Raw genomic sequence first — 109,069 nt, forward strand, 5'->3', positions numbered from 1 at the left:
CGTCGACCTTCTGATCGGCAAGCCCTAGGCTCAGTGGTTTAACCACAGCGCCACCTGTGAATAGAAATTTCTATTTAAATTACTTTAAATAGAAAAATAAAATATAGCGACAAGCAACAGTGTGAACACTAGCTCTGTAAGGCTGTGTCTGTAGAGCGAGAGAGATGAGGCTCTTTGTAGTGTGCCAGAGTATAAACATATGTTCTCCCGTGAGGGAAGTGAGGATAATATCAGCATAGGAGCAAGCATATTTCATCTGGATGAGCATGACCCCCAACTGTATGAGCTGAAATTGAAGCAGCATTAATGGTGAATCTGAGTGTCACTGCAAAGGCATATACTATAGCGAGGTCAAAGAGTGGCAAGAGTGGCAAATAGGTAAGCAGATGTAAGGAAAAAAGGTGGCTCAACAAGTGCAATGTGAATTTGAAGCTGTGTAGAAGTGAACTTCACAGTAAGAGTTCCATGAACCTAAACGAGTGTTTCGGAGTATGAGCACCAGTATTTCATGAGGCTAGGAGGACGAGCATTTGAGAGGTGAAAAGTGATTTAACAGAGGCATTGGTTCCCATGGCCAGCCCACCCATTAGGCCAGGTGAGCTGACCACCTCAGGCGGCAGGATCCATGGGGCAGCAGACCTAGCTTCCAAGGAGTCCATCGCCTGCAGCCGCAGTGACAGGCATGCTGCCTCTACAGCAGCTCCTTGATGAATAGGAGGCACTGCTGATCTCCTCCCACCCCTAGGGAGGAAATAATGAGGGTTTCCCTCTGGGGTCTCCTGAGCTCTGCACCCACCCACTCAACTGTCAGGTAAGGCTGATTCGACACCCCCTGCCTGTTTCCGCTGTGGTTCTTCACTCCTGCCTTGTTATCAGTGTAGATCTGCATTCCCTCCCTTTGTTTCCGACTTAGGTCTTCACTCACCCCTTTCTCCCTGTCAGGTTGGGGGCACCATTTTGTTATTTGGCCTCAGGTGCCAAAATGCCTTGGGCAGGCCCTGTTGGTTGGTTCCGATTCTATACACATTTTGTGTTAACACACGCATGATGGTCCAGTGAGCTCTGAAAATCCCCACCTCAGCAAAACCTATTTACCAGAGGAGAAAGTGGTGCGGGTATAAAAAAAGCAAAGTCAAAAGCAGTCTGGTGGGTGCAGTGTCCAGTTTTGGACTTTTTAAAAAACCTAAAGTCCAAGTCTGACCCTACCTTACAGGATTGCTTTGGGAATAAAAAGGTGAGGCTACATAGACCACCCCAAGCTCTGGAGAAGGCGACGGCAGAATGAAAACGTAATACTGTACATAAGCTGCCTTCAACTGGGGAGTGTGTGCTGGCGAGGAGTTATGGTCCCCCTCCCTCCAAGTGAAATGGGTGGGCGCGAACTAGGCACTGCATAAAAATATGGAAGAAGTGCTGAGGAGAAAGCATTTCGAGAGAAGGAGGGCTAAGTGAGAACTATGAGCTGAGGAGAAACCACCCCCAAGTGCTGGGCCTTAGGTTTCGATCACGCCTGGCTGCCTTTGCCTGCCTAACTGAGCGCGAACTACGCTGACAGCAACCAAAGAACGGCGAGCGAGGCTCGAGCTAGAAGATAAACCGTTGGGCGCTTTAAAAAAAAACACCTCCGAGGGTGGCGCGTTAAAGCCCCGCCCCTTTTCCGGCACGAGGCACAGCCGATTGCATCACAGACCGGCGGGCGCGCGGGCAGGGTAAGACAGACACGCGCGAAATCTCCCTCCGCCCCTCTCATCACATTGTACAGGAAGTACTGCTGGAGCCACTTCCGGGGCGGCTGGAGTGACGGGACAACGTCCCGTCCTCTGAGTCCTCGGTCTTGAGAGGGTTTCTTTCTGGTTCCTCGGTTTCAAAAGCCGCCGAGATCCGTTTCTTTATTTTTTAAAAAAATAAAAAGGCCCGAGAAGGCGGCAAATGGGCTTCCTGAAAGGCGCCGTTGTTTTGGGTTCGCGCTGGGCCTTCCCGAGGGCGCCCGTCGTTCCTGGACGGAGCTGGGAGACGAGCAGCACGTGGCTGGGATGAGTAGGTGAGTGGGGGCCCCGAGGCGGGCCTGTGCTGAGGGAGAGGGTGGGAGAGATGGCGGCGGGGGGGGGTAGGTCGTCTGTATCTGTGTGTCGGTCTCTGTTGGGGGTGGGGTGGGATTTGATAGTTCCCCTTTATGCCCCGGTGCGAGTGGTTGGCGGTGAGGGTTAAGCAGCGGGGGAGGACGAGGAGGAAGAAGAAAGAAGAAGGAGTCGACCTGGAAGAGGAGCAGGAGCCCACCTGGATCAGGCGAAGGGCTCATCGAGTCCAGGATCCAGCTTGTAGCAGCGGCCGCCCTGATGTCTCCTTAAAAAACCGCAGGCAAGGTGGGAAGGTGACGGACTGATTCTTGGATCCAGAATTGGCCTTCACAGTCACTTACGGACCCATTGTTAAAATCGTGTTTATGGAAGACAATCTTACTCGGCCACGAGTGATCGCGGAAGAAGAAGAGGAGTACTCCAGGTATACTGCGCCTGAACATGGAGGTTTGATCGAGCCCTTATGAATCAGGAACCCTTGTTGGGCATGCCCAGTACGAATTTATCAGAGCAATTAAAAAAGAACAACACTTGATTTTTTTTTAAAAAAAGTAAATTTACTGTAGATAGGTGATGACTTTAAAAGGAAATTAAACTGATTTACCAACGGTGTAAACATGATCCCAGGAATATACATATACATATATATATATATATATATAGTGAATGTATGTTAAGTAGTGATAATATTTGGCTAGAGTTTTATTTACTTGTTGATACGTGGGATGTGTGTTGCAACATTCAAGATTATTCTAGTATTTATATCATTGTGGTATTGATGTCGTTGAACAATTCTTGTATATTCTGTATAATTTGCTTTTAAAAATGTAAGGGGCATTTTGCCTTCCCTCCCCATGCCTTTTCCATCCATTGAAGTGTATTGCTTTAAACTGTATGTCATCACAATATGAAATAAAAGAAAAACCATGTCGTCACAGCATAAATTTTGTTCTCCCCCCCCCATACGACAAATTTATTGAAAAGTAAAACAGGATTAATCAGAACCTGTAAATAAAACCTGGTAGTCAACCCTTCAAACGGTGGAATTAATTAATTAAGCCATTAATTTGCCGAGGTTGAATATTTCTCATTTCCAGCCTTTCCATGAAGGAGCAGCATCCTTGACAGGGCCCAAGCCTTAACACAAAATGGGAAGGTGCTGTGCAGATATTGTTCACCAAAGCATCAAGTTCTTCTCTATCCCTGTGTGTAGGAGTGCAGAATTCAAAGCTTGCAGCCCAAGTCCAGATTGCCAGCTTCACTGGTGATATAACCCATAAGAGTGAGGAACAAGGTCTGCTCTTCGTCCTATGCCTGCTTAAGGTGTGTTGCAGCTAGAAGAAGCTTGATCTGTGGTGATCACAGAGGTAGTGCAGCCAGCTGCAGCTGCTTCATACTGAGCCCCAAACAACATGGAAACCTGTGATTGGGAACTCTGCTTGGAGCTTGTCAACCTGTTTAAACCTCTTTGGTAAGGCAAATTGTGCAGCGAAAGATGGAAACCCCTTTGGTAAAAAGATGGGTGGGAAGGAATGTGTCTTGAAAAGTGAGGATTGGTGAAGAAGTTTATGCCTGGAGTAGTGAGGCAAGGGGTCACGACTAAACAACAAGAAGTGAGGCAAGGATGGTGGTACAGTAGGCACTGTTGTGTACCCTAAAAACTAGATAATCACTCAGGCTTCCTTTATATGTATAGTGACATATGGTGGGGGTAGGGAATGGGCTGTTAGATTTCTTTTGGTAGCTGGTAAAAATGGGGTTTTGGTTGGGTGGTGCGTTTTTTAGTGCTATCAAATACAAGTCTTTCATTTTTACAGTACTGACACATAATTTCTTAGGCAAGCAGTGTGCCTACGCATGTATGCTGGGAAATGCAACCTCCCCTCCCCCCCCAATGTTCTTTGAATCCATGGTTTGAGAACTGTTAATCTGCCTCTGGAATGAAGGTGTTCATGTACAGCTGGATAAGTAGTTTTGTGTGGTGTACCTTTTCATCTTCCTAGCCTCTCTGTATTCCAACGATGTATTAAGTGCATTCTCCAGATCTTTTAACAGTTAAGGCAGTAAGTAATCTATCTAATGTGATGCTAAGGATGCATTCTTCCTTAAAAAACATAAGCAGGTTATTAGATCAGATCTAGATCCATGTAGTCCAACATCCCTTGCAAAAATCCCAGCAAACTGCAGGCTATAGGTTATCAAAAACTGACCTGATAGATATCAGTTCTCACACCTCCTCTAGATACTGAGAAATGAGGCACTGTGTGTAAGAGAGAGGAAGAGGAAGGAGGAAATATTAAGGTATGTGTTAACTAGAATGGGAGGGAGAAAAGCAGATAGATCTGGCTGGGTGCATGCTTCTGTAATTTTTAAGTAGCGTATGGTTTAGGAGAGGCTTTATAGTTGAGATCAGTATTTGCGTGGCCTCCAAATAGTCAATGAGCTTTAAGTTATGATACAGTTGAGACATTTGGAGGTCAGGACTAGAGAAGCATGCTTTTGCTGGGATCTGAGCCAGTATGGGAAGGCGGGGGATGGCGTGGGTCAGTCAAAGCCACTGCATAATTGTTCCTTGACCCTTGACTATAGAGTAAATGTTTAATATGCTTGGTAGCACAACTTCATCTTTTATCGTGTAGAAATATGAACTTGTTTTTATTGCTGTTACTAAAGATTGCAGAAGTGTCTAGAAGCCTTTGGAAGCTGTGAGGGAAAAGTTATTTATTTATAGGTGGGACAAGCTGGGGTACAATGTCTAGAAAGCCTGCACGAGTTGCAAAATCGAATTGCTTTTTCAGATCTCTATAGTTAGTGAATTTGTGCTTTTAAAAACCTCTAAGCTTATCATCTAGTCCTGATTATTGCTCTTTTGGAGCATGATCTTCTGGCAGGACAAATGATTTTGCTGACATAACAAATAAGAATCTGAATATAATTTGGGGCTCAAATATGAGATAGAGAGAGAAGGTTTATTTTAAATATACCAGCACCTTTCCAACTTCCTCAGTTTGAACAACCAGTGGAAACAAGTTTGGCGATTTAAACACCAGATCTAGGATGTATGTTAAACCAATTTTTGACTTGGAGATTATCTACAAAATGTTATTAAAGATTCCCCCAGAAAAGCCAGGGAATTGTAGCATTTTCAGGATGCTGAGAATTGTATGCTAGAGATCTCTAGCACACCTTGCACAACTACTACCCAGTGATGATTTCTGGCTGAGCTGAGGTATTTCGCTTCTTAGGGAACGTTTTTTCAGCCCAAGCACCACATTCCTTTCTGGGCAGCCTTTGCAGGGTCTGTATTCTAGTGCAGTGTTTCTCAAATTTGTTCCCCCAGCTGTTGTTGGACTACAACTCCCATCATCCCTAGTTAGCAGGACCAGTGGTCAGGGGTGATGCATGCTGTAGTCCAACAATAACTGAGGACACAAGTCTGAGAAACACTGTCCTAGCGGTAGGTGGAGCCAGAGGCAAAAGTGGCCAGAATAATGAATCTCAACCTACTAAACTACCTTGATATGGCAGGTTAGTTTCTCTACCCATGCTTATACCCCTTTCTCTCCTCTACCCAGACAATCAAAAAGCATTGTCAGAGGTCACAGACACATTCCAGCCCAGCAAACACTCAAGGAAGGAACAGCCTTGAGAGGGGGTGTGGCTGGGGAGAGTTTGAGGGTCAGGTAGGAGCCTGGACCAGTGTTAGAAACTGGCATAGGAAAACTAGGAGCCATGTGGCTCCTGGGACTTGGGTTGTGGACACCAAACATGTTTAGGTGCCATTCTGTTTTGCTGCCACGCTGGTGCCCCCCTCCCTGACTATCTAAGTTGTGTGGCAGCGAAAATTTTTTTAAAAAAATTGCTGGCAAATCAGGTGTTCTGCAGGGTAGCGCACGTCTTTTGTTGCTGCAGTACTCAGCAGACCATTTGACTGCAGCCAGGCAGGTGGAGATGCTAGGTGCCAAAGGTGGTGCCCGGACATCTCCAGTCGCAAAAGACCTGTTGCCAGCCGCAAAGTGCAACTGGCTCCTGGCTCATTTCGGAAGTGTGTTGCATGTGTTTTTAGTTGGTTTTCAAGAAAAAAATGGATGATCATGTGTTAGGATTTTTTAAAAATATAGCCTATCCCATCTCCGAGTTGATTGATTGCAGTTATAGCCTACCTTTTCCTCCAAGGAGTATATGGTTCTCTTCCTCCTTGTTTTGTTTCACAACTCTGGGAGGTAAGTTAAGCTGAGAGACTGTGACTGCCCCCATGTCACCCTGTGAGCTTCATGGCCAAGCAGGGATTTTGTTGTGAATCTCATGTGAGATACCCGCACAGTGGAAGTTGCTCCCAGTACCAGTCACCACACAGAAGTAGACAAAGGTTCAGATGGTTTACTGTTGCAGAAGATAAGGCTCAGTAAAACAGTTATGCACATAGACATGCACAGTTTGTAGGTTTTGATACAAATAACATACAGATCCATGCAAGTACAAAGTATCTCTGTTGCTCTAAGTAAGTCCAGCAATTCAGGACGTAATACTGGACAACTGACTGGCTAACAGACACCACTGAGCTGATATGCATTAATCACAGATATTGTTGGGGTACTGGGCCATTACCATAGCAACTGGCTTGACCTTGCACCTGCGATTAGCTCGTCCTGGATAGCTCAGTTGGTTAGAGCATGGTGCTGATAATTAATGCCAAGGTTGAAGATTAGATCCCCATATGGGACTGCTGCCTATTCCTGCATTGCATAGGGTTGGACTAGATGATCCGCTGAGTCCCTTCCAACTCTGCACGTCTATGATTATGTGATCCATGGGGTGATTTATGCTCCTGACGTATAGTAACCTCTTCTTATATCCACTACTCCAGCAGAACCATGGTCTCCCAGTACTAGTCCAACCCTCTAACCACCACACCACACTGGCTGTACAGTTAGAGATGGGGATTAGGTGATTTGGTGATAACAAAGGAGTCTGTGTTGTACCACTTCTGCAGGAGGAGAAATTACTTGACTGTCTGTTCCTCCATATGGAATTATCTTCATGTAGGAACAACTGGATATCAAGGAGGCTAGGACCTTTGTTTATGCAGAGAGAGAGGCACTCGGTTATTTCCACACCTGCACCCTGAAGTTGTGCAGCCCAGAGTATGATGCTGTTCTTTAAAATTGCAAGATGCCCAGCTCCATTTTGCCCACCAACTTACACAAATCCTATGCTGTACTAGCTCCCCACAAAGTGTTCAGTATTTGTGCAAATTCCTTTTGCTTCTGTGGGCATTTGTGATGCATACTGGCATCCCTGGACTGGGTGTGGCCTACATCCCCCCCCTCCCTGCCCAGTTTATCCTGCCAGGGCAGAATGTGCTTTTGAAGCTTCTTTCAGTTAATTCTGGGCTGCTGTGCTTGCATGCAAAATGCCTTGAGCCTGTGTTAAAGCATGGTAAGGTAAGAAATGGAGGGTTTTCTTCATGTACATCCCAGCTCAATAAAGAGCTTAAGGGATTTCTTTTCACTTAATTATTGGGGGCTGGCGTCACACAGAGGGTTGAGCTGGAGCAGCTTTGCCACTTGGCTGCTCACCTAGGCAAGTAGCAGTTGCACCTGGGTAATCCTTCGAATTGTACCCACCTTCATCCTCGGCAGTGCTGACAGACAGCATTAAATTGCAACGTACATGGGGTTAATCGGCTTTGTGATTGAAGGTCTTTGTTTTCTGGACTCTCTGAGATAAGAACACAGAGAGGAACTCTTGTGGCTGCCCTGCTGTTTGCCCTAGGAGAGAGAAGAAACAGTGACAGTGCTGTCTGTTCTACTTCCTCATACCATGTTTGTGTGCATGTGTAGAGGAAGGATCCCCTGCTAAAGTAGTGGGCTAGAGACGGAAGATTGGAGGCATGCAGAATGATTCCATCAGCTTCCAATAGCACAGAGATGTTGTTGGTGAGCTTCAGATTGTGAGAGGGACAGTAGGCAATAGGGCATGATGATCACAAAATAACTTGCGTACTTTTTGCCCTGTCCAATTTGCTGAGTCATTTTGAAGATAACCTGAGATAAGAATTCTAATGCACGTTCCCCCTATGTACAAGTGCAATTGAAGTGATGCTGTTTCAAAGTCTGTTTCATTAGAAACGAATAGAAGACTGAGGCCTAAATGCAATTTTGTAACTGGGTTTGAGGATCTCCTTTTCCACAACCATACACTATTCCCTGCACTGTGTTGACCTGCTTATTGGCTTGTAGAGGTTTTAACAACCATATGGATGGGTATGGGCCGTGCCTGTGCCATAGCGTCAGCATTTTTAAAATTTACATTAAAAAACAATAGAAAAACAAATATATTATTCCCATTGTTACTTGATGGGCAACTCTGCTTCTGTAACCCAGTTGCTCTATCCAGAATCAAAACTCTCAGTTTTGTAAATACCAGTAATTGAATACCGTACTATGTTTCCCCCTGAAGCCTGCGCACTGAAGGGTTATGGTGGTGTTAAGAGTTTTATCCCACCCCTTTTGCAAGTAGCTCGGAGGCTCTTGCTTATCACTGCCAGCTAGCATCATCCCGCCCCCTTCTGAAAAGCTGATTGTATAAGCAGCATGTGTAGTTGAGAAGCCTCACCCTTTTCTGTTGCTGTGCAGATAATAGCTGTCAACTAGGACTGGATGTGAAAGCTCATGTTGGGTGGGGTTTCTCGCAGGTCTGGACAGCAATCAAGGAGATTGGGCACAAAGAATGTGCCAGTATATTAGAGCCCAGTTGTCACCCATGCATAATATAGGCAGTTGCCTGTGGCATCTGAAAACTTGAAGCCAATTTCATGTTTGTAACTATACCCATTACCCCATGCAACTCAAGGGCTGAATAATCCTATGTAAGATTGTGCCATAAGCCTTCATAAAAATAAGGACCGCAGACAGAACAATGGGCACTAATTCACTGTACTGCTGTAGTTGAGCACTTCAACTTGTAAGCTCCCTGTAAATATAACAGCTGTAATTTTTTGTGATTATGCCCTTTGTGGTTGCAAATTCAGATTCCTTTTGAATCAGATACTCTTTTGAAAGTAGGATGCTTAAACATTTTTCAGGCTAGAAGAAACAGCTTATTGAGCTGCCTTTCCATTAACATGTTCTTGGAGGGGGGTTGCATTTCCCCCCTGTAAATCGTTCTGATGTCTTGCTTAGTGAAGCACTGTAGTAATTTTGCAAAGGGAAAAGGCTTGAGCACCATTATCTATATTCTAAGAGGCTTTCCTGGACTTCCATAAAAATAATGATGATGATTATGATGATAATACACATACATAGGTGCTGTTTGAGTCAAGAGAGGAAGATGCTTGTTTAGTTTATAAATGCAGTAGTTTATTGCTGATTTTAATTTTTTGAATGTTTTAAATAGTTGTAACAGTTTTTGCTGATAATTTAACTGGGTTTTGTTTTTGTTTTTTGATAAACTGCTTTGAGGTTTTAACAATAAAGTGGGGTATATATTTTATTAGATAAATACTGTACTTTTCCGTGTATAAGACGCCCCCTATTTGGGGGACTCAAATTTAAGAAAATGGGGGGAGATAGCATAGAGTCGTTGAGCTTTTGGGGGGGTTACGCACAGTTGTTGAGCATTTTGGGGGGTGGGATTGCTGTAAATCGCTCACCCACACGCGTCCAAAACCCCGCCTCTCATCTGTCCCCTCGCTGGCAGAAGATGGCAATCGCCCGTCCAATTGCCGCAGCGTCAGCAAATCAACACCAGCCATTGACGCAGCAACCAATAACACGATCAATAGTTGCTGACAACCGCGGCAGCAACCAATCAAATGTCCACCCTATGCACTATCCATGTATAAGATCACCCCTACTTTTTAGCATAATTTTTAAAGAAAAAAATCTAGTCTTATGCACGGAAGAGTACAGTAGATAGAGATTAAAACGGCTACCTTAGAAAGCATTGCTCCTGCAATCATGTTGCAGCTGACTTATGACAGGCCCTATCGTTGCTTTACAGGTGAGCAGCACAATGACTGAAAATTCATCTGGGAATATGCAGGGGGGCATTACCCCCATGCAGCAAATGCTGGCATCTGGAACTGGGGCTCTCTTCACCTCTCTTTTTGGTAGGTACCCTGCATTTATTCTGCATAGAATCATAGAGTTGGAAGAGACCACAAGGGCCATCCAGTCCAAGCCCCTTCCAAGCAGGAAACTCCATCAAAGCATTCCTGACAGATGGCTGTCAAGCCTTCGCTTAAAGACCTCCAAAGAAGGAGACTCCACCACACTCCTTGGCAGCAAGTTCCACTGTCGAACAGCTCTTACTGCAGTTTTTCCTGAGCCAGTTCGAGTGACATGGATGCATACCAAAAATGAGCAGTGACTAGAAGGCGCGGTTTGCACTTCTGTATGCGGGTTCAACTAGCCTGGCTTATTTTCCTTCGTGTGTATGCCTCATGTTTTGCTGCCCCATCGCTGCTGGCCACCTTGTCTATGCTCCGGCATTGTGAAAATGTGGATGTGCATTGAAAAATGAGGAAGTGGGCCTGTGGAGAAGTAGTTACATAACTGGTTCGTCGCTTGTGCAAACTGGGCCTGTTTACTGTCAACCAACACCATAGCTGTGTGGCTAGGGTGGTATAAAGCAGGATTTTGCCATTAATTGTTTGATTGGGATGCACCAAGGGGAGCACTGCTTCTCTTGTGTCCAGTCATAAGATCTTAGATTGAAAAATTTGGGCCCTGTTCACATGTGATGTTCATCATTCAAGTACTGCACCATTTAGGGTTGCCAGACTCAATAGAGGACAGCACTTCTGTGCCTTTAATTACCCTGCTCTCTTTTGAGTCTGGAAACCTTAAAGAGAAACCAGCAGACCCTTTGTTTAATTTCCAAGCAAAGGGTCTGCTGGTTTTTCTTTTAAGGTTTCCAGACTCAAAAGAGAGCAGGGCAATTAAAGGCACAGAAGTCCTGTCCTCTATTGAGTCTGGCAACCCTAGCACCATTAGGTAGTGACTGTTATGTGTGAAGAGGCCACCAAACGTGGCAAGTAGTTTCATTTTGCCTCTGCCACAATACTTCCCATTAGAGGCAATGCACATGTTCATTAGCAAGTCAGATTGTGTGCCTGTGAACCAGTCCTTATTCCAGCTTTTCTCAAACTTCTGGTAGTTGAAACACACTTTCTTTTGAATAAAAAGTGAAGGCACACATCACTCTTGCATCCAAAAATCTTCACCTGGAGGTGGAGGAATCTCCTCTCAGGGAGGAAAATATTTCCAGCGCTGCTGCTGCACCTATATCTCATTTGCCAGGCTCCAGGGCGGTTCCCTTGAGAGTGTGTTCCTTAGAAGTTCAAGCAGTACATTGCCATTCCTTCCTTCCAGTAAACATAATCCAAGAGTACAGCAACATACCAGTTCACCAGGTTCACCCAAGTGCATTGCCACATCTTCTAAACTTACTTGGCAGGAATAGGGGTAGCATAGTGTTTTATATCTTTCTTTCCCCTTCCCTCACTCACAAGAGTAGATGCACCCATTCATAAGGTGAGTGGGGAGCAAAAGGAAGGAAATTTTAACCTCACGTGTTATATTCAGAAAGCATCCTTAGTGATCTTCCCAGTGGCTACTCTGCACCTATCCAAACCTGCTTCTCTCTGATCCTCTAGCTCTGGGACACTGGGCATATGTCTGTTCTGTTCTATATAATGTATAATGTATTATTATTATTATTATTATTATTATTATTATTATTATTATTATATTTATTATTATAAAAAATACCCCATCCATCTGACTGGGTTTCCCCAGCCACTCTTAATAATAATAATAATAATAATAATAATAATAATAATAATAATAATTTATTTGTATCCTGCCCTCCCCGGCCCAAGACTGGGCTCAGGGAAGCTAACATCAGATATATAACATTGGTATAAAATCAAACAATAATTAAATTACCTCTTAAAAACAAGTCAGGATCAAATCTAAAAACATTCTGAAAACATCAAGCATTGAAAAAACTCTTGATATAAACAGTCGTGTGTTGTGCTTTCAGTCACACCCTTGGATGTGGTGAAGATCAGATTGCAGGCTCAGAGGACACCTTTCTCTAAAGGTAAGCAATTCTTCCTTTTTGGACTGGAAGCCATTGGGGAAGGAACCTTCCATCTCTTGGATGCTGTTGGCCTTGGACAGTTGCGTTAAGTTTCGAAACTGCTTTAAGATACATAAAAGCTCTGTGGACTTGGAGCCTACCTAAAAGTACAGGAAAAGCCCTTGGTGCAGAGCTTTCTGGAACTGTACTTCAGAACGCAACCGGAGAGTGGGGGCTTCCGTGTTCAAATGCTGTCCCAGAAGAATCCCTTGCACACAAAGAGCCTTTTCCCCGCTGAGCTGGTTTTCCAGAGTGAGGAAGTTTTTGACTGGGGGAAACATTCAGACCTGCAACTTTCCCCACTTATGTTCTAAAGTGGTACTGGGCCTCGAGGACTGTACTGTTTCCCCCGTATGATGAAAATTCACCCTTAAAGGAAGTGCACTGCTAGGGCTTAATTGTGAGTGGCTCTGGACTGGACTGTAGCTTGCTTTGTAGTGTGTCGTGCTGAGTGGTTTGATAACCACGGCCCCTTGAGTCATTTTGCTTAGCCCATAACTGGCATATGCCCGTATGTTAGTGGGACTTGACAAAATTGTTTAACCCTCCCAATGAACATTAAGCCATCCATCTCTTTCCATCCTCGATGTCTTACCTTGGAGCAGTGCCCCATAGCTGTTGGAAGCCCTTCTCTGGTTACCAGAAAACCTGTGGCTTTCTAGATATTCTTGGACTCTGATTCTCATCAGCCTCTGCCATCATCGCCAACAATCAAGGATGATGGGAGTTGTAGTCCAACAACATCTGAAAGGCCACAGAGTTTCCCAGAGTTGCCCCAAGCCATTTGGGTCTAGAAAATTGTGGGTTTAAAAAAAATAGTCAGGGGCATGGGGGAAATCACAATCTGTATTGCATCTTTCTGCAGCCAGAGTCCCCAGACAGCTACTTCTTAGCCGCTGCCTCAACTAAGGGTCCTCATGTCCCTTCAGCTGTTCTTCCTCCCTCACCTCTCTCTAAGTATTTCCATGTTATGTCTTTTTCAGTGTTTTCAGTACAGTCTATGCCCTGGAGCATTCAGGAGCCCAAATGTGAGTATATCAGATGCTTTCCCATATAAGCTGCCATTCTCTTTGGATGCAGCTCTGACCCCTTTACTATTTCCATGAGCATCTGGTTGGCTACTGTGAGAGCCATGTGGGACTAGATGGGTCATTGGCCTGATCTAGCAGCGCACCTCTTTGCATACTGTTCATGCTCCCAAAGGAGAGTACTGGGAGCTTGTTCTTCCTTCCCCTGCTTTCCAGCTCTCTGGGGAGAATGATCCTATCCCTCCTTCACCAAAGGCGCTGGTGTTCATCTGTCTTCATTGTATTCCTGGCACAGAGCATTCAAAAGAACGTGTGAGGGCTCAAATTGTGCGGGGATGCCCATGTCGGCTTCTCAAATATCTCCATGCTCGCCTCACCTACCCCTTCCTCTCTTGATGCGTTAATGTCCGCAGATCTCCTCTGCCAAGAAAAGTAAAATTAGTTGTGGTAGCCCTTCATAACATGCCATCACTGTCTTGGTTGAAACCAGGACATCAGAATAATAAGGTATCCCCGATGTCCCAGAGACGGGGTGCAGGGAGAATGACTTGAGGTGCTCACCAATTTTATTTCCCTGTCTTGTTATGTTCTACCAAGTAAGTTACTTCATCTTCCCCATGTTTCACCGAATTGTCCATCCTTGTTCAGAGGCATTGGATGGGGTGAGCATGGCCTAATTCGTCCCTTTTGGTGCTGCTGATCTAAATATTTCTGCCTTGGGCCTGCTTCATAGCATCATTGTGTGTGATATTTGTATGAATACCTCATCGTAGACACTGGTGCAAGTCTGCAGCTTCTTGGAGTCCAAAGCAACGTTGTGACTTTTGTGAGCTTGGCACATATAGTGTGCATTGTGGCCCTTCAGACTGCAGGGGGAAGACCTGCATATTTGAACGTTCCCTCACAGATAGAAAGTCAGCACATCAGGGGTAAGGGTTTTACCCTAACCACCTCCCTAAAGTACCAGCTTTCAAGCTTAGCCAGTCATTAAATGTTGACATGCTCCTTTTACTGCCAGTGGTCCACCATTGCTTGGGTTTGGGGCTGCTGCAGCCAGAGATGCCCTCTCTGACTCATAAAATGATACCATCTCATTATATCAAAGAACAGCATTCTCCTGTTTAGTACCTCTTCCATGTGGAAAGGCTGCAGCTTCCCCTCTCCTGTGATCTCTCTCCGGAGTTGAGATGCATGTAATTGGGCCCTTGTGTGTTCTGCACATTATTCCCCTCTGCCCAGCTGCGAATTCTCTCATCAGAAATAATAATAGTGTCTTCAGATATGTTTTAATTTTACGTAAGTCATTCTGCTTCCACAAAATCTTCAGTTTTGAACCTCTTTTCTTCTGCTTTTTTTGTTGTTGCTTACAAAGGTTGTGAAACGTCCTTTCCATTTTTCTCTGCAGCCATGCAAGCTAGAATGCCTGTTTATTTTTAGCAAAAACGAGCATCACTGCATGCTGAATTGAACATTGGGTAGCACAGAATATATCTGGCACTGCATGTTGTGTTGGTGGGCAGAAAGCTGTTCCCACCTTCTATTTTTAACTATTGCGAGCATTTTGTCTCCTCTGTGTGCATCTCCTTTTCCTTCCCATGTCCCATAACTTTTGTGTCTCTTTGCTTTAATCCCTTTAATTTATGTCTGGTTGAAGGGAGTAGCTGTGTGTTTGGGGCTGGTGGCACTGATGTTGCCTTCTGGGGAGCAGGTGATGGCTTCATGGGTATACAACCCCAATGTAGTATGTCCAGAATATTTCAGATTTGTGAGGACACATTTCTGTCTATGTGAAAACAGCCTGTTTTATTTTCTTCTGCAATCTGCTCTTGGGTCTATTGCATCTGCTATGACTTAAGTCTGAAAACATCTAACTTCTCAATGCCTTGAGATGGACAATAGATGTTTAATACAATACCCAATTAACTTGCACATTCATTACTACAGGGATTCCATGATTATTGATACAAATACCTTTTTTAAAAACCCACTGACCTGTCCTACATGACCAAAACCTGAGAATGGAACCAAAAAACTCCCTCTTATAATTAGATCTTGGGACAAACAAGGTCTAGCTGTCCTTTATCACGTCCTGCTAGATTGTCACACTAGGGAAACGTCTGAGAGATGGATAACTTTTGTTTTGGTACAGAAATTCCCAAAGCTGGGAGGAGTTTTCAGCAGGATCCAAGAATGAGGGAAACTGTTCTTTACTAATATTTATTATTTTATATTCCACTGTTCTGAATGCAAATCCATCCAGAAATCTAAACTGCATTTAAAAATGAAACTGTTTGCTATTTATATAGCCACCCCGTGTGACAGTTCATAAAGCAAAAACAACATTGCAAATACAGTATGAAACACGAATAAGTGTAACTATTTTTTAAAATTATTTTTTTTAAAAAAAGCATTACTGCTGCAGGATTTAGCATGAGCCTGAGATTGACAGGGACGTGTGTTCAGGAGCAGGTGACAAATTGGAAATAATGGAGCAGTCAGGAACACCTGATTTCTGGTGATACAACAGCCCCCGCCCTCCTCTGAGCGCTGTTCCTTCTTGTCTCCGCAGGGAAATGCTTCCTTTACTGCAATGGCCTCATGGACCACCTATATGTGTGTCAGAATGGAAACAGCTGCACGGCCTGGTATAAGACGCCTACTCGCTTCACGGGCACTTTGGTAAGGTTCTGTGTGATGAAGGGCTGGACCATCTCCCAGCTGGAAGGCCATACAGTTTGAGTTGGCTATATAACCTAGGTGGAGGGTGAGTGGCTGAAAATGTGGGAAAAACATAGATTAGGTTGCTATCCCCCACCACTGTTACATATATATAAAAGGCCTCTAAATAAATTGCTTTAGGGACTCATAAGGGTATGGCTGGGGTTGACCTGAGGCGTGACTGTCTACACCAGGCATCCCCAAACTGCAGCCCTCCAGATGTTTTGGACTACAATTCCCATGATCCCTGACCACCTGATCATGGGAGTTGTAGGCCAAAACATCAGGAGGGCTGCAGTTTGGGGATGCCTGGTCTACACCCTCCTAAGGTGATGTGAAATAGGGGACTGGAGGGGAGTAAGTGTGCTGCTCCCTCCCATCAGCCAGGATAGCTCAGTTAGTTAGAGCATGGTGCTGATAACACCAAGGTTGCAGGTTCGATCCCCATATGGGACAGCCACATATTCCTGCATTGCAGGGGGGTCAGACAAGATGGTCCACAGGGCCCCTTCCAACTGTGATTCTGTGATCTGTAGCCAAGGTTTGTTCTTTGTTCTGGGATAAAACCAAATCCCGTGCAGGTGCCCATGCGACCCTGTGGGAGATGAGGAAAGAGAAGCTTCTTTTATGCAGGGCAGTTTGGAGCAATCAAGAGGTGGGTTGAGAAAAGGGTTAAGCACCCCTTTCTGCTGCCCACTCACCCGCCCCGGCAGCTGCTTCCCTGCCAAAGCTGGGGGTTTTTCCAAGCCAACCAGGCCTCTTGGGAGCTCATTACAGGGGTTTTTGTATGACTTCTCGTTCAGCAGTGTGGCTCAGCTTCAGGGTTTTATTCCGACCAACTGCTCTCTCCTTCACTGTCCACCCTTGCCTCTTGTTTCTTCCAGGATGCTTTTGTGAAGATAATACGTTATGAGGGCATCCGATCCTTATGGAGCGGCCTTCCACCCACCCTGTGAGTGTGGACATAAGTTGCATGCAATTAAATTTACATCCCAAGGTGCACAATCTTGTGGGGGGAGGGGTAACACAGTTACTTTCATTTTAAACAGCGGGCGAGGGACCTTTTCGGCATGGAAGGCCAGATCTTCATCTGCTCCCACCCCCATAGGCTGACTGTGACAGCTGGGTGGGACGACCTACCTGTGACTCATGTGGTGTCATTATGATGTCAGATGATTAACACGTGGGTTGTCCCGCCCCACATGCCCAAGTCCCTTGTGCAGCGCTTCCCAAGTGCCCACAGTCAGCTGTCTGATGAGTGCTTGGGAACAGCAGCACAAGGGGTCTTGCTGGTGCCAAGCATAGGGCTGGCGAAGCTGTTTTTGCAGGGGTTGGCTGCACATTCAAGTTCCTCACAGAGATCTCAGATGCACAGCCGATCCAGCCTTCTCCCTACCTGCCACACACTTTGTATTACATATTATATCAGGTGGGGAGCGGGTGTGAATGGTTTTGGGAAAACTGCCTCCCAGGCCAAAATTGGCCCACACCCTGGCAGTTTACCAGCCCTTCCTTTAGAAGCACTATTAACATTTTATCATCTTTATTGCAATGTATGATTCCCATCAGTTTGCTGTCCTAGCAGATCCTGTACATCCCCAAAAACATTGAATTAGGGAATAGCTTCAAGAAGGAAGCCTGGTGGTCACACTCCGTTGTCTGGTCTGCTAGTGTGTCTCTGCACACGTGTGCTTGAACATTCAGCACAGGCATGTACTCCCAAGAAAGCCATCTTTGGGTGATTACATAATTTAGAAGCAACAAGCACAGTTTTACAGCATATAAAGCAACCCAGTGAAAGCTGTGGAAGCTTCCTGCCAAGGTAAAGAAGGGTGAAGGGAGATCTCCAGTCTCTTGTTTCTTTGTTGCTTTCTCTCAGCACTGCTCACTGAATTGTCTTATCTGCATGATCAGAATTTTTGATGGGCTTAAGGGCAACGTCAAATTTGCAGCGCATTGGCATTGGAAATACAGTTGTGCCTCAACTTACGAATTTAGTCCGTTCCGAAGGCACCTTCGTAGGTCGAAAAATTCGTAAGTCGAAAAGCACCATTGGAAACGCGATTTCCCATAGGAATGCATTGGAAACGGAAAAATTCGTAAATCGAAGCAACCCCATCTAAAAATTTGTAAGTCAAAAAAACCCTATCTAAAACCGCCGCGGTTTCGGTTCGGATGTCGAGAAATTTGTAAGCGTGCGGCCATTTGCCCCACTGGTACCACTGTAGTTGAGTTCTGCACGGGAATGCACACTCTATGGGACCATGGCCCTCAATACCCGCAACTTTTTAACAGGGTGATGGCTGTCCCTGCCACTGTGATCTACTTCACTAGCTACGATCAACTACGCGATTTATTGCGTGCCAAGTTGGACAGCCAAGCACGGTACATCCCACTAGTGGCTGGAGCTGTTGCTAGATGTGAGTATCACTTCTCCTGTGTTGGTATACATGCAGGAGCAGCCTGCCTTTCTGCTTTTAATGACTGTATTTTTCTGTGTATAAGATGCCCCCATGTATAAGACGACCCCTATTTTTTGAGCCCAAAATGAAGAAATAAATAATTGCAACATTCCGTGTACAAGACGACCCCCAATTTTAAACTTAAAAAATTTGGGGGGGGGAATACAGTCTTATACACGGAAAAATACAGTAAATGCACAAACTGTATTGTAAACCACTAGCTTTTCAGAATACAGGTGTCTTCCCTCCCCGTATTGCCTAACAGCAGATGGCGTGCGGTAGTGCAGTGGCGCCGTCTTCTCCTCCCAGCCTCCAGACATGCCCAGAGCTTCAGTTCTAATTGTGGATATATTTTGATACATTATTTTCGGTCTGGATTGGAGAGAGAGGGTGTTTAAATGGTGTTTAGAGAGTGCTCCCCACTTACACAATTTTCACTTATGTGTGTGGGGGCCCAGAGCATAAGGGGTGGGGGACACCTGTACTCATTATTTCCCTAGTGTCTGTAGATGCCAATCTCCATTTTTGAAAGACGTTTAGAAAAGGGGCTTCCTGGAGAACAGGATGTTTGGAAGCATTTTAGAGGTTTGAATTACATGTGCCATATAAATGCTCGAGACAGGAAGCAGACATGGTGATTTCCATATGTTTTGGACTACTTCTCCCATCATTCCTGACCATTGGCCAATCTGGTTGAGGCTGTTGGGAATTGTAGTCCAATAAGATCTGGAGTGCACCACATTGGCTGTCCCAAAATATATAAAGATTCTAGCTGCTGTGCATCTAAAGTACACAGGTCTAGAAGGGTGGACATATGTCTTGTTTTGAGTCAAGAGAGGAACCACTGGATGGATGGAAATATATCAGGAGGGAAACCATTACTCTTAGCTTGTATGAAAGAGATTTTGCTGAATGAGCTACAGAAGTAGGAGCAAGGGAGGGAGGGAGATGGAGAGAGAGAGACAGACAGTTCCTGCAGGGTACTGGGAGAGGGGAACCGAAGTGCAGGTGGGCACCGTCCTTCCACCACCACCCCTTCTCAAAAAATAGACCACGATGAGATATGGCAATATGACGGCAGGTTACAGGTGTGGATGTGTAGGATGTAAAACAAGGATAGATGCCACAATTATGCCTTCCTTAGAAACCTCCTATAGCCATTCATTGCCTTTTCTGTTCACCACCAGCACCACAAATGAACAATTATTGAGGGCAGATCTCCGCCAACTCTTCTTTCTCCCCACCCACCTCGGAAATCTATTTTTGACAGCCAGAATTGCAGACTCTTTGTTCAGATATAAGCTAGCTTTTGGATCCTAGATCTGAATAACTAGGAACAGGGTTGAAAAATCAGATTCCTACCCTACTCATTGCTACCTTGTCAGATCTTGATGACCAGGGGGAAGCTGGAATGCTGAGCTAGATGGCATTTCAGTGAAACCTGCTACTTCACTTCCCACATTTTCCGACGCCCCGGCACCTAAAGGCTTCCTCCGTTTACATGCCAATGGCATTGTAATCGATGACTGCCAGTCAGCTCTTCTGCATGCCCGTGTCTTCCATTTGGTCTTTGCAGTGGAGGAGCTGGGAACTGCCTTGATTAAACTGGGGCTTGATTTCATGTGCCGCTCTGATCTCTCTTCCCTAGTGGGTGCTGTGACAGTGATCAGCCCCTTGGAACTCATCCGAACAAAGATGCAATCCCGACAGCTGAGCTACCGGGAGCTGCGTGTCTGCATCCAGTCTGCTGTGGCCCAGGACGGATGGTTCTCTCTCTGGAGGGGCTGGGGGCCCACAGTTCTGCGGGACGTTCCCTTCTCAGGTATGGAAGCGACACAGGGAAGGGAGCAGAGAGCAGTAACGAGAGGGTTTGGAAGACGTTGCCTCCGGACATCTGGGAGGAGTTAGGCGTGTTCTGTTTTCTGAGCAAAGGTTATGCAAGGCGGCTGCTTTCAAGATACCAAAAAAAATATGAGACTCTTCTCACCCCTCAGAAAGGTTCATCTTCAGCTTTCTGTTGAGTACAATGTCTTAAGGACAGCAGTGCATCGTTACTTTATATTACCCGTGAAAGTTGCAGAATCTCCACCAATGTGTTTTTTTAAAAAACGGGATTGGACAAACACCTGTCCATTGCCCAGGATATCCTGCTATTGCAGAGGGTGGAGAAATACGGTCCATTCCCACTTGGAGATAGATACACTAGGTAGTATGTGGGTCTCTTTTGCCTTCACCAATAGCGTGTGGCTTGGCATGTCTTGAGTGAATCCAGAACCCTGGTAAGAGTTTTAACACCTCTGCTTTGTGGAACTGCCCTGCCATTATGAAGGTTGGCATATGAATTCCTCTGAACAAATAAATATTACCGTTAGATCTGGGCAAAGGGTCACACACAGGGATTCTGGACAGAGAGGGGGAGAGCTGCAGCTCTGGCAAGCAAGCACACCTTCCCCCCACTACCAAAAAGGAAGCACATTCAGCTTTCTGTGGCCGGCAGTTCCCCTCCTTTGACGATCTGTCTCTTCCTCTTTTCCCCCCACAGCACTGTACTGGTATAACTATGAGCTGGTGAAGGACTGGTTGTGCACCCGATTCTGTCTTACCGAGGCCACCTTCAGGGTCAGCTTTGCAGCTGGTGCCATTTCTGGCACGGTGAGTGCCAGCGCTTGACAGTTCTTTCCAGTGGCCTTGAGAGGTTGCCTAACCAGAGAGAGATGCGCGGCATTGCGGCCTGCTGAGCAATCTTCTCTTTAACTGTGACTCTGGGAGCCTCTTAACCAGTCCGCTTTCTGCAGCCAGGAAGGCTGTAAAGATAGTGCCTTCTTTCTTTATTTCTTCCGTGTTGGTCAGCAGAAATGAATGTTAGCATGCTGCTTATTGTTAAGCATCGGCCTTCTTAGCTCAGTGATGGGAGCGAATGTTGTATTTGCAGCATTTGTAAAATATAGCTAATGTGACATATTTTAATGATGCACCTCAGGAGTAGGGAACATTCCTCATTCTGGTCATGAATAATGTTCTGAAGGCTGCATTCCAGTGGTGGGTGGAGCCAGGAGGAAAACTGGGTGGAGCCATGGGTGCGAACTTGCTGGTTAGCTCTGTTGGTTGGAGCATGGTGCAGATAACACTAAGGTCACAGGTTTGATCCCCATATGCGTACATATTCCTGCATTGCAGAGGGGGTTGGACTAGATGATCCATGGGGTCCCTTCCAACTCTACAATTCTGTTCTTGATGCACACATAGGGCCTTTACCATTATCGCAAACCACTTTTCCTTCTCCGTGTGCCTTCTGAACAGTAGATTCTTCATCAATGAAGGAGGGTACCTAAAATGGCTTTTATCTTCTCCCATTCACTACAAGGGGGTTGTGGATTTATGCAGATTTAGAAAACTTTGCCCCCTTTGGGTGTTGGAGGCACTGCCAATTCCATTCCTACCTGCTCAAAGACACGGGATGCTTTTCTTCAGAGCTCCTCCCTGTTTCAGTGTAACAGACTGAGAGCCAGCGTGGTGTAGTGGTTAGGAGCGGTAGACTCATAATCTGGTGAACCGTGTTTGCTTCCCCACTCCTCCACATGCAGCTGCTGGGTGACCTTGGGCTAGTCACACTTCTCTGAAGTCTCTCAGCCTCACTCACCTCACAGAGTGTTTGTTGTGGGAGAGGAAGGGAAAGGAGATTGTTAGCCGCTTTGAGACTCCTCAGGGTAGTGATAAAGCGGGATATCAAATCCAAACTCTTCTTCTCTTCCCCTCTATTTCCCACATCTTTTCTTCGCAAACATTTAGGCAACTAGAGTGGTAAAGGAGGCCCTACCTTCCCCACCCCAGTAGACAAAAGAGAGCACTTTGCCTCCGGCCAAGGGAAGAATCTTGCTAGTAGTGATAGCTAATAGATGGTCCTTCCTGTTCCCCAGGTGGCTGCTATCCTGACGCTGCCCTTTGACGTGGTGAAGACCCAGCGACAAATTCAGCTGGGAGACATGGAGACACTCCAAGGTGAGGTGCAGAAAGCTACCTGGGGCTGCTATCATTAACCCTGGCTAACTTTTTTGTTATGGCTGCTGCAAGTTGAAAAGAGAAGCAAGGAATAAAAGTGTGAACTACATAATGTCATATACTTTCTCTCCCTGCTCAGTTGCTACACCCAGATCCTCCTCCACCTGGCTGCTTATGCAGAAGATTCGAGCAGAATCTGGCACCCGAGGACTCTTTGCAGGTGACTTACATTGCCGTTTACTGCTTGCCATTCTCTGTGCTGTGCGACAGCATCTCTATAGAATAGTATTATTATTGTTGTTGTTGTTGTTGTTGTTGTTGTTATTACTACTACTACTACTACTCGCCCTTTACCAGCAGGTCCCAATAATAAGTAGAGGATGAGATTTGTAGGTATAAGACTATGGTTGAAATCTCTCAACTAAAAACCCCCTAGAAAGTTGGGCGTTCTGTTCCATCTCAGCCTCATTTCCCTGTAGCTCCACTGCACTTTAAAAGATTCCCCCTACTTTGAACACACAGCGATGTGTTGTGTGTGAGTCGCATGTGTGCCAAATTCAGGAGCTGGCCAAGCACTTGCACACTCTTTCCTGGCCTTATTAGAGCAGGCAGCAAACTCTGCACCATGGAGATGGGATGAATTATTGAACATAGGCAGTCCTTCTCCAGTTCCTTCTTCCCAGCCTGTCTGACAGGTTTGTTTCTTCTTCTCTCCTTCCCCCTGCCAAAATTGCCCACAGGTTTCCTGCCTCGGGTGATCAAGGTGGCCCCCGCCTGCGCCATCATGATCAGCACATACGAATTTGGCAAGGCCTTCTTCCAGAAAATGAACCAGGAGCGGCAGCTTAACAACGTATGAAGGCCATGGAAAGATCCTCCATTTTTCAGACGGACCAAAGCCACATTGGTGGCAGGGAAAAAGGACATATTTCAGAAGAGTGAAAGAGGAAAAACAAAGTTTGTGAACTCGTGGTCTGAGTAAGGTGGATCCAGTCGTGGTCACTGTCAGTTAAGGGTTGAGAAGACCATACCTAGGAAATATTTTGTTCTCTTTTCTTGTAGGACGTGTCTCCTGTCAGACAAATCCCAGGTGCCTTCCAGCTCGCTTCTACCCTCCTCCTTTCCCCTTTTGCTGGGGAGCAGTTCCGTAATTTGAATCTCTTAGCTGCTGCACTCCTTGCCCCCGCCTCCCTACCCTAGAGCCATTGTTACATTTTGCTGTTGGGGTGCTGTAATGTTTGGACATTTTTACGCCTTTCATCTGAAGAGCAGAACGTTCTCGTTAGCCTTGCCCAGAATCGAGAGAATCTCTAGCTACAACTGGCTGCCTGTAAGGTCCCAAACAGAACGTGACTTTATGTACTTTTCACCAGAAAGGGATGAAAGGAAAAAGAGGAAGAAGCAGGCTAGCCATGGCATTCCAAAAGATTTTTTTTTAAAAAAAAATGTTTTTTGCTGCATGCAATCTCTCTCTGTGTGTGGCCCTCCAAAAGGCTTCAAGCTGCTGTAGACGGAAACAGACAGGCAACTCCATCGCTGCCTTAATCCTTAAGTGTCTATCGGCCTGCATGCTTTCTGCTCCGCCACACAATCCTTTCTGTGCATGACAGATATGCTGGCTCACGCTGCAGCCAAACACTGGACATTGGGGGGCCCAGAACACAAAACACTGGCTTGGACACTCAGGATTCTCCCACCTCTTCCCTCGACATTTCTATGGGCAGCAAGATAATGAGTAGCACGGGCACAAAGGAATTAAACGCAGTGTTCTCCCCTTGCAGTCTTCCATAGCATCTGCTCTGCTAAAGGAGGGGCTGAAATCTCAGCCAGGCCAAAAGTTTGTTTTGATGCCAGAGACTTGTGTCACCCTTTAGCAGCTGCTAGGCTTTCCCCTTTCTATGCTGTTAACTTATGTGCCTGTTGCTTACATTCTTGTGGAAAGGTTCAGGAGGCTTTTTTTCTTAAATAAAGTCACATTTTAAACAAAGAAACAAAAAATTATAGCAGATGGCACCAGGAGAGGATTGCTTGTTCATCCATGTTTTGTGTATTAGGAATTTCTGGTCTAGCTCTTCTCTTGTCATCTTTGGGAACAGGAGTGGGGAACTTTTTGGCCCAGTCAGCTAGATCTTTATTTGTCCCAACCCCTCCCTGTCAATTTCAGATTATTGACAGGTATGTTGTCCTGCCCACCTATCGGAAGGCTTTGCATAGGGAAGCAGTGTGCAGATCTCTGTGAAAACACTGTGCTCAACCCTTCTGAAGCACTGAGAAAAGGGGCTGGCCAAGCTGCTTTCTCTAGGGATTGGCTGAGCCCTTGGGTTCCCCATGCAGAGCTCAGTTGCACAGCCTATTTGTCAGACCAGCTGATGGATGGCAACGTCAACCTTACTTTGCAGGGATTGGTTGTCCCCCATGGGGTACTATATGCACCATTCTTACTTGAAGATTTTCTTCCCTTCCCAGGAATCTTCTCATATGCTATGTTCTAAGATGCTTATATTATATAATAGGAGTTGGAAAAAATCTTTTGCCTCCTGTGCAAGGCATTGGTTTGTCCCTGTCTCCTCACCTTCATTCTGCAAGGCTTCTTCACTGGATTCCTCCATGAACCTAAATCCTCCCTCCTTTTGACCAGGTGACTAGGTCTTTCTAAAAGCAGAAACAAGCCACTTGTTAATCAGCCAAGATACGTGATACAAAGAGTAACCCACAGGCGTTTTTGAATCCTCTGTCACAACTGGCTGTAATTGTTCAGTACATAGAAACAAGAACTTCCTAACTACAGTGGTACCTTGTTTTGAGTCCGGGATCCATCCTGGAGCCCTGGGCGCTCAGCGAAAGGGACGCTCGACAAAGCGCCGCTCTGTGCATGCGTGCAGAGCGGTTTGCGCTTCTGCGCATGCGCGAGTGGCAAACCCGGAAGTAACTTGTTCAGGTACTTCCAGGTTTGCCGCGGACGTTCGCTGAAATGGATTCTCGACGACGGGGTGGATGTTTGCGGAGGTATTACTGTACTTTTTGCTGTTAAAGTGTTGGGGATTTTTTCTGAATTTCCTGAACCGTTGGAATGTTTAAAAAAACAAACTGCCTTTGCACCATTCCAGCAGGTCAGTTTTCCCACATGTTGCCAGATTCCAGCTTCCATCAGCCCCCTTAGCCTAATAGTCATTGATGAAGGGGGTGGTAGTTGGCAACATCTGGGGAGCTAAGGTTGCAAGTGATCGAACCACTGTAAGAAAGGGATGCTGGGAAGAGAACAAGCAGCATCACCAGGGTGTGAGCAGGAATCTCCAGCTCCTAACCATTGCCCATGCATCATCTGGAGGGCCACAGGTTACCCACCCCTGTTGTAAAAGGTGGTTGAGGAATGGGAGATGTGAATGGAGATGTGAAAGCGGTTGCATTTGAGATTAGTGTGATGGTTAGAGAAGGAGGTACTCTAAATACCTCTAACTTCTTGTGGTTCTTTTAATATATTTCACATTCCTAGGTGCCACAATCAAGATTTTGGGTAAGCTAAAATGAGGGATGGGATCCAGAGCTCCATTAGGTGCACCTTATGACTTATTCATCGGCATAATGAGTGTCTCCTCACTCCCAAGCGGCAGAGCACCATCCAGCCCATGCCATATTAAAAGCAGGCTCAGACATTTTTCTTCAGCACCTGTTGTAGTTTGCTACAGGCCTGCTGTATTAGATGCACAAAAATGGTTGGTTGGTTCTTCAGATCCTGACTTTGAATTTAGCACTGTCGTTGCATGGGCTCAGGCTGCAACCCAGCGCGCCCACAGGAACAAACCTTAATTGAATTTGGTGCGGCTTATTTCTCATTTCAGTATGCTTCCAGTTGCACACACGCATTGTAACTCAGAAAGTCCCCAATTTAAATCTCATCTTAACTGTTATTCAGTGGCCCAAGACAAGCCATTGTTCTCTAATCCCATCTGCAATGCAGAGATAATACTGCCTTACTTTACCTTATAGTATAGTGCCATTGTAGGAATAAGGGAATAATATAGGTGAAGAGCTTTACAGCTGAACCGTACGGCATGAATGTAAAAATTAATTTCCCCAAGCCACTTTTTTTAAAAAAAGACCTAAGGATGTTTGCAGAAGAAAGATGTGCATCGGAAAAGAGACTTCAACAGACTTTGTCCCACTTTACTGCCAGCTCCTTAAATCTGTTTTAATTCTTGCCCATTAATTCTACAGCTTCCCCAGCTGCTGGTCTATAACAGTTTTTCAGCCGTGGTGAGTGAAGTCATCACATACCGGAGCATTCCTAAGTCTGCTTTGTCAAAACTCTGGTAGGGGAAGAGGCCAATTGTGCCTTGAGTACCACACATCAAATACCCGATGTGTAAACCGGCCCTTTTCCGCCTTCCAAGACTGTCCCTGAAGTAAAAAAAGAAAACATCCACTGGGATAGCAACATGCAGGAAAAACAGAGGAAGTAGATTCCGCAGCAGTCTGGTAGGGTTGAAGACGGAAGAGGCTTCCTGAATCGCAAAAGAAACCCAGAAATCTGGAGGCAACTTGAAATCCACTACCACCCATTGCAGGAAGGTAGCATGTTTGTTGCTGCAATTGCATGCTGAGTCACAGGGAAGATGGGAAACTCAACATCCGCCTGCCCGACAGCTTACTTCTCACACACACTTCCACAGAGCCTCCTGTTGTCGAACAGGGAGGAAACAGACAGGGTCCTCAACAACATCACCTCGACGCTGTGCACGTTTTCACTACCGAGAATGCGCCATGGATTTCAACCTGTGTAGCTGTCTTCTGTCTCTCCCCCCCGTTCAGCAGCAATAATTTAGAGGACTTTTAAGCGTTCTCCCCCGGAGACAGCTACCTTCTAGCAATCTCAATCATATATATAATATATATATTACACATAATATACACAGCATCATTTTACAAAAGTGCCTTGGGCAGGCAATCCTTCCTGCTTCCAACAAGTGTGCAGCCTTTTCTTCCCCATTTTAAATCCTGGGCAGGGAAAAGATTTAAGGGGGAAAGTCTTTGCGTTTAAAGAAGTGTCCCGTTGAGGACGTGGGCTCATTACCCTACTGTAACATCAGGCTCAATAGCCAAGTCAAAGGGACTCGATTCTCGTTCCCCGCCACAGGCATTTCTTGTGGTTTGTAGGGATAGCCGTCTTGATGTCTCAGCTGGGGCTGTGGGCAGGGCTGGGTTCAATGCTGTCGCTCACCAGGCACTCGTTGGATTTTAGGCTGGCTAAGGACTTGGAACTAGGCAGGGAGGCCAAAGAGCCACAGAGGCCCAGCATTGATGGAGTCGGGTCCTTTCCTGCAGAGAAAAGGAAGGAGACAAGGCTTCAGCAGGATCTTAAATGATCATGGATATTTTTTTAAGGCAATGGAACTGGGGTGGGGCTTAATCTGAAAAATGAAGACCACCCTAAATCAAATTTAAAAATGGCTGCCACTGTCCGTACCTGCTTCAATTTTTCTCTCTTGGGAAAATTTGTGGGGTTTTTTTTTAATTGATACTTATTCAGTGATATACAGAAATATATACCCATTTATATTTTTATAATATATTTAGATAAACAGCTACTTAAAGATAGCAAATTCAGAAGGAAGAAAATACAAGAAAAGGAAAAAATTAAAGAGGGAGAAAGCAAGAGGAAAGTAAAAGGGGGGGGACTAAAGAAAGATAAAAGGACTTTCTGCTCTCTGCAGCTGCATATGACACTTAATTCTTTAAGATCCAACCATTCTATCTTCCATAAACCAGTATTCTGTCAATCTTCAAATCCAGATATTACAAGCTCAATTTCTCTTTCATGCAAAAAGTCCATAAGAAATTTCCGATCCCTTAACAAATGTTACTAATGATTTTTCTCTAATTAAACATGTTAGCTTAGCCGTCTCAGCAAAGCCCAATAACGTTATCAGCCATTCTTCTGTAGTGTCTTTAAGAAAGACAATTTCAACCCCAATCTTCTGCATGGTGGGAGAGGGGCTTCACACAAACCCCTCGGAACGCTGGAAGAACATGCAAAGGGATCCCAGGGGCTAGCCCTATGCATTGTTAGGTTTCCCTGACATCTATGCCTTCAGCAGACATAGTTCTACACCTATGCAGATAGAGATTAATGCATGGAGGAACCCATGGGGGTGGGACCCCTTCCAGCATCTTGCTTAAAACATGAATATTAGGGTGGATGGTGGCAGCACCCATAATGCGCTGCACAAATTGTTTCTGCTGCTAGAAGTTCAGCTCTTAAATGGCAATTCAACAGCTGATGGTTTCCAATCTTTGGGTAGGGGAGATGTGCAACTTGAGAAATAGGAGGTACACATCATTATCTTCCCACCCAAAATAATTTAGCGTGTGTTTGTAAGAATTAAGAACTACATGTCCCAAAAGAAGCTGGTGTAGCACAGTGGTGAGGATCGCCCATGATGTTCACTGGGTCATCTTGGACCAGGCACTATTGCAACCTCACATAGTTCTTGCAGAGGAAGGCAACTGTGTACATTGACTTCCTCTCCTTGGAGGGTAGATGGTTCTGCCCTGGGAGATAGGAAACAGCAGCACAAAGAGAGTGCCTCCGAGCCTGCGCAAACAAGCCCCTTCCCTCGCCAGAACCCACATGATGAATTTGGAAGGAAAAGAACCAGTAGAGAAGCATCCAGGCAAGCTTAAGCCCTGGCACTCGTTTCCAGACCAAGCAGTGATTTTTCTCAAACCTCTTACCCAGTGGCCCCCAAGGTTCTCCTTCAAGCTTCCCTTCGCCCATCCTTTGGGAATCCGAGCTCAGGCTGATCTCTGCTGACAGCTGGTCTGTGCTCATGAAACTGTGCCTGATGGGAAGAGAGAACGAGAAAGCAGGGTGGGGTCACCTACATCAAGAGACCTAAGAACTTCCAGCCCCTTTTCACCTCCAGATCTTTTCCTACACACGCTCTTACCTTCTGTACATTTTGGCTTCGGAGCGACTTTCGTTGCCATTCAGAGTCCCCAAAGAGGGCCACTGGTTCACCAAGGGCGCTGCCATTTCCTTGGACAGTTGAGTGAACTGGCTGTTATCCGATGGGATCAGGCCCGTCCTGGGGGCAGAGCGGGAGGAGGGAAGTCTGGTCAAGGAGGAGGGAATGCAACCTGTCAGCTCAAAGCAAAAGAACTAGGGTGCATTACTGTGTGTTGTCCTCCCTCTTAATTCAGTGCAGGCCAAGGGCAGACTTGTTTTCTGCTATAATTCCCTTGGTCTGCTGGTGTATATTAAATGTACAAAGCAATTAGGTATACCTGGGGTTCCTTAACGGCTAAGACTTCGCTGTGTTATGCAATCCTGAGTAGACAAAGCAATTAGGTATACCTAGGGTTCCTTAACGGCTAAGACTTCGCTGTGTTATGCAATCCTGAGTAGACAAAGCAATTAGGTATACCTAGGGTTCCTTAACGGCTAAGACTTTGCTGCGTTATGCAATCCTGAGTAGGCGGTTGCAAGCATAAAGAAGTGTCTTGCGGGATCAGATCTGGTCCACTAATTTTTGTAAGAAGCCCAGCACCAGAAACAAGGCAGGTGTCTATGGGTGAGGGAAATGCATGTGGTGCTGTGAGTTAAACCACAGAGCCTAGAGCTTGCCAATCAGAAGGTCGGCGGTTCGAATCCCTGTGACGGGGTGAGCTCCCGTTGCTCGGTCCCAGCTCCTGCCAACCTAGCAGTTCGAAAGCACGTCAAAGTGCAAGTAGATAAATAGGTACCGCTACAGCGGGAAGGTAAACGGTGTTTCTGTGTGCTGCTCTGGTTTGCCAGAAGCGGCTTAGTCATGCTGGCCACATGACCTGGAAGCTGTACGTCGGCTCCCTCGGCCAATAATGCGAGATGAGCACCGCAACCCCAGAGTCGGACACGACTGGACCTAATGGTCAGGGGTCCCTTTACCTTTTCTATGGGTGGGACCACTGTCTGCCTCCCCCTGTAGTAAAACGTCCTAGCTCATAATCTTCAGTGAAAATGAAATCCCAGTTCTGATTTCTTGATGTGAATCTAGTCATTTCAGATGTTCTTTAATTCTATCCACAAAGGGGAGATAGGGACACCTGTACAGCTCTCATCCCACATTGAAAGGGAAGACCTAAAAGGGTATTGTAAGCAAGTTTTGCTGAATGTACTTACTGACATCCTCCTTCAGAGCCTTCTGCTCAGCTGAGGGGGGGGGGGGTGCAGTAAATGTCCACATGTAAAAGTTCAAGAATCACTGAAGAGGGCTAATGTGTCTTTAGATAGCATTATTGTTCAGGATTAGGATCTTTAGCATCACATAATATTTTCAGTTACTCAGTTAAGGACTTAAGAAGTAAAGAAGTCTGGCCACTGTTTTCTGCAAGAGAAATATTTCCCCTTCTAAAATGTTCCCCCACCCCACCCTGCCATTTTTGAAATTGAACTGGAAAATGAAATTGAAACCTCTGATCTCAAAGGGACAAAATGTTTTCCCATCATATTGATTTATTTCCAGTAAGGGGAAAGGGGAAATCTGTGTCCTCTACCCCAACCCAACTCCAGCTCAACATTTCAGGAGCCGACATTCCAAATTATGCAAGATTCTGAAGATTAATTCCAGATCCAGTTGCAAAATAGATGCTCTGAACTCAAAGAAGTTCGAACAGCGGGGGTCAGAGAAGATTGATTCTACAAACCTTTTAGGACATTTGCTAAAAAGTAATGTGAGAAATCATGATTTCTTATTTGTTGTTTGGAATCCTTTTAAAATGACGGACATCCACTGACCCAAGAGGCTTTCCAACAGGCCTCCCCCCAACATGGGGCAAAATGGTAGGTTCAATGGGCACAAGCCACCCATCTATGGTGGGAAATTGAAGGGGAGGAGAAGAAGAGTGGGGCAGGAAGCTGCAGAAATGCATTCCCTTTCAGTGGGGGCTTGGCTGGGGGCACTGGAACAGCACACCCACACGCCCAGTATGGGGGCAGGACAGTGCAAAAGTTGGATCTACTTACAGCTGTTCCTGCAGCTCCAAGATGACCCCCTCCAGCTCCCGTTTCTCTAGCTGATTCTGCACCTTCACCTCCTCCAGCCTCAATTGCAGGCGTTTGTTCTCTGCCTCTAGGTCCTTCAGCTGTGACTCTCTCAGCCGAACCAGCTCCTCCAGATAGCCCTTAGACACAAAATGTGTGGAGCAGAAGATAAGTGGATTACTTACAAAAGAGAAAGGTTAACCTGGTGAAGCAAACTGCCCTGTAAAAGTTCACCGTATAAGCAAGAACAAAGGTGTGGTTATGTACTAGACCAGGGCTTCCCAAACTTGGGTCTCCAGCTGTTTTTGGACTACAACTCCCATCATCCCTAGCTAGCAGGACCAGCGGTCAGGTATGATGGGAATTGTAGTCCAAAAACAGCTGGAGACCCAAGTTGGGTTCCATCTAACTAGTACTGCTAGATGGAGATCACCTGATCACAGTTATTCATGATCGGATATCATGTTTAGATTAATGGGAAATTAATAGCCCATTCTTCCGACCAAAAGTTCCCAGAATGGGTTACAACAAATTGAATCAACAGTAAAAGCAGCATAAAGCCCCATCACCCTCAGCCTCAACTTTCAAGTATCTAGGATGACAGAAATTGTTGTGCAACAATATCTGAATGCCACAGGTTCCCTACCCCTGGGTTAAGAGCATCAAACTAGAAGTGGGAAGACCCGGGTTCGAATTTGTGCCAATGAGCCATCCCTGACCCCCCCACCCCAATGCAAATACTATATGCAGAGGAAGGATTTGCCTCAGGACCACTGGATGGGATGAAATTATTTGATTTCCTTTCCACATCTGCTCTATTCCCGCTCATTTTCATCCCCCTGAGCTGATACAATTTGCAATTGCAAAATCTGCCAGCAAAGATGCCTTTAATGCCATTGCGGTTTGGTCCTCCGAATCCTGTGCAGCACTTGAGGTCCAAGTACCTTTTGTGCGTAGACAATGCGGAACTTCTGCTCCATCTTCCGCCATTTGTTGTACCAGCTGTCTTCGGCCGTCACTAGCGGTAAGTAGGGGTGGTCAGGGGAGCTGTCTTCACTTGTACTGCTCTCCAAGCTGCGCCTGTCCTCCTCGTCACTTAGGTAGTCATAGCTGCTTACAAAGATTAAGATGCCGGTTGCATTGAAAGGAACTGAAGTAGGAAGCATATTTGCTTGTTTAATGGTCAGACAGAGCTGTTCTATTTGAATGGTTTGGGGAATCCCCCCCCCAAAAAAAACCTGTCATATATGATGCCAGGTGTGGAGTAGGTGGCCAAAGCAGGGTTGCAAGCCAAACAGGGAGGCCTGGCAGCCCGAATTGGGGCTGCAGGCTGGAGGTAAAAGACACCTTTCCAGACTGCCCAGGGGTGGCCCAAAACATTTTGCTGCCTGAGGTAAAGGATATGACAGCCCCTCCCTTTCCTATCCCATTCCCTGTACGAAAGCTGACAAGACTGGAAGCAGAATGTTACTTTAACGCTAGCAATGGGTTAGTGTCCTTTACCACACCAAGCTGGCTTAGGGGTACAGGGCAGGTTGTGGGACAAACACAGCTCTGTCTACTCCCTGCTCCTCAGCATCTGCTGCCTGAGGTGGTTGCGACACACTCTGCCTAATGTTAGGGCTAGTCCTGCAGCCATAGGTAAAGGTAAAGGGACCCCTGACCATTAGGTCCAGTCGTGACCGACTCTGGGGTTGCGCGCTCATCTTGCATTATTGGCCGAGGGAGCCGGCGTATAGCTTCCAGGTCATGTGGCCAGCATGACAAAGCCGCTTCTGGCAAACCAGAGCAGCACATGGAAACGCCGTTTACCTTCCCGCTGTAGCGGTTCCTATTTATCTACTTGCATTTTGACATGCTTTCGAACTGCTAGGTTGGCAGGAGCTGGGACCGAGCAACGGGAGCTCACCCAGTCACAGGGATTCGAACCGCCAACCTTCTGATCAGCAAGCCCTAGGCTCAGTGGTTTAACCACAGCGCCACCTGGGTCCCTGCAGCCATAGCAGCTTGAAATAGTAAACTCTTAAAGTAGGACAGAGTGGGTTGTATCACTCTACAGGTAGGCCATACCATTTTTGGATGCTCCTCCACATTAAAAACAAACCAAAAACGTCATTCGGTGGGGGGGGGGAGGTTGGACTAGCACAATTCCCTCTCTTATTCTGCTAGTTTTCTTTTTTTTCTTCTTTCAAATATATTTATTATTTTTCATAACAAACAAAGACACAAAAGCAGACAAAAGACAAAAAAGACAAAATACAAAAAACTAAAAAAAAGTCAAAAATTCCAAAACTTCAACTTATATCTGTTCTAATATTGGTGATTTCCTCATGTCCCTTCCCACTGCATTATATTGTATATCCTCTTTAGTAATTTCTAAATCTTATTCTTATACCTTATTTACCATATAACTATTCTTTTTCTAATCTTATCTTATATCATAACACAAAATCTCACACTTATTGCTTATTTGTAACTACACCTCAATATCAATATTTATCTAAACATTTTTTTATTTCTACAACCTCCTTGTACCTCCTAAACTTCCTTATTCTGCTAGTTTTCTATTTGTGAAGAGGTTTTGTTTTGTTTTATGTTGGGGAAACATTCAAAAGCGCCGTTGCCCAACCTGCAGTCCAAAGTGGTTGAATTAGTTCTGCCACCTTCGAATTCTACCACAACATTCTCACTACACTATCCTATAACGTGTAAACTCAGGATCATTCTGAATCACCCTCACTTTTGACACATGAGATGTCTGTTTTTACCGCCCACCTTATTTTTCTGTTTGTAAGATGCTTTAAACATATTAGTGGCATTGCATTTTATTGGCAACAAGCTGAAAACTACGCAAATGCTGAATCCTTTGTTCAGAACAACATGTTCAAGGCACCCTCTAATGTCATCTTTCTTGGCCTGGGCCCTGAACTTCACACTCAAAGGCTGTCTACAGAAGCAGTAGTCCTTACCTCTGGGTAAACTTCAGGTATGGAGTGTAGTCAATAACCACAGGCGTCTTGCCATCCATGATTTCCCCTTTCAAGCAGAAACTGCAAAACGTGATCACAACAGGAAGGAATGCAAAGGAAAGCAAGTTATCAAAAGCTATCTCAACACACCTGTCTTTTGGAACACTCAGATGGCTTAGGATCGAATAACAATTTTCATACCATGTACAAACAACTAAGTGGCACCTTATAAAAAAACAACCTTGCAGCACCTTAAAGACGAAAAATGCTGCATTTCTTTCATGACTACATAAATCTTCATGAGAAGGCTGTGGCTCAAGATGGTCACATAACTTTAAGCTACTCTTTAAGGCCTTTTTCCACTCTTTTTTTTACTAAACAACAGCAACCTTTGAACACACTGAGACTTCAAAAGCATTGTGCTCCCAAGGGGATGCAACCTCATCCCAAATGAAGACTGTGGAAAGCTTATAAACATAGTTATTAGCCCAATCTAGGTCTGACGTCTGAGCTGTCAATTGAAATTGACATGACAGGAAGCAGGAACGTGGGAAGTAAGACTCAGAAATTTATGAGCAGGCGGTCAGAAGGCAGCAAGCTTTCTTTCCAATTCAGATGAATGAGGAATACTTTTGTGGATGACTTGAAAGAAGCCTTGTCCCTGATTAATCAAACTCTAGAACAGGCATCCCCAAACTTCGGCCCTCCAGATGTTTTGGACTACAATTCCCATCTTCCCCGACCACTGGTCCGGATAGCTAGGGATCATGGGAGTTGTAGGCCAAAACACCTGGAGGGCCGCAGTTTGGGGATGCCTGCTCTAGAATATATTCATGCCCAAATGCAAGAGGTTGCCAAAACAGCCAATAAGCATGGACGTGGAGGAAATTGGAAATGGAAGAAAAGGAAAATTTGGGGCACTGGGCTAATATTTGGTGCAAGGGATTCCCAAATTGGTGGAAGATCCAGCAACCTTTATATTACAGTGGTTCAAAGATCTCTGGACAGATTAGGAGCTTTCCTCAGGTGACTTTTTTGGGATGTAAAGCAGGAGCAGTCAAGCCACAACAGTTCCTAGAGTGACCACATGGAGGGACACCTAACCAGGTCAGCAGCAAACTTCCTGCCACTGATCTGGGATGCGCTTCCTCTACATGTAATTGAGATAGGCGTTACCTGGCCAGGTAAAGTCACCGGCCAGCGGTCATTTCACTTTCTTTCGATTTGGATTCCAAGCAAGCAACATCTAAGGAAGAGAGCCAAGGGAACAATGAATCTGCTTTCCCCTATGGAGCAGATTCAGCATGTAAATACTTTTATCTAAGCTAGTCTGCCCCTTGAGTTGTGCTGTATCTCAGGAAGTCTGTAAGTAAACTATTTTCATACTTTTAATGAGCACTGTGTCATGTATTTTCTTTTAAGAGGAATAAAGGGGGGAAATACCAGGAAACATATATATTATTATTCTATAGGCTTCAGCAAGCCTGAGCAACCGTTTTTGCTGTGCATAAAAGGGGAATGAAAACTCTGCTAATTTCTGAGCTCGTTAACACAAGCTGGGATAGGATATATTAAACAATATCTCCTCATCCACATTCCTGAACATTCCCACAACTTTAACACATCTACAGAACCGCCAAACTGGCAGGAATCCCAGAGACCTCATAGTGAGAGATGCTATTACTGTTGTATAAAAGAAAAAGTGCACCTAGTTTTGCACAACCTGTGTATGATCAAGTATCAAGGCATGCCAGTTTGGTGTAAACCAGGGGGGATAGCACAGCAAGGAGGCTGAGTAACAAGATTGTTCAACATAGTATGACTTCTACCAGTGTTGGATAATTAATAATAATAATAATAGTTTATTTGTACCCTGCCCATCTGGCTGAGTTTCCCCAGCCACTCTGGGCAGCTCCCAATCGAGTAATAAATTAAAATGCTGTTTCTAAAAGTTGAGAGATTGGATATGGCAACCAATAGAGCAAGAACTGCTGCTCTTTTGAAAGCTTACAAACCGGATGTCGAATTTCTGCAGGAAACACGTCAGAGAAAGCAGAACACAGAAATATTATAAAGCAGACGCTGCTGGGCAAATACTGTAATCCAATGCCTACATTTCTTCTAAAACTAGAAGAGTGGCAATAATATTAGCTAAGAGTCACCGGCTGGTAGAGACTGATATATGCAGTGATCTGAGAGGCTGTTATGTGTCTGTTAAAGAGGCACTGGAGGGCAAAGCAGATTTATGATGCAATCGCTTTTCCAGCTGGGCTTGGGCGAACGATTCATGAATGTAACTTAGCACACTTAATAAAAGACAACAGCAAAAGTGAGAGCAAATGTTTTGGGCTCAGTTCTTTGGTTTTTGTTTAATCTAAGCAGAGGTGCGAGGCGGGAGTGCCCTCTATCTTGTTTGTTTCATTTTTGTAGTAGAAACCGTGGCCAAAGTCATATGAAGTAATCTTAAGACAGAGGGCTTTATAGAGGGCAAGAAGAATAGATATGTTATTAACATGTTCACGGATGGTGTTTTACTGATGCTTAACAACCCAAAGGAAGCCTTTCCTGAAATTCAGGGAATGTAATTTGTCTTCATGGAGGCAGCTGGCTTGGAAGTAGACTACTGTACTCCGAGTCCTCGGTACCAAGTGAGGAGACCCCTCTAGAGGAACAGTTACTGCTGCAGGTGCAATTTGGATTGCGATTGCAACCTCGTAGCATCAAACATTTGGGAATAACAATCCCAAAAGGTTTACATCGGCTGAAGAAGCAGAATGTTGAGATGCTACTCGAGGACTGTAGTAAAGACATGGATCGATGGCAAAAACTTAATTTCGCTCAGCTAGGCAGGAAAGCCACAATTATTATGACTCTCCTCCCTAAGGCTTATTTTCCTCTTTCAAGCACTTCCAATTTGCCTAGAAAAAGGAATGATTGGGAAATGGCAAACATACATTTATTAACACTGGTAAGCGATCTAGACTTACTTATTCCAGATCTTGAGAAGATAAAGTGTCGGGAGTACTGAGCCTTCACCTTTATTATGAAACCTGACAAATCAGGCAGTTAATACCTCAAATAAAAGTTGACCCTGAACTGGATTGGGTCTCAATAGAGCTTGGGCATAATTATAAAGATTATTGAGCCCTACAGTTCAGAAGATTGCTTCTGAACATGTACAGAGTACCAATTCTCCTTCCACAAGAGACAAAGCCCCAGCTGGGGTGGGGTAACACAAGAAACCGTGGGAACTAAGTGCCAGAAACATAACACAAGTTAAGTCAGCATTCCTTAGTGCATATGGTGTCCCGTCCCCCCAATAGACATAACAATGTAAGAAATGCCTCTTAAAGCAATAGCATTTAGGACAAATGAATACCTGAAGTCTATGGCACTGAGCCCTATCAGCATCCCTGTGAGAACAGTTGATTCCTCTCTCAGCATGATTGCCCCGTCATCATAAAATCTCCTGTAGGGAGGGGGAGAGAGACAGTCTTTTCATTAAACTGGGGGGTGTGGAGGTGTAGGGGAAGAGAGTGGAGCTGTTTTCTCTTCAGCTATGTGACTTCCTCAATTCTGCTACCGCAAGCACTTTTCACAAAAACGTGGGATTATCCGTTGCTAAACTCTTGGGAATAGGACCATAGTGGGCACCATCAACTCTGTGTACACTCTCTGTGAGGAAATGGGTGAATTCCCCAATACAGATCATTTGTTTAATTCATAGCATTTATATACTGCTCAATTGAAAAAAGGAAAAAAAGAAAACACACTAAAGCGGTTTACAGAAAAGAGGCCAGAATCTATCATTGAGATCTTGTTGTATGAATTAAATGAATGAGCCCTGCATCTCTCTCTTCTTTATTAGAAAATAATAATAATAATAATAATAATAATAATAATAATAATTTATTTATATCCCACCCATTTGGCTGGGTTTCCCTAGCCACTCTGGGTGGCTTCCGACAAAATATTAAAATACAATAGTCTATTAAACATTTAAAGCTTCCCTAAACAAAAGAAAAGGGACTATCAATACATGTGTGTGTTTGGGGGGGTCGGGGAAGGGTGTATAGATACAGATTACATTATAATCGCCTCTTCCAGGAGGCTGAGTATATTGGACTTTGTTTTAAGGTCTTGAAAGTGCAATTTTAGTGCTTCAAAAATCTACAAAGCAGAGTTGGCAGAGTGGGAAAGGAAAAGAATGTGAGCAGGTGAGAAGGAATGCCTTATACCCCAAAAGTGCTTTGATACAAGTCCCAGAGATGCCCACCTGGTGGTTCTGGTGTCCCGCAGGGCTGTGGTGATGTACTCGGACATGCGCTTCTCCATCAGTGCCACTCGGATCCATGCCCGGCCCTAAAACAGGAAGTTTGTTAAAATAGGAGGGAACTGCATCTGATTTGCATGGCTGTTTCTAATACATTAGGTTGTATTCAGCTAAGTTCTACTCAGATCCATCAAAATAAATGAACCTGAATTAGTCATGTCCATTAACTTTGCCCAAGAGGTAGTATTGAATGCCACACATTGTGACCAACTCAAGTAAACTTAACAAAAATGACCTGAATTGGGCCTATAGTTGGTTCAACATGGATCCGCATGGACAGCTTTGGGGGGAAATCTTAGAAAGTCAGGTTACCGTTAACCAACTTCAAACAATGCTGCTTCATAATAGATGGGTTGTGAGGAGTCTTTGTGTGCTTCCATTCCTGGTTTGGCGAGTGCTGGATCCTTGAGTTAATCACAATCCATATCTATATAGCCTAATAATATACTGTCATTTATTCATTTTTACAAAAAAACAAACACTATGCTTTGAGGAGTTTCTCCCTAAAACAGTTTCGATCCAAATTGGGGAGGGAAAAAACACACCATCTAGCTGCATTTTAATGTGTGAACACAGCCTTTGTCTCTTACTCAGACAGTTCCCTCTAAAACTGCCACCCTAAGCTTCCTTGCATGGGAGTCAGTCCTACTGAAATCAATGGGGCTCACTTCTAGGTAAACATGGACTGAACGGACAGGATTAGACTGCGTTCCAAAATGTTCCGCTTTGACTTTCCATCCTTATCACCATAGTGGTCAAGGATGCCTTGGTTCAGACCAAAAGTCGTTAAGCATGAGAACACACACCATCCGATACTAACACCCATCATAATCAAATATTTCATTGCCAGCCTTAATGGTTGCTCTTTCATATTCTCTAGGTCAGTAAATCATAAACTGCGTGCTATATGTGCAATAAATAAAATAATTAAAGGCTGCTGTGGGCAGCAAGTACCCACCCACAGTCAAGGCTTGTGCATCATTGCATCACTTGCATTATTTATCGACTGCTCTGGCCTTGTTTCCTTCCAATCAGCCTTGACAACACTCAGATTGCTCTGCTAACTCTAGATCACTGCAAAGGGATAATAATTCAATCACACCCATCGTAGAGACTCCCGAATTGTCCACTCTCAGAGGAGGCTGCCCATTAGGCATCTCTGGTTGAGTCACTGCTCTGCGTGAGTCTCTTTCCAGTCATATCAAGATCAGTTATTCCTACAAATGATAGTTAGTTGAGTCCCACTCTGGTTTGGCAATTCTTGCCTCGTTGCTTGTAAGAAAAGTGTGCCACCAATCTTAATTGAGAAAAGAAATATGCTTCAGCTGTTAGAAGTTTGTGATCTACTGTTCTACACATTCTTCATGAAATAGATGAATTAAATTTGATAGGGTTGAGCTCTGTATATATGCAGGCAACATTGTTCTAATAAATTCTGAGCCAGATAAGTCACTACTGGATGTGATAAAAAAACGAATTATTTTTAAGGTAGCAGATTACAAGATTAATGTTAATAAAACAAAATTGTTATCCTTTCTTTTCTCCTGAAGTAAGCTGCTTAATATCAAATCTCAAACTAATCTGGTATTCATGAAAAACAACAGCAGCTTAATATGAGGGAATTGTATTTACTAAGCATAGAATTCGGGTCTCACAAATCACTTAGCCCACTCTGCTAATGTAGTAGATCCTAATAAATTTACTTTCGAGAAGCTGGGGGCATGGGCGTACCCAGCACGGGGCACGGGGGCAGCTGCCCCCCGAAGCTAAAAAGGGAGAGCACAGCACAACAGGCAGGGACGCTGCCAACTGTGCTCCGCCTCAGCCTGCTCGGCTGAAGCGAAACGGCAGCAGCGGCAGCAAAGCTGCCTCCGTCGAGGGAAACCTGGACCTGGGCTAACTTCAGCCCACACTCCTTCAAGCACAGCGAGCACAGCACAGAAAGTGCTGCCCCACAATGCTCCGCGGTATGCAAATGAGGTGCCATGGAGCATTGTGGGGCAGCACTTTCTGTGCTGTGCTTGCTGTGACTTGAAGGAGTGTGGACTAAAGTTAGCCCGGGTCCAGTTTTCCCTCGACGGAGGCAGCTTCACTGCTGCTGCCTCGTTTTAGTCACCGCTGCCGGTAAAGGAGCGGGCGAGGCAGAAGCGCAAGCGTGGGTGGCTCCGTCTGCCCGGCCCCCTCCCCTCTGGGGGGCGTGGATGTTGACCACGCCTCCTGGGGGGGATCCCGGCCATGTCATTGCCAGCCAATCGGGTGGCTGGGGGTGGGGGGCGTGGCTGGTGTGCCCCCCCTAATTTTGATCCTGGGTACGCCCATGGCTGGGGGGGAAAACTGCTTAGGGGAAATTGGTAAAATTGCTTTAATGGTGTGGTGTGGATGTGACACAATGATAAAAAGAAATATACGTTGACAGTTTACAAAATATTAATGATTCAAAACAGAATATGAAGAAATGACAGCTTCTAATTATCACATGTATATCTGTGTTGAATCAAAGGTCCTGGAAGCTCTTTCTATCAAGGAAGTTGCAGAGTAAAGTCTGAAGAATATGAAGCATTTTGAAGAGTTTTGGATCTTCGAAAGGGAATGATGTAACTGGTTGTAAACTGCTGTTGTAAACCAAATAACTATCAATTTATACACCTGTGTAAACTGATTAAGTACGCTTCCAAGCACATTTCAAGGTGTTGGTGCTGACCTTTAAAGCCCTAAATGGCCTCAGCCCAGTATACCTGAAGGAGCATCTCCACCCCCATCATTCAGCCCAGATACTGAGGTCCAGCTTCGAGGGCCTTCTGGCAGTTCCCTCACTGCGAGATGTGAGGTTACAAGGAACCGGGCAGAGGGCCTTTTCTGTGGTGGCATCTGCCCTGTGGAATGCCCTCCCTGTGGAACACCCTCCCATCAGATGTCAAGGAAATAAACAACTATCAGACTTTTAGAAGACATCTGAAGGCAGCCCTGTTTAGGGAACTTTTTAATGCCTGATGTTTTATTGTGCGTTTAATTCTGTTGGGAGCCACCCAGAGTGGCTGGGGGAAATTATTATTATTATTATTATTATTATTATTATTATTATTATTATTATTATTATCCTGGACAAAGCTATTTTCCCTTCCTTTTTATTGGTGTATCTCTGTCCTAAGTTAGTCATCCTAGAAATGTGAAATGGAAATAAGTTGCTAATGTGGGGTTTGTTTGTTTGTTTGTTTGTTTGTTTGGTGTGTGTGTTTGTAGGAGCATGGCAATAACCATTTTGGAAAAGGGATTCCCTTTCTGCATTATTTCAGTGGTTCCCCGTGAGCATTCAGCAGCACAGCGGCAAGGGAAGGGTGAGCAACAGGGCTTGCCTCAGTCAATGAGGGCTTCTGACCTTGGCTCTAGAGGTGCTGATGTTCTCCATGTTCTCAATGCTACTGACACAGTTATTCGGGACTTTGCTACAGGCCAGGCGGATGTAATCCCAGAAGCCACGTTGCCCATCGGAGCTGAACCAGCTGACAGGACCTGAGGAGGAGGCAAGGAAGACAGGATGTAAACAGTAGAACTACTGCCTATCTATCACCCACCTGCTCTGGATACACCTGATAGCACTAGCCAAACAACCAAAAAATTATAATTCAAGGGCATAAAAGCCTTGCTCAATCTTCTTTCTCAAGCCCTTCTTTTGCATCAGCTCAGGGATAAGGAATATCTGGGCATTCAGATGTTGCTGGACTACAATTCCCATCATCCCCTATGCTGGGTGGGGCAGACAGGATCTGGAGTCCACCACCATCTGGAGGAGCACAGGTCTTCCACCCCTTCTCTGAATGATAGACCTAGAGGCAAGTGTGCTTGGTGAGGCTCTGCCACACACTTCGGAACTCCAGACTGCTAACTATTGCAGTATCAGATGTCTGCCTAGGAGAATGGTTCTGGTAAACACAGTGGTTAAGAACACAAGCTATGAACTGGGAGGAAGAAACCTAACTAAACTTTCAGCTTAGCCATTGAAGTCACTGCTTGGCCTTTGACAAGCCACTATCTCTGGGTCTCAGGCTCAGGCCTTCAGTCTGGAACAGGGGGATAATAATACAGGCACACGTCACAGGGTTGCAGTAAGAACTGCCAAAGCTAGACCAGAAGCAAGTGCACTTGGTCAGCCAGCCAGCGTTTGGAGAAAGCACTAGGATTAATTAAAGGGATTTCCCCGCACTTATCGCACGACAGCCAGGAAATGCACTTATCTGGGCCAAACTAGATGAAATGCTGCTCATGCAGTTGACAATCCCATGAATGGCTCCCAAAAAGTGAATTGGGGGTGGGGATCCTGATCAGGTCCCCTGCACCATATTTTGCACCGGGGAAGGAGGTCCAGTTGGAGTGAATGGGAGCTGCCTACCCTCCCCGAGGCAAACAATAGGCATAGATTGTCCAGATCAGGGCTGCAGTGGAGGGCAGGGAATGGGTGAAAGTCTCCCAGCCTTCATACCAGGGTCCCCATCAGGATTGGCCCACTGCATCTGCAGTGTACTTTGTGAATGCCATTTATGCAATTTGCTGAATGTGTGCATGGTATCGCTTCCAGCTTAGCCCTCAGTCAAACCTGCAATGCTGTCGTCTCCCTGCACTGCAACACACGATGCAATATTTGTTCAACCCCCATATACATTGCATAGCAGGTGTGGGGGGGAGGGACCTCTGCCCTCCAGAAGCTGCTGAACTACAACTCCCATCAGACCCAGCAAACATGGCCAATGGCTGGGGATGATGGGAGCTGGAGTTCAGCAACAACTCTTGGCAGGCCAAAGGTCCCCCACACCTGCTGTGTAGCAATAGTGCTGAAAATGAGGACAATAAAACTAAGAACAGGAGAGAGAGAGAGAGAGAGAGAGAGAGAGAGAGAGAGAGAGAGAGAGAGAGAGAGCACCCATCAATGCAAACCCTACCATGATCCCCCTTGAAGCGATGGCTGAGGATGTGTTCTAGAATAGCAGCGAAGTTCACAAACTCCTCTGATGAGTCATCAATGGGTTCTATGGTATATTTCTCCAGCAATGTTTTCACGGAGAATCTACAGTGGGAGGCCAAGAAAGCAAAACAAAACACCATTACCAGGTTTGAGTATGAAGTGTATGGGGAGAAAGAGGAACCCAGCTTTTAAGAAGGGCTTTTCCCCTCCCTAGCTTATTCTTGACCGGTCCCTGACAAATGGTCTTCTCTTCCATCCTCATCCCCAGAATAGAAAAAGCCTTTGATAGATTTCATTCAAACCAGAAATTACTATCAGAATGCTGGGTCTCGGCTCTGGAAAATGTGAAGTGGCTTCCAGACATAAGCAGAATGCCTTCATTTCCTTATTGGACACACACGGGCTGCCCCTCCCAAACATCTGGGATCGGAGCCAGCTTTCTCTGATCACAAGGTATGGCTTTCAGGAAAGTCAAAGCCTCAGCTCTCTTTTGTTTCTCTCTCTTCAGTTCACCACTGGTGATACGGTATCAGTGGCAATATAGTCTCTTCTCTATTTGCACAGCACCAAGTCCATGGTTCTTAAACTCTCTCCCTTCAGGGAGCCCTTTACATATCGCCTGGCCTGCTAAAGGATCTCAGAGCATCGGCCACAGAATCCTTGCTGCCACAGAGGAAAGTGGGACATGTTGGCTTACATTCATTGATTGTAGCCCTGATATGAACATCCCGAGTCATAGGATGGCTAGATTGGCCTCTACTAGAGCCAGGGCCTTTTCAGTACTGGCCCCAACCTGGTGGAACGCTCTTTCCCAGGAGACCAGGGCCCTGCGGGATTTGTCATCTTTCCGCAGGGCCTGCAAGACAGAGCTGTTCCGCCTGGCCTTTGGGTTAGACTCAGCCTGACCCCTGTGTTTTCCTCCCTCATGGCTTGGATTTATGGACTACTTGAAATGAGGCTGCACTTTAAATTTTAATACTGTATTTTAATCTGTATTTTAATTAATTGTTTTTATGTTTTATTGTAATTCTGTTGGTGTCAGCCGCCCTGAGCCCGGTTTTTGACTGGGGAGGGCGGGGTATAAATAAAATTTATTATTATTATTATTATTATTATTATTATTATTATTATTATTATATCAGCACAAGGGTTTCTCTTTGGACAGCAGAATGTTCTTCCCCTCTCCTCCTTCATTAAACAGTCCTGTTTTGCTTTGAATCCAGCAACATTGAATGAGATCTTCTTATCCACGACCTAATGGTGGCTGCATATGCCTACTAGGTCTACCTAGGGTGGTTGTGTGTCCTACCTTACAAGAGAACAGTCCTCTGTTTTGAAGATCCTTTTATGTAAAGGACTGCTCAGCCTAAGTCAAGTTTAGAGGAGGAGGAGGAGGAGGAGGAGGAGGAGGAGGAGGAGGAGGAGGAGGAGGAGGCAGAGCGAGGGCTTTGAAGCTGCCTATCAACAAAGAGCCCACCTAGACAGCAGACTTATCAGGAACATACTGGTAGATCACCTGGACAGTCTTCCCCACCATTGTGAGAGGCATGGCATTTCAATTTAAAGTGCAGGAATGATTTATAAATTTGCACATATACATATAAATTAGCCTATGCAAATATTATGCAAATTAGCACCCTCTCCCATCCTCTGCTGCTTCTTTACCCCCTGCTCCCCCACAGGCACACTGGCTGCAAAGAATAGAGGTGATTTTGGAAAACAATGAATCCAAAGCCCTGTGCAACTCTCTTGTTTTCCTTCCTGCTCTATCTCTTTCTAACTCAGTGCTGATTCCCCCCCCCCTTTGCAGGCAGGTTAGCATGGATCGTACTCTTGACGCCCACAATGCCAGCTGTCCCAGGGGCTGCTTGAAGCTAAGGTTTGTCAGCAAAAGGCAAATGGATGGAAGGAGAAAGGGATTTAGATGCAGGCGCTGATATCCAAGCTCTGAGATGGATCCTATGCTGTTTGAGGCTTGTCAGTTAAAACCTCAATGATGCAGATGCCACAATGCTGACTTGTTGTGTGCTCTTGATCACAGGCCAATAGGACTATGGGGTGAATCAGCACAAGGCTCAGAGAGCTGGATAGCAAGCGGCAGACTTTGGGGTCTCAAATTTCAGCGGCACCCTTTGTGACACCAAAGTTTGGCGCCTCCTGCCTCTTGCCTTCCATTCTACCGGTTGCACTCCCTTCAGTGTATTTTTACCCCTACCATCTACTATCCAGGGTTCCCAGATTCTTTTTCATGCAAGATTTGTGGCAGTATGCACAGTGAAAAGCATACCCTCCAACATTTCTCTAATGAAAATAGGGATGTCCTATTCAACAACACAATTTTCTTAGTTATACCCTGCCCATCTTCCCCAGCCACCTCAAGTGGTTTCCAACTTATATAATAACATAATAGAGCATTAAACATTTTTTTTTAAAAAAAAACCTTCCCTATACAGGGCTGCCTTCAGATGTCTTCTAAAGGTTGTACAGTTACTTATCTCCTTGGCTCAGGGGTCGCACAACTCCATACCTTCCAACATTTCTCTGCTGAAAATCCAGCAACAGTTAGTCATTCTTACTGAAAACAATGGCATGTGACTTAGGCCCCATCCGCAGTATTATACCACTTTAAACAGTCAAGGCTTCCCCCAAGGAATCCTGGGAACTGTAGTTTGTTAAGGGTGCTGAGACTTGTTAGGAGAACCTTTTCCCCTCGCAGAGCTACAATACTCAGCGTGGCCCAACAGGCAATTCCTCTTCCCTGGGAACTTGGGGAACTTAGCCTTTGGGAACCTGGGGAACTGTGAGGGGGAAAGGGTCTCCTAACAACTCTCAGCGCCTTTAACAGGCCACAGTTTCCATGATTCTTTGGGGGGTGAAGACATGCTTAAAGTGGTTGGATACTGCTTTGAGGATATAGTGCAGACAGGAACTAAGGATATAGTGCAGACAGGAACTAACTAAAAAATAACTTTTGTTGTATTGTGCCCAGAGACTACATTTCTGGCAGTTGCTGGTGATGAATCCATCCTGTAAACAAGTCCCTTTAAAACAATTTGTTGTGATTTTTTTCAGGGAAAAGGAAAACCAGAAGCTGGTCCACTAGAAGATGGGAGGAAATATTGATGGAGAAACCTAAATAAATTCAAGGTTCTACATGTGCCTTTCCTCTGAAGTGCACTTTTGACCCTGGTTTTCCTGCACAGCATTCTTAAAATGGAATATAGGTCTCTCACACACACACAAAAATCCAAAAACAAACAGTTAATGGTGTAATCCTGTGCACACATACCTGGGAGTAAGCTCCACCAAACACATGGGATCTACTTCAAGGAAACATGCATAGGATTGCACTGTAGATGTCATTTTCACTGGAAGATAGGAAGCTCCCTTATGACAAATCAGATAACTGGTTCATCTGACTCAGTACTGTCAGCACTGACTGACAGCTGACCTTCAGGGTTTCAGGTGGGCCTTCATCCCACCGCTATCTGGAGATGCTGGGGATTGAGTTTAGGGATCTTCTGCATGCAGGCTTGATGCTCTGCCACTGAGCTCTAGCTCTTCCTGTTTACTTCTGTTGTACTGTTTAATACCCACCTATGCTGGCAAAGCTTGCACCACACAGGAAAATGTGGACTCACAAATGCTGTTGGGAACATGGCAAAGGCATGTAAAAAACTGGACCCACCATCAAACAAATATGTAAAAAATGTTTATTATATCTATTTAAATATCTTGATCTCCTTTTTCTTTCCAATTTGTAATGTTTTGGAATAATAGTACTGTAATTAAAAATGGAGAGTTTTTGAATATTCTTCATCAAAATCATCTCCTCTATGTTCTTTCTCTGCTTCATTCTTTAGGCACTTTATAAATTAACCATACAAGCCATGGCTAATGTAAATAAATAAATAAAAACTTCCTTTTGCTTGCTTTGTGTGCCAAGTTCAGCCGAAGCCTATACAATTACTTGCATTTTGAGAAAGTGTGTGAATATTTTTTCTTTCATGATATTGTAAGTACTGTATTAAGCATCCATGGTTCTATTCTCTCTCTCTCTCTCTCTCTCTCTCTCTCTCTCTCTCTCTCTCTCTCTCTCTCTCTCTCTCTCTCTGCAACCCCGAAACTATGTACTCCCAGTTGTGTAAAGAAGATGAGCCACCTTCTTCCTTGATCAATTCAGCTTCCCTTTCCCATACCTTTTCCAATTCTGCTGTATGTTTCTTCTGGTAAGGCCAATTAGACTAGGGGACCAATTAAAATTTCCAACTTCTCCTTGAAAAGATGTTGGGCAAGGCAGAGAGGCAGAACTTCCTTTGTTGAGGAATACAAATAGCACAGCAACCCATTGTTCCCGGCCCTCTTGTTGGATATACGATACATGATGCCAGTGCCAGTAAACCAAATTCTGACCAATTTTCAAGCGGTGACACTCCACATTTTCCCTTACTTCTCTGCCAAACAGCTCTCCCCGAGTTCATGGTGAGGCCCAAGTTATGTATTCCAGCCTGCTACAATAGGCCTATTAAATCTTCCCCTTCCTTTTCTTTCCCCCCACATTGTTTTAAAAAAAATTCTTGGCAAACCTAGATTGACAAAAAGCCTGCCTTTCCACCTAAAATGGGGACCCCTTCTCCTAGCTTCATCAGTGCTCGTCTGAGTTTGAGACACAGGGTGGGAAGCTGGCAGTCCTGGTACAACAACAGGCTGATGTCTCTGCACCAACCTGGTGCTCACCAGATGTTTTAGACCACAGCTCCCGATCAACTCCCGGCCAGCACAGCTGTAGTACAAAAACCACCTGGAAGGCACCAGGCTGGCGGAAGCTTTCCTGCACCTGGCTCAATGCCTTTTGTTGGGAAAAGGCCCGTTGCTAAGGCAGCCACCTCCTGTATTCCACCCTCCCCCCCTTTCTGCTGCTCATAAGATGCTCCACAGTGACATCACTTCCCACTTCTCATATCTCCCCAACCAGGGTGCCTGCATTCATCTTTGCACACCACAGAGCTCTTTCTTTTCCTTGAGGAAGAGAGGAAGTTAAGTAGGAAGAGGGCCCTGCCCCAACGCCTTCTCTGCCCTACTTCTTTTCTCTTTGTGGCATTCCTATCACCCTCACCTCCCCTCACCCTGAAGGACAACAACAACATGCAGAGGGGCTGCAGGCAGCAACCTCTCACTCTTTTCCCTCCTGCCTCCCAGAATTTTCCATCTTCATTTGGTCATCTGAGCAGCACTTCCAAGCACCAGCCAGCGAGTTGCCTACTGGGTGTAGGTCCCATAGAGATATATAGCTAGCAACTGAGGAGGATTCTTCCCCTAGTGTGGAAGAACCTCCTACATGGCCAGATTCCCCCACCATCCCCATAAAGGACACATTTCTGAAAACCAGGCCTACCCTACCAAACTGAACAAACACCCCAACGTTTGCTCCTCATCTTTCCTTGTTGACAAATTGATTCTGGAAACACAACAGACCCTCTTGCGCCGATTCCTCCATTGCCTTTGGCCTATGTGCCCGTCCATTTCTTACTATTGGCTTCCCTCGTTCCACTCATTTCTCACCCACCCTTGAATTCCACAACCCCTGGTTTATTTCCCTTCCTTGCATTATTTTTCCCCTTTAATTTTTTTTTATAAAAAAAATAAGCTCCCCACACCTTCCCCAAGGATATTGCTGTCCTCTGTTGTCACACTGCCTGCCTGAAGCTGTACTGATCATCTCGAGCACCATTTCCAGACGGGCTAACAATTCTCTTAGACATAATATGCCAATAATATGAGGTTTCGTTTCTGTTGTTGTTGGGAAGCCATCCACCTTCACGGAACACTTCCACCTCATCCCCTCGCCTAGCCTCCTTGCCACCCTCTCCATCTTAGGGGACGCAGGATGGTCTTTTCCACCTCCACCCTCGCCCGCCTCCCCTGGCAACCCAAGGCGCTCCTTACCTGCAGACGGTGATCAGGTTTTTCCTCTCCACGGCGATGTTTCTGGAAGAGGCTTTCTTCGAAGACAGCCCTAGCGCCATGGTCGACTGGAGGCAGTTCGGTTCCATCCAGGGGAGAGACGCTCTGGGTCCTCCGGGTGGCGCCCCCTCCTCTTCCTCCTCCTCCCCCTCCTCCCCACCCCCTCCCCTCCCCCTGCCTCTCCTCCCTGCCCTCCCCCAGAAGACGAGGCGTTGGGTCAGCCTTCTCCAGGATCGGATAGCACGGAAGTATCGCCCGCCTCTCTCTCGTCCTAAAATTAGCTCCAGCCCCCTGCTTGGAGGGCGAGAGCGAACAGCGAAAGATGGGAGGATGGCCGGGAGGAGCTCTCCTTGGTCCTGATGGAAAACAGGCGCCTCCTCCTCCCGATAGGAAGCCAGCCCCTCTCGCCAATGACGTGATGGGCGGATGAGAGGGAGAGGGTAGCAGCCGGCAAGGGAAGGGAAGGGAAGAAGGGAAAGGAGGAAGACAGCATCGGAGGAGAGGAGGACCTCATGCCGCCTGGAACAGGGAGAGGAAAGTCTGCCTTCGAGGCATCCCACTCTCTCCCCTGCTCACTGTTTCCAGCACGGTGCTTTATGCAGACACAGCTCATCCATTCCCTACAACAGCCCTGTGAGGTTGCCTTTTAAAAAAAGAGGAAAATGGCCCTGTCAGAACGGAACACAAAGACCCTGATCCCCACCCCACGGTGTCTTGATGCCTGAGGCAAATGTGTGTGTACACACACACATTCACGCACATATAGAATCATAGACTTGGAAGAGTCATGAGGGTCATCTAGTCCAACCCCCTGCAATGCAGTAATCTTCTTGCCCAACGTGGTCACAAGCCTGAGATTAAGAATCTCGTGCTCTGCCAACTGAGCTATCTATCCACATAGATATACGCTTTCCTCACCGTGATTAACATAAGGGCATGCACCTTACAACCTGTCAGAAAGCTGTCCCGTAAAAGTCCAACTGGAAATGGGAAAGGTACAAGAAAATGGTGTTTATTATTAGTTCAAAATGAGTAACTTTCCAGGAGTTACATCTGCCTGTCTCCCATTCTGCTGTTTTTACTGGCACCCAAGCCCGCTGTCTGAGGTAGCCACTTTGCCTCAACTCAGTGCCTCTGACTAAAGTGAAAAATGGCCTCTTGCCCAGGGGCTATTAATGAAATGGAGGAGGGGCATGGATTTTGTTTATTTAATACATTTATAGCCAAGGAGCTGAAAGCAGCATACTTGGCTCTCACCTGCCCGTTTTATCTTCACAACAACTCTGTGAGGTAGATTACTAGGCAGAGAGATCATGACTGGCCCAAGACTACCCTGGTTGTGTAGGAATTTAAATCCTGGCCTCCTAGGTTGTATTCTGACACTCTTAACCATTTCGCCACAATAGCTCTCTGGGTTGCTTGCTTTTGCCAGATTCATATTAGTTTAAATTGTCTAGACCAGGGGTTCCCAACAAAATTTTCTCGAGGACCCCTCATCGAGCCGCTATTGTGACAAGGACCCCCATTAATTCCTAATCCTAAAATTAAAAAGTGAGAGCCAAATTAAGAGTCTTTTTATATTTTATATTTATACGTTTTTTACAGTTACAACAGAGTACTTCATCAGTATACAGTTAGTTTTAATTTTCAGTTCTTAATGAGATGAACCACTTTTTAACCAACGATCCATTTTTAACTACGCGAACTGTAGCTTCCGCGAAAAACAACGCTTTGTTTACAAACACTACTGTTTTGCAAAGAGGCAGCACGCGCCAGGGAGGAGGGAGGGGAATGGAGAAGACAGGGTACCTGCGCAGTAGCGCACAAATGAAGCCGACGCGCGCAAAGCATCTTGGGGAGGTGAGCGTTAGTAGAATGTGCACGCTGCCTCTTTGCAAAACAGTAGTGTTTGTAAAGCGCCACCTAACGGCATACAGCAGAACTACTGCCTCTATCTAATTCTAGTTTTGCGCTAGACTCTGCTCATGCAGGAAGCGGCCAAAACAAAAAATCTGTTATCATACGAAATATATTTAATATATTTTTTATTCTAATAGCATCTTGCGGACCCCTCTGGCATAGCTCGCGGACCCCTGGGGGTCCCTGGACCACCTGTTGGGAACCACTGGTCTAGACAATGACATCCGATAAATAGCAGTCCTATCAGGTTACAGATTCAATAGTCTTTAGCACCTTCTCAGACACTTTTTGTTTGTTTGTTTGTTTTGCAGAGAGATGCTGGTGCTCTCTCTCTCTCTCTCTCTCTCTCGCTCGCTCTCGCTCTCTCTCTCTCTCTCTCTCAACACACACAACATGTGCTCGTGCACATGCAAGCTGACTGGTGAAGAGGATCTCTGAACACAAGCAGAGTGCTTCCTGTGGCTGAGTCACCAATGGCAGATCATTAAAATGGGCTCTTGCAGAACAGCACGCTCAGAGGAAATAAACAGCGTGTATCCATTTCAAGTCACGGTTACATTTATAAAGAAAGCTTTGTGTTCTGTTTTGCTTTGTTAATCTACTGCCTTTATAGTTAAACCAACAGGAGAAGGAAAGAGCTTGTTTTTCTCCTTCCACCGGGAACTGTTGTCAAGCACACACACAAAATCCCTTTAAAATTGGGTGGGGTTTTCTTTTGGGAATTTCCCCCCTTTACCTTTATTGTCTGACTGCTATGTTTGTGGTCAGCAAAATACCCCCCCCCCCAGGTCTGTTCATCTGACCCTGAGGGTTTTTGTTTGACCTTGCTTATTTATTTATTTCCTTGGTAATTGTAAGCTGAGCTATGGGAGCTTGTATACAGTATCTTGTTCACTCCTGCTCTCTGCTGGTGGACTTCAGTATAATCTGAATTACTTCCAAGGAAGTGGGTGGGGGGGGGGAGCTGTCTCTCCAGAAGGAAGATTCTGCCTCCGAATGGAAAAAAGGATGAATTCTTCTGCTTCCTCCCAATTGCATAGGCACAGCCACTAGGACTGCCAGTTGAGCAGGGGGCAAATGGAAGGGAAACGACCTGCTTTGTTGCTTGGTCAACAGCTGGAGCTTTTCATGGCATGAAGATGATAAATTTTACTGTCTGCGCATCGAGCTGCTGTTAAAGGCACAGGCACCAGAGAAGGCTCAAAAGTTGTGAACCCACACATGGCAGCATGCAGAGTTTAGAGTGAGGAAGGGCTCACTGGAGCTTTGCCCCAGAACCTGGCTTTCCTTATGTAGCAACGTAGGAAGCTGCCTTATACAATTGGTCAGTATGGTTTACACCAGGCATCCCCAAACTGCGGCCCTCCAGATGTTTTGGCCTACAACTCCCATGATCCCTAGCTAAGAGGACCAGTGGTCAGGGATGATGGGAATTGTAGTCCAAAACATCTGGAGGGCCGAAGTTTGGGGATGCCTGGTTTACACACTGACTGTACCAAATGGTGTGTCATTGCTCCATCAGTTTTGTCTGCAGTAGCTCTCCAGGGAATCAGGCGGGTCTTTCATCACAACCCTACCCGGATCATGCCAGGGATTGAACTTGGTTCCTTCTGCATGCAACCCATGTGTCCTGTCGTCGAGCTATATAGCCCTTCTTCTCTTATTGCAACCTGGAACATGCCATAATAGAAATGCCTGGATGTTATTTCTCTGCAGCCACTGAGCAATGGCCATAACTGACCAACACTCAAGGAAACAGAGAGTCGGATCAGTTTCCCCTTCAAGCTGAGCTCCAGCGCTGCCTCTTCTGAGTGCTAAACGAGCCCTGGCATCATAGCACAGCATGAGCTAATGGTGCCTCATCATTTCCACATAGTTTTTTGGACTGAAAAGAAGCAGGGAGGTGCCCGGCTCCCGCTGGCCTGTCTGGAAGATAAAACAGCCCCTGGAAGAGGGTATTCCTCAGAGATAGGCCTAATCATAAAGCACCTAGTTGCAGGGGGAGGAGACGGGCACCGCCCAAGCCCATCCATTTCCATGCTCACGCAAGGCTTGGCGCGTCTCCGTGTCGCTTCTTTTCAAATATGTTGCTTCTTTTCAAATACCCCAGGAGAAATCTAGTTGGCTGCATTTGCTCTCTGCATCGTTCAAAACCGTCCAATGACAAGAGCCTCTTCTTTACTTTCTCAAAGGAAAAAAAAAGGACCTGGAAAGTGCATTTCAGTTGACTAGAAGGACGCTGGTGTCCCTCCCTCCTTAAAAAAGCAAAACAAACCCCTGCCTGATTAGTTCTAGCCCGTGTGGCATTCACATTGACCACCCCTGCCACTTCTGCAGCCTCCTTGCCCACCCATCAACCCTTGATCAAGCCTTGCCAGATCACAGAAGTGCAGTAAAAAGTTTTAGTAGGTGATGTCACTGCCACTGTCATTAGTGGTGCCTTTTATATTATTATTATGGTGGATGGATTATTATAAAGTTGTTTTTATATAGCATTTTGTAATGCTGTGGTTCTTTTATAATTAAGAGTAGTCTAAAAGTTTCAGCAAAAAGAAAGAATGAATGAATGCACATCATAACATACAGAACACCATTATTAAGATTCTAGGGGCTTTAGACCTAGGAGCACTATGCCTGACACCTTCCTCATTCCCCAAAGAGCTGGTGTGCTGCAATGGTTAACAGTATTGACAAGGGTTCAAATCTCCACTCTTTCGGCCAGCTGCTGTGTCTCAATCTAACCTCCCCTACAGGGTTGTTGCGAGGAGAAAACGAGGAGGGAAGAACCCTGCAAAATGCCTTCAGCACCTTGGAGGAGAAATTTGGTATATATATGTAGTCAATAAAATAAATAAGTATAATAATAATAATATTTTATTTATACCCTGCCCTCCCCAGTGAGAGCCGGGCTCAGGGCAGCTGACATCAACAAGATCACAACAAAACGTAAAAGAAAGAAAAAACAATCAACTAAAATGCGGATTAAAATACAATGCAGATTTTTCTTTTTTTAAATTTTTTTTTAATACAGCCTCATTTTAACATGGCCCAAATCAAAACCATAAGGGAGGAAAAACGTAGTGGTCAGACTGAGTCCAGCCCAAAGGCCAGGCGGAACAGCTCCAGGCCCTGCGGAAAGATGTCAAATCCTGCAGGGCCCTGGTCTCCTGTGAGAGAGCGTTCCACCAAGTCGGGGCCAATACTGAAAAGGCCCTGGCCCTAGTTGAGGCCAATCTAGCCACCTTATGGCTCAGGATCTCCAAAATATTGCTATTTGTGGACCTTAAGGTCCTCCGCGGGGCATACCAGGAGAGGCGGTCCCATAGGTACGAGGGTCCCAAGCCGCAGAGGGCTTTAAAGGTCAAAACCAGCACCTTAAATCTGATCCTGTACTCCACCGGCACACAGCCTTTCCTGTCCGTAAGCTTTATGTATAATTTAACCCCTGTCATATCCCCCCCTTATTTTTTTCCCCAACTGTGCATCATTTCTTCAGGTCCCTGATTTTCACGCCACAGCCAGTTTTGTCCTGTGGTTTTTTTTTAGCAACTTTGACTAATCTACCTACTCCTTTTTTCTCCCTCCTTCCTATCATACAGACCTCATCGCCTTGAGCATTGTGTCTTCAGAGTCCTCAGTCCTATTCACTCCTCATGCTTCACTTCCCTGCCTGCTCTGCTCTTGACCTCAAGCCTCATCCCACCTTTTCTTCCTCTATTCTCTTTTGGTACACGATTACGTCACTTCCCTACCTCCCAATCCTCATTCAACCTCTGTATGAAGTTGTAGTTCCTGCCACATCGACCACTTTCTATGCCATCCTTCACTCAAGGATCACAGGGCTGTTTACAATATAAAACCACAAATACATAACATAGTAACAACAAACAAAAATACCTCAACACATGGTTTAAGAGGCCGTAGGTAGTTTAATTAGCCAAAGGCTAATTGCATAACCAGTATTAGAATTCAACTAAAGTTCACTTTGGTTTCTATTTGAGTGAGCTTTCCTCTCTCATTATCGCCACCAAATATGTTTGCCAACTGACCAGTACAAAGGCTCGGTCTCTTCTCAGTGCTGGATTACCCAACAGGCGGACTAAGCTTGTGCTTATGGCACCAGCAAAGCAGGGGCACACAAACACAAAAAAATTGTTTGGGAAAGATTTAGTGCTCAATCAGAGCAAATGGCAATGGATGAGCTCTTCAATTAGCCAGTCACTGTAAGGATTATTTTGTACTGGTTTCAATTGTGTTTTATTGTTGTAGCTACCCTGATATTTTATGATACAGTGGAGCTCTGGCTAGTGGTTGAGATGCCCTTGCTGGTGCTTGGCTCCAATTAAACAATGACTAAGCCACCACTATAGGGACCCAGGTGGCGTTGTGGGTTAAACCACTGAGCCTAGGGCTTGCTGATCAGAAGGTCAGCGGTTCGAATCCCTGTGACGGGGTGAGCTCCCGTTGCTCGGTCCCAGCTCCTGCCAACCTAGCAGTTCGAAAGCACGTCAAAGTGCAAGTAGATAAATAGGAACCGCTACAGTGGGAAGGTAAACGGCGTTTCCATGTGCTGCTCTGGTTTGCCAGAAGCGGCTTTGTCATGCTGGCCACATGACCTGGAAGCTATACGCAGGCTCCCTCGGCCAATAATGCGAGATGAGCGCGCAACCCCAGAGTCGGTCATGACTGGACCTAATGGTCAGGGGTCCCTTTACCTTTACCTTTAAGCCACCAGGAAGAATGCATATCACTGTGCTGTTTGTATTAGAAGTTGATGCACTCATTTATCCAGGGAGATTCAGTGGGTATAATAGTCATTTGATTAGTGTTTCCTAAAACTGTATGATGCATTTGAGTCTTAAATAGATAGATGGTTGGTAGACAGACAGACAGACAGACAGACACTACCCTTCATCCTAGTTAGAAATGAAAGGTGGCACAGAGCAAATAGTGTCAGCATGAAACTCAAGTAGTTGATATGTGGAGCATGCATGTGCTCATTCATTCCATTTTGCAAGGGATCAGAAGTTTTGTTCACTTGAGATAAGAACATGCCCTTTCACTGGGCCTCCTCTCAGACTTCAGCTCCACTTAGATTAGCAAAATATCCCTGATGGCCATTTTTGCATCCCCAGCTCACAAATGCCTTCTATCTCCTCACACCTAAAGTACAGCTTGGCAATATTAAGTGATCAGGTGGCATTAAACCAGGAGCGGTAACTCCATGGCAGAGAGTGTGCTTTGAATTTAGCTGGAGCTCAGTAACAGAGCAAATGTTTTGCATGCAAAAATAAATAAATCCCAGGTTCAATCCATGGTATCTCCAGTTAGGATCTGCACGATATCCTACAGAACCACTAGCAGTGGCTCCTCTTGGACAAATGGCCTCACCTAGTATAAAGCAGCATACTAAGAGCCTAATTTCACCCACTGGCCTCTCAAGTTAGGCAGTGCCAGAGAGCAAGGATTGTCAAATAGACCTCCTGCTTTCAGGCAGTGTTTATTGTATGTCATTTCTCATCCGCATACAAAGAATATTGATCAAATTTGACAGAGGCAAACTAAATGGATGTTGTATTTTATTTGGTCATTAAGGGTGCTCAAGACGTCTCCTAGTTCGGAAACATGTCTGAAGAATTATGGTATATTCTATTTCGACAAAAATCCAAGAGTGGTCTGATTACTTACACTGAATTATTCCTCAGTAATTGTGGCAATGGATTGATGCAGTGACGTCAATAGTAGAAAACAGTACTATACAGCATTAGCACACAGAAGAAAGAAAGAAAGAAAGGTCTCTGCTTCAAAGAGCTTACAATTCACAATTTGACAGCATAAAACATACAAAGGGGGCGGGGGGGGGGAGAGAGAGAGACAGGAGAAGGGACAAATCTGAGTGCAGTTTAGGGTTTTCCATCAAAAAGCATAGGGTTGTCCGTCAAAAAAAGGTGGGAGTTCCTGCACCTCTTTTTCTAGGGAAAAAAGCACTGCCTCCAAGTGAAGATCAATAAAGGCCAAATAACCTGTGATATGGCAAATCAATGAATAGGATCTCCTGGAATGTGTGTGTGTGTTTAAAAAAAAATACAGTACAGTAGTTGCAGCCCTGCCTCCATTTGATAGTGGCTTCAGCACCGAGGAAGAGACAGGGCAGGACCAAGATGTTATGTTGCCTCCAACAAAGAACAAAATGGCACCTCCTTCCTCCCCACCACACACAATTCCACACAGAGAAACCAAGTGTTTTGGCAGCTGAATCTTACCTCAGCACTGCATATGAGGCAGCATCCTCCACCATACCTAAGGACAGCAAGCTAGATCAGAGCCCAAAAGGCTGGCCATGTAGCCTACAAACCTATGTTTTCCAACACCTCAGCAGCAACAGTACCGACCCCCAGTATCTGCCGCCTGAGGAGGCTGCCTTAATCCAGCTATGATAGGACCCGCTGTGGAGAGGGAAGCTATTCCTTACAGTACTTACTTTCTTGGTGTCTTCCTTATTGAAACCTCCCCACCACCACAGAACTGTTGTATGTCTGAGGTAAAACATGCCAGTATCGTATGGGAACCTATATAAGTTATTCACTGCCAGGCAAAGAGCAGTGCAGGAAAGGCAGTCCAGATTGAGAAAGCAACACATGACAAATTATTGGCCCCTTCACCCGACTGTATGGCCTGACAGGATCCAGAGTGAAGGGGTGATGAAACAGCTCTGGTGCCTTTTCTTTTTTCAGGGAGTGGGGGGATGCCGAAGATTATCCCATGTCTCATCTAGTGTGGCCCTAAGATTTCTTAAAAGGGAGTTTGCTTAAACCTGCCACTCATCTTCTAATAAATATCTGAAAGGTTGCTTCCTTCCCTCCAGAACCCCTCCAGACATTAAGATCAGCAGAGGGGGCCTCTTGGTGGTTTTAGAAGTTCCCTCAGAGGTTCAGAGGGTTGTAGAGAGGGCATTGTTTGTGGCAACCCCTAAGTTGAATAACTCCCTCCCCACAGAGGCACGTCTGGCTTCTTCACAACTCAGCAAATGCTGAAGATACACCTTGTAACTCTGGCCTTTGACCCCTGAGGTGTGTATTTTCAGGGCTCACCTAAGCAGCTTCAGCCTTGTATACCTGAAGGAGCGTCTCCATCCCTGTCATTCAGTCCAGACACTGAGGTCCAGCTCTGAGGGCCTTCTGATGTTTCCCTCATTGCGAGGTTACAGGGAACCAGGCAGAGGGCCTTCTCGGTAGTGGCACCCACCCTGTGGAACACCCTTCCATCAGATGTCAGGGAGATAAAGAGCTATACAACTTTAGAAGACATCTGAAGGCAGTCCTGTACAGGGAAGTTTTTAATGTTTGATGTTTTATTAAGTTTTCATATCTGTTGGAAGCCACCCAGAGTTACTGGAGCAACCAAGTCAAATGGGCAGCATATAAATAGAATAAAATAGATGATAATGGTAATGATTCCTGTGACTTTAATCTGCTTTAACTGTTTATAGTTCTGGATTTTAAACTGTAACCCGTTCTGGGTCCTGCTGGTGAAGGATGGATAACAGATTTGACAACAACATGTACAGGCACAGGGGTGTGATGAGTGTGAGACTCTACAGGACTGGACAGACCACTCCCTTCCTGAATGAACCATGCTTCCAAGAACATTTACCAGAATCCTTTGCAAGGCACAGGAGGCTCGTGACAGCTGAGGTGCTGCCAGGTGCGAGTGGACTCCAGGTGAGGTGCTCCCCTCCCTAATCTGGTCATCCCACTTTTCTCCCTCTTTGTTGCTGCTTTCACATGGTTTTTAACATAGCCATCTCAGCAATGGGGCTTTACAGACTTTACAATTCTGTGATTTCATACACAAATCCCTTTCATCTCATTTTCACATGGGTCTGCAAATATATATATATATTTATATATATATATATCCTGCATGATATATTGCACAAAATACTATTCAAATACTATATATATTCAATCACAAAATACATTTAATTAATTAACTGGGCTCTGTGGGGAGAGACTTGTTGATTGTGCCATGGCCACCAGAAGTCCATCTTAATAAAAAAAAATCCTTCCAGTAGTACCTTAGAGACCAACTAAGTTTGTCCATCTTGTTAGCCTTCTTTGTGGTGGCACCTACCCTATGGAGGAGCCTCCCTTCAGAGATTAGGATGGCAACAACAGCTGAGTGCTTTTACCCATCCGTCAGAGGATCCCCTTTTCACCCAGGCATTCTTTAGCCACCAATCACAGTTCTTCAGCAACTTCAACAGCTTGCGGCTATCAAACACTTTCTGCTGGTGTTTCTTTGTAATGTTTTATTATAACATTACTGTCGTCCGATGGTTGTGACTGCTTTGGTAGCCACTGAATGAAAATGATTTAAAACAAACTTTTTTTCTGTTCTTTTTAAGCTCATACCTGAGACTGTGAGGTCTGAAGGATAATTGCATTGGTCTGAGAGCCACAGATCAAGTTTGCACCATTAACTCGAATTCGTCAAGCATCCCTAAGTGCACTAAAATATTCAGAACTGTAGCCATTTACATAGAACTTGATTAAACCATTCTAATATATGGGGCTTTACTTTCTCCCCAGGCCCTGTGCTTTGGTTAAAGATATGTGCTTCTACATTTAATTGAAGCTTTGCCAGACAGTTGAGGCCTTGCGTACGTCAGACATGCATGCAACCTGTATGTGCTTCTAAGTAGAGCACTGCTTCTGATGACTTCAAGTACAGGCAGGTAAAATGCACCCGTGAGAACTCATTCAAAGTTAATAAGGTCCAGACAGATACAATTCCTGCCTTGCTTTCATCTTTTCTTTCCTCTTCTAGCAGCCATTTCAGCTGAAAGCAGTAAACGGTGCTCACCAGCCTTCAGCCAAAAGAGGGAATCCCCACAAGAAACTTTTTTAAAAATTTAAAAAACCCACACCAATCCAAAAGGAAAACACCAGTGACTCTATTTGTGAGGGTTCCCCCTTCTTCCCCCACCCCTCCACCCCCAGCAGAGGAAATCCCCTTGAGATCTGTAAACAAGTTTATCTCGAGGATGCGAAGCTGAGAAGGCAACGTGACCCAGGAGGACCAAACGCTCATTGAGGAAGAAGAGTTGGCCTTGCTAGGAATCGCTCGAAACTTACGGGACCTTTCTAATGTTGGTGAGACCAGTCCTGGTGAGATGGGAGGGGCGTGCCAGCAAAGTTCAAGAGCACAGATGGGTAGCAGGGAGGTTGCGCCTCATGGTAACTCCAGATAATGTTGTTTACTGGCCCTTAGAAAAAAAATGTTGCATCTAGAACCACCAGGAACACCCCTGATGCCAGGTGGCACGGCCAGATTAAAACAGCAGCCATGAGTCAGGACTTTGAAGCTCCTCTGGAGAGCTCTCTCATCTCATTACCGCCTGTTGCAGGCTGTAGGGAACCGCTAAGGAGAGAGGGGTTCCACGGAGCAGCGAAAAGACCCCTGGCTTGAACCTTCTCTGCCTCCCCATCGAGGTCTCTCTGCAAGCATACAGGTAGGTGAGCTTATCCAATAAGTTGGTTCTTCAAGGGAGCCTATGGAGGGGCCTGTGTGTGGAGATTGCAGGACATGGAAGGGAGGGCAATGTGAGAGGAGGGAGCTGAGGCTGCTCTTGGAAAGAGCCAAGGAACCCTTTGAGAAGCTTGGGGCCAACAAAAAAAATCCCAATTGGCCGTGCTTGCTGTGACTGATGGAAGTTGTAGTTCCCCATACCTTCTTCAGAGCATTTAATCTAAATACACCCCCCCTCCCCAAAAAAAAATCTCAAGGAGGTTTGAGGAGCCTCCAACCATTTCTCTCCACCAGCTGTTTGCTTGGACTTCTGAGGCATCTCCCACCTTTGCTTCTCTCTCTTTCTTAGGAAAGTAGCTGCAGGTTACTGCTTTTTTTTCCCCTGCCAAGAAAGGAACCTGCTTTTTGTGTGCTTGCAAAAGTTGGTTGGTTTCTTCTTTGTGATGTGCAGCTCCTTGTTTCTGATGTGGATCCGCTGACAGCATCCTTTTCAATGCTCTAGCCTTCAAAAGGAGGGGATGGAGGTTACAGGGTACAAACCCTTCTGTAATGAAATGTTGGGATACTTTATGGAAGGTTGCCCATGTTTAAGAGCTATGAATGTCACTTTTGGACAAACAAGGAGTTTGTAAGAAGTTAGCATCTCTTTTCCATTGATGCTTTCCTATGAGGATAATGAAATTGCCTTGCTGGATTCGACCAAAGGTCTGTTTAAGATTCATGCCTACCTCAGAGTAAGTCCCACTGTACTCAGTGGGGCTTATTTCTGAGGAGACACATATAGGATCGGACTGTTAGTCCAACCCCCTCTCTCTGAACAGTGACCAGCTAGATTAAGAACATAAAAACAGCCCTGCTGAATCAGGCCAATGGCCCATCCAGTCCAGCATCCTGTTCTCACAATGGCCAATCAGATATTTATGGGAAGCCCAAAAGCAAGACCGTACTGCAGAAGCACCTTCCCTCACCACAGCTTCCAACAAGGGAGGCAGAATATATCCATCGTGGCCAAAGTACTCTGGGAAGTTTGTGATCAAACAAACTCTCATAATTGATACACTTATCCTCTGTGAATTCACATTCCCTTTTGCAAAACCTGTCTAAGCAAATGCACGTCGTCTCCAAATGTTTTTGAAATTCCTTCCAGAAGTTAAGGACATTGGTGTTGTGGGAAGAAATGCTTCCTTTAGCTTGTCCTGAACCTAATGCTTATCAAATCCATTGGATTACTCTGTGATCTTTTTGGGGGTGGTGGTGGTTTGGGGGTGCTGGATGATTTCTGTCTCTTCACTTTCTCTGCACCACGATGTATTTCTCTCCATCCCTAGCTGACTTTAAATCATGGATAGAGAACCTGTGGTAATAGATACTGGACTCCCAACTCCTTTGAGCCTGACAGTCATCATGGCCAATGGTCTGCGATGATGGGAGTTGTAGCCCCTCCAGCAACCCAGCTTTAGCCCGTGTCTAAACCTACATTTGCATGGAACATGCTCCAACGCCTGAACTTTTTTAGCTGTGCTTCTCTTTTTAGCTTTTTATCAGATGATGGAAATGGAACTGCCTGGTGCTCTTGTTGCATAGAAGAGGCGTTCTATAGAGACACAGTTGTCTGGTGACTAGGCTTTTCAATAGGAATATTCTGACTGCTGTCATGGATTCTCTAAAAACAAAAAAGAATAAAAGGTAGGAGAGAGATGTTTTGGAGATATCTGCCATAGATCACAGCTGGTTTCCAGCATAGGAAGCTGCTTGATGCTGAGTTGGACCATTGGTCCATGTACTTCAGTATTGTCTACACCAGCACCATGGGGGACCATTTTCAGCCTGAGGGGCACCTTCCTCTCTGGGCAACTTTCCATGGTCCACATGCCAAAGGTGGGTGGAGCCAGAGGCAAACATGGGCAGAGCAACAAATGTAATTTTCTCCACATACTCCTCTCTGTCCTCCATCCAGGCAACCAAGATGCGTTATCTGAGTTCAAAGACACATCCCAGTCATGTGACTAAAGAGTGGGTGTGGCCTGGGGAGATTCTTGAGCAGCTTTTCTCAACCTTGGGTCACCAGATGTTCTTGAGCTACAGGTCCCTTCATCCCTGACCTCTGGCCATGTTGGATAGGAATGATGGGAGTTGAAGTCCAGCACCGTTTAAGGACCCAAGACTGAGAAAAGCTGGTTGACTCTAGAGGGCCAAATAGAGAAGGCTGCATCTGCCCCCCCCCCGCCCCCAGCAAGCCTAACATTTCCCCAACGGATCTACACTGTCTGGCATTGGTGCTCCAGGATTCCAGATGGGAATCTTCCCAGCCCTACCTAGAGACATTTGGAAATGATCCCAGGCCCTTCTGCATGCCAAGCAGGTGCTCTAACACTGAGCTATTCCTGCTTTCGATATCTCTTAGCATCCATTAGTCCAGATTGCAGAAGGAAAGGGAGACGTGATGACCGAGGGTAACAAGGTGAAAAACTTCCATATGGGCATGCTTCAGAACTGTAGGAAGGAAGGAACTGTTGTTTGCTCATGCTGGTTTTAGCTGAAGGTAGAAGAAGCCAAGCCTGCAATGCACCAGTTGGGCAGGGGTCTAGAGTGAGGTGTGGGGTGGTCTTCTGTATGAGGATTTGGCAGTGTAAGGAGGGGTGGAAGGGAAGTTGAGCCTCAACCCATCTAGAAATTAGAAAGTGGAGGAAAAACAGGAGAATTGCTTGACTCACAGAGCTGGGCAATACTCTGTGGGCCATCACATTCAATGCCTTGTATTTAAATGGGACCATGTGCCTATAAAGCATCTCGACATGCACCTGTTCAGTCTTTCCTTCGTACACTTGCCAGTGAAGGGGGCTCTGCAGCAGCATCCCTAGGAGGCTTAGTCCATTGCAGCATTGCTCTTGCAGCTCCATCAGCTGGCGCATAAGGAGCTCAGCCCAGCTTGTGCAGGAGGAAAAAGATAAAGTTTATCTAAGGTGTGGTACCCTAGAGCTCCATTAACTTAATATGCAGTCCCTCAAAGCTCTTTTTTTTAAAAAAAGAGCCAAATTAGGTATTACATAAAACCCTAAATTGTGGACTGGAGCACTTTGTGCATATTGATTAGCATTTATCTGGGTTGGGGGGGGGAATGAAGTTGATAATTTGCATCACCAGGGCAACATTCCTTATAGAGCTTCTTTTCTTAAAATGAGAGCTGTAGTTGCTCAAGTTGATGTGGAAGCCACAGCAACCCTCTAAACGGGAAGCTAATTTTGCAGGGGTGGGGGCAAAAGCTTAGATATGATTGCAATTTCTCAATGGGACCAATGATTTTGCACATGCCAAGAGACACTCGGTTAATTGCTTCATGTGATTCCAGGTTCTGGGTCTAAGCCCTGCTGAGCCCTGCTTTGAATTATATCTTCCCTTCCTCATAGACTGGCTGGTACAGCAGGGCGAATAAGGCTTGGGTGTGCATAAGAAGTCCCTGAGGTTTGAATAGCGATCAGGAGAAATACATCAGCGTCTGCATTTTTATGCAAACCTACCCAACTTGCACTTTCCAAACCAATAGTGAATGAAAAGGCAACTTTGAAACTTGCATTTTGAAATTTGCACCCTGAATGTTGTGATGTAGTTCTCCAAACAAAGAATGTACATTAGAGGAAGGTGCAGAATTTCACTAATATAGTTACAAATTCGTGCAAAATGTGTCATATCATGGTGAAATTGCTTTTGTGTGTGTGTGTGTGTGTGTGTAGGTGACCTCTTCATAGTTTCCTCTTGGCCATTCTGCTGTGCCCTCATAAATGTTGGGGCTAGCAGCACAGGGGAGAGCAATCTCTGTGGTAGTCCAGAAGTTGTGGAATTCCCCCCCCCCCCACCGCCACCAAAAATAGTGTTTCTGGCACTGCTATTATGCAGACACATCTCTTTACCTCGGTTGAGGTATATACATCTAATTTGTTTTAAACAGTTTTTAATATTGTATTCTTAAACTGCTTGAACCTGATTGGGTGGTGAAGGGTTGGAAGGAAATAATTTTTTTATGATTAATTTATAATAATATTTTAGTCAAAAATTGCATACACGAAAATGTATATTAGATAAAGGGCTCGAGGAAATGCCCTTGAATTTTCATGTAGAGAATGGAACTGAAAGTTGGGGAAATATTGGTTTCCTAATATTCAAACCAAAGACTTCTTAGTTCGTAGCTCAGCCTGCTAGCTTCTATGCTCTCTTAGACAGTGACTTTGCTGAGATACTGAAGATGAGTTAGGCCCTGAACACCCCCTGCTTTTACCCCATTGGAAATTGGACCACACAGGGGGTGCAGAATCAAGAAAAGTCTGGCTTCTTGCACTCTCTGGCTAGGTGACTAAGCAGAGACAATTCCACTAGTATGCTAGGCGCCAGCAGCCCCCCTGATTCAGAAGCTTTTGCTGAACAGCGCCTCCTAGTGCTTCAGAAAAAGTATTTCAACTCAGTGTATGGTGATGGGTGTGTGTGTGTGGCAAATCCATTGCTAGAGATTATTAGGAAAGGGACTGAAAATTAACCTGCTAGCATTGTTGAGATTAATATGTCTTCATATAAATCTGTAATGCAGCTGCACTTGAAATGCCGTATACAGTTCTGAACAAATCATCTAAAAAAAGATATCATAGAACTGGAAAAAGGTGCAGAAAAGTGTAACAAATATGATCAGGGCCTGCTGGACACCTGATCTATGGGGAAAGGTTGACAGATTTGGGTCTTTTTAGATGACTGAATGGGACACCATGGAAGATTATAAAATGATGCTTGATAAGAAGAATATGAATATTTTTTCTCTTTCTCTGATCACACAAGGTGTTTTTTTAATATTGTTTAGTTTCAAAACAAGCTGCACAAATATTAAAATAAATTCCCATAATAAAAAATATACAGTAAAACAATGTTAAAACATTAAAATAGAAATATGTTCTAATATAAGCAGCTTGAGGTTATTCGGTTAAACTGATTGATGGTAGATTCAGGGCAGATAAAATCCATACACTGGCATAACTTGCCCCTCCATCTCAGGTTCAGTCTCTATAAGGGACAGCTACATATTCCTGCATTGCAGGGGGTTGGACTAGATGATTCTGAGAGTCCCTTCAAACTCTATGTTTCTATGATTCAGCTAAACTGAAGCTGCCTGATCCAGGTGTAAGCCCCCCACAAAGCAGCATTCTGCAGGCGTGATGGGAGCAAGAGCAGAGAGGCTGGATTCTAAATAGAATAAGCCTGCAAACAGGAAGTGTTTAATTAAAGGCAACAGAGCCACTGCACTTTGCCTTTCTGCATTAGGCAAGTTATGGAGCTATTACATTTTATTATCCCCAAATTGCCACAAATCAGGTCTAGGTAAACACCAGAAGGCAACAGTGGGATGCAATGGGCTGAGACCTATGTTTTCTGGAAGCTCCATAAAAAGTGAGAAAACAAAGGATGGCAATTCCAAAGGAAATGGCTATATCTGAAGCAACCAGCGAGATGATTCAAATGGTTTTCTGTTGGTTATATTCACTGTAGGGCAGAGGGGCAGTAAGGACTTGTAGGGCTTGCCATGGGAGTCTCTAGGTACCATATAGACCAGGCATCCCCAAACTTCGGCCCTCCAGATGTTTTGGACTACAGTTCCCATCTTCCCTGACCACTGGTTCCTGTTAGCTAGGGATCATGGGAGTTGTAGGCCAAAACATCTGGAGGGCTTCAGTTTGGGGGTACCTGATATAGACAAAGGTGGCTTGTTTTCTTCCAAGAAGAAAGCAGCACAGTCAATCTGCTCTTAAGTTATCTCTTCTAGGACAAAGAGCCACATCTATCAGTTCATGATCCTAAACTTCTTAACGTGTTCATCTTCCTTTCGGATTTCCAACAGATCCAGCCAACCAGGGGATGTTACCTCCAGGCTGAGCGTTAGAAAGAGAAAAAGAAGTACATGAAAAGAGTGACCGGAAGCCAAAAGGGAATGACAGCTCAGAGGCAGGTGGGGAAAAACAAAAACAAAGACTGCACTTCTATAAGAATGTTGTGAGTGAAGCTTAAAAATGAGGACTAGCACCTTGAACTTTCTGCAAAGAATCTCAGGTTAACCCTGTTGGGCTAACACAGAGGTTTGTGATCTGGAACATTTGATAGCTGCTTTATAGAGTATTTAAATGGTTATCCCTTTGTCTTCCCCCTCCTCCCCTGCCAGAAGGACTATGAAGCTGACATTCAGGAGAAAATTGATATTGAGGGATACGACGACTCTCCAGTGAAACACTCCAACATGTCACTTGCAGCCGAAAGCGGTGAGTAATCCAAATCACTTGAAGAAGAGAAACAAGATTTTTTTACAGGACAAGCAATGAAGTGAGAAATCGCACTGCAGGAGCCTTGCAAACACCAACCTAGAATTTAGTGTTTTGGGGTGTACCTGAGTAAGTCTGACTTAGATGGAATCTGGAAATAGGAACACAAACATCTTTGACAGGCATTCTGGCTTGGAAGGAACACCTGGGCTGAATTACAGTGTCCTCACATCTGAATTAATTCAAGCAAATTCAGATTGTATTAGGGTTTTCAAACTATGTTTGGAGTTTTGTCGTAAGCTTATTGAAGTTCCATTGAAGGAGATCAGTATGAAAGACAAGACAAATTTCCCAGGAAAGGAGCTTTCTCCCATCACCTCTCTTTTCCTGCAGTTTGTTGGGTAAATTCTAGCTAGGAATTGTGGAAAGAAATTTGCTTCAGTTTGTCTTTTCATGTGAACCTACCTAATGCATTGTTCCTGAAACAATGTACAAATAGGGGGGGGGGAACCATCATCATTTGAAATTCACACTTCTCTGAATTTTGTGATGCAGTTCTCCAATGTGCAAAAATGCACATATTGGGAGGGGGGAAGTGTACATCAAATTACATATATTAATGAAAATAAGGTGCACAAATGCATTAGGTTTAGGAAAATTGCTCGCAAAAATGTGCACATTATGCCAAAGTGCATAGAAAGAATGTGTCTATTAGGAGAAATGTGTGCGAAGGTGCTGGGGAATATTCATGAGGAATTGCAAACTGATGCAGAAATGTGGCAAATTGAATCTAATGTTGGAAAAAGGAGAAAGTTAGAGAAAGAGAAACGGGCAAATTCAGCCCTCCCTAACTGAGAATGGCTAATTCACCCATGGCAATGACAGAGCCAGAGTCCAGTTGCCTGGCCAGTTCCTTGCTCCTTACATCAACGGAGTGTGATTTCAGTGTCCTCTGCAGTGACACACAAGGTCTCTACGATAGATGCTCAGGGAGGTTTCTGAGCAGGCAAATCATTATGGGAAGGATTCCCTGGAAAACTGCAGCAAGGACAAAGAGTTAAGTCCCCCTGTGCTCCATGCCAGGGTCCCAGTCTAGAGCAGCTCCCCTCCCTTCCCCAATACACAGACCCCCCAACTGTTTGTGAGAGGAGCAATTCTTAAAGGCAGAATCATGTGAGCAATCTAATGTGTAATATTAGATTGAAAGAAAGATGGGTGTCAAGGGGAGATTGTGTTGCACTGAGAAGGGGCAGGGTGAGGGGAAGAGAAGGGATGAAGGGGGCATGTTATTTCAGGTCAACCAACTGCTAATTACTGTTTGAACTCTTAACTTCTGTAAGAAGAATGACCCAAGGTGGAAGCAGTGGATAAACAAAGGATCTCTTGGCTTGTCGCACCTGTCTTTCTTGTTAAAAAGGTAAAGGGACCCCTGACCATTAGGTCCAGTCGTGACCGACTCTGGGGTTGCGCGCTCATCTCGCATTATTGGCCAAGGGAGCCGGCGTATAGCTTCCAGGTCATGTGGCCAGCATGACAAAGCCGCTTCTGGCAAACCAGAGCAGCACATGGAAACGCCGTTTACCTTCCCGCTATAGCGGTTCCTATTTATCTACTTGCATTTTGACGTGCTTTCGAACTGCTAGGTTGGCAGGAGCTGGGACCAAGCAACGGGAGCTCACCCCGTCACAGGGATTCGAACCGCCGACCTTCTGATCAGCAAGCCCTAGGCTCCGTGATTTAACCACAGCGCCACCTGGGTCCCCTCGTCTTTCTTGTTACTAAATGCCTAAATGGTCCTGTACCCAAACTCTGAAAGATCTGCTGCAGCGCATCTCTGCCTCCAAGAAATGAGCAAAGTGCTGTTCAGTCCCTGCCATTTCCCTCCCCTCTAATTGTCACTTGCACTAACCAGTGCAGATTCACCCCAAATGCACCTTCTTGACTCGTTCTCGGCAGCTTCCTTCCCAGTGCAAATAGAAGCTGGGTCAGATGAGCAGAGGTGGCCCTAGAATTGGGCAGAGGGAGGCAGCTGGCTCCAGTGGCAGACATTGGGGTGGGGGGTGGGGAGGTGAGGAAGGTCTGTAGTAGTGCACGTACGTTGCAAACAGAAGGTCCCAGGTTCAATTCCTGACATCTCCAGATAGGGTTGGGAATCTCCAGCTCTTGAAACCTCCAAGAGCCACTTCCAATCAATGTGGGTGGACCAATGGTTTGATTTGGGCAGTCAGCTAGATGAACCAGTGATCTGACTTGGTATATATAGAGGGTCTTTCTGTGCACTATTCCCAATTTCCCAGGTAGTCTTCTGTGTTGGATTTATGCTCCATGGGGATAGGAGCGTTGCTGAACTTGATACGTCTCAGCATTGCATTCTATGGTGGTGTTTGGGTTGTGGGAGGGGCAATGGCGTTCGCTGGAAACCAGTACCCTTGTCACAAAGTGATTCTGAACAACCATATGTGAAAATACATAAAACCCAGCACATTTTGCATGCCATGTTAGGCTTGCTATTTATGTTTGGGTTCTAACACACTTTCTTAATTCCTCGTTCTTTTTCACATCCCTCTTCCCTTGCAGCGGGAGAGGGCAGAAGGGGGACCATGTGTGCATGCAGGAAAGAGAATCCTCTTCTATCACAAGAGTTTATACCAGGGTTTCAAAGCATGATCAGGGCCCTGTGTTCATTCAGACCCCTCTATTCCCATCCGCCCAATAAATTTAAAGCATTCTTATAGCTTTGGACAGTCATGGCCTCCCCACAAAGAATCCTGGGAACTAACAAAAATACAGCCCATAACAAAATAACAGTTCTCAGGCTTTTAATATTAATGACCGGTATCAAAAGCTTCTCTCTCTTAAAGTTGTTGTGAAAGAAAGTGCAATAAATGATGGGAAGCACTATGCAAAACAAGAGTCACATAAAACATAATGCTAATTTTTTAGTAGTAAATGGCAGTGCCGGCTGGGTTGAACAGATAGTTGTTGTGCCTGTGAGCTGGACCATGTCTCTTGCTTACAATTTTCTGGTTGCTGTTTGTGTGTTCCAAGCAATGGCCATCTATGGTCAGGGCTTGACGTGAAGAACAAATACTTCAAGACCCTTCCAGGAGTTTTGGCATCCTCTGCTTTCCCATTCTTCATCCTGTTGTCTTGGGACAGGAATGGTGTGTGACACAAAGAACGAAGGATAGCACTTTTCTCCTCCTCCCAGAGTCACGTCCTCATCATACGTTTCAAGCACATTGTCAGCCTGGATAGCTCGGTTGGTTAGAGCATGCTGCTGATAACACCAAGGTTGCAGGTTCGATCCCTGTATGGGACAGCTGCCTATTCCTGCATTGGAGGGAGTTGGACTAGATGATCCTCAGGGAGCCCTCCAACTCTACAACTGTATGATTCTATGAAGCAACTGGCTTCCCCCAAAGAATCGGGGGCCTGTAGTTTAACCCTCACAGGGCTACAATTCCCAGCACCCTTAACCAACTGCAGTTCCCAGGATTCCTTAAGGGTGCTAAATGTATGGTATGGATGTGCCCTGTGTTCTCTAGGGGTCTGAGCTGAGCAGTTTGTGTATTGACTCATTTCAGACACTTCTGAATTTAGAGTAAGAGTTCATGGCTGCCCTGCACAGCTCTTTACCCCTTCCTCAAGAAGGCAGGCAGGTCAGCTCCAAAGGCAGGCACTCTGCAACCTAGGCATGATGCTAAAAGAAGTTTTGTAGGAAAGCAACCAGATTATGAATCCTGTGATCACCTTCTACGTGACTTAATGACACTTCGCCCATATCCTCCTGGGTCTGCATCCCCTTAGTTCATGCCAAAGCATTTCAGAGTGTTACCTGGCTGTGACAGTGGAGTCATTTTTTGCAAAACAAACCCTAGTCAAGGAACCAACATGGGACCCATGTTGTCCTCCCACCTCCACCCCCCATTTCTGTACTTTCAGATCACCAAGTCAGCGCTTGCCAGCGTCTCTGTATGGTGTGTGTCTCTTTCTGTCGTTCCTCCTGGCCTGGTCACCGCCGGAAAGCATATCACCTGAGTAGGAGGAGGAGGAGGATGGAAAGGGTATCGCCCTCAGGGAAGGAGGGACACTTTCAGAGCTGTGAGGACAATGGACCAAGTGAGTGCCATGCAGTGGCATTTTCAGTGCAGTGACGATGTCGTGTAGAGGCTAAAAGTTTGAGCTGCAAAACCAGGTTTTCCCTTTTTTTAAAAAAAAAAATTCTGCCTCTACCATGAACTAACTCGTACTAAGTGGCCTTAGGCAAGCTGACATTGTGTAACACCCGTACCATATATTGAAAGCACGTGGCTTCCCCCAGAGAACCCTGGGAACTGTAGAACACCCCTCACAGAGCTACAATTCCCAGTACCCTTGAAAAACTACAGTTCCCAGGATTCTTTGGGGGAAGATGTATGACCTTGGTCTCAGTTCCCTATCTGCACAATGGGAGTGATAATACTAATTTACTTCACAGTAACACTTCTGAATATCAGTTGCTGGGAACCACAGGAGGGGAGAGGGCTCTAGCGCTTGCCGGTTTCCCACAGGCACCTGATTGGCCACTGTGAGAACAGGATGCTGAACTAAATGGCTCATTGGCCTGATCCTGCAGGTTGTTCTTATCTTCTTCATACATACTGTGCAGTTGAATACTGTAGCTTCAATCTAAGCAGTGAGCAATATGGATATATAACATACATCATAAAATCAATTAAAATTAAGCATAAGGATTGCAACAAGTTAATGTACGGGAAGTGCTTTGAAGACTCTAAAGGTTTGGTATAAATGCCCAAAACAATTAAGGTAGCATCTTCAGAAATGAATTGTGAGGGGGAAGAGTGCCAAATCCCTGGGTAATTAGCAGAGAAATCATAACAAAATAAAAAAAATCCTTCCAGTAGCACCTTAGAGACCAACTAAGTTTGTCATAGGTATGAGCTTTCATGTGCATGCACACTTCTTCATCTCAGCCTCATGGATAATTGTAAAGAATGCTTTTAAAAAACAGCCCAAAATCCACACCAAAGTTTTAAAAGAATTCTGCAGTCTGAGTGCACCATGCAAATAATTTATGGAAATGAGTGCAGACCTATGCACATTACAGAATTACTTATAAGTTCCCTATTGGCTTCTGTTATTTCTGCAGGCATTGCCAATATGATTTGAAACCTATCTTTGCAGCTGTGACAGCTAGAAACTTGCATATATATATATATATATATATATATATATATATATATATAGACAGAGAAAAATTAAACATCACATGCGAAGATGTGAAAGAAAGCCGTGGTGGGTGCTTTTTGTTTTTAAACAATGGCATTGGGAGAATGAAGGAACATTAGCGAAAGATATTTAACATTTTCACCACGAGCCACTTTTCCAATCCAAATGGTGACACCCCACCTCCTGACTTCTTTTCCCCACAATTACAGATGTACATGGGGGAAATAATTGGGGGGGGGAATCAGGAATCCCACTAGGGGAAGAGCAGGGCAATATGCTGTAGGTATGCCCACTGGATAAAGATCTACAGACCTATGCATAGCTGCCAAGTTATCCCTTATTTTAAGGGATTTTCCCTTATGCTGAATAGGCTTCCTCGCGAGAAAAAGGAAAACTTGGCAGCTATGGACCTATGCAGCTAAACACTCCTCCCTGTTCTCTTGCATCTCTGCTCAGAATCATGCCCTCTCAAGGTCACTGACAAAATGTTTAAGTCTGAGGTTTTCTGAACCTTGCCGAGGTAAATAGGCCCAGCTGATTGGCACTGGGAACAGCTGAGGAGCAAGCCAATCACTGCAGTCCTTGGCTGCACCCAGCACCAATCACCTGAGGAAAGGGAACAGGTGAACAGTGGTGTTGCAGTAATCCCACCCCCTGCCTCCCCCCCCCATCGGCTACCTCATTGGTGCAAGGAGCAGCTGATGAGTGTGCACACCGATTTTTGATCAAGTGTTGATCAGTGATCAGTACCAAAGACCTGGGGAGGGGGACTGTGGGCCACATGGAAGTCAGCCAAGGGCCACATAAGGTACACGGGTTGCCCTTATGTGATACAGGGCCACTCCCCAGCCAATCAGAAGGATGGGCTGGGAGCCAATCTGGGAGCCGAGATGCTTTATGACTGGGACTATGACCTCTGCTTCTCGTCCTGTGGAAGCTGGTCCATACCAGACAGCAGCCACCTTACATTTTGCTCTGTGAGTTTTTTCTCCTTATCAGGCAATCAGTCACCCACAAGGATGTTTGCTTTCAGCTTCTCCTTGAATGCTTCTGCTATTGATGATAAATAAAGATTTTGTTTGAAATGAAGACAGAAGCCATTGAGTGCGAGCTGTTTCTGTTTACAGTTGGTTAAAAGCAGCTCTTTGGGTTATTGGTATGTATGTGTGTGAGAGAGAACGGATGAATGTGAGTGGTATAAAGGACTACTTAACACTGTTTCAGTGTAGGCAGTTGCCCGACTCCATCACTCTCAACATCATAATTTTTTTTAAAGCACCATCAGTGTGCAGATGGTGGTTTGCAGTGTGGACATGACCCAAAATGCAGCGGCTGCCACAACAAACTGAGAAATACTTTTTGAACAATGGAAATAAGGGTTGTGGAGGGATGGTGGATGTAATAGATATGTCCAAACGCAGTTACACAAAGTGAAGTTTCAGTTCAGGATGAAGACTAAGGGGGATAAATCAAAGATCTAAGGAGTTTTGAGGCAGGATTTGAAGTGGGAGGGAGGTAGTGGTTTGGAAAGGAGCTCAAGACCAGACAACAGGGGCAGCAAAAGATGATGGTTGGATGTGTTTAAGGCAGTAGGTGGTATCCGTCCACTAACGCAAGGATTCCAGCTTGCTCAATGCAAGATCCCCTACTTCTCCTCCAAAGGCACTCAATGACTAGTAAATGCTAGGCACTTGTTTCTAACTTTTGTAAGATTAAATATTATTGAATTTTAATTAATTTTATGTTGTCTATAATTTGATTCTAGCTGCTATGCAATTATTTACACACACACACACACACACACACACACACACACACACACACACACACACGGACAGCCTTTGGCTCCCTTGCCACAACATTTCTTGCTACACACTTGAGTGAAGCCTACCTCCCTAGAAGTCCTGCTCAGTTCCCTCCCCACAACTGAGCTTTCTGAGAAGTTGTTGGACATCATCCAGGCACTTTCAAGCCATACTTTGTCATTTTAAGGACCAGAGACTTGCAGAAGGAAGGCAAGGAAGGAAGGAAGGAAGGAAGGAAGGAAGGAAGGAAGGAAGGAAGGAAGGAAGGAAGCTGAGGTTCTCGGGGATCTCAATTCTGCACCCCGTATGCAAATTTCTATGCTCATGCAGTGCAATCTCCAAAGTTTGGAACAGTCACAGTTTCTGCACAGCAACAGTTAAAGAAGATGGGAACCCTATAAGGGACAGGGGATAAATTCAGTTCACACTGAAAGGCTAACATACCTAACTGGCATTTCCCAAAGCGAACAGAAACCCAGCCACCCTTGAAAACTCGCCCTTCTCTGAATTTTGCAATGCTGTTCTCCAGCCCAGTAATGTGTACAGATGAATATATCAGTGAAAATAACACGCAAAAAATGATTTATACTAGTGAAGGTTGCGTGCAAAAATGTGTATATTAGGAGAAATGCACACTAAAATACTGGTGAATTTTCATGAATACTTTTTTTTAAAAAAATCGCAAAGTGATGTGGGAATGTGAAGAACTGAATTTAAGCTGGGAAAAATAGATTCACCCACCCCTAGATGCTGTGCTGAATTCTACTGCACCACACTCTCCCATTTGCCTGCTTTTATTCTTTCTATTTTAACCTGCATCTTACTATTACTTGCTTTATCTTATTGCTCAGTGCGCTCTGCTGTAGCTCTGCTCCTTTTATATACCAAGACCTTACCCAGCAGGTGATTAATAAAGTGCCCTGGCTTAACAGTGAACTTGAAGAGCTTGTCATGGCTCGGTAATGAAGCACTTCTTACGGCTTAACCTCTTGAAAGCCTCCAGACTGGTCCCCTCACCTAGATAGGAGCCCAAGGCCCCCTTTATTTACTGTCAGCAAAGTTAGAGTGGCTTTCAATTTACTATGAACACAAAAACCACTTGTGACAGGAATTTGAGGGTGGGGCCCAGGTGTCCTGCTCTGTTGCCAAAAGGGGGGTTTATAGAGCCAAAACTCCAGGAGTTCTTTTCTTTCGGATGCCGGACGGTGGACTGTGCCTGCTTTTAGGGTATGTGGGATAAAGCTGGTGGGGGCAGGGTGCGATTATACTGAGCGGGAGGATCAGTACCATGGCCAGAGATTACCTTTTAAATGCATTTTTGTGTGGAAGAAGTTGAACATGTGTGCAAGAAACTTTGAATGTGGGTTGTGAGGGCTTTCTGGGGAAAAAATCAGAACTGTTTGAAGTGACTAGCACTGGGGACCAGCACCATCACTCTTGGTCTTGAATGTGGAGGCGGTTGTTCCCATGTTGGAAGTGCCAACCTCACATCTGGAAGCTGTTTCCCTGATCTGTGGAGACTTTCCACAGGGGTACATGCTGAAATAAATGCACTCTGCACCAACTCAGGGACAATGTAATCTATTCTTATACCCTACGTTTAATCTGTTCTTATATCCTATGTTTAATGGGCCGTGGCATTGAAAGGAGAGCTGGAGCAAAACGTTGCCATCAGCTAAGACCAGGATTGCACCTACATACAGAGTTGGAAGTCTCCCCAGTTTGAATCTTCATTGTGGTGGGCAAAACGGGGGGAATTTGTCGTAGGGATACCATCACAAATTTGCGATTTGCAAGGAGGGCAACATTCTTTCTTGAACAGCGAGGAATATATTTGATACAGTACTGACAATTTGTAGTGTAATGCTGAAGAGTGTGGAGTTTTTTTTGTAGGGAATTCACAGCCTATTTGTACATTGCAGTTGACATACAACAATGAAAAACCAGTTCCAGACTCTGTCAGGTAGTGTTCTGGGGAGGGGAGGCTGCATTTACATTCCAATATACTTTCCCTTCGGAGAAGTTGATTTTACTTCAACCTCAGAGCCTGAATGGTAACTATATTTTAGGCATCAGGATGGTATTTGAGAGACCAGAGTGGCTGGTGGTGACACTCACTGGGGATTTCTTGTTTGATTGTTTTCCCTTGCAAGTGGCTTGGCTTGCTTGTTTGAGGCTCAACTGATGCAAAGTCCTCCTGTGATTGTGGCACATACCATTGTCTGGATCTATGGGGAAGCTTGGAACTGGCTGGTCCCAACTTTGTGTGGAACTAAATGTGACAGTGGCAGGTCTGTGTCTTGAAACACATGTCACTACCAAAGAGGGATGTGGAAGCCACTGAAAGTGAAGAAATTGTGCATGGAGGTGTAGAACTCTTCGTGGCTTTGTCATTTCTCTGTTTTGCTCTCTTACACACACACACACACACAGAGAGAGAGAGAGAGAGAGAGAGAGAGCACTTTTTTTGCTTGAAATCATACCCACATTTGAAGATATTGCTCTGTGACATCTGATTCTGCACTTGGTGTAATGAACAGGGGTAGAGGGGTAGACTTTGGAATGCAATACAGTCGTACCTTGGAAGTCCGCCACTACTTCCATGGTTTCTGATTGGCTGCAGGAGCTTCCTGCAGCCAATCGGAAGTTGCGCCGTGGTTGCTGAAGGTTTTGGAAGTCGAACGGATTCCGTTCAACTTCTGAGGTACGACTGTAACAGCTTTGTTGCTTCAGACCATGAGTAGGCAAACTAAGGCCCAGGGGCTGGATCCGGCCCAATTGCCTTCTAAATCCGGTCTGCGGGCGGTCCTGGAATCAGCGTGTTTTCACATGAGTAGAATGTGTCCTATTATTTAAAATGCATCTCTGTGGGGCATAGGAATTCGTTCATTCCCCCCCCCCAAAAAAATAGTCCGACCCCCCACAAGGTATGAGGGACAGTGGACCGGCCCCCTGCTGAAAAGGTTTGCTGACCCCTGTTTCAGACCAAGGATCCACTGAACCCAGCAGTCTATTCTAACAGGCCTGGACAAACTTCCCCAACCCAGTGCCCTCCAAATGTTTAAGACTACAACTCCCTTCATCTCTTGCCATTAGCTCTGCTGGTGAGGGCTGATGTGAGTTGCAAGTCCAAACACCTGGAGGGCATCAGGTGGAGGAAGGCTGCTTTGGAACCTCACTAACAAGATATGGAGAAACGATGGCCTTTCCTGTCATTTTCTTCCAACATCTAGTAGCTGATAGCTCACGCAACATATTATTTTGGGCTCATGCAACATATTATTCTATGTTTTAATAATCGGAATGCCAGTGGCAAATACATGGAGTTAATATGCCAATTTTCAAAATATTAATTATATATATATATGTGCTATTTCTTTATGCTAAATTGGATGACCATGGCAGGAAATACCGGCTGCTCCTACTTATCATAAGGGATCAATTTAAGATAAGGTCTTCACTGCCTTTTGGTGGTGAAAGTCATTTAGCATGCCATCCAGAATTCTGCTACTTGCCCAAGTTGTGAATAAATAAAGAGTTGATGTCATTTAATGGCTAAGAGAGTAATCTATGATTCAGGATTTCCACAGATCAAAAGCAATCTATGCATGCCAAATATTTTATTATTATTAAATTGCTGACACTCTTCTGTGCTTTTATACACATCAAATCACCAAAGTTTGATTTGGAGCCCTTTTTGAGTTCTGCATAATTTAGATGTACATTGTGTTCTTGGTGTAATATCATTTTAAGGTGCTAAATGTTAAAATACAGAGCTGCCATAGGGTTGGGGGCACCCTTTTCCTTGCCTTCTACGCTCAACTCTGCATGAAAGCACCAAACAATGGATCCTTTTGCCCACTCAAGGTATAGCAGAGATTGTCAGAAACAAGGGTTGCTGTTTGGTCTCCAATCCTGAAATGCAGGGTTGCCAGGATAGTGCCAATCCTGAAATGCAGGGTTGCAAGGAGGTGGAACCTTGTGAGACAGAAGCAGAACCTAGTGGTGTCTATTTGGGGGGCAGACAGGAGAGCCTGCCTGCGCCTGATATCTTGCAGCCTGGTAGACATAGGGCTAAAACAAAATTACTGGAGCTTTTACGCAATTACCTGCTGCTTTTATTTTGGCTTCTCACCCTGCGTTTTTACATTTTTTTTTTTTTTGAGACCCAGAGAATGATACTAAAATCCTGAAGTTTCAGCATCCTGGCAACCCCCTCTAGAACCTTTCTCAAAGATCAGTTGTACGGTAGCAGCCAATATATATAGAGCACTGACTTCCAGAAATTGACAGCAGGAGGACAATACCTCTCTTATCTTTTACGCTCAGTTGAAATGAAGGTCCTGACTTCTGATAGCAGAGCGAAGAAAAGAAAGCAATGGATTTCAAATGCCTATTCTGTTGGCATTACAACAGCTAGACAAATCTTTGAAATTAGGGGAACTGAAAATAAAAAGAAGGAGGAGCCGTGAAAAACTGCAAGAGAACTCTGAGAAACTGGGTTTGCACCAATTGTCCTGATTTTCTGGTACCTGTCAGGGGCACAAAAACTGTTCCCTACTTTGACCCTGTCTTTGCCTTTTTGAGGCGATTGAAAATTTGGAAGCTGCCATTTAGCTCAGTGCTTTCTGTTTCATGGACTCATGGAATTGTAGAGTTGGGGAGGACCAAAAGGGTCATCTAGTCCCACCCCCTGCCCCTGCACTGCAGGAATCTTTTACCCAATGGTGGGACTCGAACCCACGACCCTGAGATTAAGAGTCTGCACTGCCTGTCAGCAACTCTCTGGGGTTTCAGGCCTACCTGGAGATGCTGAGGCTGAAACCTGGAACTTCCTGCATGCAAAGCAGATGCTCTGCCACAGAGCTATATCTTTCCCACTGGGGATACATTTTACCTTTTGGTACTCGTGAACTAGAATGCCTATTCTTGATATTTCAACCACTTCCACCTGGCCTCTAGAAGCTGACTGGGGATTTTGTCTGTCGTGTGCACCATCGATTGACACAGCGATGATGCTAAAGCTGATCATCTTATATTATAGCATAACATTGTTTTACCCCCAATACAAGGCCCTCCTTTTTCACTTTTAAATAATCAGAACCAGGCTGTGGCTAGGCATTATTAATTATTATTATTATTATTATTATTATTATTATTATTATTATTATTATAATATTTTATTCCATTCTGCCTCCAGGGAGCTCTGGATGGTTACTCTGAGAGAGAAGCACGGCCACATCAAAGTTACCCAGGAAACTACATGGCTGAGTGGAGATTTGAACCAAGGTCTCTCCAGCTGTAGTCTTAACAATCTAGCCAGTATGCCACCTTGATTCTAAGGACAAAGTTGATTCCAGTTGAGGGATATACACAAAAAACCTTCTGTCACACACCTGAAGTTCACCTGGGCCACACAAGAAAGGAAACAAAGCGCAGTGAGACTTGATTAACTATTGAGACCCTGCGGGGCAGTAGATACATTGCTGTAGACCTGGACAAGGGAAATCTAGGCATGAAGCTTACTGGGTGTCCTTTGACAAGGCCATATCTCCCCGCTTAACTTCATTTCATACGGTTGTTGGGGGCATATTAGTTGGGTAGTTTCATGCACGCTGCATGGAACTTCTTGGATGAATTTGGGGAAGGGGTGGAATTCAGAAGTAATAAATATACATATTTTCTTGTTGGCAGGTGGCTCCTCACCTGAGGAGGCACTTGGAAGGGGGGAGGCTGCCCCACCACCCACCTATCGCAGAAACACACATGAGGTAAGTTCCTCGGGACTGGAGAGCTTTGGATTTTACTTTGTCTCCCCAACAAGGAAGCTTTTCTTTCTGGCAGTGCTCCTTGTGTCTTTAATGTGATCATTGCAGGGAGAAATTAAACAGGTGAAACTGTCGGCCTCCCACTAAGCTATCTCTGCACTTGTTGAGTTTCTGCCTCTTTTGCTACTGCTAAAGAGACTTTGGGCTGGATCTACCCTGACCTTTTTAACGTTATTAGAACAATATTGGATATATCGTTCTAAAATGTCACAGGACATACTGGTAAATTAAAAACGTTCCTTACCTTGTTTTTGTCTTGTCAAAATGCAGTTTCCCTGCTGCCGGTTGCTCTGCAGCACCCTCTGGCGTTACAAGCGAAAAACATAATGTTATAAAAAACCATTCCTTATAAACCATGAGTGTAGATCTGCCCTAAAGAGCTCCGGAAGGGGAAGGGGAATGGTGGCCACCATAATCGCAGGGCCCTTTGCTATACTCCCCAGGCATTTGTAGAACTTCATGAACTGGTCATGGACAGGAACAACGAGCTTCGCTGGATGGAGGCTTCTCACTGGATCAACCTGGAAGAGGATTTTGAGGAGATGGGGCACTGGGGAAGACCACACATCTCCTATTTGAATTTCCAGAGCCTTCTGGAGGTGCGCAGGGCTTTCAGCAAAGGTGAGGGAAATTGCTGTGAGGTTTGTGCCAGTTGTCGTGCTGTAGCATTGAGGAAATGCGGAATTTATGTATGAATTGGCCCTCAGGTTGAGCACAGGCAATCATTTTTAGGAGTAGCTCTGCTTGCCTACAACCCATAGGCAAACACACCCACCACTTCCAATTCCCTCTTGCCTAAATCCTGATTCTACGTTATTTGTCCTTGAAAAGGGGAAGTTAAAAAAATTCCAGATGACCATGTTGTTTTGCCCCTAGAAGAGATGTTCCTGGGATAATTTCAAAGACCCTGTCCAGGGCCCCCAAAACAAGGGTTATCTCTTTCAGTAAAGTTTTATACACACACACACACACACAGAGAGAGAGAGAGAGAGAGAGAGAGAGAGAGAGAGACATACATACATACATACATACATACATACATACATACATACATACATATACATATGTGTATATATTTAAGGTAGCTTAGGGAAAAAATAGGTTTCAACCCATTCAACAGCATGAGGATAACCTTGCTGAAAATTCTGGACTTTCTGAAATAAGAGTGTCGACAGTTTGTTGGGGGAACTGAATAGTCATCTGGAAAGATTCCCAAATCCTCTTCCTTTGAACCTTTGAAATCTTAGCAGGTATATCTTCTGAATTGTCAGGTTTCAGCCAGTGTGCTCCTTCTTTCTACTCTTCTAGGAACTATTCTTTTAGACCTACAAGAGAAGAGCCTAGCTGGGATTGCCAATCAGATGCTTGATGAAATGATCCATGAAGGGAAGATCAAGCCGGATGACCGAGAGTTAGTCTTAAGGACTCTCCTGCTTCAGCACAGGTACACTTCCAAAGCACAGCACAAGGTGATCCCATTCCGTCCCTGCTGGCTCCAAATTCAGGCAGAGTGCAAGAGTGTGTCCATGTCATACATGGTTTTGTGCCCCTTAAGAGAGTCTCTGAGGGACGCGGGTGGCACTGTGGGTTAAACCACAGAGCCTAGGGCTTGCCGATCAGAAGGTCGGCAGTTTGAATCCCCGTGATGGGGTGAGCTCCCGTTGCTCGGTCCCTGCTCTTGCCAACCTAGCAGTTTGAAAGCACATCAAAGTACAAGTAGATAAATAGGCACCACTCCAGCGGGAAGGTAAACGGCGTTTCCGTGCGCTGCTCTGGTTTGCCAGAAGCAGCTTAGTCATGCTGGCCACATGACCCAGAAGCTGTACGCCAGCTCCCTCGGCCAGTAAAGCGAGATTAGCGCCGCAACCCCACCCAGAGTCATCCGCGACTGGACCTAATGGTTAGGGGTCCCTTTACCTTTACCTTTAAGAGAGTCTCTATAGTGCAGTGTGTTGTGGATAACCCCAGAAGTTCTCCTGATCTTGAAGCAGGGGCAGGGGAATATCCTCACAATCATTTATGAGGGTTTGGAAGCTCATTGCGACAACAGAGACAATACCTTTCCCAGCTAGGACTGGGCCTCATCTTCTCCATCTTGTGGGGTGTGTGTGTGTTGAGCCTACTGAATATTGGCTCCCAACTCCTCTGACAGTTTCACATGTATCGGTTGCCTGTGATCGAAACCAGTAATAAAGTATTTATTAATTTTAATTATTTACTGGATGCCTGCTTGTCTGAGGTCCTGGACATTTAACTTTTCTCCTTGCCTCCTTGCCCCTTCTTTCTTGGTTCCTTCCCCTCCTCTCATTTATTTCCCCCATTGTCCAGTCACCCTGATGAGTCTGCTTCAGTGGGGGCTCTTCTGCCTGGGCGGCTGGACAGAACTGATGCCCAGGACTCAGGACAGCCACTTCTGCATGAACATCACCAGATTGAGATGAAGACCTTACCTGCTGACTCAGAGCAGGTAAGACAACTTTCAGTGGGTTTAGGAGATGGAGAAGACCAATATGGTGAACGCAACTCCAGGAACTCTGGGATTTGAGCCAGAATAGAGTCACACTGGGTTAAGGCTGGGACCACTTTGTGATCAGTCCTTGGAGCCCTCTTCAGGTATAGAAGGGCACTTACAACCCACTGTTCATTTGTAAATCAAAAGCCTTTCATTTCATATGCCTGTTTGGCACCATAAGATACTGATGCTCTATCCTACAAAGAATGCATGCAGATTAATCCACGCACCTTTACTCAGAAGTAAGCCATACTTAGAGTTGCAGCCTGAATCTGCAAAAGTTGTCCTTAAAATATATATATATTAAAATTTGGAAATAGGAATACAAAAATTGATATCAAATATCTCTTTTTATCAAAGCTAAAAAGCTAATCTAAATAAAAACACAGACCAGAAAGGGAAGGAGATAGAAAGACAGAGAAAGAAAGAAAGAAAGAAAGAAAGAAAGAAAGAAAGAAAGAAAGAAAGAAAGAAAGAATACCATATCTGTCAGCTATATATAAAAATTATTCAACACATCCACTTCAATATAACACCCAACAAATCCACTTTCTATAAACCAACATTATCTTCCATCTTCAAACCCAAATATCATGAGTGCATTTTCTTTTCCACACAAAAAGGCTATAAGAAGTTTCCAATCTTTAGTAATTGTTGACATAGCTGCCAAGTTTTCCCTTTTCTCGCGAGGAAGCCTATTCAGCATAAGGGAAAATCCCTTTAAAAAGGGGATAACTTGGCAGCTATGATTGTTGACAACGACTTTTCTCTGATTAAACATGGCAACTTAGCCATCTCAGCTAAATCCAGTAATTTTGACAACAGTTCCTCCATTGTAGGTAATTATGAGTCTTTCCATCTTTGTGCATATAAAAGTCTCACCGCTGTAATCGTATATTGAAAATGAAGTTCCAAAGCCTTTTTCTAATTATATATCCATAAGTCCCAAAAAGGGAAAGTTGCCATGTTTTCAGGGAAGGGTAAGTGCAAATATATATACATTCTGAAAGCAGATTTCTGTTCCAATGGTCAATACTTGCATTTATCTATTTTAAAAACAACAATAACCCAAGACCCGCACCAAACACAGCAGATCTTCATATATTGAGATCACGTGCTGAGGCCAGAGGAATAAACGACTGGAAATTCTAATTCATTCATAAAAATGAAAACATCGTATTCTCAGAATCCCCCATTCTGATGGCAGCAACAGAGCACAGACTGTGAAATGAACTTGGGCCATGTCAACCTGCCTCATGACCTTGGGGGTTAACTGCTTGCTTCTCTTGTTGCAGGAAGGCTCAAGCGGTGGCATTAAGAAGCCACTGGCAGATAAGATCCCATGTGATGCAGAAGCGACACTGGTACTGGTCGGTAAGTACTTTGAACATGTGCAATGGCACTGTTAGGACTGGAGGTTGGGACCCTCATAGCCCTGGGACCCTCAAATGGTGCCATAGAGCCAGAAGCAGCAACATATATACAGTACTGTACAAGGAAGGGTAGCGCTTTGGCAGGGTGAGAGTTTAAAAATTGCCACAGTTTTGCTCCTCCACCCTACATAATGGTAGAGCCAGTCCTAATTCAAGCCAACATGGGATATAATATAACTTCTTCCTTCTACAAGATGTATGCTAATCTAGTAAGTTTGGTCGGAAGGAAGTATGTTCTGGTTCTTGCTTGTCTTGTGCGTTTTGTCAGGGGGACCATGTTTCTCCCTGGCAGAAATGCTGCTTTGCTTCTCTATCTGGCTTAGCCAAACTCATTTGCAAACTTTGCTCACTTTGCTGTCTCTCGTTTTCTTCCCGTGTCCCTATTCTCCTCCACTCCACCTCCTTTTGCCTCTGCCTGGATCCCTTCCTTTCCTGCACATGGTTTGTGTTTCTTTTTCTTTCTGTTTCTCTGCTAAGCCCCCTAAATGATGCCCCATACCCCTCCATCCTCCCTTCAGGCCGGGCCAGCATCGTGGACCATCCCACTCTAGCCTTTGTGCGCTTGAAGGATGCTGCAGAACTGGACCACGTTCTGGAGGTTCCTGTGCCTGTCCGGTTCCTTTTTGTGGTTCTGGGCCCAGATTCCCCTCACGCCAACTACTACCATGAGATTGGGAGAGCCATCTCAACAATGATGTCCGAAAGGGTAAGTTGGAACCCTCCATAGCTTCAGCTTGCCCAAGAAAGTAATGGAATTTCCTTTCATGGGAAGGAAGAATTGTCTAGGTTAGGCATGGGGAGCTTGATGCTTTCCAGGTGTTGTTTTCCATCACTTCTGACCATTTTGTCATGCTAGCTGAGGCTGGGAGTCCAGCAACATTATTCTGCAGAGTCACAGGCTTTTTCCATCCCTGTTTTAAGATTTAGAACAGGCATCCCCAAACTTCGGCCCTCCAGATGTTTTGGACTACAATTCCCATCTTCCCCGACCACTGGTCCTGTTAGCTAGGGATCATGGGAGTTGTAGGCCAAAACATCTGGAGGGCCGCAGTTTGGGGATGCCTGATCTAGAATTTCCCTGCATCTGCTCATTCACCTGAGTATGGTAGACAGAAGCACTCTGGAAAGGGTGGAGCTCATACTCACGTTGCAAGCTTAACTTAACTCTTCTTGGAAAAACAGGATCTAAAAGTGTTAAAAGTAGCATGTTAAATTAAACAATGTGGACCTGGCCATGTGCCATAAGCCATATCATTCAGGACACAGGAAGATCCTGTGAAAATTCACCCCAGGAACTGTCCCTTTTACGAACCCTCCCAAGCACAACATTTGCCTCCCTGAGATTCCATGTTTTAACTTCTTCCCTGACTAGGTGTTCCGCCTTGACTCCTACATGGCAGGAAGTAGGCAAGACTTGGTGAAGAGCCTGGATGCATACCTGGACTGTTGCATCGTCGTCCCGCCCTCTCATATCCAAAGTGAAACGCTCCTTAAGTCGTTGTTCCCAGTGCAGAAGGAGCTCCTGCGAAAAAGGTATCGGCCGGAGGAGAGGACGGAGCTCACCAAACAGCTTGGTATGTATGAATCACTGATCTGCAGTGAACTTTGCCTGATCGCTACCAAGCATACCTAGGGAACCTAGGAAGCTGCCTTAGGCTGAATCAGACGATTGTCTCATCCAGCTCAACATTACTTCCACTAAGGGCCCATCCATACTTACATTTTGCCCCGCACTTTCTAAGCACAGGTTTGTGCTTTCCTGGTCCATGTACAAGTGCTCCCCCGCCTCTACTGCTTTCCCCAGGAAAACCTGCTCTTTGACACGGAATTGGAACAAACAGCAACTTGGGTTTTCAGTGGAATTGTTGTCTGTGGTAAAGAGAGGGTTTTCTTGGGGAAAGCACCGGAGCAAAAAAAGCACTTGGACACGGAGATTCAAAGTGCAGACCTGCAAATAATAATAATAATAATAATAATAATAATAATAATAATAATAATACCCCGCCCATCTGACTGGGTTACCCCAGCCACTCTCGGCAGCTTCCAACATATATAAAAACATAATAAAGCATCAAACATTAAAAGCCTAGAAATGCAACACAAAAGGGGGTCTGAATGAGCCCTAAGTGGCAGTGGCTCTCCAGGATTTCAGACAGGTCTCCTAGCTTTACCTGGAAATGCTGAAGATTGAGCCTAGACCCTTCTGCATGCAAAGCAGATGAGCTCTCTCTGAGCTATGGTACTTCTCAGATGTTGTATATTTGTATATCACGCAGAGAGTTTTCAAGTAGATTAGCGCTGATGAAAAACAAACACTATGAACATGCTCGGTGACACCATAGAACCATAGAACCATAGAATCATCGAGTTGGAAGAGACCACAAGGGCCATCCAGTCCAACCCCCTGCCAAGCAGGAAACACCATCAAAGCATTCCTGACATATGCCTGTCAAGCCTCTGCTTAAAGACCTCCAAAGAAGGAGACTCCATCACACTTCTTGGCAGCAAATCACATGCCTCTTCGGGCTGTAGCCAATGTTAGTCTCACTCACAGTAGACCCGTTAATGTAAAGTTATCAAGTTTGGTTCTCTAATTTCACGGGGTCTACTCTGAGCAGGAATTAGTTGGCTACAACTCTATATTCTTACCTCTCCCACCAGCCAAGTCTGATAGGTGTGCAGGGCCACCCAGCTTTCAATCACCTGATGTTACAATGACATCAGGCGACCTGTTATCACCCAAACAGTTTGAAATTAAGCCATGTTGGAGCAAACACACCATTTGCAGCACTTTGAAACATACATATTTTTATACATGTATTTTTATTGATTTTCAGAAGTGTCCAATAAACTCATTTTGGTTGCAGGTTTGCCTAATGTACACATTAAAACAACTTCTAATAGAGTGCATTTTTAATACTATTTTTACTAATATATTCATTTTTATGCATACTTTCCCTTGATGTATGCATTTTTGTCAACATTGTTTGGTTGTAGAACTGCAAAATTCAGGTAAGTTAGAATTTCAGAGGATGGCTATGTTTTGGTTCTCACATTGCTTTGGAACCTGAATTTGATGGATTCAGCTTTAAACAAGAACCAAATAGAATTCTTCCTCCATCCCTGCAGCTGCCCCTCACCTAAATGTCATAGATAATGTCAGGTGTAGGGCAGGTGAGTGTAGCTTTGCCAAACCTGCTCACAGGCCAAATGGCCCACAGGTTGTGGGGTTCCTCACCACTGCCTTAAGTGCTTCCCACAGGAGGAGGAGGAGGAGGAGGAGGAGGAGGAGGAGGAGGAGGAGGAGGAGGAGGAGGAGTTTGGATTTGATATCCCGCTTTATCACTACCCTAAGGAGTCTCAAAGCGGCTAACATTCTCCTTTCCCTTCCTCCCCCACAACAAACACTCTGTGAGATGAGCGGGGCTGAGACACTTCAGAGAAGTATGACTAGCCCAAGGTCACCCAGCAGCTGCGTGTGGAGGAGCGGAGATGGGAACCTGGTTCCCCAGATTACGAGTTTACTGCTCTTAACCACTACACCACACTGGCTTCGGGATGAAACTCGTGAGCTCCACATAACGCAAAACCTATGTTCCCAAAAAACAAGGCTTACAGCCCTATTGAGGCCCCAAGTAAAACATCAGGCCTCTTTTCCCTTCATTCATTCAGCCTTGTCATTCCCTGTGTTCTTCTGTCTCATATAGAGCAAGAATTGCAGGACCAAGCCTTCAAGACCCCAGAAAAGGATGATGATGACCCCTTGCACAGGACTGGCAGGCCTTTCGGAGGGCTGGTGAGGGACATAAAACGCCGGTATCCCAAGTACCTCAGTGACATCACAGACGCTCTCAATGCTCAGTCTCTGGCTGCCGTCATCTTTATCTACTTCGCTGCCCTTTCTCCTGCCATTACCTTTGGAGGCCTTCTGGGTAAGGGAGCTGGGGCTGCTTGCTGCACCCTGACAAGGAATCACAAACTGGTTACCAGTGGGGAAGTACTAATGTGAAAACGAGGAAAATATTGCATCAAACTGGAGTTCCCAGCAGCTCAGCACCACTTCCTCTCTTGAGTTTTTGCTGGACAAAACAGGACAGGAAGTGGAATGACAAAGTTTCCCAGCAGGTTGGGCTATGCTGCTTTGCTTGTTTTCCCCAAGTCCTTCTCATACGTAGGTGAGGCTTGAACAACAGCTAGAAAATTATGCCAGAAAAACCCTACTAGAGGCCACTTCCATGTCTTGCTTGCCGACTGATTTGCTTATAGAAAAGTTTTATACCACTATTCCCATAAGCAATGCTCCAACGTATGGGTAGCTTACATGTAAAGTAAATAGTTATAAAAGCAATTTAAAGCACAAAAACATCTGTATCACCTTTGGACCGCAGGCACTCCTATGCTACTCATCTTCAACTATGTGAAATTTATTTAGTGACATTTCTTTTATTCCTTTAATGGCTGGATGCTGGTAAACTAAGAGACCTTGGTGACATCTCCTCCAGCCAGGGGATTGGGGAAGAACAAGAAAGATATATTCTGGCACACCTTCCGGAAAGATCTCTAGCTTACATTACAAAGCAGATACCTTAATAGACTTGGTTATTTACTTAGCAAGGAAAATAGTCTGGCCATTTTAGCAGTTGCCCCCTCCCTGGTTGTTGTTTCTTTTGCAGAATCCTGTCTTACAGATATAAAATCATAGGGTTGGATGGGACCCTGAAAACCAAGGCTACCTACAACCCCAAACTCATTACAGTAATTAAGGCTGGTGATAGATGGCATTTGTTAAATAGGACTTAAAGGGATTTTTGCTCATGGTGTGCGTCCACTCATGTCACTTTCAGCTTCGACAAGCAGGCTTTTGATCTGTTTTGTTATCAACAGCGAGACAAAAGAAATAAGGATGAGCCTTGAGAAGTTAAACTTATCTTAAGAAGAAGCATTGTCTATCTCCAGTTCAAAAATTTTCAGCCCTTTTACTGATGTGCCAGTTAGATCTCTTAAGTTTCTTAAAGCAGGAAACACCCCAGGTTTGTTCTTTCTTGCCGATAATCTGCTGTTGTTTCCAGGTGAGAAGACTGAAAAGCAGATGGGAGTATCTGAGCTTCTGATCTCCACGGCAGTCCAGGGCGTCATCTTCTGTTTGCTTGGAGCCCAACCTTTGCTTGTGATTGGCTTTTCTGGCCCCCTTCTGGTCTTTGAAGAAGCCTATTATGGGGTAGGTATCCTGCTATAAATAACATCCCTGTTGAATGATTACTTGTTTCAACACACTGAAAAGCTTCTTTAAACTTATGCAGTCCCCAGATCCACCCTGCCAGTCAATGGCGATCACCATATGTTACCCGTCCATTCAATGGTTACCATAAGACAGGCATCCCCAAACTGCGACCCTCCAGATGTTTTGGCCTACAACTCCCATGATCCCTAGCTAACAGGACCAGTGGTCAGGGAACACAGGAATTGTAGTCAAAAACATCTGGAGGGCCAAAGTTTGGGGATGGCTGCCATAAGATGTAGTGAGGACTGTTAGTTTACATCGCTTTTAAAACAGGGTAGGCGAATTCGAAATGGAGGACAGTTCTATTATTCATGGTCATTAGCTGTTACGTAAAATGGAACTTCCATGTTTGAAGGCAGTATATCTCTCATTACCAAAAACAGGCTAGCATAGAACCCTAACTACTTGTGGTGGATACAGGTAGGTAGCCGTGTTGGTCTGAGTCGAAGCAAAATAAAAAAATTCCTTCAGTAGCACCTTAAAGACCAACTAAGTTTATATTTTGGTATGAGCTTTCGTGTGCATGCACACTTCTTCAGATACATGTATCTGAAGAAGTGTGCATGCACACGAAAGCTCATACCAAAATATAAACTTAGTTGGTCTTTAAGGTGCTACTGAAGGAATTTTTTTATTTTACTTGTGGTGGAGTCTCCTTCTTTGGAGGTCTTTAAGCAGAGGCTTGACAGGCATATGTCAAGAATGCTTTGATGGTGTTTCCTGCTTGGCAGGGGGTTGGACTGGATGGCCCTTGTGGTCTCTTCCAACTCTATGATTCTATGATTCTACTTTCCAGGTGGTTCTAGCTGATCACAGATGGAGACAGAATGCTAGATTAGGCAGCTTTTGATCCAGTAAAACCATTCTGCCTGAGCGTTTGCAGGTTTATTTCCATAACCCTAAGACAGGGGTGAAGACAGGAGTGCCTGGCGTGCTCTGGTCCATGGGGTCACGAAGAGTCAGACATGACTAAACAACAACAAAGTCAGGGGTTGGCAGCATCTTGCCCTCCAGGTGTTGTTGGACTACAGTTCCCATCAGCCTCAGCCAACATGACCAATGATCAGGAATGGATGGGAGCTGGGAGTCTAAAAACAATCACATTCCTGTCATAACTGGTAGAAACTTGCTTCCTTTTAAAAGAACAAAGCTCAGGTTTTTAAGATGTTGAACCTCACATGTACCAAACTCTGCTTGCTTGTTGTGACCAGAAGCACCTGAGCACTATACGCAGACCTGGCTATAAATGTCTATGCAGGTTTCACTGGAGGAATGGGCTACAATATGGCCCGTGTAGTGTATCGTGAGGAGGGCCAATACTCTACATTCTGGATAGCTGTTTAATTCCAGAGCAAGTTCAGTTGAGGGGGAAAGAACCACCCACATCTCACTAGCTTCTCCTGTGCTTTCCTCTCTGCACCCCACCTGTTTCTCTCTACACAGTTTTGTAAAACTTTAGCAATCGAGTACCATCCGGGGAGAGTCTGGATCGGCTTGTGGCTTATAATACTGGTATTGCTGGTGGTGGCTTTTGAGGGCAGCTTCCTGGTACGTTACATCTCCCGCTACACCCAGGAGATCTTCTCCTTCCTCATCTCCCTCATCTTCATCTACGAGACGTTCTTCAAACTCTACAAGGTAACGTGGCTTATATTTCTGTCTCCCTCCCTTCCTTCCTTTGCTTTTGTGAGGGAGCGGCTTTGTTGGCACAGGGAACAGGCTGTTTCATGGCCACAGTGTTCCTCAAGACCCGTGAGGCAGGGCTGAAAGTTGGTCTGTCATGGCTGTGTTTGTACATAGTACCTGTTTTCCATTGTCTCGTGTGTGGCTTGGCTTCCTTTGAGCTTGAATGCTGGCTCCTGAGAGATTTGGGTTCCATCCACATTATCATTTGTCCAAGAGGCTTTATTATTATTATTATTATTATTATTATTATTATTACCGTATTATTTGTCCAGATCATCACCATCTTCTTCTTCTTGCCCACTTTACCTGGGAAAACCTGCTGTCGGCTGCTGAATCAGAGCAAACGTCATTCTGGTTTTCCGCAGATAGATGTTTGTTCCTATTAAGCAGTGAACAGTGGGTTTTCCTGGGGTGGGACAAAAAAATAAACCTTTCAGCTCTGTGACCAGAAATCACAGGGCAAATGGTAGTGTGGCTAGGCTCTCAGTCTGAGCATGAAAAAAATGACCCGTTTCCAGACTTTTCATGTTGTCTTCAGGTAGATCAAACCATACAGTTAAAGCACACAACTGCCCTCAAAAAAAAAAAAAACCTGGGAACTGTAAATTGTATGGTCCAGAGCTTGGAGTTTTAGCTCTGTAACTGAGGAAACTACTTCCTCCCAAAGGAGCACAGGGATGCTCAGGCCCAAACTGTATGTTACAAGGAACACACAGCATCTTGCTTACAATGTTTTGTTTAAGACACATGGTATGTGTGTAAGAATGTAAGATACCGTATACAGTATTTACGAAGCTGCCACCTAGTGGCCAAAAGTTTGGAACTGAGCATGCCTATGGCCTTTGGGAGTGGTTCCAAGATGGATGTCAAACTAAAAACTATATAACAGAAACCAAGACATTAAACCAGTTATTGTTCATTATAATTCTCACAGCTTGCTCGGTTTCTGCCTGCCCCACTCCATTTCAGAGCTTGATGGTGTCATGCTGCTTCTTTAATTAACCATTGTCTCGGAGGCAATATGTGAAGAACGGCAGCTGTGTTTCATGTTAGTCATTTGCACCTCGAGCAGCTTACTCAGTGTTCTCCATCCCAATGTTTTGGGTCATCAGGTGAGCAAGAGACAGGACTTCGAGGTTCTCAGATCTTATCCCCACAAGCTTTTTTAGAACAAAAATTGCAAGGTGTTTTTTTTTTTATTGCAAATATATTGCTTTACAGTAGTTTGCGTGTTTGTTCCCTGTGGCAACCAGCCCTGCCACTTTTATTCCCATTTTACAGATGGAAAAACCAAGACAGGGAGGCACAAGGCTGTATCCAAAGCCACCCACTAAGTCCATAAGTGAACAGTGTATCTCCCACATGCATTATTATGTGCTCTGTTAATCTCAATTGATGTTCCCTGTGTATTATTGCATTTCTACTACTGGGATGCGTCCTTTTGTCTCAGCTTGTTACACCGCTTTCGCCCCTCTCTACAGTCTCCACCTTCGGAAATCCTCTAGAATTGCTATAGGTAGCCCCTCCTCTCCCTCTGCCCCTCCCTGGTAACAATATGGCCACAGGAAGCGAGGCTGTCATGACATGGTTTCCATAGAAACTGAAGAGCAAAAGGAAGAAAGGAGAGATTGAAAACATGTAGGAAGGAGGGAGAATGAAATGCAGCTCTTGCAAATGTTTAGAAATTAGACTGGGTGAACTAAGTGCATAGGAGATGAGCCTTTCGGAGACAGATGTTTGAAGGATAAGCAGCAGAAATGTGGGGCAAGGGCCTAAGAACAGGGGCAGAGGTCTCAACCTTGAGTCCCTGGTAGCATTGTAGCCTGCACAATATATTTTTGTTACTTATTTTATTGACTAAATTTGTACACCTCCCTTCATCCAAAGATCACAGGGCTTCTTGGCCTTTTGGCTAAGATCAAGTGTAGCAAAGATCACAACATAAACTAGGCCTGATCTATGTTTGCAGTGGAGCAAAGTGCTAGAGATCTGAGGTAGCAGAAATGGGCGTTATATAATAATAATAATAATAATTTATTATTTATACCCCGCCCATCTGGCTGGGTTTCTCCAGCCACTCTGGGCGGCTTCCAACCGAATATTAAAAACAGTATAGCATCAAACATTAAAAACTTCCCTAAACAGGGCCGCCTTCAGCTGTCTTCTGAAAGTAGAATAGTTACTTATTGCCTTGACATCTGCTGGGAGGGCGTTCCACAGGGCGGGTGCCACTACCGAGAAGGCCCTCTGTCTGGTTCTCTCGCAATGAGGGAACCGTGTTATGATTTCAGACTGAAGGTGGAGGGACCCTTCTTTCTTTTACACTACAGGGATTCAAAATGGTACCCCTCTGCCTGTATTCCAAAATGGTGCAGTCAACTCTATCACCTCCCTCTGCTTCATACATAGACCAGGTCTAAGACTTACTTGTGTGATGCGGGAGAAGGGGTAGGAATTATTTTGTTGCATGTAACAACAATATGATTTGGGTGGCGGTGTGGGCACGTGTGCTAATTTTGGTTGGCGGTGTTATATGGTGTCTCTGAGAGCCAGTGTGGTGTTGTGGTTAAGAGCGGTAGACTCCTAATCTGGGAAACCGGGTTCGCGTCTCTGCTCCTCCACATGCAGCGGCTGGGTGACCTTGGGCTAGTCACACTTCTCTGAAGTCTCTCAGCCCCACCCACCTCACAGGGTGTCTGTTGTGGGGGAGGAGGGGAAAGGAGATTGTTAGCCGTTTTGAGACTCCTTCGGGTAGTGATAAAGCGGGATATCAAATCCAAACTCTTCTTCTTGAGTTCTTCCCACTGTCCTGCCCATTCCACATTCTAACACATCTTCCCTCTTACAGATTTTTGAGAAATTCCCTCTGCAGCCAAACTATAACGCCACCGTTCTAAATGGGGATCCAGAGTACCCTGTACCCAACACAGCCCTGCTTGCCCTTATCCTCATGGCAGGAACATTTTTCATCGCCTTTTTCTTGCGCCAATTCAAGAACAGCAGTTTCTTTCCTGGCAAGGTAAATCCTACAATGCACTTGAGTGAAGTACCGTAGGACATTGGCATGTTTGGGGATTTTGGAAGGGGAGGGCTTAAGTCTGTGCCTGCACTCGCGAGTTTGTTCTTTCTCTGTATAATGGCCAACCTACAACTGGGTTTAAATAACAAAGGGCGGACTTCAAACTGAAGCAGCAAGACACTGGGAAAAGTATTTTGGTCAGCAATTTGGTTTAGAATAAATGGGGCTTCCTCAGCATTCCTACCACATTGTACCTGAAGTATTAAAGAGTAATAAAGAGAGCTACAATGTTTCATCCATTAGATTAATCAATTTATACTGGTAATGTGCCAACTGACTGGAAAACAGATTTTACATTTTGTTGTTGTTATATCCCGTGCTGTACCTATAAAAAGCAGGTATGGCAGGTGCTATCTTTTAAGAAGCACCACTTTTGATATTAGAGATAAGAAGGAAAGCCTCTTTTAATATACTTGCTGCAATAGATGTGTGCATCATCTAAAACCAAAATATGCTTTTTTTCATAAGGAAGTTGATGCGTGTTTAATCCATTAATCACCTCATCAACTAAGTTTTCGTTAATCATCATCATCATCATTTTATTATTTGTACGCCAGCCATCTGATTGGGTTGCCCCCAGCCACTCTGGGTGGCTTCCAGCATATATAAAAACATAATAAAACATTAAACATTAAAAACTTCCCTAACCAGGGTTGCCTTCAGATACCGTCTAATGGTGGTATAGTTGCATATCTCCTTGACATCTGATGGAGGGCGTTTGACAGGGTGGGTGTCACTACCGAGAAGGCCCTCTGCCTGGTTGGTTCCCTGTTAACCTCACTTCTTGCCTTACCACCAGAAGGCCCTTGGAGTTCAGGCATAGAATTCAACATCTTAAAAACCTGCTTTGGTAAAAGCCAAGCTAGCTACTAGCCCTTGATGCTGCAGAGGCACATGTAAAAGTGCATGGGCAATAACTGTGAAAGGAGAAAAAGCAGGATTTCAAGAAAACAGACAGCCCTTCATTCCAGTGACTAAGGCTACAATACTATGCACACTTACGTGAGATAATTTCCCCACGGAACCCAGTGGAATTTAACTTCCAGTTAAATATGCATAACATTGTGCTGTAGCCTACCAAAGAAGTAGCATAAATTTTACCGATGTAAACAAATGTGCTTAAAATGCAAAATGATGTTGATGATGATGATTTCAATTTATATACTGCCCTTTATCAAATGATCCCAGGGCCGTATATAACATAAAAACGCATTACAGAACATAAAAAACACCAAAATAAAAAGCATGCTGACAGAACAGCCTAATATGATTTGCAGAATTTGGTGCAATGTGGCACATGGTGCAAACTGTGGCATGATATTGTTTTGACTGCAGAATATGCACAGCCCAGTGTATCAGTCACAATATATGATTAAAGGGGTTGCTGGTGCAGTTTCTTAGTGTGTCCCCCCTTTTAAACTGAGTCTAAATATTCCCTTATCAACATTTAGGTCTGAAAATCACCCATCAAAAACAGTCTCTGGCACTATTACCTTTTTTTAAAGTTCCACATCTGTTTGCATGTTTGAAGGGGAAGGTCGTATTTCTCATAATCAGATCAAAACTTTTAAAACTGAATTAGTTATATTTCCTTTGTCTCCAGGGTCAGTGTGGACGCCTGCCCTGGTAGCTGAGAACCTCTGTTCTATCTCATTTCCAAAGATTCGACTGGTCTTATTCACCTCTCACCTCCAGCCCTATATTGCTGAATTAATGTGGTTCTTACTTACTTCTTCTTTTTTGACAGATCCGCCGTGTGATTGGTGACTTTGGTGTCCCTATTGCCATCTTCCTCATGGCATTGGTAGACTACTTTATTGAAACCACCTATAGTCAGGTGAGTAGCTGGTCACTATCAGTAGCACCCTCTTCTTCCTTCAGTCTAAGTCCAGTGGATTCCAGTTTTTGATATCCTTTCTGAGCAGAAAAATGAGCACTGGCTCACTTTCCCATCTGAGGTTGTCAGCCTAAAATAATGTGGCGCTTCCTGCACTGGGGCCCAACAGATCTAGAGTTCATCTGTATTCATTTTGCTTGTTTCCTCACAGAAACTGAAAGTCCCCAAAGGCCTTGATACCACCCATCCATCAAGAAGCTGGTTTGTTCATCCACTTGGAGAAGATGGGCAGTTTCCCTGGTGGATGGCGCTCGCTTCCATTGTGCCAGCCCTCTTGGTCTTCATCCTCATCTTCTTGGAGTCACAGATCACCACGTAAGCAATTTGGAGAGTGTATAGGAAAGAAAAGCAGCCACAAGTTTTTGTATCTATTGCAGTGAGGGTGTTGCTAGGTACTTGGGACATGGGTGGCACTGTGGTCTAAACCACTGAGCCTCTTGGGCTTGCCGATCAGAAGGTCAGCAGTTTGAATCCCCGCGACGGAGTGAGCGCCCATTGCTCTGTCCCAGCTCCTGCCAACCTAGCAATTTGAAAGCACGCCAGTGCAAGTAGATAAATAAGTACCACTGCAGTGGGGAGATAAATGGCGTTTCTGTGTGCTCTGGCTTCCGTCATGGTGTTCCGTTGTCAGAAGCAGTTTAGTCATGCTGGCCACATGACCCGGAAAGCTGTCTTTTTAATAAAAACTAATTCATAAACGTCAAAAAAAAGGTTTATTGATAAATATATTTTATGAGGTTTGTTGAAAGACCAATACAGATTTGAATAACATTTGCATATGCTAATTTACAAGCATAGCTGCAAACAAGTAAGAGAAGAAAAACAAGCTTTCTCTCCTGCTGTGAGGGCTTACTCTGAGCTATGGGATGGCAATGTGATTTTCTACGCCCAGTATACTTATATGTGAATTGGACACTTCCATCCCACCTGAATTGCTTTGGCAATAAATGCTTCTTATGGGCATGTTAAAAAGAAAACAGGTTATCTCCAACATGATCACTCTCTCACACGCACATGCACTTCCATCCAGCTGTTGTATGTGCCCCTGGGCAAATACAAGTCTCACTGGCATAAAAGACATTTGAGCCAGCCCCTATCAACGTCCCTTTACGCAAATGCCACTTTGAGTTGTCACGTGGTAGCAATGCTTAGTTATATCACGGTTGTCGGGATGTCTGATCTGTCATAGAAACATGTCAAATAAATATTGGGTTGTATCCAATGCTAGTCATACCCGGAGTTGACCCATTAGAAATAATGGGCATGGGTAAACTATTAATTTCTGTGGTTCTACTCTCTGTGTAGGATTTAGCTGCATGCAACCCACTTTCTTCTTCAATCCTTCCCTGCCCCCTTCTTCTTATTCCTCTTCAGGCTGATTGTGAGCAAACCTGAAAGGAAGCTGGTGAAGGGTTCAGGTTTCCATCTAGACCTGCTTCTAATTGTTGGCTTGGGGGGTATCGCACCCCTTTTCGGTGCACCTTGGCTCAGTGCCACCACAGTGAGGACTGTCACACATGCTAATGCCCTGACGGTGATGTCCAAGACTACAGTCCCAGGGGAGAAGGCCTACGTCCAGGAAGTCAAGGAGCAAAGGATCACTGGCTTGCTGGTGGCCATTCTTGTAGGTGAGTTCTTCTGAGGCAGATTCCAATTTTGGGGGTGTCTAGGGATCGAAGTACGGTAGATATTATTTACTTACAAAATAAGTATTTTTATACTGCCATCTCATGAAATATCAGGGAGGTGTACAATGTTGAAATGTAGAATACGATCTAAAATAAAAATAAAAATACAGATAATTATTACGGCAAGTGGCTAACACAATAATATCTTTAATAAAAACTAATTCATAAACAACAAAAAAGGCTTATTGATAAATACTTTATGAGGTTTGTTGAAAGAGCAGACACCAACTAGGCAATACTGAAGGTACCTGTCTGATACGCAATTATATATTGCTGCTGTTAGTGTTGTAATACTATTGGGTTTTTAATATTGCGCTCTTCAGATGAAGGGTAGCATCAATTTAATAAATAATAATTTTAATGTAAAATAATAATAAATAATAATTTAATGTAAAAAAAGTGAGTGGCTAACAAAAATTTAAACATCTGCAAAGGCCTATCTGCATAAAAACGTCTTCAAAAGATGCCGGAGTAAAAAAATAATGAGGATGCTTCCCAAATTTCTGCTGGAAGAGTGTTACATTAGCATGGGATTGGTGACACTAAAAGCCCTCCAGATGTTCTGGCCTACAACTCCCATGATCCCTAGCTAAGAAGACCAGTGGTCAGGGATGATGGGAATTGTAGTACAAAACATCTGGAGGGCCGAAGTTTGGGGATGCCTGCGGTTGACCATCAGTCAGGTCTCTGAAACGCAAGGGATAAGTAACAGTGCTCCTCTGGTTGATCTCAGTGATTGGGCTGGGATATAAAGAGCTCAGGGGTTCCTTAGGTTTTCCTGGAGTCAAGTTGTTCAGGGCTTTGTATTTCAACGTCTTGAATCCGGCCCAGTAGCATATGGGCAGCAGAAGTTCCACATGCTCTCAGGTGCCTGTTCCCATCAACAGTGTCACTGCTATATTCTGCCTGGAGCTTCCAGACCAGATCCAACGGCATCTCCACATTGAGTGCGTTGCAGTTATCCATCTCGAGGTTACCAAGGCAGTTGCCAAGTGATCCCGATATGGCCCCAAGCTGCCGTATAGCTGTGGGCAGCCATGTTTGCTCCCATTTCTTCCCTGTTGGCTCATAAAAGCAGGGTGCGGAAGGTGTCTAATTTTCCCATCGAAAGGAGCGCAAAGAGATGAGAAGAGCTGAACACCCCTCACCTTACTGCCCTGAACTCCTTTGCTTCCACTGAGGCACTTTTCTCTCAACCCAGCTCCCGCTTTTCACCAAAAACTTTTCACTGAAAACTTTTATCACTCGCTTTATACATCAGGCGTGGGAACCCTGTGACTCTGCATGTGTTGTTGGACTGCATCTCCCATGTTTCTCGACTACTGGACATATTGGCTTGCGTTGATAGGCCTTGGAGTCCAAGAACATTTGGAGGGCCACATGGTTATATATGAATGGGGCAGACACTGGAAAAGCAACCCCCCCCCCATTTCTGTCCTGCCTCTTGTAGCTTGGCATTGTCCAGCTTTGTGTGAAAGATGCATGGAAGGGCTGGATGAAAGAGGGGAAATTATGGGTTCAGTTTCAAACTAGTATGAATAATCTGCTGGACTTGGTAGCAGATTTATGAATGCCCTTGAGGAAATACCTGTTCTCACAAATCCTTAATTCACCCGTGGATCTCATTGCCGTGTTCTGATAGTCTCTAGAATAAGTTTATTTTGAGAAGAACTGGATAAAGCCATCGAGGTGGCTACTAGGTCTACTAGCCATGATAGTTGGCCATGATAAGAAGTGCAACCCCCATGCTTGGTGACATCTTGAAAACCAGATGCTGGGGAAATAATGAACAGGGGATTAATTATCGCCATCACGTTCTGCTGTGGTATCTTACCTTTGTAACTCTTGGTAGACGGAACAGAGAGCCAGATGGACAGTTGGCTTGCTCAAGTATAGCAATTGCTGGGTGGTGGTGGTTGTTTGTGTGCCTTCCAATTGGGAAGGAGAGCTCCATTGGTGTCACCTTCCAGCTGAAGGTGTGCCATCCTAAGTAACATGCACCATTGCTTTTTACCCGCCTGCAGGCCTTTCCATCTTCATGGAGCCCATCCTGAAGCTCATTCCACTTTCCGTGCTCTTCGGCATCTTCCTGTACATGGGGGTGACATCCCTAAATGGGATCCAGCTTTACGACCGAATCCTTCTCATGCTGAAGCCGCCCAAATACTACCCGGATGTGCCTTATGTTAGAAAAGTAAGCCTGGGGGATCAGAAAAAAAGTAGCGCTTGGAGGTTCAGGGGAGAGCTGTGGTGGACGAAACAGATAAATCCCTGCAGGGCAGGAACCCTACTGTCTGAAACATTCATATGGGGTCCCTGATAGTCAGTAACACACAGGGCCAGGTTCTACAACTGATCACCAGGTCTACTGACTATCAGGGACCCCATATGAATGCTTCAGACATTCATGGCTCTAGCTGAAACCTGAAAAGTATTCAGGATGCCTCTGAGCATGTGAAAAGTACATTTGGGATAAGAGAGGGAATGAAGTACTGTATTTTTCCGTGTATAACGCAACCCCATGTAGAAGATGAGCCCTATTTTGGGGAGCCCTCAACAGTTGTTGAGCTTATTTTGTAAGTTCGCTGAGATGTTGAGAAGCTTTTCGACAATCCCCCCCTCCTGGCATGGAAGTGGTGCCGTAATACACCACATACTGGCAACTCACCAAATACTCTTCCTAAGCCGGGAAGAGCGGCCACCCCTCCCTGCTACCGCTGCTGCACCAGCCGTCACTTACTTAGCATATTAACCCGTGTATAAAATGACCCTCAATTTATAACAAAAAAAAAAATCAGAAAAGGGGTCATCTTATACATGGAAAAATATGGTACTTTTGTGGCAGAAAATATAGCTTCCAGACAAGCTGGAAGCCTCAGGGGGCCTGAGTTCAGCTTAACTCCAGCTGGAGGTTTGGGGCGATACGGGATTCACCATGGCTTAGTTCTGGAGTGTTTTCTGTGCCTTCAAACCGAACCAGAAGACATGGGAGTCATAACGAAGCACAAGATTGCATCTGACAACATGGCTGCCCAGTGATACAGGAGAAGGGGGAGGGAAGGTTTCCTGGTGAGAAGAGGCAGATGATGGCCTCCAGGTAACCTAATTGCAAAGAGAAATGCACTGAAATAGCCCCAGGTGGGGCTGTAGCTCAGGGGTACAGCATGTGCATCACATACAGAAAGTTCCAGGTTCAGTCTCTTCATCTAAAGAGGCCTTAGGCAGCAGTGCTGAGGCCTTGGAGGTCCATGGCCAATCAGAGTGAACCATCGCAGTCTAGGTGGTTTCAATGGCCTCAATCGGTGCTTGGCAGCTTCATAGGAAAATGCACACACACAGAAAAGCTGAGGCATACTGAATGGTATGAACTGGCTATTTTATTTTGACAGGAAGATTGCTTCTGAACTTTCGGTGGTTTAACCGGGCCTCATGAATCGTAGAATCATGGAGTTGGAAGGGACTGAGAGGATCATTTAGTTCAACCTCCTGCAATGGAGGAACGAGGGTCTCATGCTCTACCAACAGAGCTGTAGGCTGAGAACCATGCTATCTATCTACCTACAGACCTTGGTTGTCAGGCTGGAGACAGGTAGACTGCTGACACCTCTGACTGTTTCTTGGGTCTTCTTCCTTTAAAGGTAAAGCCTTTGCGGATGCACCTCTTTACCTTCACCCAGATTTTGTGCCTGGTCTTGCTGTGGGCAGTGAAATCCACCCCAGCCTCCCTCGCCTTGCCTTTCCTCCTCATCCTGACAGTGCCTGTGAGACGCTTCCTACTGCCAGTTTTCTTCAGCAATGTTGAACTCAAATATGTAAGTATTGTTTGGCTCCTCCGTCTTGCTGAGCAACAGGATGTTTAGATTCAGGTCTCTGCGTGGCCTAAATAGGAAGAAGCAGGGGAACAGCTTGGGATTTTTAAGAGTGGTCCCTGTGGGAAATGCTTGTTTCTAAAACCTGGATTTCCCCCTATTAGGTCACATCCACACCATATATTTAAAGCATGCTGTACCCCCAAAGAATCCTGGGAACTGTAGTTTACCCCTCACACAACTACCACTGCCAGCACTGTTAACTACAGTTCCCAAGTTTTGGGATTACAATTTCCATCATCCCTGACCACTGGTCCTGTTATCTAGGGATGATGGGCGTTGTAGTCCCAAAACATCTGGAGGGCTGAGTTTGAGGATGCCTGCTTTAGGAGAAGCCATCTGCTTTACATATATGCTATGGGTGTTGTCCCTGCCAGGGAGGGGGAACCTATGGCTTTCCAGATGTGCTGAGACTCCAACTCCCATCATTTCCGGTCATTGGCCATGCTGGCTGCAGTTAAGAGTCCAACAAGATCTTGGAAGCCTGGAAGTTCTCCATTTCTGGTTTATGAGATGGTTTTCAAACCGTGTCCCAAGGAACCATGGAATGCTTTAGACATGCTACAGGCATTTCTCAAATTGACGATTCGTAATAGCAGGCCACCTCTCCCTGATAGCTTGCCCATTACTACTGATCTTCCTCCTAATGGCACAGCTAGGAGATGGAAGGGTTTGAGATACAGGAGATCCAAAAGGAAGTACTTCTCTACACAGCACATAAACCATGAAATCCTCTACCGCAAGATGTGGAAGAGCACATGCCTTGTGTCTTGACAGCACAGCAGGGAAAGAGAGCCATTGTCTGGGGCCTTGGAGAGCCTCTGCCAGTCAGAGCATACAGTATTGGGCTAGTTGGACCAATGGCCTGTTTTGATACCGTGTTTCTCATATTATAAGACACGTCTTATATTTATTTTTTTCCTCAAAAAACACACTATGGCTTATTTTCAAGGGATGTCTTATTTTTTTCCTCCTCCTCCTGCCGCGGCCGGCATTGCTGCTGCGCCTATCACTATGTCTTATTTTCGGGGTATGGCTTATATTCCTTGAATGCTTAAAAATCCTGCTATGGCTTATTTTATGGGTATGTCTTAAAATATGAGAAACAGGGTATATAACACAGCTTCATGTGTAATGACTGTCGAAGGCCACCTTGCCATCCTTGACAGGTGAAAGATGTAGGCTTCTCAGATCTGAGTTTGCTGGACCACCTCTAACAGTATATGTCTTCTCAAATTTCCTTCTAGTTGGATGCTGATGATGCTGAAGTGGATTTTGATGAGACGGAAGGCCGGGATGTTTATGATGAAGTTCAGATGCCTCTTTGAGCACACAGTGTGCTGCATCCTTATGACAGATAAGGAATCAAGAGCCCTTCTCCAAAACACCAGGCAAAATATCCCAAACAAAACCAGAATCTGGAGAACGTTTCCCCCTTATGTATGTTTATCAGTATACAAAAGTGGCATACTGGTAAATAGATGTAAATAACATGTTTGACAAAACATGGATTCTGTAGGATTTAAATAGCTAGCATACGCTTTAGATATTTTTCGACCAGCCACTGTAGTTCTGTAGTGAAATCTTAACAAAGATTTAGAAAATAGATCCCCCCCCCAGAAGGTATGGGGGGCGGGTGGGAATCAAAGCTATGCAAGAATTGTGAGGAGATGGGACTCCACTTTTTATACTACCTGTCACCCCACTGCTTCTTGTGTGTGTGTGTGTGTGCATGTGTTTGCACACAAGTGTGTATGCATGTGTGTAAGGCATGATCAGTTGCGTGCAGAAAGCCCCACCCACAGCCTTCCCAAGGCAGGAAGTACTTCTGTCACTGACATCGATATGAAGTTTTGGAAAGAAATGCTGAAAATCCAACTTAAACAGCTAATGTCAGAATGGACCAAGATGCAGAAAATGAAGCTGGGAAGAAGTGACATGTTTTTTCATGAATGTGCCAACAGCAGCTCTGCTTAATGATTTATGGCTAATCTCATACATTGCTTTATGGGGTTCCCTATCCCCCACCCTCCTCCCCAAAGCTGTGTGCTAGGTGCTGTTTCTCTTCAAGCAGCCAGCAGCTTTAAATCAAGGTATATGTCCTCACTGACCTTCACCTGGCTCCTACATGCTGCCACCACCACCAAGTCAAATAGCTAATGATAAGATCTCAGGCAAGTAGCTTCCTCCTCCTCCTCCTGATTCTACCTCACGCGGCTAGCATTTCTGTTGAAATGCGCCAGACCCTTTTGCACTGGTCTGATGCACAACCTCATCATCTCCCCTCGAATATACGAATCACCCCATGCTATCCTTCAATATATTTAGGATAATTTTTTAAAAACTTCACTTGTGACAAACAGGAATCCAGAGCTGGCAGTGATTGTTCTGGCATAAATCGTGTTTTTAGTGGTTACTTCCTCAAAAGAGTGTGACCAGACAAATATGGTACCCACGTTTGTTTGTTTTTTAATGGGCAGCCTGACGTTTCTAAATCCCAGCCATGCGTGCTGATTCACTGCAAGCAAAAAGCTGTCGCAATATGCCCAGCGGTGCTCTGCCCGTCGTTATTTTGCATAAACCAGGACTGAACCCTGGCTCAAATTAAGGGTTGGTTAGCATGAATTCAATTAACAACAGGATTAGGGGAAACAAACGGTAGCATTTCTTCTTCTATTGCATAACCAATTTATGGAACTAATTGCCACAAGTTGTAGTGATGGACGCTAGCTCTGGTGATGTTGTTGTTGTTGTTAAAAAAAGGATTTGATGATTCAAGGACAATCAGTGGATGTTCGGCACGACAACTCAGGAGAACCTCCATCTTCGGAGGCAATATACCAATAGCATACCACTAGATAATGAGGGCAAACTACAAGGGAGGACAATTTGTAGCATGCCTTGTGAGTTTCCCAGAAGCAGCCAACTGGCTACTGTTAAGAAGGCAAAAAAATTAGATGAACCATTGGTTTGGGTTTCCGTCTTTATGCAGCCTCAGGGGGAACAAAACAAGAAACACATTCCAGTTTTTAATCTGAGCAAAATGGTAAATTGAACAGACTGAATAATTAATGTTGTGTGGCTGTGTGTGTGTGTGTGTGCGTGCATGTGTGTGTGTGTGGAGAAGGGGGATCTTGAGACTAGACCCCTCTTTCCTGACAGAATTAACCACACCAGCTTGTGTCGGCTGAAGTTTGACATTTCCACGTTACATTAATTAAAGACATAAACTCTAAGGGCCATGTAATTGTATCCTGAAGCCACACTGCTATAATTAGGGTTGCCATTTGGAGGGGGAGGGGGGGTAGTCTAGCAGGTTCCCTTTGCCTTTAACAGCTGCATGACAGGCAGAAAATCAACAGATGGATCATTTTTTCCAGCATGGCATTGCAGTGATACGGCAAGTTTTATTGGCAGATTTAAAAAAAATAATTAATTAAAAATTGCCACTTATCTAGGTGTTAAAGGCACAGGAGTCCTCTCAGGAAGAAAGTTGGCATCTCTAGTTGTTGTACACATTTTAAGTTGGTGATAATGAGCTTATGTAATTTATTAAAATTCATTTTTAATAGCTTTTTGCTTTGCTAGGTTAAAAAAAAATACAATGCAGGATTTCACCTGCGCTTTGCATGCAATTGTGTGCTGCATTTCCTTTATGTTCTTTTTCTCCAACTGACTTTGGATATGATTGATTCAGCCAATTGTATTACAATTGTTTTCTTGATTTTAATGACAATTAACCAAAGCAATAAACCTTTTTTTAAAGAAAAGCAGCAACTTGTTCATTACTGTATTTTCAACCCAAAACCAGGCTTCGAGTAATCGCTGAGTCGGGGGGGGGGGCAGGATGCGGTAAATTATCATTGTAATTAATGTCTATGTTGGCACAGTGAGCACCCTTCAAGGTGTAGGATTTACATCTCTGTAGGGACAGGCCTTTTCTAATGTGATCGGTAGTGGCTCTGTTACGGCCAAACGACAAGGCCTAGGGGGCTACAGGGTGGTGTGCTTGGAAGCCAAGTGCTAAGCCAGCAGCCAAGGCTGCAGCCAATTCCCCAAAGCAATGAGCCTGGTCATGAGTTCAGCAAATCAGATTCACTGGCATCCAAGGGGAGAGACAAGTAAGGTTGTTGGAGATCCCCCATGTTGTAGGGTGAGAGGGCAGGGGGCCTAATCCTGGAAGCAACTATGGAGTTAGTCAGATTAATGCAGGCATCCCCAAATTCGGCCCTCCAGATGTTTTGGACTACAATTCCCATCATCCCTGACCACTGGTCCTGTTAGCTAGGGATCATGGAGTTGTAGGCCAAAACATCTGGAGGGCCGCAGTTTGGGGATGCCTGGATTAATGTCTCTGATTGAAGGGATGAGATTAAGGCAGTGTTTTCACATTGTGGTGACAAAAAACTGTGCTAGGGCTGTACCACTTCAGATTCCAGGTGAGGGGTCCCAGAATTTGAACAAATATATACTCTACTACAGGGGTCCCCAGACTTACCGGCGTTTGGGCCGGTTCCCACCGCGCCGATCGCACGGCGGGCCGGAGGGTGGGGGAGCGCGCGCCTGTGCGGGCTGGCGGGTGGGGGAGTGCGTGCCCGTGCGCATGCGCACGGGCGCTTACTGGCGCGGCGGCGCACTTCCAGGGTGGGAAAAGCGCCGAAAATCCGTTGTGCGCATGCGTATGGGCCTCCCCTGACCCGGAAGTGCACCAGAAATGACCTCTTCCGGGTCGGGAGAGGCCCATACGCATGCGCACATAGGATTTTCGGCGCTTTTTCCCCGACCTGGAAGAGCGCTGTGCGCCGTAAGAGCGGGCGGCGGGGGTCTTCGCGGGCCGGATTGGCAGGGCAATTGGGCCGCATCCGGCCCCCGGGCCGTAGTCTGGGGACCCCTGCTCTACTACAACCTCGTGGTGGTGAACAAGTGTGGTGACCAGCTTTTATGCAGAAATTTACTATGGACGGCCTGTTTATTCAGCATCCATCCTGATTTGCTTGCGCAAAGCTTATGTGGCAATTAGACTATGTCCGGTCTTTATTATTTGTTGATTGGTTTACAGGTGATATTAGATGTAAATGAGCATTCATCCTGATCTGCTTGCAGGGTTTCATCCCAATTTGCTTGCAGGGTGATTTAACAGGTCTTGCCACTAATCATTCTTTCATCCCACTTTTTTCAATGAATTTCCCTGTTCCTTTCCGAACCACAAAGCGCTTTGTTTACAGTGTATTTTGTTGCGCTGGGGCAACAAAGTGCTTTAATCCACTTTAAAGGCACAAACAGACACGGTTTATGTTTTTATATCGCTCTAGAAAAATATAGACAATCTGGAGGCACCCTAGGACACAAAGAGGAGGGCTTTTTAACATTTGGTTTTGCTTTATTCACTGTGCAAAAGAAAATAAGCATACCTAGAATGCACAGCCATCCGTGGAGATTTGGGTTGAGGACTGCAGCTCTTGTGTGAACAGAGGTTCTGTGGTCGACTCACTAAAGAAGTGTGTCTTGGAGACTGATGATACTGACAAAAGCATTTCCTCCACCCAGAAAATTAAAAGAGAAGACGAGTTATCACCTGTCCTTATTCCTGAATTGCTAGTTTTCTGGGTGCAAGGATTTATGTATTTTTAAACAGAGATTTCATCATCTAAACCTTCATCTTCTGCCTGAAGGGATAGTCTAGGTACAGCTTGGCCACCAGTGTGAAAACTAGGCCAAAATCATTGAGGTTGAAGAGGCAAGCTGAAGTCAGTCAAAGCAGTCCAGTTCGATGTGGCAGGTACAATGAAGGAAACAGGTTGTGGTACAGGTGGGCTGAAGGAAGAAAAAGCAAAAAGAAAAGGAAGAGGAGGGGAAGAGAGTGTGGTGGCCTGGCTAGAATGGCAGCCTTAGACTTGGGAATGAAGGAAGTTGCAATCTAACAACCTGTTTGGAGGCTCACAGCTTCTCCCCACAGCCTAGTTCTCTTGAGGTGGTAAGCCTGTGTCTAGGCCGCCACACTGCAAGGGATGTTTGGCTCAAAGAACTATATGCTCCATCGTACAAAAGAAATTCTGCTGGGCAGTTTCTAACTTTGCTTTCCCACCGGACGTTTAAGCATATCACATGCAAGTTAACGTTTATGTATGGAAGAACATTCAGTCATGTGAGTCCCCAGTAGGAAGCAAACTATCAAAAGGGCTGCGTACATACTGACTTGCTAAATGTGTACGAGTTCACAGACCAGACTTTTCTGCGTCCACTTCCATCCACTCTGAGTCGCCATCTACACTAGTGGGCGATGTTTGATGGGATACATTTGCAGTGTGTGTTGCTGTCAGCTCTCCTCAATTAGTACTCCCCCACCTTCCCTAAATTCAGGAAACCTGAGGTCCATTATGAGCATCCACACTGGTATGAGCATCCACCTGGATGTGGACATTTATTTTATATAAAAAAGTTTTCTTATATATCAGACTTGCACAAAACAGCAGGTTAATAAATAAATACATGTTGCCCCCGGCCCTGCGCAATGAGGAGTGCCTCATCAATTGAAGTAGGGGTGGTGGTGATAAGAGAGCACTCAGCAAACTTCGCCACACATAAGTGCAGCAGAAAGTTTATTGCTATGTGTACAAAGTGTTGAAAAATCCATCACTGTTTATTTTACAGTTGGGGTGCAGAGCTTTTTTCAAACTTGGGAACCTGCTCCCGTCTGAGAAAATGGCCCAGAGCCATGTGGCAGCTGTAGGTGGGGCCAGAGGTCTAAGCGTGAGAAGCCAGAGATGTGAAATTTACCTTTGTACACCAGGATAGTTTCTATGAACATGCAGCACACCCCTCTCAATTCCCCACCCCAATCTGCCAAGATGCATTATCAGAGCTTAAGGACACATTTCAGTCAGGCAAGAACATTCAAGGAGGGTAGGAAGTAGGATGGTGAGGGGTGTGGCCAATAGAAGAGGCCTGAGGACTAGATTTGGTCCCTGGCTTAGCATTTCCTCACCCATACTGTATTTTTTTAAAAATAATTATTTTTATTAAAGATTTTCTTGGGTTACAAAGGTAGTGCAATGTCTCATTTTTTTCATGCATCATTTTTACATATCAATTTTACTTGTTGAGTGAGACATTACTGTATTATATACTGTGTGTTCATATCTGCAACGTGGTAAAACGACAAGGGTAGAAGAAGCAAGCCCACTCCTAACAGAATTTACATTTAGCAGCAAATTAAGCGAGAAGCAAAAATTGGCTGCTCTCCGTAAAATGGCAAAAATGCAGCATAACAGAATATTCTCAAAGCAACGATAACCAAACAATTTGCTGCAGAGGGGGGAGATGGGGGCAATATCTTATGCCC

The 109,069-nt window shown here is 45.1% G+C and overlaps 3 protein-coding genes across 10 annotated transcripts; 2 read left to right on the forward strand and 1 right to left on the reverse strand.

Moving 5' to 3' along the window:
• Positions 1-1,779: 1,779 nt before the first annotated feature.
• SLC25A39 (solute carrier family 25 member 39) lies at positions 1,780-24,432 on the forward strand. Of its 2 annotated transcripts, XM_035134860.3 has the most exons (12): positions 1,780-2,041; positions 10,083-10,191; positions 12,129-12,188; positions 13,211-13,255; positions 15,825-15,934; positions 16,858-16,925; positions 18,269-18,393; positions 20,084-20,257; positions 20,978-21,087; positions 22,353-22,434; positions 22,574-22,654; positions 23,175-24,432. In XM_035134860.3, exons 2-12 carry the CDS (start codon positions 10,095-10,097, stop codon positions 23,291-23,293), a joined length of 1,071 nt encoding a protein of 356 aa, XP_034990751.1. In that variant the 5' UTR covers positions 1,780-2,041; positions 10,083-10,094; the 3' UTR covers positions 23,294-24,432. The 2 variants fall into 2 exon arrangements, with proteins under 2 accessions (XP_034990751.1, XP_034990752.1); XM_035134861.3 differs by lacking the exon at positions 13,211-13,255.
• A 2,870-nt stretch (positions 24,433-27,302) lies between these two features.
• RUNDC3A (RUN domain containing 3A) lies at positions 27,303-49,818 on the reverse strand. Of its 2 annotated transcripts, none has more exons than XM_035134859.3 (11): positions 49,659-49,818; positions 43,690-43,814; positions 42,132-42,265; positions 38,699-38,784; positions 37,802-37,891; positions 34,423-34,503; positions 32,398-32,563; positions 31,436-31,593; positions 29,382-29,519; positions 29,167-29,273; positions 27,303-27,750 (listed from the first exon to the last, which is right to left on the reverse strand). In XM_035134859.3, the coding sequence occupies exons 1-11, from the start codon at positions 49,763-49,765 to the stop codon at positions 27,608-27,610; spliced, it is 1,335 nt and encodes a 444-aa protein (XP_034990750.1). In that variant the 5' UTR covers positions 49,766-49,818; the 3' UTR covers positions 27,303-27,607. The 2 variants fall into 2 exon arrangements, with proteins under 2 accessions (XP_034990750.1, XP_034990749.1); XM_035134858.3 differs by having other exon boundaries at positions 29,382-29,546.
• Positions 49,819-60,932: 11,114 nt separating this feature from the next.
• On the forward strand, positions 60,933-105,497 carry SLC4A1 (solute carrier family 4 member 1 (Diego blood group)). 6 transcript variants are annotated; one of them, XM_060281517.2, is made up of 21 exons: positions 60,933-61,110; positions 67,003-67,110; positions 67,321-67,417; positions 71,363-71,539; positions 80,149-80,225; positions 80,726-80,903; positions 81,591-81,726; positions 82,611-82,749; positions 84,090-84,168; positions 84,746-84,933; positions 85,600-85,801; positions 87,935-88,159; positions 89,297-89,445; positions 90,952-91,146; positions 94,043-94,213; positions 96,021-96,110; positions 96,322-96,485; positions 97,545-97,798; positions 99,883-100,052; positions 101,497-101,670; positions 102,975-105,497. In XM_060281517.2, exons 2-21 carry the CDS (start codon positions 67,063-67,065, stop codon positions 103,053-103,055), a joined length of 2,994 nt encoding a protein of 997 aa, XP_060137500.1. In that variant the 5' UTR covers positions 60,933-61,110; positions 67,003-67,062; the 3' UTR covers positions 103,056-105,497. The 6 variants fall into 6 exon arrangements, with proteins under 6 accessions (XP_060137500.1, XP_088511319.1, XP_088511322.1 ...); XM_088655193.1 differs by having other exon boundaries at positions 67,324-67,417; XM_088655196.1 differs by lacking the exon at positions 71,363-71,539 and having other exon boundaries at positions 67,003-67,154.
• Positions 105,498-109,069: the final 3,572 nt, after the last annotated feature.

The sequence above is a fragment of the Zootoca vivipara genome, chromosome 12 (assembly GCF_965207765.1).
Source record: "Zootoca vivipara chromosome 12, rZooViv2.hap1.1, whole genome shotgun sequence".
NCBI lineage: Eukaryota > Metazoa > Chordata > Lepidosauria > Squamata > Lacertidae > Zootoca > Zootoca vivipara.

Bases quoted from the DNA above. Each gene is read 5' to 3' on its own strand.
- SLC25A39 (XM_035134860.3), top strand. From the start codon at position 10,095: ATGACTGAAAATTCATCTGGGAATATGCAGGGGGGCATTACCCCCATG. The intron at 10,192-12,128 runs GTAGGTACCCTG...TTGTGCTTTCAG, and splicing joins TCTCTTCACCTCTCTTTTTG to TCACACCCTTGGATGTGGTG. The intron at 22,435-22,573 runs GTGAGGTGCAGA...CTCCCTGCTCAG, and splicing joins AGACATGGAGACACTCCAAG to TTGCTACACCCAGATCCTCC.
- RUNDC3A (XM_035134858.3), bottom strand. From the start codon at position 49,765: ATGGAACCGAACTGCCTCCAGTCGACCATGGCGCTAGGGCTGTCTTCG. The intron at 42,266-43,689 runs GTAGGGTTTGCA...CCTCCTCCTCAG, and splicing joins TCGCTTCAAGGGGGATCATG to GTCCTGTCAGCTGGTTCAGC. The intron at 27,751-29,166 runs GTAAGAGGTTTG...TTTTCTCTGCAG, and splicing joins AGAACCTTGGGGGCCACTGG to GAAAGGACCCGACTCCATCA.
- SLC4A1 (XM_060281517.2), top strand. From the start codon at position 67,063: ATGAAAAGAGTGACCGGAAGCCAAAAGGGAATGACAGCTCAGAGGCAG. The intron at 67,111-67,320 runs GTGGGGAAAAAC...CTCCCCTGCCAG, and splicing joins GAATGACAGCTCAGAGGCAG to AAGGACTATGAAGCTGACAT. The intron at 67,418-71,362 runs GTGAGTAATCCA...CTGTACTTTCAG, and splicing joins GTCACTTGCAGCCGAAAGCG to ATCACCAAGTCAGCGCTTGC.